We start from the raw sequence: 144,179 nt of genomic DNA on the forward strand, positions 1-144,179 counted from the left end.
AGGATGTCAACTTGAATTGGAAGGAATTTACTGGTGGTATTCCACAAGGATCATTATGTATTGATGGCCTAGATTTTCTGGTCAGTGGTGAAAGAATTTTCTCAGAAGCCAGCAAATAGTCCGTTGGAAGCTGTAAGTGCAATGAACGGTGGCAGATGAGAAAAAGCACACAACTCATCGTAGTTCATCCATCCAAAGAGATCTATATTATTTTTTCATCCAAAATGGATCACCATTAAAACCCATCTGTCAGAGTTTTGCCCACTCACTTAATCTATCAATGTCTCTTTATAATTTTATGCTCCTATTCACGCTACTTACTATGCCACCAATCTTTGTGTCATTGGCTATACAATTTACTCCATAACAATGACCGCTGATGGCCTCACCATTGTTCTTATCGCAAAATTTGGAACAACGATTAACATGAGGATCACAGGTCTAAGTTTGATGATGACATGAAGATTGGCGGCATAGTAAGTAGCGTGAATAGGAGCATAAATTTATAAAGAGACATGGATAGATTAAGTGAGTGGGCAAAACTGTGATAGATGGATTTCAATGGTGATCCATTTTGGATGAAAAAATAATATAGATCTCTTTGGGTGGATGAACTAAAATGAGTTGTTTGCTTTTTCTCATCTGCCTCATTGTTCGTTGCACTTACAGCTTCCAACAGACTATCTGCTGGCTTCTGAGAGGCAGCTTGCCAACTGAGGTCTGATCTAGCATGGCACTCTACAATCCATGGTGTCTGTGAGCAGGATAAGCAACAACTCTTCAATCAATCAGATCGAAGAATTGTCACTGAGGCATAGAGAATCTAAACCAGGAAGTATGAATTTGAATGTTTATTTCAATGAAAAATAATGTACGCACAGTGAAATAAACAAAGGGAAATAATGATGTAATTGAGAGAGATAAAAGTAAAAAAAAACTATTGAAATCTTCAACAAAAATTAAAACCTGAAGGAATGAGACTCTACATTTAGAAACTTAGATTTTAAGCACCATAGTTAACTGGCAGTTATTAAGACTTATTGCACCTTTACAAATTCACTTGCACCTGAATGCACTGGTTCTAGCTTTTTGTGCTGAGTTTAATGGGTAACTAGGTAAGTACTGCAACTTCCTGCCCTTCATATATTTTAATGCTGAATTTCTTGGCAAGATACCAGCATAATAGAGCTTGAGGGGGAGCTGGGAAAACAGGACCCTAACTTCTGGACTTCTGTGTTTAACTCCGTGAGTGCAGATGCCAAAAAGTTGCTATCCAATTTACTCCATAACAATGACCGCTGAAATTTATCAATTTAAATGAGAATATTTTATTTCATGTCAAGAATATACTCCAGTCCCTGCGGTGCCCACCGGTCTTACCGAGTGCCTCAAGCATAACAGCAGACATCGTGTGCTCACTTTCCAGGGTACAGACATAGCTGCGGAAAAAGAGGCAGGCAGCCAGAGTGAACAATCCAATAGGCCATATTTAATCCAAACCAGTGGATGATCATCCTGGCCAGGCCGAGGAACAGATACAAGAGGAGTTCCTCCGATATCCCTGCCCTCTCTGCGCTGCATTAGTTGGCCCAAGATCAGGAGGAAGTGCAGCCAGAGATTTGGGAGCTACCTCTTGAAATAATGAATTAAGAGCTGCAACTTCTCATAACCAATGTAAGCCCAGATTTTGCAATTAGTGGAGAAGAAATAGCACTAACCATTGAGCTCAAGAAAAGCAGCCAGCAAATATTTAGTGGGCTCAAGAACATGGATTTCCTTTGTTCTGATTGCATTTTAAGTTTAGCAGCATCTATTTGGGATCTGTGGTGTCTAGCAACAGGGCAGGCCTCAGGCAGACTAATCAGTTTATCAGATTGAAGGATTCTCATGGACAGCAAAGTGAGAAGTAAAAAGCAGAGAATATAATTCTCATTTTGTACATAAGGTAAATTAAAGGTTGTGACACCAATGTGGGATTAAGGGAGCAGCTCAAATATCAGAAAATACTTTTACTTTTAAAATAAATTTGCAATTTTAAAATGTTCATCTAAGGGAATTAAGCTCCACATTTGTAAAATTAGTATTTCAGAATCAGGGATACCTTTTATCAGTAATTATAACTTAATGGGATGAAATACATTCATGCAGCATCACTTCTATCTTTGCACCTAGTTACTCTTGATTGAACAATATTTAACATTTTATTGCGGATGCTGGAAATCCAAAACAAAAACAGATTCACGAAGACTCGAAACGTCAACTCTTTTCTTCTCCGCCGATGCTGCCAGACCTGCTGAGTTTTTCCAGTTAATTCTGTTTTTGTTTAACATTTTATTGTTTTTTTACAATGAGAATAGATAGTTGAAGTTCACATCAAATCGGTGATTGTGTTGAGCCCATCGTGGGAGATTGCAGCAGCGAAACCTGTACAGGAACGACTGAAAGCAACTGTGCAAGTGGTGAATGCCAGGAGTTGGTGAAAGTAATAACGATGAGCTATGACGGCCCGCTGATTTTACAACCGCAAATTCCAGACTTATACACAAGATACACTAACTTCGTCCACATCCAGCCCACAAAAATACACACAACCTTACGCATCATCATATTGCCTGTCGGGGCATCTGTGCAGAAAGAAACTGGGTTTTTACAGCACTTTCAGATCTCCAGCATCTGCAGTATTTTGCTTTTATTTACCTTACCACACTTTCCCCCACAACAAACCAACCAACCACAGTACTGCGCAGCCTCATTACCTCTCCAGTCCCACAGGCACGTTACTGCGCAGCCGTACTGACTGTTCTGTCCCACGAGCACGGTACTGCGCAGCCGCACTGATCTGTCTTGCTCTGCTCGCGCGTTCTATCTTCGTCACCAGGTCACAGCAGTTGGACGTATCTCGGAGCGCTTTTTGTATTAACCAATGAGGAAGCGGCTTGTGACGAGGTGGAGTTTGGCTGCTGCTGGGGGGGCGGGAGTGGAAGATTCGGGACTTGATCTTCACCCGGTAGCTCTGGCCTCATCTTCCCGGTTTATATGTTGGGCCACGAACCGCTACAAGCTGGAGAGCAAACACGGGCAGCTTGATGTTCAGTATAAAGCGGCGACGCCGCAGAAGAAGATGAAGAAGCGGAAGGAACTGAACGCGCTTATCGGTCTCTCCGGCGACGGCAAGAAAAAGAAGTCGAAGAAAAGCTCCGGGCACCAGCTGCTGCTGCGGACCGAGGCTACGGCCACGGCCTCCGACTCTGAATCCACCTCCGAGTTCGACGAGTTCGCGCAACCAGTCTCCAGCTCCCTGTTTGCAAAGTAAGAGAGAGAGAGAGAGAGATGAGGACCCGGGGCCTCTAAATTAAAGGTCCCGTGCCTGGGGGCGAAACCAAAACTAGTTGACAAACTTCAGTTAGTGTCGGAGGAGGAAAGAGCGCCGTGTAATTTTATAGCGAGCAGCTGAGGTGAGGCTGCGTTAGGATGTCACAGTAACCTGCCTTTGGCAAGTTTTGTTTACAAACCCTTCTGTTTGAAGACCGTACTTTACCACCGCCCGCCCCTATAATTCGGATTCCAGAACTGGACGCAATACTCTAGCTGTGGCCTAACCAGCGTTTTATACAGTTCAGCATAACCTCCCTGCTCTTATATTCTATGCCTCGGCTAATAAAGGCAAGTATCCCATATGCCTTCTTAACCACCTTATCTACCTGTCTTGCTACCTTACGGGACCGGTGGACATGCATCTGATCCTTGTTCCTTCCCAGGGTCCTACCGTTCATCGTGTATTCCCGTGCCTTGTTTGTCCTGCCCAATTGCATCACCTCACACTTATCCGGATTAAATTCCATTTGTCACTGATCAGCCCGTCTATATCCTCCTCACTATTTACCACCCCACCAGTTTTCGTGTCATCCACGAACTTACTGATCAATCCTCCTACGTTCAAGTCTAAATCGTTTATATATACCACAAACAGCAAAGGACCCAACACCGATCCCTGTGGAACCCCACTGGACACAGGTATCCGGTCACAAAAACATCCCTCGACCATCACCCTCTCCTCACTCAGCCAATTCTGGATCCAATTTGCCAAATTGCCTTGGATCCCATGGGGTCTTACCTTCATTATCACTCTCACGTGTGGGACCTCATCAAAAGCTCTGCTGAAGTCCGAGCAGACTACGTCAAATGCACTGCCCTCATCTACACACCTGGTCACCTCTTGATAATTCAGTCAAATTGGTCAGACATGACCATGCCGACTGTCCTTGAATAACCTCTGCCTCTCCAAGTGTAGATTAATTCTATCTCTCAGAATTGCTTCCAATAGTTTCCCCACCACTGAGGTTAGATTGACTGGCCTGTAGTTCCTTTGTTTTTCCCTTCCTCCCATCTTGAATAATGGTACCACATTGGCTGTCCTGTGGCCAGAGAGGTAACGAAAATTATTGCCAGCGCCCCTGCTATCTCCTCCCTTGCCTCACTCAACAGCCTGGGGTACATTTCATCCAGGCCTGGAGACTTATCGACTTTTAAGCTTGCCAGACCACTGAGAACCTCCTCCTTTTCTATGCTAATTTCTTTACTTATATCACAGTCCTTCTGCCTGATTTCCATACCCATGTGGTCCATCTCACTTGTGAACACCAACACAAAGCATTCATTTAGAACCCTACCTACGCCTTCCGGCTCCACACACAAATTACCACTATGGTCCTTAATGGGTCCTACTCTTTCCCTGGTTATCCTCTTACTCGTAATGTACTTGTAAAATAACTTTGGATTTTTCTTTATTTTACCTACCAATGTTTTTTCATGCCTCCTTTTTGCTTTCCTAATTTCCTTTTTAAGTTTCCCCCCTACGCATTCTATACTGCTCCAGGGCTTCTGCTGTTTTGAGCCCTCGGTATCTGCCATAAGCCTCCCTTTTTCTCTTTATGCAATCCTGTATATCCCTCAACATCCAGGGTTCCCTGGATTTGCTGGTCGCACCCTTTGTCTTTACTGGAATATGTTGGCTCTGTACTCTCCCCATTTCCTTCTTGAATGAGTCCCACTGCTCTGACACAGATTCAGCTAAAAGTAGCTGCCCCCAGTCCACTCTGGCCAAATCCTATCTGATCTTGTTAAAATCGGCCTTCTCCCAATTTGGAAATCTGATTTCTGGCCCATCCTTGTCCTTTTCCATAACAACCTTGAATCTAACAATGATCACTATCTGCAAAATGCTCCCCCACTGATAACCTCTACCACTTGCTCAGCTTCATTCCCTAAAATTAAGTCCAGGACCGCTGCCTCTCTTGCAGAGCCTTCTATGTACTGGCTTAAAAAGCTCTCCTGGGTGCATTTTAAGAATTCCGCTCCCTCTAAACCTATCACACTATGACTAACCCAGTTAATGTTGGGGAAGTTGAAATCCCCCACTATTACTTCCCTTTTTTTTTACACTTCTCTGCAATTTGCCTACACATCTGGTGTTCTATTTCTCTCTGACTGTTTGGGGGCCTATAGCACACTCCCAGCAATGTGATTGCTCCTTTTTCGTTTTTCAGTTCTGTCCATATGGCTTCATTTGAGGAGCCTTCTAAGATGTCTTCCCTCCTTACTGCTGTAATTGATTCCCTGATCAATATTGTGATACCCCCTCCTCTTTTACCTCCTTCCCTGTCTTGCCTGAAGACCCTATATCATGGAATATTGAGTTGCCAATCCAGCCCCCCTCTCAACCATGTCTCTGTAACAGCAATGACATCATACTTCCATGTGTTAATTTGTGCCCTCAACTCATCTGCCTTATTTGTCAGACTCCTTGCATTAAAATAAATACTATCCAACTTTGCCAAACTCCCTTGTGCCTTAACTGGCCTATAATTTCTATGCCTCCCAGACCCACTTGCTCTCTCTTCTAATTTTGGCTGTGCATCTCCCCTTGCTGAGCCTCCTCTCAGGATCCCATCCCCCTGTCAAGTTAGTTTAAACCCTCCCCAACAGCACTAGCAAACATCCCCTCAAGGATGTTGGTCCCATTCTGGTTCAGGTGCAACCCGTCTGTCTTGTACAAGTCCCACCGCCTTCAGAAACGGTCCTAATGTCCCAGGAATCTAAATTCCTCCCTCCTGCACCATCTGTCCAGCCACGCATTCATCTGGACTAACCTATTTCTTTACTCACTAGCGCATTGCATTGGAAGTAATTCAGAGATTACTACCTTTGAAGCTCTTTTTTAATCTGTTTCCTAGCTCCCTAAATTCTGCTTGTAGGACCTCATCCCTCTTTCTACCTGTGTCGTTGGTACCAATGTGTACCATGACCTCTGTTTGTTTGCACTCCCCCTTTAGAATGCCCTGCAGCCATTCAGTAACATCCTTGACGCTGGCACCAGGGAGGCAACATACCATCCTTGAGTCACATCTACAGCTGCAGAAATGCCTGTCTGTTCCCCTTACTATCGAGTCTCCTACTACTACTTCTCTTCCCCTCTTTCCCCCCCCCACCCTGTGCAGCTGAGCCACTCAGTGCCATGAGTGTGGCTGCACTCACCAGAGGAACCATCACGCTCACCATTTTCCAACAGAGAAAAACGGTTTTCGAGCGAGATGCACCGTGGGGATTTTCTGACTACCTGCCTGACACCTTTCTTCTAACTGATGGTCACCCACTCCCTCTCTGTTTGCACTTCTGTAAGCTGTGGGGTGACCACGTCTAAAAACATGCTATCCACGAAACACTCAGCCTCGCGGATGCACCTCAGTGCCTCCAGCTGCCACTCAAGCTCCGAAACTCGAGCTCAGGTAGATGCAGCTGGTGGCACTTCCCACTTCGTGCACACATGGTTGGTCAGAGCGCAAGGAGCGTCCGGGACTGCCGACATGTTGCAGGCGGTACTTAACACGGGACTGAGCTACCCTGCTATTCCTTGAGTTGAAAGAAAAACCTTACTTTAAGTTAAATACAGTTTAAAAAAAAGTTAAATTATTTAAGTACTTTAAATAAAAACTAGAACCCTTACCTTTCCTTAGCTTAATCTATTTTAAACTGGAGAGAAACACTTACCCATTACTCACCAATCAGCTCTCACCTTGGTGCTGACGTCACTTTTTGAAGCCTCCCCATGCTGGTTCTGATCTCTGCCGCTCTCTCGCACTGTCTTGTGATGTCACTCAACAAGAACTGACTGCAGGACACTCTTCCCAGACTGCTTCACTGTGATGCTGACTGCAGGACACTCTTCCCAGAGTATGGGAGCATAGTTTTTTTTATTTGTTTATGGGATGTGGTTGTCGCTGGCTAGACCAGCATTTATTGTCCATCCCTAATTGCCCTTGTTCAGAGGGCATTTAAGAGTCAACCACATTGCTGTGGGTCTGGAGTCACATGTAGGCCAGACCAGGTAAGGACGGCATATTTAGTGAACCAGATAGGTTTTTATGACAATTGGCAATGGTTTCTTGGTCATCATCAGACTTTTAATCCCAGATTTTTTTATTGAATTCAAATTCCACCATGGCAGATGGTGGGATTCGAGACCCAGAGCATTACCCTGGGTCTCTGGATTACTAGTCCAGTGACAATACCACTATGCCACCACCTCCCCTTATTATTCTACAGGGCTAGGAATCGAGAGGATTTGTCTGATGATCTGAATGATCTTCCCCAACTATATAACACTGTCAGCCATGGTTCACTTTAAAACATTTGCCTCTAAGTCGGCAGGTTGTGGGCTCAGTCACACTTCAGAACTTGAACACACAAATCTCGACTGACACCCCAGTACCTCAGTATTAAGGGAGTACTCCACTGTTAGAGAAGTTAAAGTGAGACCCCATCTACTCTCTAGCATCAATGTAAAAGATCACATGGCAGTATTTTGAAGAAGAACAGGAGAGTTATCCCTGATATTCTGGTCAATATTTATCAAAATCACAAAAACATTCCTCTTTGGAAGCCTGCAGTGTGCAGATGTGTTGGTGAGAAAACTAATTTGAGGGAAAATCTGTAGATGCATCTGTCCATGATAGTATCGGTAGGAATGGCCATTGCAGTCCTTGTGGAAACAATGTCCCCTCTTCACACTGAAGACACGCCCCCTGCATTTTGTTGTGTGGCACTATCAGTGTGCTAAGTGGGATAGATTCAGAACAGATCTACCAGCTCAAAACTGGACATCCATGAGGGCTATCAGTAGCTACAGCAGAATTGCATTACTGCATTACTGCACAATCTGTAACCATGTGGCCTGACATATTCCTCATTCTACCATTACCATCAAGCCAGGAGACCCAATCCTGATTCAATGAGAAGTGCATGCCTGGAACAGCACCAGTTATACCTAAAATGAGGTAGTAACCTGGTGAAGTTCAAAACAAGATAACATGTATGCTAAACAGTGGAAGCACCATCATCTTAGAGCTAAGTGATCCCACAACCAACAGATTAAAATTCTGCAGTCTTGCCACATCTGGTCATGAACATTAGTGGACAATTAAACAACTAACTGGAGGAGGTGGCTCCAGGAACATTTTCATCCTCAATGATGGCAGAGCCCAGCAAGTGAGTGCAAAAAAAAAAAGGCTGAAGCGTTTGCAAATGTCTTCAACCAGAAATGTGTTGTGGATGATTCACCCCCACCTCCTCCTGGGGTCCCCAACATTGTAGACGCCTGCCTTGTGCCAGTTAGGTTCAGTCCACGTGATATCAAGGAACGGCTGAACCCACTGGATGTAGCAAAGGCTTTGGGCCCTGGCAACCTCCTGGCTTTAGTTCTGAAGTGTTGTATTCCAGAACCAGCCACTCCTGTTGTTAAGCTGTTCTTGTGCAGCTACAGCACTGGCATCTATCTGATGTAGTTGAAAATTGCCCAGGTATGTCCTGTCCACATAAAGCAGGACAAATCCAAGCTGGCCAGTTACCGTCCCATCAGTCTCCTTTCGATCGTCACTGAAGTAATGGAATGTGTCATTGACAGCGATATCATGCATCACTTATACAGCAACAACCTGCTCGGTGATGCTCAGTTTGGGTTCTGCCAGCACCACGTAGCTTCAGCCTTGGTCCAAACATAGACAAGAGAACTGAATTCCAGAGGTAAGGTGTGAGTGATTGTCCTTCACATCAAGGCAGCATTTGAGTGTGACATTAAGGGCTCCTCGTAAGATTGAAATGGGGTGTGTGGGGTAGGCGTTACATCTCTCTCAAGGGAGATGTGGTGTTTGGAGGCCAATTGTCTCAACCCCAGGACCAGCTTACTAGGCCCAACCATTTTCAGCTACTTCATCAGTGACCTTCCCTTCATTATAAGGCCAGAAGTGAGGTGGTTCGCAGACGATTGTACAATGTTCATTCGCAGCTCCTTGGATAATTTAGCTAAATGCACCATCCTATACCTGAGTGGGGAGCGAAGCAGTTGCTTCATGTTTGTGAGCAATATGTGAATGGCTTCCATGGCAGTGTGCAGCAAGACCTGGGCAACATTCAGGCTTGGACTGATAAGTGACAAGTAACATTTATTTGACACAGGTGCCAGTCAATGACAATCTCCAGCAATAGGAAGTATAATGAGTTCCCCATTGGTATTACCATCACTGAATCCTTCACCAAAAATAACCTGGGAGTGGGTGTCACCATTGGCCAGAATCTTGACTGGACTGGCCACATAAACAATGTGGCTATGAGAGCGGGTCAGAGGCCGGTATCCTGGAGAGCGTAACTCACCTTCTGACTCCCCGGAGCTTGTCCGTGTTCTACAAGGCACAGGTCAGGAGTGTAATAGAATACTCTCCACTTGCCTGAATGAGTGCAGCTGCAACCTTCAAGAAGCTTGACACCATTCAGGACAAAGCAGCCAATTTGATTGGCACACCATCCACCAGTTAAACATAGCTATTTGAGAAAATGAATGTATTGATAAAGAAAATGTCATGGATGTTGTATGTATTGTTTCAAAAAGCTGTTTGAGCAGGTAGTACATAGAAAGCTTGCTGCCAGAATTGTGACTTGTAACAGTAAGGGGAGTGTAGCAGTGTGAATGGGAAGTTGGTTAAAGGACAGAACACTTGGTTTTTCAGACTGGAGGTATGCAAACAATTATAGCTTTTAACAGTCAGTGTTTGGATTGCTGCTGCAATTTTAAATTTTGGTATGAGGGTTCAAAATCAAAATTCACAGGTGACACAATGCTAATTGAACAGGAGCATGAACATTTTCAGAAGCACATAAACCACTTATTAGGTAGGGCAGATGTTCAAAATTTGCTGCTGAGAAGTGTGGGTGAACCAAAACCATTGTCTTCATCCTCAACACAATTCAGTACCCCTACCCTCTCAGTCACTCTGTCAGGTGCAATTTTCAACTTAGCCTCCTATTCAGTCTCAAGCTGAGCTTTCAGCCCCATATGTCTCTAAATGGAAGTATTTGCAAAAGATTTTGGAAATGGAGAGGAATTGGGAGTTTGGGTGGATAGCTCTTTTAGAGCAGACATGATCGACTGAAAGGCCTCCTCTGACCTGTAAGATTCTGTGGTACTATTCTGTGATTTGTGTCGTCATGCAGTATGTGTCAAGTCACAGATTCAACAGCCCTGGTTATGCAAGTTCACTTCTGTGTATGCATCGTATCAGCTTAAATGGAAGTCTTATAGCTTGGTATCTCTGAAGTAGCATTTTAAAATATTTGGTATACAGTTTTAAGGTTGTGAGTTTACTTTTTGAACCCTTGTTTTCTATGGATGATGATTGCCAGCATGCATCCTATACTTGAGTGAGCAGAGATGCAGTCTTGAGTTAGTTTTCATGATTGTGAGCAATGTGTGAAAGACTTCTACTAAACTCTGCTTTTTTTTTGCCCCCTCCCCCACCACCTAGACACAGATTTTTTTTATCAAATGCAGTTAAAGTTTTGTTAATGTATAAGTAGCTTAAGTGGTCTCTTTTAGTAATCAGCTTTTAGCAAAGTCATTTTTTGTCAAATTTTATATTTGTTTTTCCTGCTGAAACTTGGCATAATTTTGCTTCAACTTTAGATAGCACGTCTACCCATTAAATATAAATTAATTACCTCAAGTTGACTAAAAGTAAAACCTGCTTGCATTATTCTAAATGTGAAATCTGAATTAGCAAGTACGAAAAACAAACACCTGAGTATGAAACTGATAGTTTGCTTGCGATTTCATAAAATTTACCGAGTGAGCCTAAAATTTAAAGGAGCAGCAATAACATACGTGATTGATACTGAATTAACTCTATATGCTCGCACATTCTGGAATATCTTAATAAAGCCCTCCTATTGCTGCCTACAGTGTTTACTAGCTCAACTCCACAAAGATGAGTGACAGCACAGATGATTGGACAGAATATAAAGAATGGCAGAGAATGACTAAAAAGCTAATCAGGAGAAAGAAATTAGAGTATGAGAGGAAGCTAGCTAGAAATGTAAAAACGGTAGCAAGAGTTTCTACAGGTACTTAAAAAGGAAAAGAGCAAGTGAAGTGAGTTTTGGTCCTCTAGAGAGTGACAGTGGGGAGTTAATAGTAGATAAGGAAATGGTGGAAGAAATGAACAAATATTTTGCTTCTGTGTTCACTATAGAGAATACAAAAAACATTACAGTAATAGCTGCAAATCAGGAGGTGAGCGAGAGAAAGGAACTTGGTGAAATTGAAATAACTAGGGAAATGGTACTGAGCAAATTGATGGAGCTGCAGGCTGGCAAGTTTCCAGGTCCCGTTGGACTACACCCTAGGGTCTTATAAGAGGGGGCTAATGAGGTAGTTGATGCACTGGTGTTGATTTTCCAAAATTCGCTAGATTCTGAAAAGGCTCCATCAAATTGGAAAGTAGTAGAACCCCCCTATTCAAGAAGGGAAGGAGGCAGAAAACAGGAAACGAGGCCAGTTAACTTGACGTCTGTTGTAGGGAAGTTATTAGAATCGATCATTAAGCAGGTTATAGCTGGACACTTAGAAGAGTTCAAGGCAATTGGGAAGAGTTAGCATGGTTTTGTGAAAGAAAAATTATGTTTAACCAATTGGAGTTTTTTGAAGGAGCAACATGCGCAGTGGATAAAGGGGAGCCTGTAGATGTACTCTACTTGGATTTCCAGAAGGCATTTGATAAGGTGCCACATAAAAGATTATTATGCAAAATAAAAGCACATGGTGTAGGAGGTAACATATTATCATGGATAGAAGAATGGCTGGCAGAAAGTAGCGAGTATGCATACATAGGTCTTTTTCTGATTGGCAGGATGTGATGAATGGAGTCCCACAGGGGTCTGTACTGGGATCTCACCTTTTTATGATTTACATCAATGACTTAGATGAGGGAAGTGAAGACCTGATAGCTAAATTTGCAGATGACACAAAGATAGGTCGGAAAGTATGTTGTGAAGAGGACATGAAGTTGCAGCTGGATATAGATAGGTTGAGTGAGTGGGCAAAGATCTGGCAAATGGAGTTTAATGTTGGAAAATGTGAAGTTGTTCACTTTGGCAGGAAGAACAAAAAAGCAGAGTATTAAATGGAGAACGGTTGCATAATTCTGAGGTGCAGAGGGATCAAGGTGTTCTAGTACGAGTCACAAAATGTTAGTATGCAGGTACACCAAGTAATTAAGAATGCTAATGGAATGCTGTCCTTAATTATGAGAGGGATTGAACATAAAAGTAAGGATGTTATGCTTCATTTATACAGAGCATTGGTGAGACCTCACCTCGAATACTGTGTGCAGTTTTGGTCTCCTTATTTAAGGAAGGATGTAAATGCATTGGAGGCGCTTGAAAGGAGGTTTACCAGATTGATATCTGGAATGAGTGGGCTGTCTTATGAGGGAAGGTTGGACAAACTGAGCTTGTTTCCACTGGAGCTTAAAAGAGTGAGGGGTGATTTGATTGAAGTATACAAGATCCTGAACAGCCTTGACGAGGTGGATGTCAAAAGGATGTTTCCTCTTGTGAGTGAGTCCGGAACTAGGGGGCACTGTTTTAAAAGTAGGGGTCGCCCTTTTAGGAAAGAGACGAGGAGAAATTTTTTGAGGGTTGTGCGACATTGAACCCTCTGCCTCAAAAGGTGGTGGAGGCGGGTTCATTGAATATTTTTAAGGCAGAGGTAGATAGATTCTTGTTAAGCAAGGGAATCAAAGGTTATCGGGGTTAGATGGGAATATGGAAATCAACTCGAAGATCAGCTACAATCTTATTGAATGGCAGAGCAGGATCGAGGGGCCGAATGGTCTACACCTGTTCCTATTTCTTTTGTTATGTACTTATTCACAGGTTAGTATAAATGGACAGAACAAAAAAGTGTTAATCATAATTACATGCTTTTTATGCTTTGAAATGGTGTGGTGCATTTCCTCTTTTTAACTTTAGCACATTGCTCAAATTTATTAAAAGATTGTACAAGCTAATTGGGGTGAAAATGTCAGTGTTTACAGTGCTAAATGATCCATACTCATTTTCAGTTTTTTTTGTTTTTCTATTGCAGGGGAGGCTACATAAGATGCTGCAAGATTTGTTACCCACTGTGTGCATTTGTTATGCTAGCTGCTTGTGTAGTGGCTTGTGTTGGTTTGGTTTGGATGCAGGTTGCCCTCAAAGAAGATCTGGATGCACTGAAAGAAAAGTTCAGAACATGTAAGTGTGGTCTATTATAAATTATGAGGGTGAACTTGATATTCTGCACACCTTCAAAGTTTTTTGGTGGCTTTGCATTTGGTGCAAGGAGAAAACGTGATTGGACTGTGCAGAATAGGAACTTCAAGTCCTGGCCATGATAAAACTTCAAGGGAATTGGACTCCTATTGCACAAGTGAAATTTTCAAGGAAATCAAAACCTTTTAAAACATTCTGAATAAGATATCACTCAGTTATATATCCAAGTAGTATATTAATTTATAGATACATTACTATTTGTTCATGGAAAATGGATATGTCACAATGTGACTGTGTGGGAACCTTAATGGAGATTGGGGTTAAGATGAAAATTTGATGTTGAATGAAAAATACAGCACTCTCAGCACTAAGTGACTGAAAATTTATCCACCCTCTACAAATACCTAATTATTTCCTTGCTGATTGCTTGTATGCGTATATCCTAATGCGCATTAGCTCACAGCAAGTGTTGTCGAAGATGATAATGGAGTATCAGATAGAGGAACTTGCATCCCATTAGTTGTGGTTGAATCCAAGCACAAACCCTACAGTTAAGAATTTAGTGTGCAACTCACTTTGCCAGTCCATTCCAAAGTTGAAGGGACTAAGGAGTGACTTGGAGCTACCTGACTATGGAAAAAGACACTCTGTTTGGTATAACTGCATATTTGGCCATGAGCTCTTTTCAGAGTTTTGCAGCAATGGTTTAACTCCTAGAATGGCCTAAAGCCGAGGCTTACATTGAAATTAAGGCTCTGGATAGCAGATCCAAATGCTGGGTTTCTTGGAAAAAATGTTTCAATATGTTTACTTGAATGTAACTTATCAAAATATCTGTTTTTAGGTTGAACTGGATTATTGTTGGCTATAATGGTATATATGAAAATATCCATTGGTCACATCTTGCAGGTGTTAGGACCTGTAAACCTGGGGGCAAGGCTCAGATTTTGTTCCACAGGCAGGTTTAAAAATTTACCATGTGATGTTTACATTGGTGGACCCTATATTGCATATAAGCCATAAGTTTTGAATTTAATTGTATGGGGCTATTTACCTGAGAGACTGGATAGGCTAGGGCTGTTTTCTTTAGAGCAGAGAAGGCTGAGGGGGGACCTGATAGAGGTATACAAAATTGAGGGACATAGGTAGGGTAGATAGGAAGAAACTTTTCCCCTTAGCGGAGGTGTCAATAACCAGGGGGCATAGATTTAAGGTAAGGGGCAGGAGGCTTAGAGGAGATTTGAGGAAACATTTTTTCACCCAGAGGGTAGTTGGAATCTGGAACGCACTGCCTGACGGGGTGGTAGAGGCAGGAACCCTTAACAACATTTAAGAAGTATTTAGATGAGCACTTGAAATACCATAGCATACAAAGCTACGGGCCAAGTGCTGGAAAATGGGATTAGAATAGACAGGTGCTTGATGGCTGGCATGGACATGATGGACTGAAGGCCTGTTTCTGCGCTGTATGACTCTGACTATTTATATTGGATGTCTCAACTCAATACTATTAGAAATAATATTTGAGCAGTCACTTCACCTATTCATAGCAGTTACTGCTATTTAGAGTATTTTGGGATGTATGTAAACTGATGAAGCACAATAACAATGCAGGTTTTTTTTTCTATTTCTGAATCCTTTGGACCTGGGGATTGTATTATATTAAGGTCCCTTAAGTTCATGGTATAAAAGAATGTGAGAGCTCTAATTCTGCTAATTAGAGGCTTAATGCATCAGTCCTTCGGTGGGGATATTGGATAATGAGAAGATAATCACAACATTTGTCAATTCTAAAGAGAAGTTCTCGTCAGCACGGATTCACCGAATAGTTTATTTTGCAATTCATGAAGTTATGAAACATTGAAATTCTTGGAGGGGGTGGTGAAGATTATGGGGTTAGTCTGTCAAATGGTGAATTTTTCTGACACAGTTTGATAATCTGCAGTAGATTTGTCCTTTATTGGATCAAGGAAGAAGTTGTAAAGTAGGCAGTGAATTGGCTAGATAATAGAAACAGAAGGTATTGATTACAATTAGGCAGCTGGGACCTGAAAAAAGCCTGCCTCAGGTATCAGTTCGAGATCCCTTTTCTGATCATAGCACTGTTGAAGATATTGTTAGTAGATAATCATAACTTGCGATTAATGCCACATTGCATTGGAAAGTTAAATATTTTGAGAAGGGCATTGTTCAAAGGCATACATGAATGTATGATATTCACTATTGAGGAACTGAAATATTTTAATAATGAGTGCGGGAAAAGGTTTGGATATGATAGTTGGGAAGACATTTAAAGATTTCAGTAATTTGCTGAATGGTATTTTTTCCACCCCCTAATTTAGGTCACAGTGCACGGTAAAGGGCAGGCAAAAAGCTGCAAGGGCCTTTTCAAATATGCAATTTGAGCAGTACTAATTATTTTGCTCTTTTGAATTTTCTACTCCCTGTAGAAATGAACAACCTACCAAACAGTCTGGCGATGTGTTTGTGTTATTGCTTGGCTTACAGAATCATATACATCTGTGTGCTCTTTATTCAACATACCTTCATCTTCATAAGAGTTAAAACACTAGTATAGCTGCTTCATTTGATCAACCTGAAAAACTTTGCTTTTCACCTCACTGCTAAGCAACTTGCTCTACTTGAACTCAAATGTGCTCAGTGGGTAGCACGCTCCTGAGTCAGGAAGTTGTAGGTTCAAATACTGCTCCAATGATGTGAGCACAAAATCTAGGCTGACCTTCCAATGCACTACTGGGTGAGTTCTGCAACAAAAACAAAAATTGCTGGAAAAACTCAACAGGTCTAACAGCATCTGTGGAGAGAAAGACAGAGTCAATGTTTCGAGTCCATATGACTCTTCAGAACAGAAGAAGTCATATGGACTCAAAATGTTGACTCTGCCTTTCCTCTCCACAGATGCTGTCAGACCTGCTGAGTTTTTCGAGCAATTTTTGTTTTTGTTTCAGATTTCCAGCATCCGCAGTATTTTGCTTTTATCTGGGTGAGTTCTGCACTATTGGAAGTACAATCTTTCACAATAAACTTTAAACCGAGACCCCACCTGAATTCGGATAAACATTGGGCCACGTGACCTTTTATTTCAATAAAAAGCAGGGCAGTCCTGTCTGGTGCCCTGATCAATATTTATCCCTTACCCAAAACTGAAAAAGAGATTATCAGATCATTATCACATTGCTGTTTGTGAGAGCTTGCTGTGTGCAAATTGGCGACTGTTTTTCCCATATTACAACCGTATCTGCGCTTCCAAAGTATATAATTAGATATAAAGCACTTTGGGACTTTGAAGTTGTGAAAGAAATATATGCATATGAATAAAAGTCTTTTAAGTCTTGTGGCATTGTTCAGATTAAGGTGGAAGGTATATTGTTTTGTTGTGATCAGGTGCTGAAACAATAATCAAGCAGGCAGCAGGAAATAAATGCAGTGGAAATGGATTGGCAATAGATGCATACATGTGAGCAGTAATAAGTTGGAATGAATGACAATAGAAAGACAAATTTTGGGGGTTGGTGGGGAGCTTGCAGCAGTGTATTATTTCATATATGCAAAGATGAGCAATGAGTGTAGAACTGAGGTTTTTGGTTCCTGGGGGTTGCAATTCTGACTTTTGTGTGAAGGACAATGTTAGGATAATGCACATGTGCTAAACGCAGCATTTTTAAAAGTGAAGCTGAAACACCTTTTCATGTTTTGTGTTTTTTCCCATGGCCTGTTTGAAATATTCCAGCAGACTTACTTTATAAAGCATGAATGACTTATTGCTGCAGTACTTTTGATATGCTATTTATAGAAAAGAATGCATAAAGTGTAGTAGAGCACAGTACTTCACAAGCGAAGATACTGCATTATTCAGCAGCCTGCTGGTTTCCTTCACAAGTGGAGGTAAAATGTTTCACTATACTGTTTATACGAGATATATGTTCACTGACATCTTAGTCCCATTTTTGTTCTTGTAGTAGTATTAAGTATGGCAGTCATTGTGGTGGTTATAGCTTTATGTTTGCCAAAAGTACTGCTGTTCTTTGAAAATGTTTTCTAACTGTTGATGGCTTACGGGGAAACTGGTTCTGGCCAGATTGTTGAGTTCCTGGAATAAGCTTTGGCTATGGGTAAGAGGTAAACGTTATTAAGCAGCAAGCATTTTGTATAAAGTAATAGGCAGCAAAAGAAGCCAGCACTATTATTTTAATGGGTTTTTTTTAATTCCTTCATGAGATGTGGGTGGCACTGACTAGACCAGCATTTATTGCCCATCTCTAATTGCCCTTAAGAAGGTGGTAGTGAGCTGCTGCCTTGAATCGCAGCAGTCCATGTGGTGTAGGTATACCTACAATGCTGTTAGGTAGGGAATTCTAGGATTTTGACAAGGAACGGTGATATATTTCCAAGTCAGGATGGTGAGTGACATGGAGCGGAACTTCCAGGTGCTGGTGGTCATATCTGTCTGCTGTCCTTGTCCTTCTAGATGGGAGTGGTTGCAGGTTTGGTTGCTGTTTAAGGAGCCTTGGTGAGTTCCTGCAATGCATCTTGTAGGTAGTACACACTGCTGCCACTGTGTCGGTGCTGGAGGGAGTGAATGTTTGCGGATGGGGTGCCAATCAAGCGGGCTGCTTTGTCCTGGATGATGTCAAGCTTCTTGAGTGCTGTTGGAGCTGCACTCATCCGGGCAAGTGGAGAGTATTCCATCACATTCCTGATTTGTGCCTGGTAGATTATGGACAGGCTCTGGGAAGTCAGCATGTGTGTTACTCGCCACAGGATTTCTAGCCTCTGACCTGATCTTGTAGCTATAGTATTTCAGTTTCTGGTCAGTGGTACCCCCAGGATGTTGATAGTGGGGGATTCAGTCATGGTAATGCCATTGAATGGTAAGGGGCAATAGTTAGATTCTCTCTTCTTGGAGATGGTCCTTTCCTGGCACTTGTGTGGCACAAATGTCACTTGCCACTTGTCAGCCCAGGCCTGGGCATTGTCCAGGTCTTGCTAAATTTGAACATGGGCTGCTTTAGTTCTGAGGAGTCGCGAATGGTGCTGAACATTGTGCAATCATCAATGAACATCCCCTCTTGTGATGGAAGGAAGGTCATTGATGAATCAACTGAAGATGTTTGGGCCTAGGACACTATCCTGAGGAACTCCTTAAGTGATGTCCTGGAGCTGAGATGACTGACCTCCCACACCCATCTTCCTTTGTGCTAGGTATGATTAACCAGCGGAGAGTTTTCCCCCAACTCCTATTGATCCCGGTTTTGCTAGGGCTACTTGATGCTACACTCGGTCAAATGCTGCCTCGATGTCAAAGTCAGTCACTCTCACCTCACCTCGTGTCTATGTTTGAACCAAGGCTGTAACGAGGTCAGGAGCTGGGTGCTCCTGGCGAAAACCGAACTTAGCATCAGTGAGCACGTTATTGTAAGCAAGTGCCACTTGATAGCAATGTTGATGGCCCCTTTCATCACTATTCTGATCATGGAGAATAGATTGATGGGGCGGTAATTGGTTGGGTTGGATTTGTCCTGCTTTTTGTGTACAGGACATACCTGGGCAATTTTCCACATTGCCAGATAGATGCCAATGTTGAAGCTGTACTGGACCAGCTTGCCTAGGGGCACGGCAAGTTCTGGAGCACAAGTCTTCAGTACTATTGCTGGAATGTTGTCAGGGCCCATAGTATCCAGTGCCTTCAGCTGGTACCACGTGGAGTGAATTGAATTGGATGAAGACTGACTTTTGTGATGCTGGGGAACTCTGGAGGAAGCTGTGATGGATCATCCACTTGGCACTTCTGGCTGAAGATTTTTATGAATGTCTTATCTTTTGCACTGATGTGCTGGGCACCTCCATCATTGAGGTTGGGGATATTTGTGGGGCCTCCTCCCCCAGTGATTTGTTTAATTGTCCACCACCATTCATGACTGGATGTGACAGAACTGTGGAACTTAGATATGACTCGTTGGTTGTGGAATTGCTTAGCTCTGCCTGTCGCATGCTGCTTGTACTAGTTGGCACGCAAGTAGTTCTGTGTTGTAGCTTCACCAGGATGACACCTCAGTTTTATGTATGTTTAGTGCTGCTCCTGGTATGCCTTCCTACCCCCTTCGTTGAAACAGGGTCGATCCCCTGGCTTTGTGGTAACAGTAGAGTGGGGGATATGCCGGGCCATGAAGTTACAGATTGTGGTTGAGTACAGTGCTGCTGCTGATGGCCCACAACGCCTCATGGATGCCCAGCCTTGAGTTGCTGGATCTGTTCAAAATCTATCCCATTTAGCATGGTGGAGGGCATCCTCAATGTGAATGTGGGTCTTTTTTCCCACAAGGACTGTGTGGTGGTCGCTCCTGCTGATACTATAATGGACAGATGCATCTGCCGCAGGTAGCTTGGTGAGGATGAGGTCAAGTATGTTTTTCTCTCTTGGTTCCCTCACCACCTGCCACAGACCCAGTCTAGCAGCTGTGTCCTTTAGGACTCAGCTAGCTTGGTCTGTAGTGGTGCTACCAAGCCACTCTTGGTGATGCACATTGAAGCCGCCCACACAGAGTATTATCTGTGCCCTTTCCACCCTCAGTACTTCCTCCAAGTGGGGTTCAACATGGAGGAGCACTGATTCATCAACTGAGGGAGGGTGGTACATGATAATCAGCAGGTTTCCTTGCCCATGTTGACTTGATGCCATGAGACTTCATGGGGACTGGGAATCAATGTTGAGGACTCCCAGGGTAACTCCCTCCTTACTGTGCCTCCACCTTTGCTGGGTCTGTCCTGCTGGTGGGGCAGGTCATACACAGGGAAGGTGACGGTGGTGTCTGGGACTTTCCCTGTAAGGTATGTTTCCATGAGTGTGACTATGTCAGGCTGTTGCTTGACTAGTCTGTGAGACAGCTTCCCCAATTTTGGCATTAGCCCCCAGATGTTACTATGATGTTATTGAGTCACATGTAGGCCAGACTGGGTAAGGACTGCAGATTTCCTTCCCTAAAAGGCATTAGTCAACCAGATGGGTTTTTATGATAATCGATGATAGTTTCCTGGTCACCATTACTGAGACTAACTTTCAATTGCAGATAGAATTTAAATTCCACCATGTACTCTGATGGGATTTGAACCCTGGTGTTCCTCGTCCAGTGACATCACTACGCCACCGTCTTCCCCCTTAACACCTATTATATGCAAGTTGCTATAATAATAGACTGTAGTAGGTAAGCATAGTACTGATTGTCACATTGGCTGACTTTTTAAAATAAATTCATTCACGGGATGTGGGCTTCGCTGGCTAGAACAGTATTTATTGCCCACCCCTAGTTGCTCTTGAGAAGGTGGTGGTGAGCTGCCTTCTTGAACTGCTTCGAGAGCGGCAATCCTTTCCATTACTGGCACAGACGAATAGCATTGATATGAGGTCCACTATGTTTTTTCCTTCCAGTGGGCTTTCTTTTCCGCCATCTGGTTATTTCTTTTGTCCTTTGCTTTTTCCAAGCCCTTCCTAACTGCTTGTCTCCAGGCAATCCGCTCAGCAGAGAGGACTTCCCATCCATCAACTCTGATCCTAGTCAACTTGAAGTCTTGTTTGCAGACACCCTTGTATTGTCGCGTGGGTGACCCGTTGGTCTTGTACCAATAGCAAGCTTACCTTAGTGCGTGTCTCTGGGTGTGTGGCCGTCATCCATTCTGCTCGCATGATCCAACCAACGGAGTCGTCGCTGACTCAGGGCAAATGTGTTGGGGATCCTTGCATGCTGGTGTACTTGCCAGGAGATGCCTGGTATTTGTCTGAGGCAGTGGAGGTGGAAGCTGTTCAGCCGCTTTTCCTGGCATACATAAGTTCTCCATGCCTTGCTGTAAAGGAGGGTGCTGAGAACACGAGCCTGATACACAAACAGCTTTGTATTTTCGGTTAGTTTGCTGTTGGCTCTCACTCAACTTCTCAGCTTTGACATGATGGCTGTGGCCTTGGAAATCCTGGTGCTGATTTCAGCATCAAGGGACATGAAACTGTCATTGTTGATGGAAGGTAGAGTCTTTATGTCCTGGCCTATAACTTTGTTCTTCCTGACACTGATTCTCAGCCCAAACTAGACTAATTTGGGTTTAGGGTTTGAATGTTAAATTTTGAGAGGTGGTGGAAACCAGTTTGGTTAGATTATTTGGGCAGATGGATTGTCAAGGCATAACATGCAGTGTAGGCTTTTTCCTTCCTCTGCAGCTATTCTCAAGAATAAAAAAAAATTTGAATGACATTACAAATATTGCTATTCCAGCTGAAACTGCTCCATTCTCATATTCCTGGCACCTGATGTGTGACTGAAGCACATTGCCCCTCTTCATGGATCTTCTATGATCTGCATGACTAGTTAATTAAATATGAAGTGTAAGAGCCTTTGCCAACTTTCTATTATAAATTCCTATAACCACATTTAAACTGAAAACTATCATGTAAACTTGTTATGCTTTAATTACACCCTTTCAGTAACACCTCAGCTTATAATGCAGAGAATCTCTGTACCCCAGCCAGCTCCACTTCCCAAATTGCCATCAGTTTTGCTATTTATATATTATCCAAAGATTATGTAACAATAGAGCAGGAAAACCATTTGAGGGGAGAGGATGACATAATGGTATTGTCACTTGACTGGTATTCCAGAGACCCAGGGTAATGCCACGGTAGATGGTGAAATTTGAATTCAATAAAAACCTGGAATTAACAGTCATGAAACCATTGCCAATTGTCATAAAAACCTATCTGGTTCATTAATGTCCTTTAGGGAAGGAAATCTGCTGTTCTTATCTGGCCTGGCCTACATGTGACTCCAGACCCACAGCAATGCCCTCTGAACAAGGGCATTTGGGGAATAAATGCTGGCCTAGCCAGTGACACCCACATCCCATGAATGAATTTTAAAAAAATAGAGCAGGAAAATCATTGATGTACTGATTAAATAGTTTTGAGAGATACTGGCTAAATATTTGGCTGGGAACGTATTGCCTGAAAGGATGGAAGCAGATTCAATAGGAACTTTCAAAGGGCAATTGCATAAAACTTTTTTAAAAAAGGAAAAAAAATAGCAGGAGTATGAGACTAATTGGTAGTATTTCCATAGGCTCAAGCAGGGATCATGATGGACCAAATGGCCTCCTGTGCTTTATAATTCTGTGATAATGTTTGCTATAAAAGAGGACTGAATTAAATATGCACACCTTATTCTCCCACCTTCTTAATTTGGAAACTGCACATGCTGGTGACTCTGTGCAATGCCATGTACAATACCATGATAGTTGATTAGTGAAGACTGTAAAGTCCCCGTTGGAACAATGAGATATTCAGTATCTACATTTGCCTGCAATAACACAGGAAACTTGTCAGAAGCAATCCTTGTAGGAATGCCTTTGCTAAATTTTTGTTGCTATTAGTAAGTATCAATTTTGGTGTAAGGAGTTCTAATTAAAGTAGCGTTTTGTAATTGCCAAGTTGGTACATTGTGCAGTAGTTATCTATTTAAAACTACTAGGACCAGCCCTACCACGTATTTATAGACAAGTTGTAATGTTAATGTACAAAGGTGAGGACCCTTTTATTTCTGAGAACTGCATATTTTGATCAGCACTCCATCGTTCGGCATAGAAAATAGCAGTTGATGTTTCTCCTACTGTGCCTGTAAAAATTGCTCTGCTCCAAGCTCAGAAAAACATCCCCTTCTGCACCAATGATACAATTGTAACATTTTTCTATTTCTTACACAACCAGTATGTGGCTGCTGAACGAGATTGACAGTTATTGCCAAATTAGCAGTTTTATGTTGTGACGCCATGGCTTTTGGCACCTAAATTGCAACTACCCAAGCGCTTAACAAAAGAACTTGCAATTAACAGACAGAAGAAATTTTCATTCCCATTATGTTGGATGTGAATCTGTATCTCAGCATTCAGCTGACTGCATTGTCTAATTTTTCCAAAACACAAAGCTGGTATGGAGCTAAAAATTTGAGCTGATTTAATGAAGCAAATTTTAATTAGACTCTTTATGCTTTTTATATAGTTTGTATTTCTGCACGTTTTAGCCCTAAAACTGGAATCTGTTTTATCCTTTTAGTGGAATCTAGTCAAAAGACCTCGTTTAGTGACATTCCAAAGCTAAATGAAGACCTCCTTGCAGTCCAGAAGGACCTTACCAACATAGACACTGGAGACAGAGGGATTAGCAAAATATGGACCAACATCACTGAGTTGAATAAGCAAGTAAGCAAATGAGGATCTTATTATTCATCAGTGTGCAGTATTTGCACAATGGAGAACAAACAGCCTGGCAGAATTTAAATGTTGAACATTTACTATCAAATCTTTTATTATCTTTCAGGTTACAAGAATAATATTCATTTATATGAACAAGCAATGTGCTGGAAGTCTGAAATAAAAACAGAAAATGCTGGACATACTCAGGTCAGACAACATCTGTGGAGAGAGAGAGAGAGAAAAATAATTATATGTTTCAGATCGATCACCTGAACTGTTCTGATGAAAAGTCATCAAGCCGAAATATTCATACTGTTTCTCACTTCACAGATGATGCCTGGCTTGCTGAGTATTTCCAGCACTTTGCTTTATTTCAATTATATGGAGCTATATTCAATACATTCCTCACTAACCATGTGTCTAATTAGATTTAACAGGAAATCAAAACGAGTAATAGACACCATTATTGGGCATGTAATCTCATTAGTTGTTTTTGCATGCTCTATGCATATGTACTTTTTGTTGATGAAATGATAGGGTGAAAAGCAGAGAATGCAAGTGTTTTTGATTGTTGCGAGGGCTTTGTTTACTGAATGGTGACAGATAGTAAGTAAATATACATAAGTGAAGTGTATTTACCTGTATTGTGTGAGAGTATATAAGGAGTTTTCTATTAAAATTAATGCATGTGGCTAAAATAGTTTCAACATAGCAACATCTACTAAGTCAATTTCTATTGGACAACAATGATGTAGAATAATTAAAGCAAAATGTTTATATAGACGCGTTGAAAATTGTTTAACATTTCTAAATTATGTTTAAATAAATCTTTTTATATTTTAAACTTTGCTATGTCCGTTTGTATTTAGGCAGAAAAAATTTAGTTCATAACCTAGCAAAATGATCATGAGGTTTTTGATACAGAATATCTTTTTTGGTACATTTTGATTTCTGAAGATCAGGATACTGAAGAAAATCAAATATAATCTTATGGTTTATATTCCTATATCCTGACACACTTAAATAGAATGATGGTGTCACTTAACCAATTTTTGATGTACTAAACAGAATAGGACAATTAGTGCAGCTGGTGTGCTGTCTGGTTATAATAGAACATAACCTAAGAACTAGGACAAAAACAGAAACAGAAATACCTGGAAAAACTCAGCAGGTCTGGCAGCATCGGCGGAGAAGAGCACAGTTGACGTTTCGAGTCCTCATGACCCTTCAACAGAACAGGGTCGTGAGGACTAGAAAAGTCAACTGTGCTCTTCTCCGCCGATGCTGCCAGACCTGCTGAGTTTTTCCAGGTATTTCTGTTTCTGTTTTTGTTTTGGATTTCCAGCATCCACAATTTTTTGTTTTTACCTAAGAACTAAGAGCAGGAGTAGGCAATTCAGCCCTTCGAGCCTGCCCCGCCATTCAATACGATCATGGCTGGTCTCATTTTGGCCTCAACTCCAATTTCCTGCCCCCTCCCTATAATCTTTCAACCCGTTACTAATTAAAAATCCTGCCTATCTCCTCCTCAATTTTATTCAGCGGCCCGGCATCCACTGCACTCTGAGGTAGTGAATTCCACAGATTCACGACCCTTTGAGAAAAGTAATTCCTCCTCATCACTGATTTAAATCTACCACCCCTTAGCCTAAAACTATGGCCTCTTGTTCTAGAATGCCCCACAAGGGGAAACATCCGCTCCATGTCTACTTTGTCTATCCCCTTTAGCATCTTATATACCTCAATTAGATCTCCTCTCATCCTTCTAAACTCTAGCGAGTATAGGCCTAAACTGCTCAATCTCTCCTCATAAGACAAACCCTGCATCTCTGGAATCAATCTAGTGAACCGCCTCCAATGCCACTACATCCTTCCTGAAGTAAGGGGACCAAACCTGTACTCCAGGTGCGGTCTCACCAATGCCTTGTACAGTTGCAACAACACTTACCTATTTTTATACTCTATTCCTTTAGCAATAAATTCCAAAATTCCATTTGCCTTCCTTATTACCTGCTGTACTTGCATACTAGCTTTCAGCGATTCATGCACGAGGACACCCAGAACCCTCTGCACTGAAGCATTCTGAAGTTTCTCTCCATTTAAATAATAAGTCGCCTTTTTATTCTTCTGACCAAAATGGATAAGCTCACACTTATCCACGTTAAACTCCATCTGCCAAATTTTGGCGCATTTGCCTAATCTGTCCACATCCATTTGTAAATTTCTTATTTCTTCATTGCAACTTACTTTTCCACCTATTTTGGTGTCATCTGCAAATTTAGCTATGGTACCTTCTATCCCTGAATCCATTAATATAGATTTTAAATAGGTGGGGCCCAAGGACCGAACCCTGTTGCACCCCACTAGTTACAGCTTGCCATCCAGACTCTGCTTTCTGTTGGTTAGCCAATCCTCTATCCAAGCTAATATATTTCCCCCAACTCCATGTGATCTTATCTTGTGTATTAATCTTTTGTGCGGCACCTTATCAAAGGACTTCTGGAAGCCCAGATATACTACATCTACAGGATCCCCATTATCCACTTTGCTTGTCACATCTTCAAAGAACTCTAGCAAATTAGTCAAACACGGTTTACTCTTCATAAAACCATGCTGACTCTGATGGATTGCATTTTGACTTTCCAAATGCCCCATTACTACTTCCTTAATAATGGATTCCAACAATTTCCCAACAGCAGACGTTAAACTAACTGATCTATAGTTTCCTACTTTCTGCCTCCTCCCCCACCAACCTTTTTAAATAAGGGTGTTATATTAGCATTTTTCCAATCCACTGGAACCTTTCCAGGATCCATGAAATTTTGGAATATTATAGCCAATGCATCCAATATCTCCGCTGCCACTTCCTTTAAGACCCTGGGATGTAGGCCATCGGGTCCTGGGGGCTTGTCACCCTTTAATCCCAATGGTTTGCTCAGTGCTTTTTCTCTAGTGATGGTGATTGTTCTAAGTTCCTCCTCCTCTATACCCTCTGCGCTACCTGTTACTCTTGGGGTGGTATTTATGTCCTCCACCGTGAAAACTGAGGCAAAATATTGATTAAGCGTCTCTGCCATTTCTGCGTTCCCCACTATTAATCCCCAATCTCATCCTCCAAGGGAGCAACATTTATTTTAGCTACCCTCTTTCCTTTTATATACTTGTAGAAGCTTTTGATGCCAGTTTTTACATTTTGCACTAATTTTCTTTCATAATTTACCTTTGCTCTTTTTATTTTTTTTTAGTAACCCTTTGTAGATCTTTAAAAGTTTCCCAATCTTCCAGCCTGCCATTGACCTTTGCAATTTGGTATGCCTTAGTTTTTGCCTTCATGTTATCTTTAACTTCCTTGCTTAGCCATGGATGCTTTTTCCCCCTCTTGCCATCTTTCTTCCTCTTTGGAATATATTTTATTTGGGAGAAATTGAATATCTCCTGTGAAGACACCACTATCGTATTTTGGAGTACTACATTTCAGAATTAGTATTGGAATTTAATGAATTGCAATTCTCTTGAATTTTGATAGGAAATAGATGGTGAACTACTACAAAGAATTTAATGTTAAATGTGTTCGAAATATCCAACCTTTTGGAGCCTTGACAGTCTTAACGTTTGACTTTCTTCAATCAATTTTCCAGTTACAGTTTTAATGCTTATAAAACTGAAAGGGGTATAGTGCTTTTAATTCAGCACTTTCTTTTTAAAGGGAGGTACCAGAAAGCAAATTTAATTTCAATGTTTGAACTCTTTCTAGTGTTCTCTAGCATCTTAAAGGTTATATCTTTTTTTTTAAATCTAGCGCTACTCAATTCAACATTTGGAGTTTTCCAATCTCTGATCTCCTGCAGTGAATTTACCATACAGACACAATCTCCCTTTCAATGATTTTTAGGACCCGGTGGTTCAAAAATACAATAGGAAAATATATTTTTGCAAACCTTGGATCATTCAATGGATATCTGTATGCTATTAAAAATAATGTGGATTGAAGGCAGTAGGAGGTGCATGAGGTAAATACATTAGAGGCCAGAATCAGGAATGAAGAATTGGAGGGGACTTAAGGATTGCAGGAGATCACAACAATTAGCAACGCGAGGCTACGAAGAGACTTGGTGCAGAATTGGGTTCCGGCAGGGTCACTCAGCTCCTGACCTCATTACAGCCTTGGTTCAAACATGGACTCAAGCTGAACTCGAGGTTAGAGTGACTGCCCTTGACATCAAGGCAGCATTTGGCCGAGTGTGGCATCAGGCAGCTCTAGCAAAACTGGAGTCAATGGAAATCAGGCGGAAAACACTGCTGGTTGGAGTCATACCTAGCACAAAGAAAGATGGTTGTGATTGTTGGAGGTCAGTCATCTCCGTTCCAGGACATCACTTAAGGATTTGGTCAGGATAGTGTCCTAGGCCCAACCATCTTCAGCTGATTCATCAATGACCTTCCTTCCATCATAAGGTCAGAAGTGGGAATGTTTGCTGATAATTGCACAATGCTCAGCATCATTTGCGCCAACTCAGATACTGAAGCAGCCCATGTCCAAATGTAGCAAGACTTGGGCAACATCCAGGCTTGGGCTGACAAGTGGCAAGTAACATTCGTGCCACACAAGTGCCAGGCAATGACCATCTCCAACAAGAGAGAATCTAGCCATCGCCCTTTGACATTCAATGGCACAGGCATCACTGAATCCCCCACTATCAACACCCTTGGGGTTACCATTGACCAGAAACTGAACTGGACTAGCCATATAAATACTGTAGCTACAAGAGCAGGTTAGAGGCTAGAATCCTGTGACGAGTAACTCACCTCATGACTCCCCAAAGCCTGTCCGCTATCTACAAGGCACAAGTCAGGAGTGTTCTGGAATACTCTCCACTTGCTAGATGAGTGCAGCTCCAACAACGCTCAAGAAGCTTGACACCATCCAGCACAAAGCAGACCACTTGAGGGGCATCCCATCCACAAACATTCACTCTCTCTACCACCGATGCACAGTGGCAGCAGTGTGCACCATCTACGACAAGATGCACTGCAAGAACTCACCAAGGCTCCTTCGACAGCACCTTCCAAACCCACAACTAGAAACACAAGGGCAACAGACAGATGAGAACACCACAACCTGGAAGTTCCCCTCCAAGCCACCGACCATCCTGACTTGGAAATATATTGCCGTTCCTTCACTGTCATTGGGTCAAAATCCTGGGACTCCCTCCCTAACAGCACTGTGGGTGTACATACACCACAGGGACTGCAGCGGCTCTGCCATTGTGTGCATCCCCACCAAAGCCAAAGACAGCAATAGATGGTTATGGTTCACCTTTTTATCTTTCCGTTTTAGTTTCCTGTGCTGTCCTGAATGTACGTATGCTGCAGATTGTGTGGTAAAACATCTCTGGTTTCTGAAGTATGGCTTTCGTATGCAGTCAACCATGATTCTTACTGAAATGGCACTATTGCTAAAGTACAGAGAATCCTGTTCTGGTTCTCTCCTCCCCAACTCTTAACAGAAGCTGTCCTACTGAAGCTCCTGCCGACCACCTCTTTGTACCTTTTCCTCAATGCCCCTGTTTCACCTTCCTGTTCTTTGGTCATCTATCCATTTTAAGCCCCTGTCCTTGCCAGTACTTTGTTCCTGCTGCCTGGTGTCCCATTGTGCCCCATCATCTTCCAGTCTAAGTCTAACGGTAAGCTCTGTCTGCCTTATTAACTAATCAAGTCTCATCCCCTACTGAGCACTTTACTTGAAGGTGCTCAACTTGCTCTGCCCCCTCCCATTTGTTCAATCATGTCCTGTAAAGTTTGGGGCTTGGTCCATTTTTTCAGTTGCTCCCAAAGCATGTTGCCTAACTTCAGCAAAAAAAATTACTTGGCTCAGACCAGTAGGTTAAAAGGAGAAGTGACATGTTATGGACTAAGGGGAAGTTAGTGACTGTGGAGGTGATATATGTTGGGAAGCAAGGGGTAGTAGAGGAAGATACTGCAAGCCTAGCAAGGTGGGTAAAGGATTGCAAAGGCATGATAGGAGAACATATTCTGATGTTGGGTAGGTGAGGGCAGTATAAGAGAAGGTGGTGGAGGAGTGGGGATTTAGGAAGTCAAGCACTATGGAGTGAACGTGTGACGTTTTGCATAATAATCAAGAATATTACTTGGGGTGTCAAGGTGCAGTTGGTTGTGGGGGGGTGTCGGGGGAAGTGTGGGCCGTAGTTGAGTAGTAGAGCAAGGTGTTCAAGGTGATATTGGACAAACAGTTGGTGATATGTTAAGTGGTCAGTGGGCTACTTGATCATGTTCTCCATCCATAGCTATACATTAAAAATGTGGACAAGAGTAAAAAGAAATATTAGTAAGCAATTTCATGGAGGTAAAGGTGGCATTAATGGGAGTAGCGAACTAATTACCTAGCTGGCTTTCTTTTTTTGCTCAGTGACCCATTCAACAAACAAAAGAATTGCACAACTGCTCGAGCTGCTCTTCAACCCAGCTCACGGTAACAAAAAATTACAATATTGATTTTAAAAATGTTCCCACCCAGTTCCATCTTCAGCTCTCAAGTTTTTAATATTCCTGGTCCATTCCCAACATCCCCATAATTAATTTGAGTACTTTCTCCTTTTTGATTCATCAATGCATGTTATGCAACGGTATTCTATTTATTCCTTTTAAATATATTTTTAGTTTTAATGCAGTCTTCTTTAATTAAATCTCCAATTCTTTACCAAATTTTTGAGCAACAAAATTTTATTTAATTCATAAATTTATTGCAATCGTTTTCAAACAAAAAGCTGCTGCTTTTTGTTTCATTTATATCTGTGTATTACATTAAATTCCCAGCCCTAATATTAAATTACTTTATTTTAAATCAAACCAATTTAATAACTACTATATAGTAAATATTGGCAGAAATCTTCATTGCTATAAATGTACACTGTTTCTATTTTCAGAAAATTTGTCAACACAACAAGAAAACCATTAAGTAATTTATTAAAATTAATATAGTTTAATTTATAACTGTCTACAGTAAAGATATTCATGAGATTCATCTTTATTTCCATAAAGATCTTGCATTGAATGTTGTAAATTGCTGGAACCTTCCAGGCACTCTAACCCTACAGCAGCCACCTTGCCCTGTACAGATTGCCAACATAGGAAATCTCAAGATCAGGACATTTCTTCCTCAATGGAAAAGGATAGCAACGAGATAGGAAACCAAACTGAACTGAAATCATATTCTGCTGGTAGGGGTCCAGCATTAAACATCCCTAGGTGAGGAAAAAGAAAAAGGAACACTGGAGATGATACAGCCCACCCTGAAGTATTTGGCTCACTCTTCTGGCTTACTGTATCTACACTGAATCATTTTGAAAATAAGAACACCTGATGCAAGCCCCTTGTGTGACCTTAATTTACAGCTCTTACTGTACTATTTTCAAACATCAAAACTCCAGATAAGAAAGAGTATCCTCTGGCTGAACCCTTCATCTTGTAACTTTCCATATTGCCTGATTTTTATAATTACAGCTGTCCAAATCAAGTACTTAACCTGTGTTCAATCATTTTAAATTCATCTGCTTAAACTGGAAGCAAAGATAAAGGCCTGAATTTGCTGTAATAATAATGGAGAGACTATCAACATTTGCCATTTTTGTAAGGACTATGACATCAACTGTGCACATGCAGACACTAGAAACTAAATGTGGAAATCCAGAAATTACTGTCACAGTTACTCTGTTCCTCCACAGGGTGTACTGTTGCTGGTTGCCCGGCTCCATCCCTCATTATCCACTAGCTGTGTGATTATAATTTGCTGTAGAATAATTTGGACATCTGGTGTTGAACATGTTGGCCTCCTTATTGTCTTTCCATGGGAGGAAAGCTCGAGATAATCAGAGATTCCTAGGAGTGGCTGAATTTGAGGGTGTATCATTTTGATTTTTTTTTGGTTGGAAAAACGTCAATGAAAATTACTTAAACATGTATTTGGACGACATTTATTTAGTCTGCCAGCTTCTAAGATGACTTTCTGGAGCAATGATTCCACTAAATCAAATTAAAATTTACTGGTAGCTGAATAAGTTCATATGTAAATTTTAGGTGGTGGTGTGTTACAGTTCACTCAGGGTCAGAGTTACTGTGGCAACATGCACTTTTATGTGGGCTACAGGGAAAGGGCAGGAGAATGGGATTACCTAAATGGCTCTTGCAGTAGAGTTGGCATAAGCTTGATGGGCCAATTGGCTGCCTCCTGTACTGTACTGTAACCATTCTATAATTCAGAGTATGTAACTTGGGGGATTTCTTACCTAGCAAGTCTGCTTACAGTTTGAAGTGGTTATGTTACCGCAGTCAACTCTTGTGCTAGATTCCTTTTAATTTATAATATACTAACAGCACATCTAGGAATCATAAGATTAATCATTGGAATGTTGGATTTGTAGACTTATGATGTTGCCATTTTGACTATTATGATGTCAGCTATTTTGAGCTTTGAGTTTTTTTGAGTTTTTTCTCCCCTTCTCTTGACCGTGCCTTGTGCTGTAAGTTCCAGAAATCCCCACGACCTTTCTCAAATGGCCTTTTTCCATTTCTACTTCGTCAGCATTGGCAGGCTATTCAACAACAGCAGCCTAGTCCTGTCCTTACACACGTTTTCACTTTCCAATAATCAACATGGAGCACCTTAGTACCCCCACCCCCACTCCACACCCCCAACCTCTTAAAGGTACTGAGGCCATATTGTATCCTTTGGACTGGCTGCAGTCAGCTAACAAAAATCAGCACTTGAGTTTTCTGAAATGTATGCTTTAGCTCCATATAACTATTTTTATTTGATGTGAAATTAAGAATCAACTGGTATGAAACATGGCTTTCCCATAGTGAATTACAGTTTTATGGAATTATTAAGCAATTTAGTAACACTACTCATATGTTCACTCATGTTTCTTATTTTAAGTAGTAGCTCTGGCAGATTTTAAAAAAATGCTTTTCTTCCCTGATCTTACATTTACAATAAATATATGGAATAGAACAAAATTATTTATGCAGAATGCTGCTCTTTTTGTGAAAATGTGAAACTTACAATACAGTGCTGCATTAGATTCATATTCATTATCCCCTTCTACAGCAGATATTGTGTCCTCAAGTGATATAATTCTCCTGCTTTGTTCCTTCTATTGTGGAACTATTGTAGGATTAAAAAGCAAAAAAAGGCAAGGTAAAAAAAATTATGCTGGAATTATTTTTATTCATTCTTGAGATGTGGGCATCGCTGGCTAGGCCAGCATTTATTGCCCATCCCTAATTGCCCTTGTTCAGAGGGCATTTAAGAGTCAACCACATTTCTGTGGGTCTGGAGCCACATGTAGGCCAGACTAGGTAAGGACAGCAGATTTCCTTTCCTAAAGGACATTAGTGAACCAGATGGGTCTTTACAACAATCGACAACGGTTTCATGGTCATCATCATCAGACTTTTAATTCCAGATTCTAATTGAATTCAAATTGCACCATCTGCCATGGCGGGATTCAAACCTGGGTCCCCAGAGCACTACCCCATGGTCCCTGGATTATTAGTCCAGCAACAATGCCACTATGCCATCGCCTCTCCCGATTTGATTTATGTAGAGTTGAGTTAACATGTGGAGTGTGTCAGCATACCAAAATGCTACACCATGGGCATGGTGTGTGGATTCTTAGACCAAATATTGGGTGTTTGATCTTGGTTGGGTTGATATATGAAGGGCGCTTCCCTCATTGGTGAGTCATTTCAACCTCTCAGCAATTTACAGAGCCTTTAAAGTCCTGAAACCAGGATACTTGCATATGTACCTGTTGTTCATTGCGATAGCAGTGATGAGCTGTTTCTCTCAAAGCATTTTTTGGGATAATTAACTAAATCTGCGGGAAATGATTTTAAACTAGTTTGGGGGTTTGAGGCGGGGAGGTTGGAGAGGTCCACTTCATTGAGAGAGATTGAGGGAGCAGGTACCTTGGAATAAAAAGTAATTTTGATCTATAAAGTTCAGTGATGAGTGAGGCAAGGTGGACTTAAAAAAAGATCAATCTGGAAAAGGTATAAGAAACAAAATTGGTGAACTAGAGGCAATATATTAAATTAGATTAAAGTATAAAATTATGACGGTAGTGACTAACACATGGCTGTAGATGGGTTAGGATTGACAATTATTGCTGGGTATAAACATTTCAGGAGAGATAGGGAAAGAAGGGAGGAGGGATAACACTCACTGAGGGATGGCACTCATTGTACGAATTAAATAGAGAAATAAACACAATTCCTTTAGAATCTGAACCAAAGAAAACTAAACAATCAATCACATTATTGAGAAGATATTATAGACTGCTGAACAATGAAAAAGAAATTATTGATTTTTAGAAAAAGATATGTATTAACAATATGCAGTAAAACTTCTGTTATCCTGCACTCTACTAAACTGAATTATCTATGAACCAGAATTCTGGGGTTGGGTCTGCTTTTTGACTAGAGATGTCTCTCACCCCTCAAAAATCAGTGCCAACATTCATTTCCCATCAGTTCCACACTCTCACAACTTCTAATAATTGTCAAACTCGCTGGTAGTTTTCAGGGGCCTGCTCTCGCTCTGACCTCAGCCTCCCGCTGTTGTTCAGCACCATGGTCCCTTGGCGCCGCTTACTTGATTTGTGTGCTCCTGCACACCTCAAGAACATCCACATCAACACAAGATCACCCAGGAGCTTACTGATTGAATGAAAACACGGAACTCACCTTGCATCTTAATTAACAGGCACATTTGATGAACCGGCACCTCCTATTCCCGGAGCATGACGGATAACGGATTTTACTGTCGATATAATTGTAGAGGATTTTAAATAGAGAGACTCTGAATAAGCAAACATGCCTGATAATAAAAAATAAAAACCAAGACAAATACAAATATTATAAGAAAGCTACAAAGAGAGAGATTATAAAGGCTGAGGTTGAGTACAAGACCAAAATCATGGGCAATATTTCCTGTGTTTTGCTACAGGAGAACGCATATTATGTGGGTGTAAAGCAATATAAAGAAGGATGGAGAACTGCAGTGTTGAATCTTATGTCTATTTTGTATTGCACACAGATTTATAGTGGGAATCTAAAGGCTATTGTAATGAGGTGGGTTGGGGAGATTTCTACCTTAACCAATTCATTTTCATCCAACAGTCCAAAAGATGCCAATTTTTTTTGTGATTGCTAAGTAGTGGGCCTTGGACCCCAGTGAACAGGTCCTCTCCTTGGCAGAGAGGGTTTTGTACTGAATGCCTTCTGACTGGTGTTATGGACAGCAACCTGAAAGCACCAACAGCAGCAAAGTTTTTGTAGGCCTCTTGAGGTCATTGCACAAGGAGCACATTTCAGATGTGCTCTGCATACCTGGTACCCAGGAAATATACTTTGGAATTAATTAGGAAAATGTAGATATTTAATGGCATACAGATTCAGAGGGACCTTAGTTGAGAAATAGACTTTGCAAGATGGCAGTGCCAAGTAAAGAGATGCACAAACTTGTATACATCAAATCATTCAAAAGGTAATTTGGGGGAAAAGATCTTCAGTGAGCGTGGTTAGAATGATATTTTTGTCACAAATTGCTGCTGATACAGAGTCTGTAAATTTTTAAAAGGGAGTTAATTGCTTAAAAAATGATGTTAAGGTATGTGGGGAGAGTATGCGTGGGATTAGACTAGGTGGCTTGTGGGAAACAGACTAGCACATATTTAGCCATATTTGAGGTGAAACTGAGAGTTGAATTAGCCTTTAAATCTGATTGTTAATTTGGTTATGTCAAATTCTAATACAAGTTCTTGTTTTGTAACCAGATTAGCCAACTGAATTCAGCTGTTGCCCATTTAAAAGCCAATGTCAAATCAGCATCCGACTTGATCAACCTTCCAGTCACTCTGGAAGAACTCCAGAAGGTATGTTTTGTAGTTTCCTATAGTGTGATCTGGTTGACTGAAAACTCTCTAATGTACCATATTTGTTTTTTTCACAATTGATGTTGGGAGAAGTCTTTACAAGTTTTTGCTTTTGTGTATTTTTATCATAAAAAAATATCTCTGAGCTTCACAACTGGGGCTTGGACCTAAGTATGATGGAGGATTAGCCCTTTCAGAAAGCTACTTTAAAAGAAACTTTTTAAGGGGAAAATATTACTACTCTTTGGAATGGGACAATTTTAACTTTGCATACATATTGCAGGCTTATAATAGGAGAAATTCTATCAGCCATGCGTCATTTGAGTAACCTCTTACAAAGAGTACTACACGGATCAGCATTTTGATATGTCCTTGTAAATTGATTGGGAGTGATATAGCAAGGTTCAGAAAATTATTTAGGGAGAGGAATTCCAGGATATGAGTGAAATGGTTGAAGGCTCTGCTCCTAAAAGTGAAGTAAACCAGAGTTGGAAGATGGAAGAATGTTGGCAGGATGTTATTACAACAACTTGCAAAGATGGGAGGCGTGAAGCCATGGGGCAACTTGAAGAGAACAAGAATCTTGAAGTCAGTGCATTAGGATGCCATTTGAGACTACCCATATGGGGATAAGTGCACGGAATGATATTGATGTGTGGGTTTTGAATGAGTTGGACTTGTGTACACTGGGAGGTGAACCACAAGGCGGCCATTGATGAAGTCAAGTGCAGAGCCTTTACATTAAATATACACAATTTTAAGCAAGTTTAAATTGGTCAAGGTGGACCAAAGATATTTAGGCCAAATCACAGCCAACAACCAGTAACAGTAAGTAGTTAGGAAGGCAAATAGTATTGCAAGAGGGTTGCAGTACAAAAGTAAGAAAGGCTTGCTGAAATTTTATAGAGCTTTGGTGAGACCAGACCTCGAGTACCTATGTACAGTTTTGTTCATTTTGCCTTTGGAACAATTTACTTCCATACTGGATGAGGAGGCATGGGGGATATGGGAGGGGCTGTGGAGGGAGCATGGAGGATATGAAGGCACATTGATAAGACCGTATAACTATATCTATCAAAAGGTTCCCAAAACCAGACAATGGTTTGCAACTCGAGTGTCGTAAACCCCGTCTCCTCTCAAAAAGGGCCAACTCCGTGAAAATAATGGGTCAAAAATGCCCACCCCAGCGATGGAGTAGGCAAGGATGTGGTTGCTGAGTGCATGCTTTCTACCTACACGTTTATCCTGGTACCATAAAATCCCATGTAACAGGAATGAAGGCAGGAAATCTTGGGATTTGGTGCTGCCTGCCATTTTTAAATTCACCTGCCCCTGTTTCTGTTCCGACATGGATGGAGGCATGAAAATCCGGGCCATAGTCTCAGGATGAGGGGTCAGCCATTAGGACTGAGCGGAGGAGAAATTTGTTCAAACGTTTGTGAGCCTATACAATTTTGCTACTTCAGAGGGCTCTGAATATTCAGTTGAGTATGTTCAAGACTGAGATCGATAGATTTTGGTGCATGAAGGAAATGGAAGGATATTAGGATATGACAGTAAAGTGGAGTTGATGTAAAGATTCAGCCATAATCTTATTGAATGGAGGGGCAAGCTAGATAGCTTATATGGCCTATTTCTGATCCTATTCCTTCTGTTTTTACGATCTAATTCTCTACCACACAGCATTGTGGGAATACTTTCACCACATGGATTGCATTGGTTCAAGAAGAAAGATCCCCATTGTCATCTCAAGGGTGGCTAGCTATGGGCAGTAAATTCTGGGCGTGCCAGTGATGCCCATATCCAGAGAATTAATATTAAAGTAAATTGACCTGAATGTATTAATGCTCTAGTAACTTCTGGAGTCAAATGCTCTTGATTATTGTAAAATAAAACATGTGCTAATAAATTGCAGAAGAGAAATATAATTTAAATGAATTGACTACGTTGATTTTTGCAGAGTGTCGCCACAATCGGGAGCACACTTACCAGTGTTCAACATGACGTTGATACTGTACGGACTGCCTTAGAGAATCAAAAGAAAATAGTGGAGACACTTCAACAAAATAAGGTGAGGACTGTTGTAATTAAAAAGAATGAGGGTCAAAATGTATCGTACTGGGAGAATGTATTCTGCTGTGGTAATTGCTCTTCAATGTTCTAGCAAAATCCATACATACCTAAAATTGTTAGTACATGCAAAATCGCATCTAATCTGCTGATGAGATTGGGGTGTTAATGAGAGTTGGCAGAACTACTATAACACAGTTATATAATCCTGTTGGATTGAAATTTATAATTGGTATTTCTATAAATACTTGTAAGAATTTAGAAGAATAAAGTATTGCGGTTTGACAAAGTCAGTACCACAATTTTTCTCTCAGGCAATTTCCCTTGTTAATCAAACAAAATTTCTACTGATATTACACACTAGTGCAAATAGAGTAATCAACAAAACGAACCACAGAAACATTGTCTCATTTACTCCTGTGAATAACATGTTTGTTAGCCAAAGTGTCAAATTAATCTTATTTTTCTATATTACCAAACCAAAGATTCAAGTTGAGCTTTCTTAATATTGTGGTAGGTATGGACATTGCATAGTGTTAGAACATACAGGAAAGTAAAGGTTCAATTTCTGGTTTGTTGAGTTATGTTAATCTAGACCAGGGAGGAGTGTGTTACCTTGTTGGTTCTAATTGTCCCAGGTTGAAGAACAAGAAAGTGAGATATGGTTCCTAACACTTATCCAGTGACCCTCTGGAAAATTTGGTGCAGATAGGGTAGTAAGGGTGGGTGGGAATCATGCCTTATTGAAATCCCAAAATCTATTGTTATGATCTTGAGGGAGACCATTGACTTGTAAAGAGAAATTCAAATTTCCAGTCATTTACTGAAAGGGTTACACCACAATGTTTCAAGTTTTAAACAAAAAAAATTTCTGTACAGGAGTTCAACCAAGCAAGCACGACTAACTTAAGACAACATATTTTGTAAACACATATTCTTTAAGCCCAAAAATCTCTCACTACACTCCTTGTTCTACTGTTATTTCCACCTAAGAATTCCTCATACTTTGCAGGATCCTGAAGGTTCCTTTACTTCTCCTGGGACCAAACCAAGCCGTGACACATTTCTCAGGAATTCGCATTGATTCTCCTCCGTGTTCCTGCTTTTTGCCAACATATGAGATATCTTGAGGTCCTTCCACTAGCATTCAGTTAGGCAACCCTCTAACTCTCCTTAAGCACCTTATTGTGGACACCAGAGTTCAAGAATGGGCTTCTCAGTGCCACCTTGCATAGCGGCCTACTGCTCCTGGCAGCTTTTTCTCTTTGCTGTTCCAGCTCTAGACATAAAACTGCCTTTGTCTGTGGAAAATCACGCAGATGAACCCAGAACAAAAGAGTACCTCCCTTGCAACTTATCCCCAAGGCAATGTAGCCCTATGATGTCACAGATAGCGATTTCAACTAATTAACTTTGCTTTCCAAAACATGTCCTTTGATCTGACAAGTATAAGGATACTTTAAGACCTTTTTTTTTAACCATTTGTTTTCCAACCTTTCTCTGATCTGGGAAATTACATTAATAATTTAAAGAACTGATGCAGACAACTGTAGACTCTACCAAGACTCAGAAAGGGGTCCCCCATTGGTCAGCGCTTTCCTACTTCAACTCTGCCCATATTAAATAAATACAAATCACCCTTTGAACGGCAATTACTTCATATCTGTTTACTAGCTTCTCACCAGAAGTTTACATTTAACTTTGGTTTGGGAATTGAATTGTTAAAAGATATGTCCCTACAAGATATGAATCGTGAAATTAGACATTTTCACCATACTATCAATGTGTATTTTAGACTTGAAATATAGTGATCAAGAACTGTTGCCGCCTGTGGATCTGACCCCCAAATTGATTTTTCATCTTCAGGGAGGAGGGAAAAGAGTGGAAAGCAATTGGAAAAAATTTTAGGAGGAAAACAAATCACATTGAAATGCTTATGTGTTTTTATAATGAATTGCATTATTATTTCAAATGAGCAAAATTTTCCTTCAATCATATATATGACCATCTATGTATCCAGGCAGAGATTAAGGAAATTATCTCAATTTTTGAGCGCTCATTTTCCATTTGGTATATGCACTTGTATGAAAGTATCAAATTCCATTATTAACCTAAATCAAGTAGAAAAAAGCATTACAAATGCTCTTAAAACTGGACGCAGGGGGAAAAGTGATAATTATCCTAGCTAATAAAACTAAAAACTATTACAGCTACACAGCATGCCAGTTGGCACTTAGGAAAGACAGGTTAATGTTTCAAGGTTAGATGCCTATTTTGATCTGGAAAATAAGCAAGCCCTCTAATAGGACTGAACAAAATGAAAGGGGGAGTGGAGGGAAAGGAGAACAGGTGATAATCATACTGTCCTTATGCATTCTCCTATCAGTCTTTAGCCACTGTGACATCAGCTGCCTAAGGCTTTTTTCACACTCCTTACTCACTCTTGTTGATAGCATGCTTGGCTCTGAGTTAGAAAGTTGTGGCTTCAAGTCCCACTCCAGGACTGAAGCACAAAATTTAAGGCTAACAGTCCAGTTCACTGCTGATGGAGTGCTGCTTAATCATTGTCTTTCGGATGAGACATTAAACCGAGGTCCCGTCTGCCTTTTCAGATCATGTAAAAAAATTCTGTGGCATTATTTCAAAGGAGAGCAGCGGTGTTATCCCTGGTGTCCTAGCCAATATCTGCCCATTCATATCCATGACCCATCTTGCACCCATTGTCACTTTAAAAATTTCAGATTAGCTTTGCTGTTTCATCTTCATGTGTATACATTTCCTCTACACCTCAATCCAGATAGTTTCCAGTTCTTCTGCTTCCTCCAGCAATGGTCCTACCATACCCATCCATCAATTCCCTCCTTTAATTGAATGAAATTGCTCTAATTTGTTTTATATTTTGTGATGACCTTGGACCTGGAATCTGTACAGGAAGGAAAATCTGTAATTTCTGTAATTGCCTTCAAGAATGTTTGGAAAGGACTTTATCCATTCAAGGGATGTGGGCTTTGCTTGCTATGAAAGTATTTATTGCCCATCTCTAATTGCCTTTGAGAAGGTGGTGGTGAGCTGCCGCCTTGAAACGCTGCAGTCCATGTGGTGTAGGTACACCCAAAGTGCTGTTAGGGAGGGAGTTCCAGGATTTTGACCCAGCGACAGTGAAGGAATGGCGATATATTTCCAAGTCAGTAAGGTAAGTGGCTTGGAGGGGAACTTCCAGGTGGTGGTGTTCCCATGTGTCTGCTGCTCTTGTCCTTCTAGATAGTAGTGGTCGTGGGTTTGGAAGGTGCTGAGAAAGGAATCTTGGGGAATTTCTGCAGTGCATTTTGTAGATGGTACACACTGCTGCTGCTGTGTGTCGATGATGGAGGGAGTTGATGTTTGTGGATGAGGTGCCAATCAAGCGGGCTGCTTTGTCCTGGATGGTGTCAAGCTTCTTGAGTGTTGTTGGAGCTGCACTCATCCAGGCAAGTGGGAGTATTCCATCACACTGACTTGCACCTTGTAGATTGTGGACAGACTTTGGGGAGTCAGGAGGTGAGCTGCTCACTGCAGGATTCCTCGCTTCTGATCTCCTGTAGCCAGAGTATTTATATGGCTAGTCCAGTTCAGATTCTGGGCAATGGTAACACCCAGGATGTTAACATAGTGGGGAATTCAGCATGGTAACGCCAGTGAATGTCAAGGGGCGATGGTTAGATTCTCTTGTGTTGGAGATGGTCATTGCCTGCGAATATGTAGTAGTAACACGAGTGGTATTTGCCGCTAACAGGATGCTGCCATCAAGCCAAAAAGATGTTCTGCCTATCACACAGATGAGTAATGTAGTATATGAATTTCAGTTCCACTGTGATGTTAGGTATGTAGGCCATATGTCCCAAAGACTGGTGGATCGTTTTAAATCGCATGTCCCTACTGCTGTTTGCAACGGGCAAGGTGCAGACCATACCCAACCAGCCAGTGTTTGCATAAGTCAAAACACAGTATCCAACATTAGATGTGATTCCCCGATTGGACAACGTTTGCTAAATAATCCTCAGTGTGCTAAAAATTGCACTGACAGCCAATTAAAGATTGTTAATCTGGCTAGCAGTGTGGCACATTTGCGTGTACTGAAAGCCATATATGTTAAAACACAGGGCCCTGTTCTTTGCAGACTAGAAGAACATACACACATGCTGCACCTATTTCATCTGAACAAAATAAGTGATAGCCATTTGCTGGTTCATACCTCAGGGCAATGCCTTGACTAATCAGAGTCAAGCTGCCTGGTTTAACTTTCAAGCAATGCTTGGCAATTAACTGTTAGTCACCATTAACTGGTGCATTCTCCATGGCACTGCCTCCACCAATCAGAGCCCACTTGCCAACCAATCAGCACTCTTCTCATATTGTATTGATATTCTTGCAATTGTCCTGATTAGTGCAAGATGAAAAGCTTTGACAAAATGTCTTTTTTCAGCAATATTCAAAAAGGTAGTGATTGTTTAAGAAACCATATTTTTAAAAAATGCATGTAAAAGTTCATGTTAGTTGGCATTGTTTTGTAAATAGTTTTCTGTAGCAGGTGGTACTCTTATAGATTCTAGAAGCTATTCTTTCCATCTGTCTTTGCTGAGTGGTACATATTTGGCAATCTTCTCCTGTACGGAGTTCTTCTAACAGTCAACTTTTCTCAATTTTGCAAATACAATAATTTGCGTCTTGGGCTAATGATTAGGGCAAAATTGTAACCATTGAATAGACCGATGAGAAACTTGAAAAAGATAATTGACCAAATCTTGATGAAGGAGCAACTTGCAGTGTGCACTGTCAGTTTTAGCTGTGCTTTTCAACTCAAACTATTTGCTCCATGGCTTGCTGGCGTGCAGTTTGACAATGGTATGGTGAGGGTAATGGGCATCTAACATTTTACTGAATGATGGGACCAACAGAGTAACTCCATAACTGGTGAGATTTAAGGATTGAAAATGACCCAGAAATGAGAGTAGGAGGGTGAATTAGAGTAATTGGGTGCAGGAAAGAAGGAAGGAGGATTTTTGAGAAAAAAACAAAAGTAAGAAAAAATGTAAATTTGAAATGTTTAAAATCTTGACGTGCAAGAATGAGACTCAACAGTTTAAATTGTTCCCTTTGTGAACGGAGAGTTTGACATTATGTTAATGATCAGTAACCATGTCACTCGATTACTTTATTAAATGTGAACCTTTATGGAAGTTTATTAGGAAATTATTGTGCAAATCCAGCAAGTTTTTGAAAACGAGATGCTATTTTGTGTGAGGCAAATAGTGAGGGTGATGTAAATCAGCCAGCAGTTTCTGGAAATTCACAACTCGGTGTATCAGTCTAATCCTGAATTTTACATACTGGCTGATTTGCATCATTAATATTTGTGTGCGTTTTCAGGAGTTTTTTTTCTAGGAAGACATGCGCTTGTGCCTTCCAGTCAGTGTTGCAAATAGAAGTATAATACTAGATGTTACAGCATTGATTGCACTTTGTTGTATTGGAAGATTGGTAATTAAAAACCATGTGGAAATATTAATTATTTAAATCTAATCTTGGCCAATCTCTTAAGCCTTTCAAACTCCTGTTTGCCTCAAATCATAATACCCTTGTACATCAAAGAATATGCTGCATTTGTGCTAGGATAAGCTGAATTTGCTGTCTTTTAGTTGAAATTAGCTCTGCATCAGGTTCATTGTCATTTATTGACATGAAACGAATCTTGACCTGTAGTTAGCATTTCTATAATAGGAACACGAGTAGGCCATTCAGCACGTCGAGCCTGCTCTGTCATTCAATTAGATCGCGGCTGATCGTCTGCCTCAATTTACCCAATGCTACCGTACACATTGAGCTCAGGCTGAGGTTTGTTTCAGTTTTTGTGGCTTTAAAGTTCTTACATGCGGCTGTCTGTGGGGACTCCCCCAGTAGTCTGATCTCTGCGGAAGAGCCTTTGAACCTTTGACCGAGCAAATCCCTTGACCCAGAAAAGTTGAAGGGAGCGATCAGGAAAAGATGAAAGTGCAAGAAACTGGCGATCTCCATGTCCCTTGTTTAAGTTTTTTAGAAAAAGGTTAACTTTTACCATCTATTAAATGGACAATGTGGGCAAAAATTGGGCGTATTGAATGCTTCAATATCGCAAGTACATACACTGAAAGGTTTAATGTTTTGAGGAGGCCTCTCTTAACACAAGACTTGCATAGACTAGACTGCCTAATAAAATAAAGAATGGTATTTTGGAATGACTGTTTCTCATTTCCTTGCATTTCTTACAAATTATTTAGAGTGGAAAGGCAGAGGAACAGCCTGAAAAAGATGATGAACTGTTAAGTCAATCACCTGTGGCAAATAAAAGTGCACTTTCTGAAGTTCTCTCCCATTCTCTTGAAGAAAATGAGTTATCAAGGCAAATCTCGCAAAGTGATGGCTTCAAACAGGTTTTTTATTCACATGGCTGGAGAAACAGTTATAGTTAGATATTGAGATTAGCGATCCACTCAATAGCTTCAGCTGTTGTTATGCTACCAAGAATAGATCTCTCAGGGCAGAAGTTCAGTATATGAGCAATGGTCTGACTTGGATGGCCAAGGTCACAATTTGAGCTGTTACTCGTGATCCACTTGTGGAGCAAGTGGCCAGCTCTTCCCTAGCCTGTCCTCATTTCCCACGAAAGGGGGACTTTGGCCTTCACCACTCTGGGTCAGTTACCAAGTTGCTGTCGACGATGTTTGCAGTTAACCATGAGTTGCACCATCGAGTGGTGGTGCTGTTTTCAATTTGTAGCGTGTGCAGTGTGTTGTAGCAGGGACTACAGGATTTCAGGTGAGCCTGGGTTATTTTCTTTGAGGTCCTTTGTCAACGGGAGCGTTTTGTTAGCCGTCAGCCTGTGGAGTTCTTTGAGGATGTTTTTCCTGTGGACAATTGGAGGTTCAATATGTGCTAGCACAGGAAGCCACTTGAGCTGTGTTGATCTCACCATCTCAGAAATAACCCTCAGTGCTTCCCAGAGGTGGTTATCTACCACCTTTATGTGGTGGGTCCTGCACCAGGTTGAGCAGCAATAGTCTGCTGTTGAGTAGACTTGGGCAAATGAAATGGTGCATATGGTGTTGGCTCTGCTGCCCCAGGTGGTACCTACTACTTTCTGTATGACTATCTCATCTTGACCTTGGCTCCAGTGTTCTGGAGATGTTGCCAGTGGGTTAATGTACGGTCAAGACTGATGCCAAGATATTTTCCCATTGTGTCATGGGTAAGTGGTCAGCCAGAGAACTGGACATTTAGTTCTTCCCTAGCCAGGTGGAAGGTTGAAATGACAGCCGTGGCAGTGTTTGGTTGATGTCTCCATTTTCTGAAGTAGGCTTTCAGAGAGCTTAGATCTTCAGTGAGTGTTTCCGCAATGTTCTGAAGCTCTTTAGCCTGGAAAGCCAGGGGCAAGTCATCAGCATATGTGAAGAGCCATGACTTTGTGGGAGGGAGGTCACTGATATAATATATATCAATAACTGATCCATGTGGGAGCCTGTTGGTTATGCTTGGGTGGCTGATTTGATCTCCAAGGTGCGCACATAGCTGTTGGCTGCTGATCATGGAGTTGATTAGTTGTAGGGTTTTCACACAGCAGATGATTTTGGAGAGTTTCAGCAGATTTCTGTGTGTCACAAGGTGTTATAGGCACAGGGAGGGAGGGGGAGGGGGTTGGGTGGGGTGATTTGTTGGTGGCATTGCTGCTTCCAGGGTGAGACTCGGTCTGTTTAGCAAGAGCCACTCCAGGACCTTGTTATTGACAGCGATGGTGCAGTGTGGCCAAGCTACAAAATGTAGATTTTCACATAATTGAAATTGGGTTAAAGCAATAGTTTTGTTAATACACTGTTCAGTAACTCTTTTCTTTGATCACATTTCTTATTTTTCTATGTTTCAGGACATCTTGGACCTGCATGATGAAGTGGATAAGGTGAATGCCACCCAAACGTTTTATCATACACACAATGACCAAAATCTGCATCACATAGATTTAGCAGTTAGTAATCTCAGCCAGAGAGTTATTTTACTGGAGAACAATTTACTAACTGCCAGTAATGCGACTAAAATCGAGAGCGTAAATGGCACTGCGGTAAGTGTAACGGTTTGAATTTGGAATGATAAGAGCTGGTACTGCAGATCATTTGTATTGTGTCTTATTAAAACTGTATGCCTTTTGAATGTGAGACTGAATGTATTAAAAAAATGCTAATGGATAGAAATAGGGGAGAAATATTTTGAATAATGAAACTGCCTTCATCCTGGACCCACCATGTATAGTGACTGCTGGATAACTATCAGTAGATAACAAATTTGATTCAAGGGATAACAATCGTGGAGTTTGTCAGCGAACAATCCACGAGATTGAATTATTGCCCTCAGTACTGCGGCAATATATGCGTTTTCATATTTTGATCTAGTTAACTTTCAGGGAATTGGTGTTGGGAGACCTCCAGAATTGATGGAGTTGTGATGGGAACTTTTCAATAATATGTTGGAGAAGAACTCTCCAAATAATGTGGATTTGTAATTCGTTGAGCCATCACTCATGTCTTAGTTGATTTATAGAAGACATTGTGGTTTGTTTTTTTAAATGTAAACTTGCAGTAGTGCATAATCCTAATTGTTTTTCTTCAGTGTCCCATAATTCCTTCCAGATAGAAAATAGATTAGAAACAGTGCATGCAGATATGGGTGGGGGCAAGAAATAACAAGGGGGAAATGACATTGGTGAGAGTAGTCTATCTAACACTAGCTATACTATAGGACAGGGAATAAATCAGGGGATAGAGGGCACGTAAAAAAGGCAGTACATTAATCATGGGTGACTTTAATCTTCATGTAGATTGGGAAATTCAAATTGGCAGAAGTAGCCACGAGCAAGAATTCATATTGTATTAGGGACAGTTTCCTGGAACAATGGATCCAACCAGGGGTCAGGCTATTTTGGATCTGGTAATGTGTAATGAGGCAAGTTTAATAAATGATATCAGAGTAAAAGATCTCCTGGGAAACAGTGACCATAACATGGTAGAATTTAGCATTCAGTTTGAGAGTGAGAAACAACTGAGCTAAGCTTACATAAGGGTAATTACAAAGGAATGAGGGCAGAGTTGGCTGGAGTGGACTGGGAAAGGAGCTTAGCAGAAAAGACGGTTGATGAACAATGGCAGACGTTTAAGAAAATAGTTCATGACTCACAACAAAGATATATCCCAGTGAGGAAGAAGGATTCGAGGAAGGGGATAAACCAACCATGGTTAACCAAGGAAGTTAAGAATAGTATCAAATTGAAAGAAAAAAACATACAATGTGGCAAAGAATAGTAGTAAGACAGAGGATTGGGAAAGTTTTAAAAACCAACAAAAGATGACCAAAAAAAAGAGGGAGAAAATAAACTTTGAGGGTAAACTAGTGAGTAATATAAAAATGGACAGCAAGAGCTTCTTTAAATGTATAAAAAGAGAGAGGCCAAAGTGAACATAGGCCCCTTAGAGAATGAGGCTGGGAGATAATAATGTGGAACCAGGAAATGGCAGAAGAGTTGAATAAATATTTTGCATCAGTCTTACGGTAGGAGATACTAATACCATTCCAAAATACTAAATAATCAAGGAGCAAACGGGAGGGTGGGGGTGGAAACAAATACAATAACTATCACTAGACAATAAGTACTAGGGAGACTAATGGGGCTTAAGGCTGATAAGTCCCCTGGACCTAATGGGTTGCATCCTAGGATATTAAAGGAAGTAGCTACAGAGATAGTGGATGCACTGTTAGTAATCTTCCAAGAATTCTTAGATTCTGGAAAAGTCCCAGAGGATTTGAGAATGACAAATGTAACACCCTTATTCAAAAAGAGAGAAAAAAAACAGGTAACTATAGGCCAATTAACTTAACATTTGTCATTGTGAAAATGTTAGAGTCTATCATAAAGGGTGTAATAGCAGAGCATTTAGAAAAACATAATCTAATCAAGCAGAGTCAGCATGGCTTCATGAAGGGCAAATCATGCCTGACAAATTTATTAGAATTCTTTGAGGAGGTAACAAGCAGGATAGATAAAGGAGAACCAGTAGATGTAATTAATTGGATAAGGTACCGCACATAAGGCTACTTAACAAGATAAGAGCCCATGGTGTTGGGGGTAGTATATTAGCATGGATGGAGGATTGGCTAACTAATAGAAGACAGAGTTGGGGTAAGGGGGGAATTTTCAGGATGGCAACCTGTAACTAGTAGAGTGCAACAGGAATCAGTGCTGGGGCCTCAATTATTTACAATATATATTAATGACTCAGATGAGGGAAGTGAATGTCCTATTGCCAAGTTTGCGGATGACACAAAAATAGGTGGGAAGGCAAGTGATGAGGATGACACAAGAAGTCTACAGAGGGATATAGACAGGTTAAGTATGTGGGCAAAAACTTGGCAGATGGAATATAATGTGGGAAAATGAGAGGTTATGCACTTTGGCAGGAAGAATAGAGGAGCTGAATATTATTTAAATGGAGAAAGACTGCAGAAAACTGCAGCACAGAAGGATTTGGAGGTCCTTGTGCATGAATCACAAAGCTAGCATACAAGTTCAGCAGGTAATAGGGAAGGCAAATGGAATGTTGGCCTTTATTTCAAAGGGAATGGAGTATAAAAATAGGGAAGTCTTGCTAAAACTATACAAGGCACTCGTTAGACAAAACCTAGAATACCGTGAACAGTTTTGGTCCCCTTAACTAAGGAAAGATATGTATGGCATTGGAGGCAGTCCAGAGAAGGTTGAGTAGGTTGGGCCTGTATTCATTGGAGTTTAGAAGAATGAGAGGTGACCTAATTAGAATATATAATATCCTTACGGGACTTAGGTAGATGCTAAGATGTTGTTTTCCCTTGTGGGAGAGTCTAGGACCGGAGGGCATAATCTCAGAGTAAGGGGTCGCCCATTTAAGATACAGATGAGTAATTTCTTCTGAGGGTAGTAAATCTGGAATTCTTTACCTCAGAGGGCTGTAGAGGCTGGACTGTTAAGTATATTCAAGGCTGAGATAGACAGATTTTTAATCAGTAAGGAAATAAGTGTTGTGGGGCAAGGCAGGAAAGTGGAATTGAGGATTATCAGATCAGCCATGATCTCATTGGCACAGCAGACTCGATGGGCCGAATGGTCTACTTCTGATCCTACGTCTTATGATCAAATGTGAGGCAAAATAACCCACAAGTGGCTAGAGAGCTATTGGGCAATTTGACTTGAATTTCATGTCGTAGTTGCAGTTATTTTGGGCAGTCTGTGCACCTTATCTGCTATTGTGCTAGGTTTGTAAACATCAGCTATTAATTGAATACCTTCCCCTTCTGGCAATAGATGTTAACACCATATTAATTCAGATCTAGATTAGATGCAGGTTAAAAGCTTGCTACGCTCACAACAGTATGCCTTGATCAGCAACCATTTGGAAGCTTCGTGGCAGCTTGGAAATGAGTATAATTTCCTGCTTGAAGTTGTGCAGAATTTGAACTGATTTCATTGGGTATATCGAACTCTCAAAGATCTTTTGCTTGAAGAAGGATATTTGATTGGAAGCGTTATGGACTAGAAAGCCACACTCTCATTTCTTTTTGTGTATTTAGGGAGGCTGAGTGTTAGTTTAAGAGCAAGTGTACAGGACTAATGTTGGTGTCAAGATCAGAGACCACTTAACTATCTCAGGCTTGCCCAACATCTGAAACCATTGGAGTAGGTTGATACCTTTGGACAAGTGGGATTATTTTTGATCATTTCATAACTCCGATGAAAGGAACAATTATTTCTTTAATATTTTCTGATTTAATGTCTGAGAACTGACTCCTTTTAAGGTTATTTTTAGCCAATCTGTTAACAAAGTTCTAAGTTAATTAATGCTCTTAGTTGAATTCCTGTGGTGCTGTTCGTGAGTGTAAAGTAATTGAGGGCAACTGGTATTTTCTCATCATGTGGGTAATATTTTTCTTCAATCTCTATTTTTTTGAAATGTATGGAATTTTAGAATGGAATTGTCTAAATTTAACTTGTTTTCCCTTTTAAAATCCCCAACTATGGACTTTTTAGTATTAGTGATAAATGTTCAAATAAATTTAAAATGCTAATGGACAGCAACTTGCATATTCTATACATAAGCATCTTTGACATAGTCAAATATCCCAGGGTGCCTCAATGGCATAAAGGAAGCTGACCCTGAGCTGAAGGAGAGGAGGAGAATGTGTGATTAAGATCTTGGCCAAAGAGAAGAGGCTTAAAAAGGTAGAGAGGGGGTGGAAAAGGAGGAGGGATTTGGAGAGAATTTCAGAGAGTTGGGACCTAGGTGTCAGAGGGCACAACTGTCAATGCTAAGGTGATGGGCAAGAAGCTGGAGTCAGATGAACAGAAATTAGGATGTGTGGTATTGTAGGGCTGAAAGACGTCAAACCCTGCATGGATTCTTTTTCAAAAAGAATGACGGGTTGGACAGGAGCAGGAACACTTACACAATAGAATTGGAGCAGCAAGGTTTTTGATGAGCTGATGTTTACAGATAGTAGAGGATGAGTGGCTGGCTAGGAGAACATTGGAGTAACTTAGGAAATGTTGGCATGAATGAATGGCAGATGAACAGTGCACTTAAAAATAGTGAAGTGCCTGGAATTTTTTTAGATATCCAATTTTAAAAAACTCAAACTCAGTCTTCTGTTTTGCCTTGCCCAGTGTCTTTTTTTGAAAGCTGAGTTAAGAATGAAATAGCAGATTGTTAATGCACTTGAAGTGATTTGATGAGATACTGTAGCTGAAAGGCAACCTTACATACTAAATAATCTTTTGCAGGGCATTCAGATGAGTTTGTCACTGTTCATTCTTGACACCAGTAGCTCAAGCTTTAATGGGCCTATTGTGGTAAATTGCAGGTGGCTCTGGTGAATAACTCTCAGGAAATAGTCAGTTCAGATCAACCAATTGCGTTCAAAGCACAGAAATCTTCAGGACTAAATGTAAGTAAATTTCTTCTGGGTGTTTGTTTCCAACAACTTAATTTGCTCTTAGTCTTGCTATGGAATAGTAAGACTAAGGCCAAATGGTGGTCGCCTGTGCCATTATGCCTTTGAATGCAGGTTGATCTCTCAGCCTACATTCTAAGTAGTCGAGATGTTTAATGCTAATCTGATTTTTTCTTTAAGGCCACTGATTACTTAATCCCCTGTGGAAATTAAGGCCCTTGGGTTAGTTGGAAGTTGTTCTTTTGAGCAGGAAATTAATGATCACCTGGTAATCTGCAAATTTCTGTCACTAAGTGAATCTGAATATTCCCTAAGAAAAATGGAGTGTCTTTTTAATATAATGCTTTGTGATGTTTTGAATGTATTGGACTGTACTATATGCAAGTGTTATTTTTCTATACATAACTGAAAACTGAATGATACGCCACTACCTTGTAAATATAATGCATTATTCTGCTCAGACATCCTTTTAAGTCTGCAAAGTTCAATTGTCAAGTGAACTGGTTTGGTTTTATTTTGAAGTCCTTTGTAGATTGCTCATTATTTTCAAACTGTAGGTTGAGATTTTTCTCTTTAGCTACTTGGGTATAAAGCATTGCATTGGTGGAACCCACGGAGGATAATCAGTTTAGAGAAATGACATACCCAAAACACACTACCTGTCCAATTTCTCATTCTTTAATTTAGAACACATCAGGAAAAATCAGTAGTAACTGCTGTTCTAGTTTAAGAAAGTGATAGTTCAGGAAAGGATATCAAACTCAAGCTTTCAAGAGAGACTTGGGCTTCCCAATAAAAGTTGAGTGAGGATGCTCAAGACACAAAACTCTAGGTGAATAGTCATACGAAATGTGTATTTTATTTTAATAAGTTATTTTTGTCCTTTTATCGGAAGACTAAAGAGGAAGACTACTGGATGAACTTAATTTCTTTCACTTCTCTCCCCCCCGCCCCCAAAAAAAAACTTGGCGAATTGATTGGCTGTGCTTCTGTGCTCTCATTGATAGATTCAACGGCTGGCAATAGCTTGATAGTTCCTAAGTTAATCAGAAATCTAGATAATATCACCAATAAGAATTTCTATTCATGCTGACACTAAAATTATCAGCCATAAGACTAGCTTTTAAAAGTCCAGATAAACCTGAATTGCCTAAATCAAATTTATTTTGATATGCTTAGAAACGAATGATTTAGTTTGTTATACTTATGAGAAGACATGCTATTACCTCTTGTCCACCTCTTAAAATTGCCACTCTTTGATGTCGTTTTAGCTACAAAACAAACCAAATACCAATAATGCATTTTAGCAAGAGCAGGTGACTTGACATTATAAAAGCTACTTAAGGTGTCTCTTTCAGCATCAATTTATTACAAAAGTATAATGAGCCAGCAGAACAAATACACTTAATAGACTTTGGAAATGTCAAACTATGCTGCTTGTAGATATGCTAATTAGAACACTTGTACCTCATAAGGGGGAATTACTGCCAATAGTTGTTTCCACAAAGGCTTCTCAACTACACCCAGTTGATATTTATTGCTTGCCCAGCAGCAAGAGGCTCTTAGCTTTCAGATACCTGTACTGAAGGTCAAATACAAAATGAAACCAGATTTATTGCACCACCTGCTCCTCTCAAATATGTCTGAAGTTGGGAATTCAAAGACTTGGCTTAGAAAAAAAAACTGAACCTAAATGCTAACCAAAAAATTCATTGCAGCCAGTGTTTTAAAACTGCAGAGAATTTTTAATAATTAATATCAATTTTCAAAGTTATGCTAATTGGGTTCTGTTTAGTACATTGGTTTATTTCTGTGTCACAACACCAGAACTAGCTCTGTTGTTGGTCGATCAAGCAGAAGTTTGATCTGGTGCTGAGATCTTCATAAAAACTATAATGTGCATTGATGGGATCTCACTGATGCATGTGGAGAAGAGTGCTGAGTATGAATTTGGGATCAATCTTATGAATTAAAACTCTTGGTGTAGAATTTACGATGGTTGTGTTGGTTAGGAATTTGGATAAGGAAATGTGTCTCACATGTTATTCTTTAATGACCTGTAGCTGATTTCCCAAATTGCTTTGCTGCTGTGCAAATCCTACACTAATCCATAAAATCTGCACACCTTATTTGATTTGGATCTGAATGGATTTAAATTCCTTATGCAAAATAAGTGGAAGAAATGTTAATTTGTGCACATCTGTTGACACTAGAGAAGTCTTTCCTGCCAAGTGACCTATTTCTTCCTTGTGGATAGTAATGTAGCAGTTTTGCAAGAGAATTCCAGGTCTTAAAAAAAGTCTTCTGGAGAATAGTTCTGGCAGCCTACATTCTTTGTGACTGGCCAAATTAGTATCATGGAGACTCTCATTCAAAAGAGGATGAATATTTGAAAACACCACTGAGGACTGATGTGTAACATTGAAGTCTCCCTTTACTACCTGCAAAATTCACATGTAACTTAATGCAGAGATTGTAAGAAAAATGTCACCAGTTTTTCCATCCTACTAGCTTGTCTTATGACCCCTTATGTGTCTGATTCCTTAACATTTTTAAAAATTGAATCCATGCTGGCTTGATCATTCCATATAGGTCTAAATGCACACTAATTTGATCTCAAGTTATGGATGATATAGATTTTGCCCACAAATGCTTGGCTAGCTGTCTATAGTAATCTGGTTGTTTCTTCTCCTTTCTTGAATAGTGATGTAGCATTGGTTGTCGATTATTTGATATAAGTTGCACATCTAAGATGGATTGAAACATTTTGAGAGGTTTTGTTTTCTCCCCTCTGACTTCTGTCAACAAGTTAGGGTGCATACTATAAAACTATAACTTATGCTCTTTGATTTCTGCTAACCCTTTTGACCCAATTCCTTTTCTACTCTTAAAAGTTGTTTGAAATGCTCAGGTTCACCTACCTTCTCATTTCCACCCTCATTTGTAAAAACTGTTGCAAAATAGTTAATTGATATCTCATCTATCTTCCTGAACTAAATTATCCCCTCGTTTATGTATCTAATCTTTTTTAATTTATTCTTCTACTTTGTGATATGCTTATAAAAACTAAAGTCTATTTCTTTTCATATCAGTTGCCATATTTTCATGCCCTCTTTTAGTTCTTTTAATCTGCCTGTTCACATCCAAGCTATACTTTCTGCATTGATTTTCTTTATTGTTATCCCTAGTTTTGTTATACACTTCCTTTTTAAACTTTAGTTTTAATCTTAGCTAATCAATGGGACTCTCTCTAATCTACTATTTTTTTATGTTTCGTGGTGCTTTGGGGCTCTTTTCTGCTGAAGGTTAATTTCTAAAAGTAGTTATGTTTCATTTTTACCGGAATAGAGCTTCTAAACAAGAATATTGGGCATCTTTGTCCAGAGCACTACACTCGTTCTAGTCTTTGTTTTATTCCTGTAGATGGATGAGGTGCTGATTTTCCATGGTATAATATATTATAGTAAGACAATTTCAGAGATGAGAAATTTCCGCTGTTTGGTAGATTTTTGATTTTGGCACCTTTTGAAATCTGCCATTTTAAATATACATTCTGACCTTCAGGGCTAGTCTTAAGATTACCGGGGTTTAAAAAAAAGCTGCAACTTTGCTGTCAGTCATGAGAGTGGGAACTGACTGCAGAGCTATGATTGGAGGAGCAGCAAGTGTGGAAGGGATGGAATCTATGAATAACTGTTCTTCCAGTCATAGATTCTCTTGCCCTTGCTGGCTGCTCTAGTTCCTCCAATCAGAGGTTCCCTTCCTTCCCACTCTTGCTGCTTCCTCAGGGACAGAATCCATGATTGGAGGACAAGCAAGGGCGGGAACCTGTGATTGAAACAGCTGGAGCAGTGAGCATGGGAGAGACGGAATCTGAGATTGGAGGAGCAGCAAGATTGGGAGGGAGTGTGTGATTGGAACAACTGGACCAATGAGCATGGGATAGACAGTAGAATTGAAACTGAAAAAATACTTTTCCCCAAGTTGAAGGAGGGAAAGAGACAAACCGTTCTCTCAGAGCAGAACCTCAGAACTTGAGTTAATGGGCAGTTGACACTTTTTACTCCCTTTGGAATATTTATATTTTACAATCCTTTTTAGAGTTTGTTTGGTGGGGTGCAGGTCTGTTCCTGGCAGCCACTGGGGAAGGTGCACTGAAGTATCATCTTAAAATTATTTATGAATAAACTGGCCCCTCCCCACCCTCCTATTTCAATATAAAAGAAGAGAATTAGGAACTGGGCACTGCCATCAGTGGATTTGGAGGAGGGAGGAAGGCAAAGATGGCAAAGGATTCAGTGCAGGCAGAGCAGCTCTGGCTATGTCAGGGAGAGAGAGAGAGAAAGAAAGGGAATGTGAAAGGGAGACAGGGGGAGAGACACAGATGAGAAAGGAGAGGTGATGTTGGCAGGGAATAAGGAGGCCCCTTGGGGTGAGAGAGAGGGTGTGGACAGCAGGCAACATTGCTCATTTTCACACAGCTTATTTTAAGTATATGATTTCCCAACTTTTTTTTAAGAAGCATCCTTTTCTCCTTCTAAAACTCTCCTCCTGGGCCTGGCTTTCAAGTTTGTAAGCTACTGCTGAAACAACAATAATCAAACGAAGAAAGTTAAACCCTTTCCAATGGCTTTCTTCCTCTTTTGTATTTGTCCACAAGAAATTTCCCTCTTTTTCCTCTTTTTGCTGCCACCTCTTGCTCCCTTCACTCACACACTCCTCCTCCCTCTCTCGGTATCACTGATACTTCGGTAGGGTTGATATTCTGCTTTATGATGTGGTAACTGGAAAGACAGCATGCCTTCCAGATCAGGTAATTGTTAGATTTAGAGTCCAAATGTGCCTAACTGTATTCATCTCAGGGTACTTTTACAATTCCACCCATTTGAAGTAGCCTAGAAGCATTTGCATTTCATGATGGATGATAAAATGTCCTATAACTTTCCAGCCCCTCTCACTGCAGTGACCTTGCTGCTTTGTGCTATAACTTGTACGTGATTCCTTGTCATAAACAATTTTCAGACCCTTTTGTCTTTGGCCGTTCCCATCCCTGCAATATAATCTAATGGAGGATTTTTGCACTGTGGAAACATTTGTTTTCTGTGTGCCTGCTAGTTGCAGCTGATGCTCATGAAGCTGAAGGTCCTGATGCTGTTTCAGGCTGAGTTCTGATGCTTTCCTGGAGGGACACATCTGTGATCCAGATATGTGTTTGAGAGGTTTTAGCTAACATGGAATAGATTCTTAAGTTAGCAGCAAATGTTACACTGCTACATACAAGATTACTAGAAAAGACCACAAATGATGGTTCTCGAATTGATTTCCACACCCAGTTGGAGATGTTAAATACAAAAACGAGTAGTGTAACTCCAACCTGCATATGAGTCTGCAGTCATTTTTATGGTGTCTGGTTGTGTAGCATGTTTATATCCCACTCTTAAGATGTGAGACAGTTAATTATGATATTTAAATCAGGAGGTCACAATGTATTTGAGATCCTGATTTAAATAAATGCTGGCTGACGGTTAAATGGAGGCAAGAGAAGCCAAATCAAGCAGCTAAGTGCTTCTCATAACACTGCTTATGAGCCAGAAGAAGCAGGAATGCTCCCCATAGCCCTCTTGTAAACTTCTTGCCAATTGCAGCCTGTCCCTGCTGCTAGCTGGTTAGTCTGGCTGGCTATCTGGTGGGAAATGAAATAAAAATAATGATGAAGGTCTTGCAGTTAAATTTGTCAGGACCCAGGATTTTCAGGTTTTCCCCCCCATAACCATTCTCCCTGTGCTCCCTCGCCAAACTGCTGATAAATTCTGGGCTTAGTTTCAGTTATCTAATTTTGATGAGTTTGATAATGGGAGAAGTTTTGGCTGGATACTTCAATACTGCGTTTTTTTTGTGTGCGTTTTAATACTAGTACGTCTTAAGGCTTATTTAACACGAAAATTGTGCTAAATGTTGATTTGACACTGATATGAACTACAAACAGGAGTAGACCATTCGGCCCCTCAAGCCTGCTCTACCATTCAATAAGATCATGGCTGATCTGATTGTGGCCTCCACTCCACTTTCCTTCACATACCCTATACCCTTTGGCTCCCTTGTCAACCAAGAATCTATCTAACTCAGCCTTAAAGAAAATATTCAATGACTCTGCCACCGCTGCTTTCTGGGGAAGAGATTTCCAGACTCAGGACCCCAGAGAAAACATTTCTCCTTATCTGTCTTAAATGGGAGACCCCTTATTTTTAAACTGTGCCCCCTATTTCTAGTCTCTCCTACAATGGGAAACATGCTTTCAGCTTCCACTCTGTCAAATCCCCTAAAGATCTCTTGTTTCAACAAGATCGCCTCTCATTCTCCTAAACTCCAGTGGATACAGGCCCAACCTGTCCAACCTTTCCTCATAAGATAACCCCTTCATCCCAGGAATCAGTCAAGTGAACCTTCTCTGAATTGCTTCAAATTTATTAAATAAAGAGATCAAAATTACAGAGTACACAGTACTCTAGATGTGGTCTCACCAATACCCTATACAACTTATATGTTCCATTCCACTTGCAATAAACGACAACATTCTATTTGCCTTCCTAATCATTTGCTTTATCTGCATACTAACTTTTTGTGATACATGTACCAGGACATCCAGATCCCACTGTACCTCAGAGTTCGGAAATCACTCCCCATTTAAATAATAGGCTGCTTTTTTTCTTCTTCCTGCCAAAGTGGACATGTTCACATTTTCCTATATTATACTCCATCTGCCAAATCTTTGCCCACTCACTTAGCCTATCTATATCCCTTTGCAGACTCCTTATGTCCTCTTTACAACTTACTTTCCTATCTATCTACATTCAGTCCCTTCATTCAAATCATTGATATAAATTGTAAATAGTTGATGCCCCAGCATTGAACCCTGTGGCACTCCACTCGTTATATCTTGCCAACAGGAAAATGACCCATTTATCCCTCCTCTCTGCCTCCTGTTAGCTATCCAATCCTCTGTCCATGCTAATATGTTACCCCCTACACCATGAGCTCTATTTTGTGTAGTAACTCTTAATGTGGCACCTTGTCAAATGTCTTCCAGAAATCAAAGTGTAGCACATCCATAGGTTCTCCTTTATTCACGTTGTTGCTTCCTGAAAGAACGCTAATAAATTCGTCAAACATCATTTCCCTTTCATAAAACTTGATTGCATTGAAATTTTAGGTGCCCCACTGCAACCTCCTTAATAATAGAATCCAGAGTTTTCCCTGTGACAGTTGTTAGGCTAACTGGCCTGTAGTTTCCTGCTTTCTGTCTCCCATCTATCTTGAATAGAGGAGCTACATTCGATATTTTCTAATCTGATGTGACTTTTCCAGAACCTAGGGAATTTTGGAGATTTCAAACCAATGCATCTACTATCTCAGTAGCTACCTATTTTAAGACCCTAGAATGAAGTCCATCAGGACCTGGGGACTTGTCATCTTTTAATTCTAATAATTTGCTCAACAATCCCTGATGATTGTAATTGTTTTAAGTTCCTCCCTCCCTTTACACCTCTTAATGCATACTTATTTCTGACAGTGAAGACAGTTGTAAAATATCTGTTAAATCATCTGCCATTTTCCATTATTAATTCCCCAGACTGTCACTGTGGAGGACCTTCATTCACTTAATCTTTACCTTCTTAAGTACCTGTAGAAACTTTTACTATCTGTTTTCAAATTTTTAGCTAGCTCTCTCTTGTACTCTAATTTCTCCCCCTTTTTTAGCCATTTTTTGCTGTTTTCATATTCTGTTCAGTCTACTAACCTCCCACTAATCTTCACAGAATTGTAAGCTTCCTCTTTCAATTTGATACTATCTTTAACTTCCTTAGTTAGCCACAGGTGGGATGTCTTTCCTTTGGAGTCTTTCTTTCTCACTGGAATACATGTTTGCTGCGTGTTACGAAATATCTCCTTAAATGTCCACCACTGCATCTCTACCAACTTAGCCCTTAACTTAATTTCCCACTTCACTTTAGCCAGCCCTGTCTTCATGTCCTCACAATTGCCCTTATTTAAGTTCAAAACACTAGTCTTGGGTCCACTCTTCTTTCCCTGAATACGAAATTCGATCATGTTATGATCACTGCTACCTAGGGGCACCTTTGTTATGAGGTCATTAATTAATCTTGTCTCTTTGCACACTATCAGATCTGCAAAATCCTGCTCTCTGGTCAAGAAAGCACAGCTCTAAGAAATTAAAATGATCAAAAACACTCTGGCAAAGGTTTCCTCACAAGCCCCATTATTTCTTTTTTGGGGGGATGTGGGTGTCACTGGCTAGGCCAGCATTTATTGCCCATCCCTAATTGCCCTTGTTCAGAGGGCATTTAAGAGTCAACCACATTGCTGTGGGTCTGGGGTCACTTGTAGATCAAGTAAGGACAACATATTTCCTTCCCTAAAGGACATTAGTGAACCAGAAGGGTTTTGACAACAATCAGCAATGGTTTCATGGCCATCATCAGACTTTTAATTCCTGATTTTTATTGAATGCAAATTTCATCTGCCATGGTGGGATTCGAGCCCGGGTCTCCAGAGCATTACCCAGGGTCTCTGGAATACTAGTCAGTGGCAATACCATTATGCCACCAACTCCCTGTAAACTCTGTCCTACAGTGTGGTTACTGTTAGGGGGCCTATAAACTACTCCTACAAGTGACCTTCTAACTTTAGTTCTAATGTAGAATCAGTAAGACCATGTGTCTCTATTGTACCAATGCCATCCTTAATTTACAGAGCTACCCTTCCACCTTTTCCTACTTTCCTGTCCTTTCAAAATGTTATGTATCCTTGAATATTCAGGTTCCAGCATTTGTCATCTTGTAGCCATGTCTTTGTAATGGTTGTCAGATCATACATATTTATTTCTATTTGAGCAGCTGATTCATTTGTTTTGTTACGAATGCTACGTTATTCAGATACAGAGCCAGAGCTTTTAAATATGTCTTTTTACTATTTTTGCAATCTCTGGCCTTATCTGCTGGTGCACTCTGTCCCTTCCTGCCATGCTCTTGATTATCACTTCTCTTATTGCTACCTGCTCTCTTGCCTTGTCTTCTCTCTTCAATTGATCACATCTTCCTATACTTGACTCCTTGCCCTCACTATTCAGTTTAAAATCCATCTCTACTGCCCTAGTTATACGACTTCCCTGAACATTGGTCCCAAAGTGGTTCAGGTGAAGACTGTCTCAATGGTTCAGCTCCCACTTTCCCCAGTCCTGGTACCGGTGCTCCATGAAACTTATTTATCCCACACCAATCTTTCAGCCACACATTCAACTCCTTAATCTTATTTACTCAACGCCAATTTGCACATGGCTTGGGTAATAATCCAGAGATGATTACCTTTTGAGGTTTTGTTTTTTTACTTCCTAAGAAAAGCCTCTTCCCTACTCCTACCTTTGTCGTTGGGACCTATGGGAACCATGACCATTGGATCCTCCCCTTCCTACTGCAAGTTTCTGTCCAACCCAGAGCAGATGTCCTGAACCCTGGAACTGGGCAGGCAACAAAGCCTCCTGGACTCTTACTCTCAGCTGCAGAGAACTGTGCCTGTCCCCCTGACTGTATTGTCCCCTACAACCACTATGTTCCTGTTTACTCCACTGCTTAAATGGCCTCCTGTCTGTGTGCCATGATCAGTTTGCTCATCCATCCTTCAGCCCCCACTTACATCCATACAGGTTGCAAGCACCTTGACCCTGTTGGACAATTGCAAACACTGAGACTCCTCCACTTCTACCTTCTGGTTCACCATACCTGCCTCGCTCACTGTCGCACCCTCCTGTCCCTGACCACTGACCCCAAATCAGAAGACCTTATCCTAAGGAATGTGACTGCCTCTGGGTGCAAAGTGTCCAGGTACCTTTTCCCCCTCCCTGATGTGTCACAGTGTCTGTAGCTCGGTCTCCAGCTTGATGACTCTGAGCTGAAACTCATCAAGCCGCAGGCACTTGCTCCAGACATGTTTTTCCTGGATCACACTGGCATTCAGGAGCTCCAGCATTCTGCAGTCGCACATCACCTGCCATGCCATCTTTATTATGTGTAAATTTATTTTTCTTAATTTATAATTAATAAATACTGCTACTCCCAGTAACCTTTACTACTGTTAGTAAACCTGTCTACAACTATTAAACCTTACAATTACTAATAAATTACCTGAGTTTTGAAGATAAACGAGCAAAATATTCATCAGCCAATCACTTATCTGTTTTCCTGTGATGTCACACTTCGATTTCTCTCAGAATACAGCCGCTGCGCTCTGGATCCAGACTGGATAGCTCTCCTAGCTGACTGCCTCTGGGTCCTCTTTTCACTCGCCCTTCCAGGTGCTGCTGATTGCCTCCAGATCCTGTCTTTGCTCACTCATCTAGGTATGCTGATTGTCTCCAGGTCCCCCTTTCACCTGCTCATTTCCCCAGAGATTAGATGTCCTAATATGGTCCAGGTGAAAATTGATGCAATCTGTTCTCTGATGTGCAGCATTTTTCTTATGTAGCCAAGATTCCAAACTATTTTGTTCTGCATTGAAGTGAACACTACACTTCATGAATCCCTGATATAGCTTCCAAGAATAATGATGCTTCATGTCAGTTAATTGCTGACCATATTCAACAATTATTGCTAATATTGTACTTGTTTCTTTCTCAGCAGAATGACAGCAGTCAAATGTCAAACCTTAGGGAGAGGTTGAAGGTTATGGTGAATGCCCTGACTAGCAAGCCAGATAATTTAGGCAATGCAAATGCAATCATCAATCAAGGTAAGGAAGTAATTTGAAGATGAAAAAATAAAAAGGGAATATATATTTTCTTAAACGTTCTCCTTGCTTTGTTTACAAGACAATAGCCCTAATAAAATATTTCAATATTTTTCCGAAAAGGCAATTTTAGCATTGACCCTATTTCTGTATCAGGGAAGGTCTCCTTCTCTGATGCACCATTCTAGTGGTCTAATATGAGGAGTGTCATGGAGCCGCTCCATTACAAGCAACAGGAAGTACGATTTCATACAGGTCTGAGGGCTAGCCTGGAGTTGCTTGACGCTGGGAAACCATATTATAGGTGCGAATGTAAGCACTCTGCAGTGCTTGGATAATGACTAAAGTCAACCTTGTTGACGCAAATTCATTCCTAATATTTAAAAAAAATCAAGATTTACACGCCTTTAAAGAGATGTAATTAGTGATAAGAGTAATGGATTTCAATTTTTTTTATCAGATGCCATAAACTGAAGCATAACCCCCATTTAAATAACCTAGAAAAATATCTGGATGGGGTGTAAGGAAAGAAAATTGATCCTTAACCAAAGAGAGGGGTGGGTTTTAAGAAGGATGGAACTAGGGTATATGGACATAGGAGATTAGAGAAGAAATACCAATAGACTGGAGTGGTTGAAGGAATGTGTTTCAGAGGTAGGGTGAGGTGGGGGAAAAAAGGACAAGAGTGGGGAGAGGAGAAGGAAGGGGTAGGAGGAAAGGGAGAGGAGGAGGGGGGCGGGGAGCTGTATCTGGACTGGCTAGTTTAAATTTCACTTTCCCTGATCTTAGGGAGATAAGTGGCATCTGAGTGACATGCTTTTACAGCCATAAAATGTTAACCTCTGGAACACCTCTGTCCTGACACAGGATGAGGACTGATTTTCCTGGACACACATTTTCTTCTTTCTGCAGAGGCAATCATCTGCATACAGCAGACAAAGATCTCCTATACACAACTAATTAAACATCTACCACTGCTACTTAAAGATTAGATAGAACAGTGGACTTTTGCCTGCCCATCATTGTTCAAATGCTCATACTTTTTTATTGCTTAAAAGGCTATTGTGTATCCTTGATTGTCAAGGAAATCCCCTCAATTTATCCCTGATTAATTGTATTGGAAGAATTCGTGCATTAGGTGCCAACCATCTGAGCCATGTTAGCACCCCTGATGGCTTTAAATTAGCGAATTGAGAATCAAGACATGAAGTAATACTTTCACTTCACAATTTCTGTTTCTTTTTAACTGAACGCCTTATACACATTCAGATAAAGAATAGTCTATTTATGTCTCCTAACAATGCCTTTCTGAGCCAGTAGCCTTGATGACTTGTATCTCCTTAGTTCACTTAAAAAATACTTTATGTACATAAGGCTTCATTGGTTTTTTTGGCAATTAGCCCTTTCAGTTATCCAGATTTCCTTTGATGGCCGGCAGAGGGGGGCGGAGGCTGACAGAGGGGAGTGGGGGTGGCGGCTGGCAGAGGAGAGCGGGGGCAGTGGCCCGAAAAGAAGGATATGAGAGAGAAAAAACCGAATGAAGTGGGTAATGCTGGAATGAGCGTGAAGTGGAGTGGTGTTGTGGAAGGGAAGAAATTTGAACTTGTTTTCACATATACTTTAGGAACCATTTTAAATTATTCTCAAATGTGTTTCAAAGCAAAAATAGAACACGTTGGTTGCTTCAAATGTAAAAAATACCAGCAGGTGTCAGTGGTGGTGTACTTGTAAAAATCAATTGCAATCTCATTCTTTTTAACATCTACACATGCACCTCTTCTAATGTATTGTGTAATAAAGGGAATAGATATTCTATATTGTTTTAGGTGCGTAGGAATGAAATGAAGTACAAAATAGAAGTGATCATTACAGAAATTGAACTACTTTTATAATTTTCAACGATTTATATTAACTTTGTCGGAGCTCTGTCTCAAACCATTTCTTAAAAACAGCCTGACAGATTTGTGAAGTCTACTTCTGTTCCATCAAATTAAGTTTCTTTCTGCAATTTAACTTCAAGGTACCATCATCTTGGCATTAAAAAATAATTTTGCAAATTGTATATTTTACTTTGCTCTATTGATGTATGTTATAGGGTTGATGTATGTTACAGGCTATCTGATAGTAATATCATTGCCTCCATTACTGTTTTGACTGAAATAGTATGGGAATTCATACAGGCTTTGGGGCAGGAGGTGGAGATGTTTATAAGGACTGTTTGTAGAGGGAGTTGTACTTTGTAACTCTTTTTAACGAAAGTTAGTTTCAATTTCTGCACAAATGTGTAGGAGTTTTTTTAAAAACAATTTTCTGTGAATATACCTATGAGCCTAAATTTCCTGGAAACTTTCAGCATAACAGGAGTCGTTCTGTTTCTTTCCCTGAGGAGCTCTGGACTTCCCATTTTTAGGCTAAAATATCTACAAATTTGTTCTTTCATTTGCACCAGTGAAATGCAACTTTACTTATTGCCGCAGCCTCGCTTCGCTTCTTCCTTGTGCAAAAGATCAGGGAATGCGAATTTCCCGAATGGGTGTGAATTTATGAACAAAAAGTTTTAGATGCACCAGTACCTAAAGTTATTTTCTGGTATTTATGCTGCGTTTAAAGAAAATACCTTCTTTTGTGTTTAAAAAAATATTTTTCCTTGCTGAGTGAGACCTGCACTTTTTGTATTTTTTTTCTCTGACGTTGGAATCTGTTACATTAAAAAGATAAAAGTTTCAACAGTTTTATTTTTGTGATTATGATGTGATTAAAGTGCATAAATGATAATTTGATGATTTTGATGCTATGAAAAGTTAAGTTTCAATCGGATATTTTCCACATTTTCTGGGTGGGTGGGACACCCAATTATTTATGCTGATTTCCATTGGTTTAACACTTTTAAAAAATGTTAGCATGTATGTTAATATTCTCTAGCAACTTAGACTGCATTTTCTTTTGGTGTAGAAACCGGTGGCAATTTCTGCATGATTTAAATTGAGGGAATTCCAACCTACCGTGTTGGTAGATAAATGTGCATTGATTTGGATTTTTTTTTTTGCAAGGTTGTTTATGTCAACTTTTAAGATACTGAACTCTGAAATGCCTTCGTGTGGTGTTTACCAAAATTAATAGCTACTAGACCATAGCTTTATGACCAATTTAGTTGCATATTTATGACCTGTAAGAAAGAAAATCATAACTTCCGGGCTGCTGTAACTTGGGGGGTACCCCAAAGATGTGCTGTAGACACCCCACCACCCCGCCTTGCCGGAAGTCCCCAGGTAAGGCTGAGAAGTTCAGACTTCCATTGGGCAATTGCCCTGCGATTGGAACCATCCAAAAGTGTGATTTAAATTGCAAATTGGATGGTTCTGGTGTTAATAGTTACCCAGGAACAGTTAGAATTAAAACCACTTCTAACTCTTGGGTAACTGTAGTATTGACCCTCTGACTGACCACCCGACTGTCTACTTGACCACTACCTGACATCACCCCCACCCGGCCGACCCATACTCCCGACCTTCCGAGCCGCCTCCATTGACCACCTGACCCCCATCCCATTGATCGACCGACCCTCGCCATCACCACCAATCCTACCCACTTACCTTACAAACCTACCACCTTCTTGGCTTCTGAAAGTGACTGGACCTTTAAACTTACTTGATTTACCACAGCTAGTGTTTTTTTTAAAAAAAGAGGGTGTGGATTCCTTACCACCAACTCTGCAGCACTCAACTAAAATCCTCAGGAAAGCACTGTCCTGCACAGTTCTCGCCCGGCCTGAGTCAGAAGGTCGGGTGAGAAAGCATTGGCTGGATTTCGATGTAGGAAACTAGGAGCCGAGTGGCAATCCAACTCTGCCACTCTGCGGCAAACTCTATTCATCACAGTCTTCGTTTTGTCAAAGCATCTGTTGTATGCAATGAGATTATGCTCTAACTACAATACATAATGCATACGTGCACAGTATACATGTGTATCCAGCAACAGTTCTAATATTGGTGAGGAGAAAGGTTATTTTCTTCCCCTATTGTAGCTGTGTGCTCATGTCTTTTTGAAATGATGGTTGATTTGCTGCTTCTGGAGCATCTGTAGCTCCCTGCATATACTGATTTGCATTATATTTTCGTTAATGGCAGCCATTTAGTTTAAGCTGCAGTGCTGCATTATGTACCGGAATTGCACTAAATATTAGGTTATATCAAATATTTCTGAAAGCATGCAATAGTTTTGAATTGAAATGGTTTAAAACTTGTCATTTGATATCTATATGACAGGAAATTAAGTTGATTAGATTATAGTTATTAAATGCTTTCACTTTAGGTATAAAATTTTCTTGATTTGGAGGAATTATGAACAAGGCTGGAATCTTGAATTTGTTAAATTGTTACTTATGTATTACTCCTGATGCCATGTGCTGGTGAATTTAGAAATAGGAGGACCAAGCAGATGAATGCATGGTTGGGGAGATGGTGTACAAGGAAGGGCTTTAGATCCTGGGATATTGGGACTGGTTCTGGGGGAGGTGGGACCCGTACAGGCTGGGTGGGTTGCACCTCAAAAGAGTCAGAACTAATGTCCTTGCTGAGTGGCTTGTTAGTGCTGTCGGAGAGGGTTTAAACTAATTTGGCAGGGGGAATGTAGCAGTAGAAAAGAGAAACAAGGCACACAAAGGATCTGGTGCAAGAAATAGAGAGTCATTTTGTGGGGTCAGATTAAGAGAATACAATAAGATCCAATTAACGTTTACAGCACATAGGTGTAAACACACGAAGCATGGTGAATAAGGTTGGTGAGCTGCAGACACTGCTAGCCACGTGGGAAAGTGCTGTAGTGGCCCACAAAAAGGTCAGAACTGGCTACTGGAAATTCCTGAATACAAGGTGTTGAGGGAAGGCAAGAAAGGAGGAGTGGCAATGTTCATGCAGCAGAATATTATATTTGGAGAGGAAGTGTGTCGAGGCAGGGCCAAGGATAGAATCTATTTGTTTAGAGTTAGACAAAGAAAGTGCCATTACACTGCTAGGTGTACTCTATAGGCCACAATTAACGGAAAAGGTATGGAGGAACAAATTTGTAAGGAAACTAAAAATGGAAGAACTAATAGAGTTGTGATAATGGTGGACTTCAATTATCTTAGTATAGACAGGGATAGTAATAGTGTAAAGGGTAGAGAGGGGGAAGAGTTTTTCAAGTCTGTTCAGGAGAGTTTTCTTAAGCCTTACATTTCTGGCCCAGTGAGGGAGGGAACAGCGTTAAATTTGATTCTGGGGAATGAGGTAGGTCAAGTGGATAAAATCATTAATAGGTGAATATTTAAGTGATCATTGTGCCATAAGGTTTAGATTAGCAATGGAAAAGGACAAGGAACAACCTAGAGTATACTTAAATGACTAGCACTAATTTCAGTGGGTTGAACCACATATGTCCTGGAAAAGTGGAATCAAAGATTGACAGGCATAACTATAATCAAACAATGGGCTATCTTTAAAGAGAAGGTGATTGGTGTACAATCAAGGTACATCCCCATGTGGGGGAAGGTAGGGCAACCAAAACCAGAGTTCCCTGGATAATGAAAGAGATACTGAGTAAGATGAAGCAAAAACGGGGGCATGTGACAGATACCAGGTTGTTAAAACAAGTGGGAACCAGGCTGAATTTAGGAAGTTCAGAGTGAAGTATGAAGAGACTGGCAGCTAACTCAAAGAATCCAATCTTCCTGCAGAAGCATATAAATAGTAAAAGCATTAGGAAGAGGAGGGGTGGACCGATTCACAACCAAAAACGGGATTGATGCATGGAGGCAAAGAACATGGCTGAGATGCTAAATAAGCATTTTGCATCGGTCTTTACCAAGGAAGAGGATGCTATGAATACCATAATAAAAGAGATAGTTGAAATATTAGATGGGCTAAAAATTGATAAAGTGGAGACACTTGAAAGGCTGGCTGTACTTCAAGTTGATAAGTCACAAGGGCTAGATGGTATGCACCTGAGGGTGCTGAGGAAGTAAAAGTGGGAATTGAAGAGATTCTGCCAAAAGTCTTCCAATCCTCTTTAGATGCAGGGAGGGTTCCAGAGGACAGAAGAATTACAAATGTTTTCACCCTTGTTCAAAAAAAAGGCTGCAAGGAGAAATCTAACAAATACAATCCAGTCAGTTTAACCTCGTTGGTGGGAGAGCTTTTAGAAATAATCTGGGGCAAAACTAGCAGTCACTTGGACAAGTGTGGATGAATTAAAGAAAACCAGTGCTGATTTGTTAAAGGCAAATCATGTTTAACTAACTTGATTAAGTTTTTGATGTGATAACAGAAGGTTGATGAGGGTGATGTGGCTGGTACACATATGGACTTCCAAAAGACTTTAGATAAAATGCCACATAATAGACTTGTCAGTAAAGTTGAAGCCCATGGAATAAAAGAGACAGCGGCAGCATGGATACGAAGTTGGCTGAGTGACAAGGAATTGAGTAGTTGTATTTGGACTGGAGGAATATATACAGTGGTGTTCCCCAGGGGTCAGGACTGGGACCACTGCTTTTCTTGATTTACAATAATGACTTAGACTTGGGAACAGGGCATAAGTTCAAATGAGACAATGCACAGAAATATTGTCACAATATTGTGAGGAGGATATTGATGGAATTCAAAAGGACATGGGCTGATGCAATGGGTGGACAGGTGGCATATGCAATTTAACGTAATAACATGATACATTTTGGTAGGGAGGAGGAGAAGCAATGTAAACTAAAGGATACAATTGTAAAGTGCATGCAGGAACAGAGACGTTGGGTTATATGTGCTCAAATTGTTGAAGGTGGTAGGACAGGTTGAGAAAGTTTCTACACCACTTTACAATTGTATCCTTTAGTTTATATTGCTTTTCCTAGTTCTTCCTACCAAATGTATCACTTTGCATTAAGAAGGCTATGCGATCCTGATCTTGATAAATTGAAGCAAAGAGTACAAGAGTAAGAAAGATAACGATGAACCTTTATAAAACATTGGTTTGGCCTCAACTGGAGTACTGTGTCCAATTTTTGGTGCCACATTTTAGAAAGGATGTGAAGACCTTGGAGACTGTGCAGAAAAGATTTACAAGAATGGTTCTGGGGATAAGGGACTTTTGTGGCTAGATGGAGAAGCTGGAAGAAGTTGAGAGCAGAATTGATAGGTGTTCAAAATCAGAGGGATCTAAACAGAGTAGGTGGAGGCAAACTGTTCCCATTGGCAAAAGGGTCAAGAACCAGAGGAGACAGGTTTAAAGTGATTGGCAAAAGAACTAAAGGTGGCATGAAGAAAAACACTTTTTAATGTAGTGAGTGATTTAAGATTTGAAATGCACTGCACGGGTAGACAGAGATTCAAGCAAAATACTGCGGATGCTGGAAATCTGAAATAAAAGCAGAAAATGCTGGAAAAACTCAGCAGGCCTGACAGCTTCTGAGGAGAGAGAAAAAGTTAACGTTTTGAGTCCATGTGATTCGCCTTCAGAGCTAAAGAAGAGTCATACGGACTCGAAACGTTAACTTTGTTTCTCTCTCCACAGATGCTGTCAGACCTGCTGAGTTTTTCCAGCATTTTCTGTTTTTAGACAGAGATTCAGTTGTGGCTTTGAAAAGGGAACTAAATAAAAACCTGAAGGAAAAATACTGCAAGGCTCCAGGAAAAGAGCCAAGGAGTTGGTCTAACTAAATTACTCTTGCAGAGAATTGGCACAGATGGGATGGCCTGGATAGCCTCCTTCTATGCTGTAATCATTTTATGATTCTATGATCATTGTATATAGTAGTCTTCAATGTCGCTGAACTGCTGTAAAACATAGTTTCCTTATTGTTCATTCTGTGAGCTTGCCTACTCTTTGAATGCCTTTTCGTTGAACAGAGTAGATATTTGCATTACCAAAGCATTATAATTCCCATCGCATTTTTATCCTCAAAGTTTTGTTCTTTGAATGTAAGTGTATAGTATATTAAACATTTAAGAAGATCCACAAGACTCTTGAGTCTAATTGTATTTAGTCTTGGGTCTTGTGAAAGCTTTTCTAGGGAAGGTAGTAAATGCATAAGCAGACAAATTCTGCAAAAATACTGTCAAGCGAACTGAAAATTGAATGTGATTTAATAAATTTATTGTATTGGAATTGTTAAATGAAACCAATATCAAGAAAAAGGTGGAATGTTAATGTAGGCGAGAACTTAACAAGAACATGCATAATTTCTCTAAGTAAATGCAGTGTATTTTCAAATGGTGTTGCCTTTTGTAAAAGCTTATTATATTGGTTGAAAATCTAAACTAATTTTAAACAATTTTGAGCCATAGACGCTTCAGGCAAATAATTTTTTGTGCTTATTTCATAAAGGGTTGACTAAATTTTCCCTTAAATTGATTGTAAGTGAGATTTTCTGAAATTCTGCTTTATAATAGAATTATAATCACATTCTCATGAGGCTCTCCTCCAATGCCAGCACGCCTACCTCACTTCATGAATGAAGAATTTCTCTTCCAATATCTCTCTTTTTGAAGATGAGGTGAATTTCTAGTAGAATGCCCATGGTATGCTCATTAGTTTTGTCACAGCCTCTTGAGTGGTAGAGGTATGGAAATTAATTTCTTTCCCTTTCTCTGCTTTGAAGCTTAAGCTCCATATCAGCGAATGAAACAACAGTGAAATACAAAGAAACCAAAAATGGCTGAATGATGAGAACTCCTAAATACCACTAAAGCCTGGACAGCTTTAATACCTGTACACCTGCAGGACTAAGCTGTGCTCCATGTTTAACTGCACAGTAATAAATGATTCAACATATCAGAATTTATGGGGCCAGAAAAACATGTCACCAAGTACAGAATGCCCTTAATTCAAAAGTTACTTCATTCAAATTCTGTTGAATCAATTCTGAAGCATTAAATTCCCACTTTTGTGTTAAATGGTGGCCAATTTTAGCACTAGCCAACTTCAGATTTTTAGGAGTAGGTGATCCAAATCAAGATTGATCTATGGAACACAATGGATCTTAACATTGCATTTCACTACTCATTGAGAACATTACATGAAAATTTAAGAGTAGATAGAAATTTGGTGTAGTGAAAAAAAAAATGGTGATTTGGGTTTAAATACACTGTAATTTTAAATTTTGATGATAGGTCAATGCATCTTTAATCATACTCAGTTTTCTTTGAAAATTATTGCAGAATATGCAAATTTCAAGTGTTCATCAAAAGTGGTATTCACATTTTACTACTAGAAATTAAGTTGGTGTACGAACAGTACAATAAATTAGTACTGAAAGGCATTGCAGATTTCATTGAAAAGAAAAGCGATAAAATTCAAGTTACTCAGTTCTTGGCTGGTGAACTTTTGGTATATCTAGATTTTGCACTAGACTAAGAATTGCCAATTGTTGTCGTCATTATTAGGAGATTTCTTATCCACTTCAATGGCAACTGCCTAAAGACGCTGCCCAAGTTGGTGGTAGAGGCAGAAACTCTAAACTCTTTTAAAAAGTACCTGGTTCTGCACCTTAAGTGCTGTAAGCTGCAGGGCTATGGGCCGGGTGCAGGAAGGTGGGATTAGAAAGGGCACCTGGGTGTCCTCGGGCTGGCATGGACAAGATGGGCCGAATGGCCTCCTTCTGTGCTGTAACTTTTCTATGGTTCTATGGCTTCATTAAATGTCTTTCAGTTAGGCTTTTCTTGGGTGGACAGTCCAACAAGTGCCTGCAAATGCACTTCAGAAAATCATACCTCCACTTCTGGTTGATCTAAATTGAATTACTGTTCTGGTGGTTATGGGAAGGGGTGTTTGAGATGGGCATTTTTCCTTCCAAATCCCCAACAAAATAACATTTCTTTTCAATACCTGAACAGGAAAATCAAAAGCTAAATCTGTTTTAGTTTCCCCAACAGCTTGCCCTTAAAATAATTATACTCATGTGTACTTTTAATTAGAGCCACTGGTCCTCTTTCCCCTAGCTCACTGCTTTGTATCATAGTTTAGATGCTGCTGAGAAGGTAATTGGGTATCCATGCAAAACCCAAAATGGACCAGGGATCAGACCCGGAATCTTCATGGGTGATATGCTTCCGTACCACGCGGCTTTGTGCATTTATCCACTGAGCTATCGCAGAGAACTCTAATGTTCTGGGATATGAGTGTGCTGTATATTTGTCAAATTTAATTCCGTAACTAACTTAGTTGGGGTTTCCTCTCAGGGGTCGAGGATGACTTGCTTCCACTCTGGTTTGATGGGTTCTGAGATGGCTGATAAGTCCAATATGCAATCTGCAGACCCTGGCACATGTGGGACAGGTTTGGCTTGAAGGGTCAGGTAGATGAGGTTCTTGGAGTTTGTGCACTCTGAATCTTCCTGACAAAGTCTTTTGATGTGTTTGGTGCCTTCCTGAATGAACCTTCCCAATTTTGATTGGTCCCAAACCAGATACTCCCAAGTGTCACCAGGGATGTTTGATCTTTTCAGAGTTGCTTTGAGGATATCTGTAAAGCATTTTTGCTGCTCTCCTTGGGAGTCTGCAGCTGAACCTGAGTGCAGAGTAGAATAGTTGCTTCAGGGGTCTGGTATCAGGCAGACGAACGACATGTCCTGCCCAGTGAAGCTGGTTTTGAGTAATTAGCACCTCAATGCTGGCATATTGGCTTGAAGAGGATTATGCTGTTATACCCCATTTCTTGCCACCAGATTTGGAGGCAAACAAGTGCAGCTTTGGAGCCAGTGTTTCAGTGAGCTGCAAGACTAGGGAAGTAAGAAGGGTTTTAAACTGAATAGGGGGACGAGAGAACAAATTTGGGAAGATGTGGTAAATCAAAGAGTAGAGAAAAGATGAGAGATAGGTATTAATGTGGAAAACAATAAACAGGCTGTGACAGGAAGGGACAGAGTACAGGAAGTACAAATCTAAGAGTAAATCATCAGATAAGGCTAGAGTTACAAAAATAATAAAAGCATAATACTAAAGGCTCTGTATCTAAATGCATGTAGCATTTGAAACAAAGCAGATGAACTCAGTGCAAATAGAAATAAATAAGTATGATTTGATAGCCATTATAGGAAAAGTTGGAGGGGGGTAGCTCTGTTAATTGAAGATGGTATTAGCACATTAGAGAGGGATGACCTAAGTTCAGGAAATCAGGAGGTAGAAATGGTTTGGGTAGCGATGAGAAATGAAGAAGGTAAGAAGTCACTTGTGGGAGTGGTGTACAGGCCCCCTAACAGTAACCATAGGGATGGGGTATAAAGGAAGAAATAATGGAAGGAAGAAATAATGGGAGCTTGTCAAAAAGATACGGCGATAATCATGGAGAATTTTAATCTGCATATAGATTAGGAAAATCAGGTGGACTGAGGGAGCCAAGATGAGGAATTCATAGAATGTTTTTGAGATAGTTTCTTAGAACAGCATATTCTGGCACCAACCAGAGAGCAGGCTATACTAGACCTGGTATTGTACAATGAGATAGGATTAATTAATGACCGCATAGTGGAGGCGCCCCTAGATAGTAGCAATCATAATATAATTGAATTTTACATTCGGCTTGAGGGAGAGAAAAGTGGGTCCAAGACTAGTATTTTAATCTTAAATAAGGGCATTTATGAAAGCACAGCTGGCTAAAGTGAACTAGCAAATTAGATGAAGTGATAGGTCAATAGAGTGGCAAACATATAAGGGAATATTTCAAAATACACAATAGATACATCCCAATGAGAGAAAAAATTCCAAGGGGAGGATCCACCATCTGTGGTTAACTAAAAAAAAAATATAGTAGCAAACTTAAAAAACATATAAGATGGATGGATTGTGGGTCAGAAAATTAGACAGAATATAAAAAAGCAGCAAAGAATGACCAAAAGATTGATAAGGAAAATTAGAAAGCTAGCTAGAAATATAAAGATGGATGGATAGTAAGGTTTTCTGTAGAATTTTTTTTTAAATTTAAAAATGTTTTAAATTTAAAAGTGAGCATTAGTCCTATAGAGTGAGAGACTGGGGAATTAATAATGGAAAATAAGGAGATGGTAGATGAATTGAACTGGTATCTTGCATCGGTCTTCACTATAGAGGATACAAGTAATGTCCCAGAAATATCTAAATCAGGAAATAGAAGCGAGGGAGGAACTAGGGAAATTACAACCGCTAGAAAAGTGGTACTGAGAAAACTGTTGGAGCTGCGGGCTGACAAGTCCCCAGGTCCTGATGGACTTCATTCTAGGGTCTTAAAAGAAGTGGCTAGTGAGGTAGTTGATGTGGAGAGAAAAACAGAGTTAACATTTCGAGAGAAAAAATAATCCAATTAAATATTTCTGGGAAAATGCCGGAAATTCCTCAAGACTCCAAGTCATAATTGCTCATTGCACATACACACCTAATTAAACTAATTTCCTCTCTGAATAGCCTTAAAGAACTATTTCTTTCATCAGGATGCATGCAAAGTCACGGCTTTTTCTATTGCATTCTCGTAAGCGCCTTGTCTGCCAATAAGTTTACTGATCACTCTCTTGAAAGCTATAACCCTCCACTTCTACTGACTAATGTTCTTGAAACGTTAACTGTTTTTCTCTCCACAGATGCTGTTAGACCTGCTGAGTTTTTCCAACATTTTCTGTTATTGGTTCAGATTTCCATCATCCACAGTATTTTGATTTTATCTTGAGATAGTTGATGCATTGGTTTTAATTTTCCAATATTCCTTATATTCGGGGAAGGTTCCATTAGATTGCAAAACAGTGAATGTAACTCCTTTATTCAAAAAGGGAGGAAAACAGCAGGAAATTACAGGCCAGTTGGCTTAACATCTGTCACAGGGAAAATGCTAGAAGCTATTTTTAAAGATGTTATAGCAGGGCACTTGGAAAAATTCAGGGTAATCAGGCAGAGTAAACATGGTTTTGTGAAAGGGAAATCATGCTTAACCAATTTATTGGAGTTCTTTGAAGAAGTAAATATATGCTGTGGATAAAGGGGATAGAAGGTGCCACATCAAAGGTTATTACAAAAAAATAAAAGCTCATGGTTTAGGAGATAACGTATTGGCATGGATAGAAGATTGTTTAGCTAACAGGAAACAGTAGACTTAAAGGAGTCACTTTCTGGTTGGCAAGATGTAACGAGTGGTGTGCCACAGGGATCAGTGCTGGGGCCTCAACTTTGTACAATTTGTATAAATGACTTGGATGAAGGAACAAAAGGTATGGTCGCTAAATTTGCTGATGACAAAGATAGGTAGGGTAATAAGATGTGAAAAGGACCCAAGGAGGCTACAAAGGGATATAGATAGGTTAATGAGTTGACAAAGACCTGGTCAATGGAGTATATGTGGACAAGTGTGAAATTGTCCATTTTGGCAGGAAAAATAAAGTATATTATCTAAATGGTGAGAGATTGTAGAGCTCTGAGGTGCAGAGGGATCTGGGGATCTTAGTGCATTTTTTAATTCATTCACGGGATGTGGCTGTCGCTGAATAAGCCAGCATTTATTGCCCGTCTTTAATTGCTCTTGCACTAATTTGTTCAGAGGGCATTTAAGAGTCAACCACATTGCTGTGGCTCTGGAGTCATATGTAGGCCAGACCAGATAAGGGTGGCAGATTTCCTTCCCTAAAGGATATTAGTGAACCATGAATTATAAAAGGCTAGTATGCTAGTATTTAAGGAAGGATATAAATGCATTGGAAGCAGTTCAGAGAAGGTTTACTAAACTAATACCTGGATTGTGCGGATTGCCTTATGAGGAAAGGTTGGACAGGCTAGGCTTGTATCTGCTGGAGTTTAGAAGAGGCAACTTGATTGAAACATATAAGTTCTTGAGTCCTGACAGGGTCGATATGGAGAGGATGTATCCTCTTGTGGGTACTAGGAGCCATTGTTTAAAAGTAAGAGGTCACCCATTTAGGACAGAGCGAAGAAATTTTTTCTCTCAGAAGGTTGAGTGTCTTTGCAACACCTCTTCCACTTTCTAGGAAGAGAGTCTTTGAATGTTTTTAAGGCGGAGGTAGATTCTTGATAAACATGGGGATGAAAGGTTATTGGGTAGATGGGAATGTGGAGTTGAGGTTACAATCAGATCAGCCATGATCTCATTGAATGGCAGAGCAGGCTTGAATGGCCAAGTGGCCTACTCCTGCTCCTAATTTGCATGTTCATATGTTCATGTGTAGGATCTTGCAAAGGCACTGCTGGTGGTACTTCTCCAGTGCTTTGAGGTGCCTGCTGTAGGTTGTCCAAATTGCTGAAGCATATAGGAGCCCAGGGATCACTGCTGAAAAAAAAAACCCGTGAACCATGTGGAAAGTGTATGTACGTTAACAGCAAATGAGCATGGGATCGGGTCTTACCTTGATGACCTGTAAAATTAGTTAGTATGCTGATGCCACCTGGGCTTACACAAGACAAATAGAAACTTGGCACTGGAGGGCTGCTGATGCCTGTGGAACTGCTTCCAAGCATGAATCTTGGGGAACAAAAGGAGTTCTTTCTGAGACATATACAATTATGAATGGAATGTACAGACTGATTCCAAAAAAATGGTCAGCAGTAATATAAGCTTTAGGACATGTGAACATTGGTTTAAAATAGGATAGGAAAAGTGAATACATTTGGGATATAACGTCATAAGAATGTGTGGGTTAGGCAGTAGAAGTGGAGGGTTATAGCTTTCAAGAGAGTGATCAGTAAATTTATTAGCAGACAAGGTGCTTACGAGAATGCAATAGGAAGTAGAATGCAATGTGAAGACTTTGCATGTATCCTCATAAAATAAATAGTTCTTAATGGCTATTCAAAGAGAAACTTAGTTTAGTTAAGTGTGTATGTGCAATGGGCAATTATGACTTGGAGTCTTGAGGAATTTCCGGCGTTTTTCCTGAAATATTTAATTGGATTATTTTTTCTAAGTGAATTAGAATTAGGATGGGCCGTCTATAGATTGTACTGCTTAACATAAGGATGTGCCAAATCCCACTATCATACTGTTTATTCATTTGGATGTAGGGGAAATAAAAGCCCTATTTACAATAGAAGAGAATACAATATCTGTTCCAGTAGTGAGAAAATTAAACACTAATTCCTCCTCATTATTGGCAATAGTTTAAACTGTTGAGGAAAAAACATATAATTGAACTTCAGAAGAAAGGCTTGCTTTTAAAAAAGAACAGCTGGGTTAATGAGCAGCCCTGCTACATCCTTTGTAAAGTGGTGTGTTAAGCATGAAAGCATGATGAGATCAGAGGTGACCATACAGCAGGAGTCAGACGACATAACCTAAGAATATATAATTGATCTTCCAGCTAATTAAGTTGAGAGCTGATGATGCTTGAAAATAAAGGGTGGGAATTTCACTTTGCTTTCTCAGACACTAAGTACCTGCAGGTTTGATCTGGAGTAAGCAGGCATCAGTGGAATGCAGTGCATGTTCACAGCTTTCTGCTATCACCTTTTTTAAAAAATAAACATTTGATCTTGCGTTCTGAGATATTTGGTGTTCAAAGGCCAAGACCTTACAACTAATTAAAGCATTTTTATTTTTTTCTTATTGGAAGCTAGTGTAGATTTTGATCAAAGGCTGTCAGTTGTGTTGAAAGAAGCAACAGAACTGTGTGATAATGAGCCTTTCATGTGCTAACTGTGATAGCATTGATAGCTGCTGGGTTTCAAAAGCATGGAGTGTCAATTAGGCTATTTATGTTGCCAGTGCAAACTGGTTCATCATTAGGCAGGCAGTCATATCAGCTGTATATAAAAGCAAACAGACTGAAACGAGCAAAATAGTGAAGACGCTAACAAAATGATCGAATTCTCGGGTGGGGCTTATTCTCAAATGATGCTGTGACACATTTTGTTGTTTGGGGAGAGGGTGGCTAGACTACAGGATTTTTTCCATAATTCCCACATTGAGTTCCTGAATTTAGCCAGGTCCTCAGTGGAAGTAAGATCACAAAGTAAATACAAGTAAGGGGGGGATCCATTCAGCTTACCTTGGCTCATCCATTCAGAATAAAAAGAAAATTGGATATGGTCATCTAACTGTAGCCTGAAGAAATGGTCTGCCACTTATGGTAATAGAGATTCAAAGTGTTGATAACACTGCATGAAAAATTTCTTCCACCACTGTTAGCCTATGCCTCCTTGCTCTGGTGCGTTGACTTATACTTCCACAGTCTGAGGAATGGAAAATTTGAGGAGTAGAATGGAGAACAAGGTAGGGTTAAAAGATTTTATCAACTATTGCTATTCTTTTCAATCTCCTACTGACTAATTTAACAGCAGAAATAGCAAAAACCGGAGAGAAAATAAATTGCCTGCCTGAAAATCTCAATTTAACCAAAATCTCTTATGCAGTTCTGGAAAATTGAACTTAGGTGGATAAGAGGAAAAAGCAAAAGACACCAGTTTAAAACTGGATCAAACTGAAAAAATAAATTCAAGGTTAAAGGGGAGAGTTACACAGAACTAAATAAAACTAGGCAAGAAAAACAGCAACAGTGCAATTAAGATTATAATTATGGTCAAAAACTATAGAATAAATTCAGTAATCCTTTACAACAATGACTTATTTATATAATGACTTCAAGGTAAAACATCTCCATGCGCCTCATGGTAACACCAAACAAAATTTGACAAGCTTCATAAGATACTGAGGCATATAACTGGAGACCTAGTCAAAGAGGTAGATTTTAAGGATAGTCTTAAAGGAGAAGAGAGAGGTGGAGAGGTTTAGGGAGGGAGTTCAAGAGCTTGAGGTCCAAGCAGTTGCTGAAGATACAGCTGCCAATGGTGGAGCAATTAAAATTGGCGATGCTCAAGGCCAGAATTTGAGGGTTAGGGACTAGAACGTTTTATTTGAAAGAACATAGCCAAAGATGGGCTTCACAATACGCGTGCCGATTTTGCATTTCAAGCAGTGTGTGGTTTAGCTGAATTTGCACCTCTCTAACTTTTATGACAAAAATTTCTCTAGGGATTAATGAACATACGAACAAGGAGCAGGAGTAGGCCATTCAGCCCTTCGAGCCAGCTCCGCCATTTAATAAGATCATGGTTGATCTGATCGTAACCTGAAATCTGCATCCCACCTACCACTGATAACTTGTTACCCACTTGCTTACCTAGAATCTATCCACCTCTGCCTTGAAAATATTCAAAGACTGCTTCCACCACCGTTTGAGGAAGGGAGCTCCAAAGACTGAATTTTTCCCTCTGAGTGAAAAATCTTTGCCTCATCTCTGTTTTAAATGGGTGACCCCTTGTTTTTAAACACTGACCCCTAGTTCTAGCTTCTCCCTCAAGGAAACATCCTCTCCACATCCACCCTGTCCCAAGACCCCTCAGAATATTGCAAGTCGCCCCTTACTCTGCTAAGCTCCAGTGGATATAAGCCTAGTCTGTCCAACCTTTCCTCATAAGACAACCCACCCATTCCAGGTATTCGTCTGATAAACCTCCTCTGAATTGCTTCCAATGCATTTACATCCTTCCTTAATAAGGTGACCAATATTGTGCACAGTACTCCAAATGTAGTCTCGCCAATGCCCTGTACAACTGAAGCATAACTTCCCTACCTTTGTTTTCAATTTCCCTCGCAATAAACGATAACATTCGATTAGCTTTCCTAATTACTTGTTGTACTTGCATACTAGCATTTTGCGATTCATGCACTAGATTTCTCTGCAGCTCAGGGCTCTGCAATCTCTCAACATTTAGATAATATGTTTCTCTTTAATTCTTCCTGCCATAAGGACAATTCCACATTTTCCCCACATTAAACTCCACCAGCCAGATCTTTGCTAACTCATTTTACCTATCTATATCTGTTTGTAGCCTCCTTATGTCCTCTTTACAACTTACTTTCCTACCTATCTTTGTGTCATCAGCTAATTTGGCAACCATCCCTTTAATCCCTTCATCCAAGTCATTTATATAAATTTTAACAGTTGAGGTCCCCGCACTGAGCTCTGTGGCACGCCACTCATTGCATCTTGCCAACCTGAAAAAGACCCTTTATGCCAACTCTCTGCTTCCTGTTAGCCAGTCAATCTTCTGTCCATGCCAACATGGTACCCCTAGACCATGAGCTTTTATTTTCCGCAAGAACCTCTGATGTGGCACTTTATCAAATGCCTTCTGGAACTCTACAGTACATCCACCAGTTGCCCTTTATGCACAGCACAAGTTACTTCCTGAAAGAACTCCAATAAACATGATAAACATGATTCCCTTTCACAAAACCATGTTGACTCTGCTTGATGACCTTGAGCCCTTGAGCTCCAAGTGCCCTGCTGTAACTTATTTAATAGTTTACTATTACTCTGATCTTATTGCGCAATACCAGGTCTAGTATAGCCTGCTCTCTGGCTCCAGAACATGCTGTTCCAAGAAACTATCCCGAATATGCACCTCATCTAGACTATCTTTGAAGCCAGGGAAATTTGATTTTGAAATTAAAAGCAGAAAATGCTGGCAACACTCAGCAGGTCAGGCAGCATCTGTGGTGAGAGACATAATTAATGCTTCAGATCAATAGCCTTTCAATCAGATTTGATTTTAATTTGAAAGATAAATGGAAAAAATGTTCTTTTATCTCTAAGCGCATTACTGTAAGCACAGTATATACTGAAGCAATCTGTGCCAATATGCAGCAAGACCAGGGCAACATTCAGGCTTGGGATGATAAGTGACAGGTAATATTTGCGCCACACAAATGCTAGGCATTGACCATCTCCAACAAGAGAGAACCCAACCATCGTCCCTTGACATTCAATGGCAATACCATTGCAGAATCCCCCACTACCAACATTAGCATTGAGCAGAAACTGGACTGGACTAGCATATAAATATTGTGGCTACAAGAGCAGGTCAGAGGCCAGGAATTCTGCAGCAAGTAACTCACCACCTACCCCCCCCCCCCCACCCGCACCACAAGGCGCAAGTCAAGAGTATGATGGAATACTCTCCACTCACCTGGATGAATGCAGCTCTATCAACCCTCGAAACTCGACACAATCCAAGACAAAGCAGCCCACTCGATTGGCACCCTATCCACCACCTCCAACATCCACTCCCTCTAGCACCAATGTACAGTGGCAGCAGTGTGTGCCATCTACAAGATGCACTGCAGAAACTCACCAAGGCTTCTTTGACAGCAACTTCCAAACTTGTGACCTATACCACCTAGAAGGACAAGATACATGGGAACACCACCACCTGCAAGATCCCCACCAAGCCACACACCATCCTGACCTGAAAATATATTACCATTCCTTCACTGTTGCTGGGTCAAAACCCTGGAACTCCCTCCCAAGTTTCACTGTGGGCATACCTACACCACATGGACTTCAGCAATACAAGAAGACAGCTCCACCGCTGCCTTCTCAAGGGCAATTAGTAATGGGCAATAAATGCTGGCCTAGCCAGTGAAGCCCACATCCCATGAAAGATTAACAAATAATTGGTACATAAGTTATGTGCAATTTGGAATGTTTTATTTTTTTCTTGGTGGGGTTAAATTAACAGTGTACTAGACTTTTGAAGATTTTGTTCTGTTGTAGCAGGAGGGCAATGATTGTGGATTTTCTTCAATTCTAATTTTCCTTGGGCCCTCGTTTTTTTTATTTGAGTCTTGGTTCTTTTTACAGATGTAGTAGTGAAGTAAAACCTGCCTTTTAGAACACTTGGACGACTTTAGCTGTAAAAGCAGAAATATTTCCTTGCAAAATAGATTTAATTATACCACTAAGTTGTCTTTTTCTGAGTGAGTATATCCAGCAGCAATTTTCCTGCTAGTTCATCAGAATAACAAGGAAATTAGACAACATTCATACACACAACTGTGTGGTTATGACTGAAAAATCTAAAGAGGAACCCCACAAATACCTAGAGATGCAAACCTAAACATTTACTCTGAAGTCTACTGAATAAATTATACTGCTGAGACCATTCCATTTGTATTTTTAGAGTGGACAAGAACAATGCAAGGGATGTCTTAAATATCGACTTTTAGAAGGTCTTCAATAAGATGTCACGTAAGGGATTCATGACAAAGTTGGAGACAGGGGCTTGGTAACAAAATAGATTGTAAGGACTACTAAACAGAGGATAGGAGAAAGGAATGTTTCTTAGACTGGCAAAGTGGGAAATGTCACAAAGATTCATATTTGGATCATCATTGCTTACCACATACATAAATGGGTTGAAGAATTGGAGGTATGTTGTCAAATTTGGTACATGATACTAAATTGACAGTGGCAGATTGTTAATGTGGCTGACTGAACCAAAGTACAGGAAGGCATAGACACGAAGAGTGGGTAGATAAATGGCAACTAAAGTTCAAGTATGAGGAGGTTAATTTTGGTAGGAGAAATGAGGAGACCACTTATTCCTTGGAAGGTAAGCAAATAAACTGGATAGAAGAGCAATGAGTTCTGGCAGTTGTTACAATCCCCGTATAGACCGATAACTAAGTAACCTATGCAAAGGAATCGCCCAGTGTTTCAGATTTTAAGACTCTTACTGTAACAAACAAACTAAAATCAACATTGACTTAGCAATACTTTGTAGGCACCTAATACACTTCACTACAGAAAAACTGCTCCCCAGCAACTGAACATAACCCTAAAATCCCACACCACATTTATTCATTACACCGCACTCTTGCCAGAAATTAAGTCTTGTTTAAAGTGTCAAGCTTTTCTTGGCTTTAACAGGATCGCTTCTCCCTGCCCCACTAGGGCAAACCTTCAGTGTCCTTTTAAACAAAGTCCCCTTCACTCAATCTTCAGAGCTTACGGAAATGGACTTCCAGTAGCAAGGCACCCTCTGGTGACCCCTTGGTCTTTAACTGTTTTTTTGAACAGGGATTCCATCCTCACCAGCACTCTGCTTGGAGATTAACTCAAATGGTCCTTTTCCTTCTGTCTAGCATAGCAACACCTGTTGTGGGTCAACTTCCCCAAATCTCTCTGTCTGACTGACTCTGAGAGTCTGAGTCTGCAGACAGCAAAGCCAGCTGCCTCCTTATTTGTGTTCAGGTGTTAAAACTTGCACCCTATTTTCATTAAGTTTTGACCTGGGCCCCTGTCCCCATGGCAATCAATCGTGTGGGCTTGTCTCTAGACAGATTTAGTATGAAGTCAGATGGGCCTGTCTTCGAGCAGATTCGGTATGAGATCACATGGGCTTTCTCTGAGCAGATTCTATAGGAGGTCACATTCTCCCCCGCCCCCAGCTCCAAACAACTCCATTTTACCTTGAATTAAATGAGACAGTTTAAAACATAACCAGCGTTTGTAACATAATGCAGATCTAAAGACCGTAGAGTGCAAATTACTGGAGTTCATTCTAGACAAACAAAACACAAAAGCAGAGAGGTAATGTTAAATTTATATAGAGCGTTAAATTTATATAGAACCTTGGTGAAATCGCACTGAGAACATCCTGCAGTTCTGGTTGTCTTATTACAAAAAAGTTTCTGAAGTATTGGAGAAAGCACCTTAAGGATTTTAGAATTGAGAATGCGCATCTACCCAGAAGGATTGAGCAGACTTGGGACTCTTTTCTCTGGAGAAGAAAACACTAAGAGTTGTACTCAGCCAGGATAAGGTATGTGTGGGAAAATTGCTTCCACTTGTGGGTGAGCCCAGAGCAAGGGGCTATAAGTACATGACAGCGACTGACATCAAATGAAAACATTAGGAGGAATTTCTTTGCACAGAGCAGTAACATCTGGAGCGGTGGAAGCAGATAGCACTTAAGAGGAAGGCATGATGCATATATGAGGAAAGAAAGTTTGTAGAGGGATATGAGGGCATGAATGGAAGAGGAAATCAGATTGTGGAGTATAAACATTGGCATAGCTCAGGTGGGCAGAAACCTTTCCCTACACGTCTACAGACATGAATTATTAACAAGAGAACTATTTTTAATAATAATACTGCTTTTGTTCTGCAGGTAATACAAGTTCAACTTCTACAGTGAAACCCTCAGTATCTTCGACACTTCCAGTAAAAGCAGTAGCTAAAAAAAACAATAAAAGGAATGTCAAGTTAAAACACCTTTCATTTCCTGGGATTACCAATTTAAAAGGTGAGTTTTAAAATGAAGACTGCATCAAACATTCAGCTTATATCAAACTGCTTCATTGAAGTACGTTATTTATAATCTTAACTGCCCTTTTTTATTCATTCATGGGATGTGCCGTCACTGGCTAGGCCAGCATTTACTGCTCATCCATAATTGCCCTTGAGAAGGTGCTGGTGAGCTGCCGCCTTGAACCGCTGTAATCCATGCGGAGTAGGTACATCCAAAGTGCTATTGGGGAGGGAGTTCTAGGATTTTGACCCAGCAACAGTGAAAGAGCGGCAATATATTTCCAAGTCAGGATGGTGACTGGCTTGGAGGGGAACATGCAGGTAGTGGTGTTTGCCCATGCACCTGCTGTCTTTGTCCTTCTAGGTGGTAGAGAACATAGGTTTGGGGGGGGTACTGTCAAAAAGACAGCATGTTGCCTGCGTAGCAATTCGATTCGTCTAGATACATTTAAAGCTTCTTGGAGTACATTTAAATGAGTAAATTTAACCTGACAATTTGTTAACACTCATAAAATTTGGTCCTCTTTTGCTGGGAATATTGGTTTGATGGGCATGTAAAAATAAATCATGTTGTGGAGAAGCTTATATACACTACCAACTTATAAAACTACATTTTACTTTGAATAGTTAAGCCCCCACAAAATCTAGCTTCAAAGTTAGAGGACTGTATGCATTGTTAACATTTTTAGGAACATTAATAGGTTGTACACGACCAACTTATAAAACTACATTTTACTTTGAATAGTTAAGCCCCCACAAAATCTAGCTTCAAAGTTAGAGGACTGTATGCATTGTTAACATTTTTAGGAACATTAATAGGTTGTTGTGCCCAACAAGCTTGCAAATTTTTGAGATAAAATCAACATCTAACTGCTGCCTTATGCCAATCATTTCTCTCCCAAGATAGAAATATGACAGAATCCATGGCCTGAATTTTTCAGGCGTTGGGCGGGCTCGGCGGGAGCGGTCGTAGAGCCAATTGCCGCCCGCGATCTGCTCCATGTCGCCATTTTACATGGGCGGGCCAATTACCTGTGTAGGCGGGGGGAGGAGGGAGAGTTGGGGCCAGCACACTTTCATACGTGTACGCGGGAGAGCACTTCAATGTCCCTGAGGCACGGAGCTGCCTCGGGATTGAATCCATATTGAAATAATTAAATAAATGGTGTGAAAAATTATTTAAGCATGTCCCCTCGTGTGACTGTCACATGAGATGGGACACGTTTTTGTATTTAGGAAATTTATTTATTTAATAAAAGCTTTAGGGACAAGGTTTCCTAAAAATGCGAAGGCTGCTTGGCCTTTTCGCCTGCCTGCCAACCTTAAGGTTGGACGGGCAGCGTTAACAATTACATCAATTGCTTACTTAATGGCCTTAATAGGCCGTTTACATATTGGCGGGCACGCAGCCTACTCCGCGCACCCGCCGAACGAAATATCGCAGGACTGCACAATGACGTCGGGACGCACGCCCGACGTCATCATGTGTCAGTTTACATGTCAACGTGTCGGACCCGCCCCCGCACGCCGACTAAAAGACCCTGCCCCATGAATTGAACAAGAGTTGTATTACTCTAGTGGACTCATGGGGAAAACAGATGAGGCCATTGGCCATCCTATGATTCTGAGAGATCAGAAAATAAATACTATATATTTCCATTTCTGTTTTGTTGTCCCAGCCTCCAGCCTTTTGTTTGTTCCTCCTTTTTCTCACCCTATAATATTCATTTGATGTCCAGCTATTGTTCCCTCCTTTCCACTTGAATGGCAGCTCAGCATTCCTGGTTACAGGGCTTTCAACAGGATAGAGAGGGTGATTTTTAAAAAAAAAGTTGGGTAGCTGTGTGGGTTTGTAATTTGTTTAAATAAACAATCACAGCTCTGAGGAGGGATGATATGTTAAAAGATGGATCATCAAACGAGGTAATCTGGGTTGAAATGAGGAACAAAAATTTGGGCAGTACATTAGACCCCCATACTGTCAGTGAGATAGAAGAACAAATATGCAAATGGCTGAAAAGTGCAGAAACAATGGGGCAGTAATAAGTAGAGGATTTCAACTACCCGAATATTAACTGGGATAAAAATCAGTCTAAAAGTATGGAGAGAACACAATTCTTAAAATGCTTTCAGGAGAACCTTTCTAGTTGATATGTAGTAAGCGCAATAAGAAAAGGGGCAGCTGTGAATTTCATTTTTAAGAAATGAAGCCGGGCAGGTGGATGAGTCTATCGTGGGATAGCATTTTGGTGGTCATGGTCATAATTCAGTTTGAAAAAGGACAAAGATAGACCAAGAGCAAAAATGTTTAATTTGGGGAATAGCTGTTGTTACTAAGCTGAGGTGTGGCTTTTTTTGACACAATTGGACTGGAAACTGCCACTTTCTGATGCGCCAGTGTCAGAAGAGTAGAAGGTATTCAAGGAAGAGATGGATTGAGGGTTCAGACTAAATAATTTTACAAAGAAAAAGGAAGAGATTTCCAAATTCCCCATGCCTCACATGAATGTCAAAGAGTACACAGAGTAGGAGAAGGCAAAAAAAGAAATTTATGCCAGCTATTGAGAGATCAGTTATGCAGAAAACATGAGGGAGTATAGAAAATGCAAGGGTGAAATTAAAAAGGAAATTAGGAAAGCAAAGGAAGGTAATGAAAAAGATATTGATGAGTAAAATCAAGAAAATCCCTAGAAGTGCTTTATAAATATATATCCAAGAGGATAACTTAGGAAAGAGTAGGACTAATTAGAGACCAAAAAGGTAACCTGTGTGTGGAGGTGGAAGACTTGGTGATGGTTCTCAATGAATATTTTAGGCCTTTATTTGCAAAAGAGAGGGATGATGCAAAAATTCTAGTTGAGAAGGAGTGTGAAATATTGGATGGTATAAACTCCTTAAAGGAGAGGAAATATTGAAGGGTTTAACATCTTTGAAAGTGGGTAAATTGCTAAGCCCAGATAAAATGTGTCCTAAGCTGCTAAGAGAAGCAAGGGAGGAAATAATGGAGCTGTCACTATCATTTTCCATACCTCTTTGGCTACAGGTTTGATGCCGGAGGACTAGTAACATTGTTCTGTTAAAAGGGAAGAAGGGATGGCCTGGGTAAGTACAGGCCAGTCAGCCTAATGTTAAGCAAAGTTTTGGAAAAAGTTGAGGTATAGTTTGAATCTTCATTTAGAAAGTCATGGATTAATCTAGGGCAGTCAACGTGAATTTAAGGGAAGATTCTGTGACTGACTTGATTGAATTTTTTGAGGGGGTAACAAGGAGAGTTGATGAAGATAGCATACTTGTAGCCTATGGCGATTTTAGAAAGGTTTGTGACCAGATCATGTTGCAAACTGGTTAGGAAAATTAAGCAGATGGGAGTCTACGGCATTCCAAGTTGGATTCAAAATTAATTCAATGGCAAAGGATAGTAGCTGAGTGTTTTTGTGACAGCAAGGATGTTACATAGAAACCTAGAAAATAGGAGCAGGAGTAGGTCATTTGATCCTTCGAGCCTGCTCCGCCATTCATTATGATCATGGAAGACCCTCTATCTCAACGCCATACTCCCACTCTCTCCCCACCCCTTGATGCCTTTAGAGTCCAGAAATCTATCCATTTCCTTTGTAAATATATTTAGTGACTTGACCTCCACAGCCTTCTGTGTTTCCAGGGCTTCCGCAGGGCTCAGTACTAGGTCCCTTGCTTTTCATGGCCTCTACAATGATTTAGAATTAGCTATAGCAGGATACAATTATGAACAAATTTATTGTGCCTTTAACATAATCAAATGTCCCAAGGTGCTTTATAGGAGTGCTACATTGCAAATTAGACAGCTAGCCACAAAAGGTGATATTAGGATAGATGACCTGGTCATAGAGGTAGGTTTTAAGAAATGTCTTAAAGGAGGGAAGAGAGTTGGAGAGGTGTAGGGAGGATGTAGGAATTCCCTTTTTTAATGCTGCCTAGGCGCTAAATGGAGTGCAGATATCTCAGGAGGGCTCTGTGCTGGACGAGAATACAGAGATAGGAGGAGCGAGGCAATGGAGGGATTTGAAATCAAGGATGAGAATTTTAAAAATCAAGTCATTGCTTGACCAGGAACAAATGTAGGTCAAGTACAGAAGTTTGCAGATGATAAGCTTGCAGGCCTACCAGGTTAGAGCAGGGAAATAGGATTGCCTGGATTGTTCTGCAAAGCTGGCATGGACTTGATGGGTCAAATGGCTTCCTTCGTGCCCTTAATTACTGTGAAATAAAACTGGTGTGTGGTTGATGGTAAGGAAGAAGATTGTAGGTTGCTGGAAGATATCAGGTGAACAGAAATGGTGGCAACTGGATTTTAATCCAGAGAAGTGTATTAATGCTTTTGGGGAGAGCAGACAAGGCAAGAGAATACATAATTAATGGTGCGATACTGAGAAGTGTAAAGGGACAAAGGGGCCTTGTTATGTCTTTCCACATACCCCTGAAGGTGGGAGAACAGGTAAATAACAGATGGGGTGTTATGATCTCAGACTAGACCCCCAAATTTGTTACGATTCAGCTGGGGACCAGTAACTCTTTGTTTAAAGTAGACAAAGCTTGAGATCCAAGGTACTTACTAAGAGAACAAAGCCACAAGATTCCATGGTTTTAAACCAACCAAAATAAAATTTACCATATGAAGGCAAACAATATCTATCTTATACTCTAACATTCAGGATTAACATGAGGTACGTATGAATCAGGAAACATTAACAGGAAAACTGTAGTCGACCGCACTGCACAGTAAATGACAGATATGACCAAGACAGATCTCACTGATTTCTTAGCAACCCACCAAGATGTCAGTGTCTGCTATGAATTACACAATCTCATTAAAACTCACGAGAATTTTTAAAAATTCATTCACGGGATGTGGGCTTTGCTGGCTAGGCCAGCATTTATTGCCCATCCCTAGTTGCCCTTGAGAAGGTGGTGGTGAGCTGCTGCCTTGAGCCATTGCAGTCCCTGTGATGTAGGTACACCCAAAGTGCTGTTAGGAAGGGAGTTCCAGGATTTTGACCTAGTGACAGTGAAGGAAAGGCAATATATTTCCAAGTCAGGGTGGTGTGTGACTTGGAAGGGAACTTCCAGGTGGTGGTGTTCACATGTGTCTGCTGCCCTCATCTTTCTATGTGGTAGTGGTTGTGGTTTTGGAAGGTGATGTCTAAGGAGCCTTGGTGAACTCCTGCAGTGCATCCTGTAGATGGTGTACACTGCTGCTACTGTGCGTCAGTGGTGGAGGGAGAGAGTATTTGTGTATGAGGTGCCAATCAAGTGGGCTGCTTTGTCCTGGATGGTGTCAAGCTTCTTGAGTGTTATGGGATCTGCACTCATCTAGGCAAGTGGAGAATATTCCATCACACTCCTGACTTGTGCCATTTCAAGACTCCACCCCTGCCTCAGTGCTTCTGCTGAAACCCTCACCCATGCCCTTTTTTCCTAATTAACTAATCCAGTGCATTCCTGGCCAGCTTTCAACATTTCACCCTTCATAAGCTCGAGGTCATCCAAAACTTTGCTGCCCACGGTCTAACTTGCATCAAGTTCAGTTCACCTATCACCCTTGAGCTCACTGACCTTTTTGGCTCCAGGTTAAGCAACACTTTGATTTTTAAATTCTCGCCCTTGTTTTCAAATCCTCCATGGCCTCTCCCCCCCAACCAAAAAAACCAAATCTCAAATATCCTTCAGCCCCAAACTCAGTTTCTTGTGCCCTTCCAATCGTGACCTCTTAAGCTTCCCCAATTTTAATTGCTCCACCGTTGGTTACCCTGCCATGATTTACTGAGGTCCTAAACTCTGGAATTCTCTCCTTAAGCTTTTTCCCTTTTGACTGTCTTTCTGTCTGTCTTCCTTGAAGACACTACTGAAAACCTACCTCTTTGACCATCTGCCCATATATATCTTTGGAGCTTGATGTCAGATTTTGCTTTATGACGCTCCTATGAAGGGTTTTCAACCTTTTCAATGTGTTAAAAACCCTGACCTTTCTGTCGTTTGCCATTTCAACACACCATCCTGCTCTCCTGCCCATACGTCCATTCTTGGCCTGTTGCAATGTTCCAGTGAAGCCAGCCGCAAACTGGAGGAATAGCACCTCACCTTCTGATTAGGCACTTTACAGCTTTCTGGACAACAACTTCAAACTATTAAAACTTCCCTCTTGTGACCATGACATCTTTGTCAATCTCTCCTGAGCACCTACCTATCCCTGACCACCTATTCTGCTTCACCCCCTCTTAAATAGTATAAAATCCCATCACATTTCTACTTCTCTAGCTCTGAAGAAGAGTCATACAGACTCAATGTTAATTGTTTCTTTCTCCAGAGATGCTGCCAGACCTGCTGAGCTTTTCCAACATTTTCTGTTTTTATTTCAGATTTCCAGCATCCGCAGTATTTTGCTTTTATCCACATGGGTCCTGTTCAGCTGGAATGCACACTCCTTTCCTGCAAAGACATTCCACTTATCTAGATCCAGTGAATTTAGGTGCAGGTTAGCAATAACAAAGGCATAGGGCCCCTGTGTTTACACAACGGATTTGCTGAAACTATGCAGCTTAGCAGCAGATGGCCCTGCTTTTACAGTGGCCTTGTGTCCATGCAAAACTGAATTGGGACAATTCAAACTAAAAGTTTACTCTTGGCCAGTTGCATAAGGGATAACAGTCATCCAAGCGTGTTGGTTCTTGTGGTGAAAGACTTTTTTTTAAGTGCCTTAATATTGCCTTTCTGAAGCTTAGTATGTCATTGTCTAATATTTTTTGTTTTTATTATTGCAGGTCTACAAGATCTGTTCCTTAAATCTAATGATGGCCAACTCTCTTATCAAGATCTTTACAATTTATTTGGGATCCAAACCCCTAAGCCTGAAGAACTTCAGCAATTTGATTTGAATGAAGATGGAAGATTCTCTCAAACAGAACTCATTAATGCATTTGGTCCATAAGGTTGGGATGGGGGTTACACAATATAGTATCTATTTGGACTGAGTTTTTTTAAACTGAAGTACTGACTTATAATTGCTACAATTGCACCTTTTAAACAGTATTTCACAATTGTGCAAAATTTGATTATATCCTTATAGAATAGATATTCTAACGTGTTAGCTTTGGGTTTTCCTCAAAACATTTTTTTATGAATCAGTCTGTAATATCTTACCTGAGTAAGGAATGAATCATTCAGGATTTTGTTTTTACATTAAATTTCACACTCAAAGTGAACTGGCTTGTTAAACTTTATTAATAATCAAACTTGTTGCAGGTTCATAAACTTAACTTGTAACAGGTTTCCATTCATTTTGGTGGAGACAAAAGTGAATTATTTTTTGTGCTTTGAGCCTTCCATTGGTGCTGAAGGGAGGGTGAAAAACATTGCCTTTTTGAACTCAAAAGTTCTACTCATAACTATGAGGTGGTTATGTTTAATGCCACCCCTTCACCCCCAACACATCCATCTGGAGGTTTCAGAAATTTCCATTATTTTCAATGGAGAATTCATAACCATTTTAGTCACCCTTGACAGAATTTTAATATGCATATCCCACTGATTTGAGGCAAATTACTAGAGAGATTTGTGACTACTCTTAAGTTTTATCTTGGGATTGACCTTTGCTAAACTGTTGCAGGACATTACCGGCTCTGAAGATTTGCAAAGTTCAACAATTTGTGTACTGTATGTAAAATGCAGTAACTACAACCACTTTTGTGCAGGTAAATAAGACAGATTTCATATTGCTTCTGTGCTATGTTTATGCTTGTGTCTCCCAATGTATAGATTACAGGCAGCTGGCAGCAACCTCAAAGGAAACTTGGATTTACTAATACTGGCTACTAGGAAGACCCCTTTTTAAAAAAAATTGCATTTTTACTTTGAGGTTTCTGCCATCAGTTTGAGAGTCGTGCACTGGCATGGCTCACAACCAGTATAATTGCATCTTAAAAATAACTTTGTTCCTTTTTTTTCGAACAAGCGGTTCATGTTCTTTAGATTTTTTTAATGGTTTTGTGTAAACCATTCCTTCATTTATTTAAGAACTGGGCTATCTTTCAGACCTGTCACTCAGTCACTTTAGTTCAGTCAGAAAAGGGGTTTGTTTTGCAGATTGACCATGTGAACAGCTGCAGCAGACAATGTCATAGGCTATTGAGTGAAAAACTAACCTGTAGGTTTAGTTGTTTACAGCACTGGAGTTTCATTATTAAGATCAGTACTTAAACATGCAACCGTATAACATTGAAGTTTTCTTTGACTTCAATCATTCAACATGTTATTTTCTGATAGTGGCATAAAATAATAATATAAATATAAAACCAGATTAGCAAGGTATAAATGTGTAAAGCTTAATAAATGAGCATTAAAATCAGCATCCATGTCTCTAGCACGTGCTTGGCAATAATAAAAAAAATATTGGGCTTGGAATAAGTCTATCTGGTATTGTCTTTAGATACCATTAACTGTGTAACATTCTGAATGATATGCTCAAATTCAGTGCATTCCACGAGTGCAAAATTTTATTAGGTGAGGAAGAAAGTTTAACAGTCAATACAAAATGTTGGATTTTATGATCATATTCTTATATTGGTTCTTTGCTGACACTAGCTCTGCATTGAATCATAGTATTTTGTGAATAAATATTTTTGTTCTGCATAATTAAAAAAAATTTACTTCAACTCCATAGATCTGTTCCAATAATAGCGCCTCTAATTATACTAGCAATAAGAGATCGGCCTTTCTGGTATTTTTGTATTTCATTGTGATAAGTTTCATTCAGTTTTGCAGAGATATTTGCAGGAAGGTTGATCTAATTTTGTGATGCAGGTGTGGGAGGAAAAATAATTCAGGTTGTTTGCACTGTTGGTTGTTGGATTTTTAAAAATATATATATATAATGCAATGCTGATGATGATACCTAAAGATGAACACTGGGCAAGTGTCCTAAAATAAAGGAACTGCTTTGCTGCAGGGACATTTTGGTACTGTCATATAAATGGTAGATCATAAATGTAATTCTTATAAATAAAGTCATTTTAAATTTCACTCTGTGTTGTATACAATGCACTAAAATGTATTTTGAGAAGTTATTCCTGTAATAAAATGGTTAGTTACATTGTATTAAAGTAACAACCATTGTTTTGATGACTTGTGTTTTGCATGTTTCATATCATGTAATGATCAAAATATTTATTTATCAAATAATAAAAAGATCATATTCCAACTTTGGTTTAACTTTTCTGTATGAAGTAAATTCCACATAGGCATTGATATAGTGTTAATAGAAAAAAATGTAAGATTGGGATATTTAAGTGATCAGTGATAATAGCTTCTGGAAGTACATAAGAACTAATGTCTTTACAGTATCTCATTTCTAATAGCAAAGTAATGACATTGTCCCATTGAGCTCTACCGGACCAAATAATTTGCAAGTCAACAGAAGATTATGTAAACTCAATCATACTGCATTACCTATTCATGCTGCATTATCTGTTTGTGAAAACACAATATTCACTTAAAACAAAGTGTGGTTGGTTAAAGATTAGTTAACTGGCTCGACTATTGTTTTAAAGTAATTGAAATTGTTCATTTAGCAATAAATAAATTACAAATCAGAATAAGGTGAATGCCTATGAAGCTACAACTCCAATTTAAATTAATCCATGTAGTAGGAGTTATTCCCATTATATAGAAATTATCTATTAACAAGCAAATGCTCCCTAAAACCAATCTTACTTGAGGATCTCCCATGGCATTATTGACAGTAACTTGAATAACGTGCAGTTTTATATATAAAGTTTTATCAATGTTCCTATCAATTTGTAAATATCTTGAGCCGCCCTAGGTATTAACCAACTTTAGTGTTTTACTCTAGACAATCCACCAAAGAGGCAATAATGCTAATGATAGCCCTTTCCATGAAACTCAAGCAGGGCAACAAGCAAGCAAGTGATATGAGCCTAGGTTTTTGGGTGCATTTGCCAACGTTCACTGATCTACATTTGTCCCATGAGCTGAAATTTGGACATTATTTATACTATGAATCTTTCAATAATGACTATGAAATATGTAAAGTTTCTGAACATATTAAGTTAATTTGCATGTTTTCTGTTACGAAATATATCCAGCAGTACTTTGTGTTGTCAACAGGTTCTAATTAAATAAACTAACTTAAAGTTTAGGATTTTTACTCAGAACCTGCCTCAACTTGAGTAATGGTTTTGTGCTCAAATGAATAATTCCGTTTTGCTCATTGAGAGTTCTGAGATAAACATTAATGAAATATAACTGAATGTAATCATTTAAAACCAAGCTGGTTGCAGCACAGATGTATTTTGACTGTTCATGTCTGTTGGCTCTTTACTAAAGCAGTCAAAAAATAATCCCAGCGTGCTGCTCTCCTTTGCATTATATCTTACTCTTGTTAAAATACCCAATGCTTCTTTAAATAATGCCATATTCTGTGTCTAAATCTCTCCCTGTGAGAAAATATTCCTGCTTCAACAGCTCTAAAGAAATTTCTAACTTTTGTTTGATAATTTTAAATTGGTTATTACTTACCTCAGGCTGCCGATTCAGTGACAAGTCTTACCCTGTTCATTTCACCTTAACTCTTAATTTTCAAAATTCCATTAAATCTTGTAGCATTTTCTGTTCCACTAAAAATAGTTATATCTCTAATAGATTTGGCTTCCTACCCTTTATCACCCTGTTGAATTTACATTTTGTGCTGTCTCTGGCTTTAATTTTCAATCTATAATGAGTGCCTAAAGTTGCACACAGTACTTTGGTTGACCTAATATTTTGTATTAATTATGACTTTATGTTTCTAGTCCATGGACTTATGTATAAACCCCAAAATGTCATTACTCCCTGCACCACGTGATATCCGTTTGTTCTCCTCAACTTCTCTGAAACTTTTGGCATGGTCAAATACAGCATCTCCCAACTCCTGACCTGTATGTCCAGCTCAGTGGGATTGACCTGACTTGGTTCCTCTCTCACCTATCTGATCGTTCCCAGGGCATCCCCAGCACCTTTTCTATTATCTCTAAAGGTATTATCAAGTTTTGGATTTAAAAACAAAAATTAAAATTTTAAACTTGAGCCTTTTGGACAAAGGAACCAATGTAATTAGGGCCAGGGCAGTGGGTGAGTAGAATGTGGCAGAGGATAAGATAGGGGCAGCAGAGTTTTGGACGAGTGATTTTGTTGGGTGGGGGCAGATTGTGAGGTAGCCAGGAGGGTGAGCAGATATTAAAGCAGTCCATGCCCATATGCAACAAGACCTGGACAACATTCAGACTTGGGCTGAAAAGTTACATTGATGCCCTGAAATGCCAGGCAATGGCCATCTCCAAAAAGAGAGAAGCTAACCAGCAACCCCCTTTACATTCAATGGCATTGCTATCACTAAATCCCCCACTAGCAAGATCCTTGATGGTTACCATTGACAAGAAACTGAACTGGACCAGCCACATAAATATTGTGGCTAAAAGAACAGGGGGCGGCAGTGTGGTATTATCACTGGTAATCCCAGGACGATTCTCTGGGGCACGGATTCGAATCCCATCATGGCTGACGGTGGAATTTGAATTCAATAAAAATCTGGAACTAAATGATTAATGATGCCTGTGAAACCATTGTCGATTGTCGTAAAAACCCAACTCGTTCGCTAATGTCCTTTAGGAAAGGAAATCTGCAGTCCTCACCTGGTGTGGCCTACATGTGACTCCAGATCCCGATCTTGGTCTCAGTTGTATCAAACTGCTACAAAGTCAGTAAAAAGGAACGAAAGCAATGACGGCAAACCCAGCCCTGTTGACCCTGCAAAGTCCTCCTTACTAACATCTTCGGGCTTGTACAAAATTGGGAGAGCTGTCCCACAGACTAGTCAAGCAACAGCCTGACATAGTCATACTCAAATTCATACCAGACACCACCATCACCATCCTGTCCTGTCCCACCAGCACAGTGGTATACAGTTAGGAGGGCATTGCCCCAGGAGTCCTCAACGTCGACCCTGGCCCCCATGAAGCCTCATGCCATCAGGCCAAACATGGCCAAGGAAACCTGATTACCAGCATCATAGATGCCAGAGTTCAGCCAATTTGATTCTCTCTATGTGATATCAAGAAACGGCCGAAGTGGATACTGCAAAGACAATGGACCCCGGCAATATTCTGGCCATAAAACTGAAGGCTTGTGCTCCAGAACTTGCCGCGCCCCTAGCCAAGCTGTTCCAGTACAGCTACAAAACTGGCATCTACCCGGCAATGTGGAAAATTGCCCAGGTATGTCCTGTACACAAAAAGCAGGACAAATTCAACCCGGCCAATTACCTCCCCATCAGTCTACTCTCTATCATCAGAAAAGGAAGGAGTCATAAACAGTGTTATCAAGCCGCACTTGCTTAGCAATAATCTGCTCACTGACACTTAGTTTGGGTTCCGCCAGGGCCACTCAGCTTCTGACCTCATTACAGCCTTGTTTCAAACATAGACAAAAGAGCTGAACTCCAGAGGTGAGGGGAGAGTGACTGCCCTTGACATCAAGGCCACATTTGACAGAGTGTGGCATCAAGGAGCCCTAGCAAAACTGGAGTCAATGGGAATCAGGGGAAATCTCTCCGCTGGTTGGAATCAAACCTAGCACAAGGAAGAGGGTTGTGGTTGTTGGTCAATCATCTCAATTCCAGGACATCACAGCTAGAGTTCCTCAGGATAGTGTCCTAGCCCAACCATCTTCAGCTGCTTCATCAATGACTTTCCTTCATCATAAGGTCAGAAGTGGAGATGTTCGCTGATGATTGCACAATGTTCAGCGCCATTCACGACTCCTCAGATACTGAAGCAGTCCATATCCAAATGCAGCAAGACCTGGACAATGTCCAGGCTTGGGCTGACAGGTGGCAAGTAACATTTGTGCTACATAATTGGCAGGCAATGACCATCACACCTTGACATTCAATGGCATTACCTTCGCTGAATTCCCCCACTATCAACATCCTGGGGGTTACAATTGACCAGAAACTGAACTGGACTAGCCATATAAATACTGTGGCTACAAGAGCAGGTCAGAGTCTAGGAATCCTGCAGAGTAACTCACCTCCCGACTCCCCAAAGTCTCTCCACACTCTACAAGGCACAAGTCAGGAGTGTGATGGAATACTCTCCACTTGCCTAGATGAGTGCAGCTCCAACAACACTGGAAGCTCAACCACCATTCAGGACAAAGTAGTCCACTGTAAGAATTTTGTACACTCCAAAGAGACCACCTCATCCCTCTAAACTATAGAGAATACAGGCCCAGTCTCCTCAATATTTCCTCATAGGACAACGCTGCTGCCATGCCAGGGATTAGTCTGGTGAACCTTTGTTTCACTCCCTATACAAGATGCCTGCAGTAACTCAGCAATGCTCCTCAACAGCGCCTTCCAGCCGCTGACCTCTACCAACTAGAAGACAAGAGCAGCAGATACATGGGAACACCACCAGCTGCAAGTTCCCCTTTCAGCCACTCACCGTCCTGACTTGGAAATATATCGCTGTTTCTTCACGGTCGCTGGGTCAAAATCCTAGAACTACCTTCCTAACAGCACTATGGGTATACCTAGACCACATGGACTGCAGCGGTACAAGAAGGCAGCTCACCACCACCACCTCAAGGGCAATTAAGGGTTGGCCTTTGTACAGGAGAGGGAAGCATTGACAATATTAGCCAGCATGGGGCCAGTAAGGGCAGTTGGGTGGTCAGCTGCTCAATGGACGGTTATGGACAAGGTCAGCTTAGAGCGGAGGCAGGTTAGAGAATGATGAGTTCAAGTCTAGAATAGATTGAGGGGAGCCTTATGGGAAGTTTGCTTTGATAAGAACTGTTGAAGGTGAGGGTGGAGTTGGCATTAAAGTAGGGTCCAAGGAGATTGTTGGAAGTGAAGAAAAGAAACAGATGGTTAACTATGCTTTCCTGGAGTAAGTAGTTTGGCAGAGGATAGTAATGCCCAATGTTGCTTGATGATGGATGGCTAGTTGTGCAAGAATATGTTCATGGTGGCACTCCTTTGGACTTGAGGGAACGGAGATGGTACCTATACCAGGGTGGGACAGAGCAATAATTTTACAGGAGACAAGGACCTCAAGGTGGATTTGAGTAGGTAAAAAGCTGCAGAAATATTCAGAAATGGAGGACCAAGGGCTAGACAGTTTGAAAGTTTTAAATGACCTGCTGAAGAATTGGTTCCAAGGTAAATGTTGTGGAGCTGGTATGTCTAGCATTGTATGATTAAGAATGCACTGCACTGCAGTAACAAAAGAATTTTACATTGCTCATCGTTTCAGTTTATTGTCTTCAAGGTTTTCTTCAGTTTCTGGGCTTTTCATCTATGAGATAGTGATATCGGCACATTTGTGAATATGATTGTGAAACTTGTCGCTTTTGGTTTGTCTGGTGATGAAGTCGTTTTTCTTTCTCATTATGTGTGATTTTTAGTGAATGAGCCATGTGTCTATAATTAATTTCTGAATGGACAGTAAAATTTGAATTGAATTGAGTAGTGATGTAAATGTTGAGGAATATAAGGAAGTGGCTCAAGATGTTGAAATTAGAGCTGTAACGGTTTAGAGGGTGACTTTGAATTCTCCTTCCCTAGCCTAGTACACTTTATCAACTGAAGAAACTGAACATTTATGGTTGATAGAAATTAATTTTAAAAAACAGTGCAGGTTGACTGAGTACCACTGTTTCATGGAGACCTATCATTTTGAAATATTTAATTCATTAGTCGCAAAATGTGATGTACCCCTTTTTTCAGCTCCATTGGCCACCTAGTCTCATGTATTTCCCGTTCTCTTTGCCCCACCTGTATAGGTACTAATCTGTGGAATTTTCTTCCTTAACCTCTCTGCCTATGTTCCTCTGTTTAAACGGATGCCAGGATTTCATAGAAACATCAAAAATAGGAGGAGTAAATCATTTGGCCCTTCGAGCCTGCTCCGCCATTGAATATGATCATGGCCAATCCTCTATCTCAATGCCATACTCCTGTGCTCTCCCCATACCCCTTGACACCTTTAGAGTCCAGAAATGTATCTATTTCCTTCTTAATTATATTCAGTGGCTTGGCCTCCACAGCCTTCTGTGGTAGAGAATTCCATAGGTTCACCACCTTCTGAGTGAAGAAGTTTCTCCACATCTCAGTCCCAAATGATCTACCCTGTATCTTGAGACTGTGACCCCTTGTTCTAGAACCCGAGCTGAGGAAATATCATCCATGCCAGTCTATCCATCCCTGTCAGAATTTTATATGTTTCAGTGAGATCTCCTCTCATTCTTCTAAACTCCAGTGAATACAGGCGTAGTCAACCCAATCTTTCCTCATACGACAATCCTGCCATCTCAGGAATCATAAGACCATAAGACGTAGGAGCAGAAGTATGCCATTTGGCCCATCGAGTCTGCTCCACCATTCAATGAGATCATGGCTGACCTGATAATCCTCAACTCCTCTTTCCTGCCTTTTCCCCATTACTCTTGATTCCCTTACTGATTAAAAATCTGTCTATCTCCACCTTGAATATACTTAACGACCCAGCCTCTAAAGCCCTCTGTGGAAAAGAATTCCACAGATTGACTACCCACTGAGAGAAGAAATTCCTCCTCTTCTCTGTTTTAAATGGGCAACCCCTTACTCTGAGATTATGCCCTCTGGTCCTAGACTCTCCCACAAGGGGAAACAACCACTTAGCATCTATCCTGTCAATCCCCCTAATAATGTTATTAGTTTCAATAAGGTCGCCTCATTCTTCTAAACTCCAACGAGTACAGGCCTAACCTACTCAACTTCTCATAAGAAAATCCCTCCATTCCTGTGTTGTGAAGTATTTCAACGCAGATCTTTCGTTCAAACGTCAAACAGCCTTTATTTTTTACACTGGTGGGCAGACAATCTCTACTGGTAAACCAGAAGACTTCCCCAACAATACAGAATTTCAAGCAATTTATATACTATTTTAATTGCATTATAATCACAGTGCCACCTACAACAGAACAGATACCATTAAGAAGGACTGGAATTTAGGATATCAACAATGACACAGGATAACCACCATCATGTAATCTAATTAAGAAATGGAGGAGGCCATTGTCACAACCAAATGGCCATCCAGACAACATCCATTCACCCCTGTCACGGGAGGAGAGAAATCTTTTACATAAAGATCAACTTTGGAGCCAGGGACAGCTCATCTTGGTGGGTTCCATTGTTTTCAGTTGCGGAAATAACGACAGCACTGAGCAGATCTGTCCAGAACAGACTTGCTGGATCAAAGTGGGTGCTATCCACCAATCATCCAGCAGGATGTGTTTGTGATATTGTTTACTGAAACAAACCATGCAACTCACATGTCTGTAATAAAGTTGCTTTGTTGCTTTTGCACCTAATAAGCTTAGCATTCGAGAATCATTTTAACCCCATAATTGCTGTATGGCTCAAAAGCCCCACTTCACCCGGAATCAACCTAGTGAACCCTCTCTGGACTCCCTCCGATATCAGTATATCTTTCCTTAGGTAAGGGGACCAAAACTGTTCACTGTATTCTAGGTGTGGTTTAACTAGTGCCTTGTATAGCTTTAGCAAGACTTCCCTATTTTTATATAGGGAAATATAAATATAAATCAATTTAATCAGGTGCCTAGAAGAACTCTTACACTGAAGGAGTGGCATGGATGGCAGATGCACAGTTTTCCTGCCATTGATGTCCACTTAAACATAAAAAGACTGACTTCTGGAAACCAAACAGCACTGGAGACCTAGATGTTCATGGACCCCAGGTGCTGTTGAGTCTACACTAAGGCATTGAACTGGATTCCCTCATTTTTTGAAACTCCTAACAGCTCTCGATAAAGCAATAGAGACTGGTTCGGAACAGTTGACTGGTCTGTCATGGTGATACGCTAAAATCTATTGTGAAAACCATCCTCTTAAACGTGTCAATGCAACTCGCTGATCTCACTGTCAATAAAGGAAACAAAACACCTCGTACCTCATAGTGCAGCTTTAAATCAGCAATATATATTTACTTTTAGGAAGGTGGGGATAGAAAAACACAAAGAAGTCTATGACATTAGTGATAGGGATGGGAACTAATTTGTTCCAATTTCAAATTCAGACTAGATTAGAGAATTATAGGTTGGGATCTTTGTGAGTGAGCAACAAAATGTATTACATACTAATGTACAATATATATCTGCTAAGTATCTTTTCTTGATACCTATATCAACCTTCATTACCTTGATATATCATTCTCAAAAGACAATAAAAGCTAGCCAAGAATAAAAGTTCTAGATAGCTACATCAATCCTTTCTTCTGAACTGTAATACTTAATTTGCCTTGCAACAGCCATACTTTTTCCTTCTCCCTCATTACTCAAACATATTTTATATATTATTTGAGTGAAAAAAATGATTAGTTCTGAAGCTTTACTTAAGCAATGTTGTTTCTGCACAAATGCTCCATTAGCCCTGCATATGTACTGTATAGATCAAATAAGGCCAATACTGTAAATACCCCTCAAATTAGTTGAACTTCAAAGCAGAACATTGTTATTTTGCATATTTCTAAACCACTAATAATCAAAATTTAATCAGTATGAATTGCTCTAGTGATTGTTAAAATTGAGAAGTATATATAGTATTAAGATCGCTGCTAATGGCAACTAACTTGACGCGTGCTTAATCATATCTTCACTAAACTGGGGTCCCCAAAACTCCTATCAACAATAAAACTTTGACTTTCAATAATCTTAATTAAAATTCAGCAGTGAACAAAGCAACCTTGCGCAATGATGATCTGAAGCCAGTGCCTTTTGAATGCATAATATGAAGGACAGCTACTAAAACTAAACTTGTTACCATAATGCAGTCTGGGCACACAATGTGTGACAGAAATTAAAACAAAATCAAAAACAGAGACAATGGGTGGTCTGATAAAATTGGAAAATGAAAAACACATAGAAGTTGTATCGTCACATAGTACCTAAACAAGGCGCAATTGAAGCAGGACAGAGTCTGGTAAACTTTCGCTGCACCTCCTTTAGTACCCTGGGATGTAGATTATCGGACACTGGGGATTTATCGGCTTTCAGTTCCATTAATTTCTCCAGCACTATTGTTTTAGTAATACTAATTTCCTTCAATTCCTCCTTCTCACTAGACCCTTGGTTCCCTAGAATTTCTGGGAAGTTATTTGTGTCATCCTCTGTGAAGACAGAAATAAAGTATTTGTTTAATTGCTGTGCCATTTCCTTGTTTTCTATCATAGATTCTCCCATTTCAGACTGCAAGGGACCTACATTTGTGTTCACTTATCTTTTTCTTTTTATATACTCGTAGAAACTCTTACAGTCAGCTTTTATGTTTCCTTGCAAGTTTACCCTCATACTCTATTTTTCCCCTCTCAATCAATCTCTTGATCCTTCTTTACTGAATTCTAAGCTGCTCCCAATCCTCAGGCTTGCTACTTTTTCTAACAATTTTATATGACTCCTCTTTGGGTCTAATACTATCTTTAATTTATTTTGTTAGCCATGGTTGAGCCGCTTTTCCTATTGTGTTTTTGTGCCAGTCATGAACATATAACTTGCAATGCATACATACATTTGTTCCTTAAATATTAGCCATTGTCCATCCACCTTTTAATGAAGTTCCCCAATCTATCCTAGCCAACTCACATCTCATACCTTTGTAGTTTCCTTTGTTTAGATCTAGGACCCTAGTTTCAGTTCGGACTACTTCACTTTCCATCCTAATTCCATCATGTTATGGCCACTGTTCCCTAAAGGACCCCACACAACAAGATCAGTAATTAAACCCTTCTCATTGCACAATACCAAATCTAGGATAGCCTGTTCCCTAGTCAGTCCCTCAGCATACTGGTCTAAAATACCATCTCGTACACACTCCAGGAATTCATTCACCACAGTGTTATTGTTAATTTTGTTTGCCCAGTCTATATGTAGATTAAAGCCACCCATGATTACTGTTGCACCTCTAATTTCCTGTTTAATGGAATCCCCTAGCTCATCACAACTCCAACTAATGTTTTCTACCTTTTGTTGCTTCTTAGCTCCACCCAGACTGATTCTACATCTAGATTTTCTGAACCAATAACCCCTCTCTCTATCGCACTGATTTAATCCTTAACTAACAACGTCGCACCACCTCCTCTTCCTTTTTTGCCTATCCTTCCTAAATATCGTGTACCTTTGGACATCAAAACAAGGTGGAGACAGCATGAACTAGACAAGTGTTGGTAACTGGACACTGGTTAGTGGATGCTCTAAACTGTCTTCATTCTGTGGTGGAATGAAGATAGCTGGAACATCTGTGAACCATTGTACAGGCTTTGAAGGCCATTATGCAGAGTGAGTGAACCCAGGACCCTGTTGAGGGAAAGAGGTGATGTGGAGGTTAAATTAAAATTAAAGGTTTGAATTCCATTCAGCTACCAACAGGAATACAGTACATTATTGTTTGAAATAGCATTACTACATGCCTACCTCCAAACTCTCAAAAACTACACAGGCCCAATGATGTATTAAAAGCAATATTGCTTTATTTAACTCTATAAGTAAATAACAGCAGTAGTGCAATCATATAATACCCATTTCATTCAAGATTACCATATGGAAGGGACACTTTTTTATATTACTGTTGGACTGTTGTAAAGGACATATCTTTTTATTTTCTGTTGGGCTATGGATTAGAATTACAATGGCTGCAGTTTGAAGACATGTCCACTGGAACAAGATGAGAGATATATCCAATGTTGCAGTCCTGGAACAGAGTGTGCCATGAAAGACAGGATGGTGCCAGAAAGGAGTCCTAGACAAAGGGAGCTGCCTGATAACAGCATTTTAATTGGCTCCTGACCAGGTGGCCAGGTTTTGTGTGAAAGCAGTGCAGAAGAATAGCTCCTAGCCTGAAAGGAACAAGACCTAAAACCTGTTGCCCCTGTGTATGGAAGATTCCAGTAATTCCACAATAATATCTATCTCACTTTTACTCCTCATATCATTATAACCTGCTCTCTCTGAAAACCCCTGTCAAGAGGCAAAGGGGAAAATCACTGTTAGAGACATTGAAAGGCAAGTGCTCAACCAGGGAACTAAATCCTGTAAGTGCGGGAAGGCCACCTCGTATCATCAACAAGAACTGAAAGGAATTTGGAAGACATCAATTAAAATCAACCCCTCGAATCCTGTACTCAAAATTGGTGCTATTGAACTGTTTTATCCCACCCTTAAAATCTATGTTTTTCGTGTGTCTTATGTGTCTTGTATGTGTGTGTATAGGGATTTAAGAAGGGGTAGAGTTTAGGTTGTAGAGTTGGAAATTAGCAGTTCATATTTCTCTCTTTTGCCACTGGTTAATGATAGTTTGTTCAATAAACTGTTAGTTATTTATTAAGTTTACAAACCTAGTGCTCGTATTCTGTTAACCTAAATTGAACAGTTAGGTAGAATTGGGGAAACTGGTGGTTTGGTCAAATTTTTCACATTTGTTGTGGTTCGGGGAACAGTGGGGCTTGAAATTGTCACAGCTCAGGGTAACAGTGGGGCTTGATATTACAGCACAATATCCCCAGTGAGTCGTGACACATAGCATAGCATTAGTTGAATTTAGATCAGCATCACACAGGATTAGATTCATGGTTCTGTGGTAATTTTGTTTTGAAGTACTCAGTTATCTGCTACTCTTCTGGATCTTTGCCTATTTAGATCCTCATTGATTGATCTTCAGTCCTCTTTTAGCACAATTTGTCAATAGATTACTTTTTCTGTATTTTTAATATTTGAGATGCAAACTTTTCTGTATTTTTAATTCTCTAGTATTCTGTGCACTGCTAATCATTTCCTGAACTGTTGATTCCTTTAAAATTACCCATTTCCACTGTTGAATTCAGGCTTCAACACCATCTTCCGTTGCACTGACAAAGATTAACAAGCCAGTAACAAGAACACAAGCTAAAGTAAAATCTTCACTATCACAAGATCAGCCACTCTTCTTTCAAGAGACCTTTTGGTCTTTTATGAATTGAGGAATGCTGCTTTTAGCTCATTTGAGACACCATTTTAAACATTTCTTTTGTTATAGAACAGTAGATAAGTGTTGAGTTTACAAAAACAAAAATAGCTGGAAAAACTCAGCAGATCTGACAGCATCTGCGGAGAGGAATACAGTTAACGTTTCGAGTCCGTATGACTCTTCATCAGAACTAAGGAAATATAGAACTAAGGTGAAATATAAGCTGGTTGAGGGGGGTGGGACAGATAGAGCTGGATAGAGTGCCAGTGATAGGTGGAGGCAAAGAAGAGATTGCCAAAGATGTCACAGACAAAAGGACAAAGGGGTGTTGACGGTGGTGATATTAGCTAAGGGATGTGCTAATGGTGACATTAAGGGTAGAAAGCAGGACAAGCAAGTGATAGATGGCCTTAGTGGGGGTGGAGTGTGGGGAAGGGATCAAAATGGGCTAAAAGATGGAGATAAAACGATAGATCGAAATAAATTTAAAAATAGGTGTTGAGTTTACGTTTGATTTCAATTTATCTTAAGATGGGTAGCAGAGGGACAAAAGTAGGAAGAGAAGTAAAAATTATACTGGGAATAAAAGCATCACAAAGCCAATTAATCTAGGTGTGAACTAATCCTTGCCTTGATTTTAAAGAAGCAGTTTACAAAGACATCACCGTAAATAAAGATGAGAAGCATCTTGATCAACAAACTAGTTTCAACCTGAGGAGTCCAGACCTGCTGAGTTTTTCCAGGTAATTCTGTTTTTGTTCAAGAAACTGGATTTGACTTATGCTATTCTGAAGCACAGTATTGTTTCCTTGTGTGGCTTAGCTCCTTTTAAACAAGATTAGCAGATGCTCATTTGGATGAAGTTATGTACACATTAATAGGTACATTCAGATCAATCTGGCCTGGCTGCCAGTCCTGTCCAATATCATCCTCTCTGACACCAGGCAGCAAGTCTTCTTGGTGAATCTGTTTCTTAAAGTGCAAGACAAATTTGAAAGTCCACATATTTTCAAGTTGCACCCATTGACATGTACTGTCTGGTTCTCTAATGGACTTGCACAATGTATTTTATGTAGTTATTGAATGGACAGGAGACTCAGATTGTCAAGTCAATCATGTTTGTCTGTGTAAGTGAAATTAAATAAAATGGTGGAGTATAGATACGATTTTTTCTTATTCTTTTACGGATGTAAGTGTTGTTGGAATGGTCAGTGTTTGTTGTCCATTCCTAACTGATCTCAAGAAGTTGGTGGTGAGCTTCCTTCTTGAATGCTACAGTCCATCAGGTGTAGGTGCACCCATGGTGCTGTCAGGAGGGGAGTTCTGGGATTTTGATCCAGCAACAGTAAAGGAATGGCAATATAGATCCATGTCAGGATGGGGTGTGGCTTGGAGCAGAACTTGCAGGTGGCGTTCCCATGCGTCTGCTGCCCTTGTCTTTCTACCTGATGAGGTCATGGGTTTGGAAGGTGCTGCAGTGCATCTTGTAGATGGTGTACACTGCTGCTACTGCCTGTGGTGAAGGCAGTGAATATTTAATGATGGTACTTGATCTGATAAATGACTGAAATAAAAAGTGTTCCATTCTCTGATATTAACATTGCATCCTAACCCTGGTGCACGCCAAGGAGTGATCTGTATGACAGTCAGCACTGTGATATTTGCTGTTCAGAAAGTCATGACTGGTGATGATCAGATCCAGCTGGTGCCAATGCCAACCTTGGATGTCTCCAGGACACCTTGTGACATGATTTGTTCTGGTGTTAGTTACACAAAGCTCTTAGCAGCAGCAAAGCTCAAGTAATCTCTGTCTGTTTTCAATTATCTTTCCTAAGCCATGATATCCAAGACAGAAGGGCCATACCTCATGGTCCGCACCCACTCATGTTGAATCTCACAGTAGGTAAAGATGTTTTGGCATAGGGATTCTGCTAATAGCAGTGTCAAGCTCCTCATCGAACTGTTTTCTCACCTCTGTAGTGGAGCACAGCGTTGGAGCATTAATACTCATGAGGTTAACTGGTCCTGTTTGAGTTGAGAGGTGGATGGAGAGGACACATTCTGAACCATTTGTGGAAGGAGTTATATCATTGAGAGTAGCGAGTTCCTTACAACAAAACCTACACCTTGCTCACGTGGTTCCTCTGAACTCTTGCCCTACCAGATAAACATGCAATGTTTTACTTTCAGTGATCCACTCCCAGCTTCCCAATGTTCAGCCTAGCAAGTTCCATGTCAATCATGGCTACCTTGTGTGCAGTACCAACCAGCTGCAAGTCGTCTGTCACATGTCCTGATGTTCCAGCTTGCCAATTGAAGGGTTGCATCTTTCTTTCTGATTGTTTACCTGGTGCGATGGAACTGTTCTCTTGTTCAGCAGAGATTCTAAGCTCCAAACAGCAGATGGACTGTGGTGGGTCAGCACCTTACTAGACAGGGGCTGACTGACTTGAGGTGGGCAGTGACTGACCAGTGGGACCTGATAGACCCGCCCACCATTGGAGACAGCACTTAGCGCCCATTCTCTACACCAAGCGGGTTGGGCTTAAAACTGTTGTCTCCCATGTTGTATTAATGCTCTGCAGCAAAACTGGGGTGTCCTCTCCAGAACACAAGCCTGGGTAAAATTTATGGAGACTCTGGGTTGCCCAAATGTTAGGGTTCCCCTTTCACCCTCTCCTGTTGAGTCCAAAGGAATGCAAAATGCTACATTTGGCACCAGCTTGGTTGCAGGAGTTGCCGGAAAGATGACATATTTAGATATCAGTCCACCTTTGTGCTCCACTCCTGATTTGTCAGAATTTACTCCCTTAACTTTCAACTCTCCTGAGGTATAAACGAGGCTATTTGGCCATAGCTGGGAGTTTGGTTCATGAATTCCAGGGCATGTCTACATGCCAGTGGACCTGCAAGCTCCATTCCTGGGTGTCAAACCTCCTCTGAGTTCCGAGTTCCTCGGAAGCTTTAGTCTGGGGCTGCAAAGAAACCAGTTTCCATGTGTTGCCAGGAGTAGGCACAGGTAAGGACTTGCCGATGAAGAGGCCGTGTACTGATGGGAAGAGACTTAAACATTTGTCTCTCTTTTGGGTATTGCTGCTAACCAGCAGTGCAGGCTAAAAATGCGAAGCAAACTAGCACACAAAAGCTGAAAGCATGCTAACTCTCTCCACCCACATACTAGATACCCTAAGATGTTTTACATTTAAAGCAGAAATGTCATCTTAGTATCAACAACAGCCATACTGCTGACCTAGGTAAAAAGCAACAGTTCCTTAACTCAATTGAACAGATGCTTTCCGGCATTCCCACACAGAGTACAGAGTGAAATGGAACATACTTTGAGACACTATCTGCAAACCGCACCCTCAACTTATGAGATCAAGACCAGAAAAATGCTGACTGGTTTGAGGCTAACCTCACTGTGATGGGATCTATCATTGAAGCCATGGGTTCGCTCCCATTAATTACAAGACATATCCGAGCAAGAAGACTCTGAATGCACTAAGAACTGCTCAAATTACAATTCAACAGATTTCTGTCAAGCTCCTCATCAAACTACTTTCTCACCTTTGTAGTGGAGCACAGGGTTGGAGCATTGATACTCATGAGGTTAACTGGTCCTGTTTAAGTTGAGAGGTGGATGGGGGGAACACATTCTGAAACATTTGTGGAAGGGGTTCCATCATTGAGAGTAGCGAGTTCCTACAAAACCTACACCTTGCTCACGCGGTTCCTCCGAACTCTTGCCCTACCAGATAAACATGCAATGTTTTACTTCCTGCACCATTCAATACAATCATGGCTGATCTTGGGTTTCAACTCCATTTTCCCACCTGCTCCCCATATTCCTTAATTCCCTGAGACACCAAAAATCTGTCTATCTCAGCCTTAAATATAGTCAATGATGGAGCATCCACAATCCCTGAGGCGCAGAATTCCAAAGATTCACAGGCCTTTGAGTGAAGTAATTTCTCCTCATCAGTCCTAAATGATCTGTGTCTCATCCTGAGACTGTGCCCCCCGTGTTTTAGACTCCCTGACCAATAGAAAGAATCCCACAGTGTCTACCTTATCAAGCCCCTTCAGAATTTTCTAGGTTTCAATGAGATCGCCTCTCATTCTTCTAAATTCCAGAGAATATAAGTCCAATTTACTTAGCATTTCATCATAGGAGAACCCCTTCATTCCAGGGACCAATTTAGTGAACATTCACTGTACTGCCTCTAATGCGAGTGTATCTTTCCTTAAATGTGGAGACCAAAACTACACACAATATTCCAGATGTGGTCTCACCAAAACCCTGTACAATTGTAGCAAGATTTCTTTATTCTTGTATTCCAATTCCCTTGCAATAAAGGCCAACATGCCATTTGTCTTCCTAATTACTTGCTGCACCTACATGCTGACTTTCTGTGTTCCTTGTGTGAACACACGTGGACTGCAGCAGTTCAAGAAGGCAGTCCACCAGCACCTTCTCAAGGGTAATTAGAGATGGGCAATAAATGCTGGTCTAGCTAGTGATGCCCACATCCCATGAATGAAATAAAAATAAACATCCAAATCTCTTTGAAAAGCAACAGTTTCACATCTTTTAAAAAATATTTTGCTTTTCTATTCTTATGACCAAAGCAAATAACTTTGCACTCGCCCACATTATACTCCATCTGCCATCTTGTTCTCACTCGCTTAACCTGTCTATATCTCTTTGCAGCCTCTCAGTGTCCTCCACACAGCTTACCTTGCCACGTAGCTTGATATCATCAGAAAACTTTGATACATTACTCTCTGTCTCTTCATCTAAGTCATTAATATAGATTGTTTGTGAATAGCTGAGGCCCCAGCAGTAATCCTTGCGGCAGTCCACTATTCACTGTTTGCCAACTTGATAAGGCCCTATTTATGCCCACTCTCTGCTTTTTATCCATTAACACCAATCCTTTTGTACTAAAATATTACTCCCAACTCCATCAGCCCTTATGTTGTCCATTAACCTTTCATGTGGCACCTTATTGAATGCCTTTTGGAAACTCAGGTATTGTACGTCTACTGGTTCCCCTTTACTTACCCTACTATTTACATCCTCAAAAATACTCTCATAGGTTTGCCAATTTATTAGTTTTCCCTTTAGTAAATCCATGTTGACTTGTTCTAATCATGCTATGCTTTTCTAAGTGCATTAAGGCTTCCTTAATAATAGATTCCAGCATTTTCCCAATAACTGATGTCAGGCTAACTGGCCTGTATTTCATGTTTTCTCACTCCCCCTTTTCTTTAAAAACAGCGTAACATTTGCAAACTTCCAATCTAATGGGACCATTCCTGAATCTAAGGAATTTTGGAAAATCATAACTAGCCCATCCACTATCTTTGCAGCTATCTCTTTTAGAACCCTAGGGTGTAGGCTATCAGGTCCCGGGGATTTGTTGGGTTTTAGTCACTTAAGTTTCTCCAATAATTTTTCTCTCCTGATATTAATTTCCTTAATTTCCTCACTTTTTAGCCCCTAGGTTACCGTCTATTTCTGGTATGAAACTTGTGTCTTCTACTGTGAAGGCAGACTCAAAATATTTGTTCAATGCCTCTGCCATTTCCTCATTCCCCATAATAATTTCTCCTGTCTCTGCTTCTGAGCAATTTTAGCTACCCTTTCCCTTACAAAAAAAAAAGCTGTTCCAATCTGTTTTTATATTCCTGGCTAGTTTAGTTTAAATCTATTTTTTCCCTTTTTAATCAACTTTTTGGTGGCCCTCTGTTGATTTCTAATACATTCCCAACCTTCAGACTTGCTGCTCTTTTTTGCAACATTATAAGCCTCATCTTTTAATCTAATAGTATCCTTAACTCCCTGAGTGAGTCACAGATGGCCTTTCTTGCTGAGTTTTTGTTTCTCAATGGAATGTATTTTTGTCAAACATTTTGAATTGTTTCTTTAAAAGTTTCCCACTCTTCTTTTACCTCCATATCTTTTAGTCTATTTACCCAACTAACCCTAGCCAGTTCACCCATCATACCTATGTAATTGGCTTTGTTTAAGTTTAAGATTCTTGTTTGCGATTGGAGTGTCACTTTCGAACTTAGCATGCTATTCAATGGTATTATGATCACTATTTCCCAGTCGATCTTTTACTACGATATTACTAATTAACTCTGCTTCATTACACAATACTAGACCTAAGATAGATTTATCCCTAGTCAGTTCCATAACATATTGCTCCAAGAAACTATCACAAAAACATTCTACAGATTCATCTTCTAGACCACTCTTGCCGATTTGATTGTCCCAGTCTATATGAAGATTAAAGTCCCCCATAATTATTACATTTCCTTTGCTACAAGCTCCAATAATTTATTGTTCAATGCTCTGCCCAACAGTGTAACTACTCCTATGGAGTACGCCTATAAACTGCTCCCACCAGTGTTTTCTGATTCTTACTATTCCTAATTTCTACCCATAATGATTCTAATTCATGATCTTCTGAGGCCAGATCCTTTCTCACTAATGGCCTTATGCATCCTTTACTGTCAGGGCTACCCCTCCACCTTTGCCATTCTACATTTCCAAAATACTGTGTACCTTGGAATATTTATTTCCCAACCTCGATCACCTTGTAACCATATCTCTGTAATGGTGATTAGATTTAAATCATTTACCTCTATTTGTGCCACTAATTCATCCAACTTATTGCAGATACTTTGTGTATTCAAATAAAGAACCTTTAATTTCATTAATTTAATTTGATTTTTACTTCTATTCTCTGCAATGACCTTATTCGCTGCTGTACAATTTTTGTTAAACTCTCTGTCCCTTCCTGTCCCACTCTTCTTGTCTTTACCCCCATTACTCTACTGTTCTGATGCCTCAAACTTTTTCTTTGGATTTCTGCATCTCCTGTCACCTGAACCCTCCCCACCCCCTCTGTTAGTTTAAAGCCCTGTCCACAGCCCTAGTTATACAATTGGCTAGGATACTGATCCCAGCCAGGTTCAAGTGGAGCCCATTCCAATGGAATAGCTCACTTTTCTTTGAGTACTGATGCCAGTGCCCCAAGAATCAAATCCCCTTCTTCTGCACTATTCTTTGAGCCACGCATTTGATTCTCTAATCAGCTTGACCCTATGCATTTGGCAAGTAGCTCAGGTAACTATCCAGAGATGATTACCTTTGATGTTCTGCTTTTTAATTTGGACCCTAACTCCTCAAATTCTCTTAACAGAATATAATTCCTGGTTCTACCTATGTTGTTGGTTCCCACATGGACCACAACTGGATTCTTCCCTTCTTACTTCAAGTTCCTCTCCAGTTGCAAGGGAATGCCCTTAACTCTGGCACCGGGTAGGGAACACCACCTTTGGAGCTCCTGGCTGCAGCGGAAAGTATTTATCCCCCTGACTGTACTGTCTCCTATCACTTTCCTCCACTTTCCTCTTTGCTCTCCTATTGAAATGGCATCCTTCATATGGTGCCATTGGCAGTCCGCTCATCCACATTTTTCTTATTCATTCATGGGATGTGGGCATTGCTGGCTAGGCCAACATTAATTCATTGATCATCCCTAATTGACCTTGAGAGGATGGTGGTGAGCTGCCCTTGTGAACCACTGCAGTCCCTGTGGTGTAGGTACACTCACAGTGCTGTTAGAGAGGCAGTTCCAGGATTTGTCCCAAAGACGGTAAAGGAACGATGATATATTTCCAGGTCAGGATGATGTGTGGTTGGAGGGGAACACACAGGTGGTGGCGTTCCTTATGTCTGCTGCCCTTGTCTTTCTAGATCAGGGGTGGGGAACCTATGGCTCGTGGACTGGATCAGCCCTGTTGCTCAATTTCATCCGGCCCGCAGCAAGATTTATAAAAATATAGACCTATTACAGCGCCTTCAAAATAGCATTTATCATCATCGTTATGAGTTTGATTTGGATGAAAGCATCAGCTACATTATTATAATAATATTTAAGAATATAATATTCAAATTGAGCTGTCTCATCAAAGTGGTGTGTGAGTTGAACGTTTCTTTATCCTCTTTAAAGAAACTAAATTAAGTTGATTTTTATTTGCCCGCAACTGATTTTGTCTATGTGTGAGTGGCCCTTAATAAGGAAAAGGCTCCTCACCCCTATTCCAAATGAAAGCAGTTGTGGGTTTGGAAGGTGCTCACTAAGGAGCCTTGGTGAGTTCCTGTAGTGCATCTTGTAGATGGTACACACTGATGCTACTGCGAATCGGAGGTGGAATGTTGTGAATGGAGTGCCAATCAAGTGGGCTGCTTTGGCCTGGATAGTGTTGAGCTTCTTGAGTGCTTTTGGAGCTGCACTCATCCATGCAAGTGAAGAATATTCCATCACAATCCTGACCTGTGCCTTGTAGATGGTGGATAGGCTTTGGGGAGTCAGGACGTGAATTACTCGTCACAGGATTCCTAGCCTCTGACCTGCTCTTGTAGTCACAGTATTTATATGGCTAGTGTAATTCAGTTTCTGGTCAATGGTAACCTCCAAGATGTTGATAGTGGGGAATTCAGTGATAGTTGAATGTCAAGAGGCAATGGTTAGATTCTCTCTCTTGTTGGAGATGTTCATTGCTGGCACTTGTGTGGCATGAATGTTACTCGCCACTTGTTAGCCACTTGTTACATGGTCCAAGTCATGCTGGATTTGAACGTGGACTGCTTCAATATCTGAGGAGTCATGAATGGTGCTGAACATTGTGCAATCATCAGTGAACATCACTACTTCTGACCTTATGATGGAAGGATGGTCATTGATGAAGCAGCTGAAGATGGTTGGGCCTAGGACACTACCCTCAGGAACTCCTGCAGTGATGTCCTGGAACTGAGATGATTGACCTCCAACAACCACCTTCCTTTGTTCTAGGTATGACCCCAACCAGTGGAGAGATTTCCCCCTGATTCCCATTGACTCCACTTTTGCTAGGTCTCCTTGATGCCACACTTGGTCAAATGTTGTCTTGATGTCATGGGCAGTCACTCGCACCTCGCCTCTGCAGTTCAGCTCCTTTGTCCATGTTTCAGTCAAGGCTGTACTGAGGTCAGGAGCTGAGTGTCCCTGGCGGAACCCAAACTGAGCATCACTGAGCAGGTTATTGCTAAGCAAGTGCCACTTGAGAGCACAGTTGGTGACCCCTTCCATCACTTTACTGATGATGGAGAGTAGACTGATGGGGCGGTAATTGGCCGGGTTGCATTTGTCCTGCTTTTTGTGTGTAGAACATACCTGGGCAATTTTCCACACTGCCAGGTAGATGTCAATGTTGTGGCTGTACTGGAACAGCTTGATTAGGGGTGTGGTAAGTTGTGGAGCACAAGTCTTCAGTACTATTGCCAGAATATTGAAAGGACCCATAGACTTTGCAGCACTCAACACCTTCAGCCGTTTCCTGATATCATGTGGGTTGAATCAAATTAGCTGAAGACTGGCATCAGTGATGCTGGGGATCTCCAGATGAGGCCGAGATGGATCAACTACTTGGCACTTCTGGCTGAAGATTGTTGCAAATGCTACAGTCTTATCTTTTACACTGACATGCTGGGTTCTCCCATCATTGAGGATGGGGCTATTTATGGAGCCTCCTCCAGTGAGTTGTTTAATTGTCCACCACCATTCACGACTGGATGTGGTATTACTGCAGAGCTTAGATTTGATCCGTTGGTTCTGGAATTGCTTAGCCCTGTCTATCGCTTGCTGCTTATGCTGCTTGGCACACAAATAGTCCGGTGTTGTAACTTCACCAGGTTGTCACCTCATTTTTATGTATGTCTGGTGCTGCTCCTGGCATGCCCTCCTGCACTATTCATTGAACCAGGGTTGATGGGAATGGTAAAGCATGGGATATGCTGGGCCATGAGGTACAAACTGTGGTTGAGTACAATTCTGTTGCTGCTGATGGCCCACAGCACCTCATGGATGTCTAGTCTTGAGTTGCTAGATCTGTTCAAAATCTAGAATCTGTGAAGAGTGTCCTGCAGTCAGCATCGCGGTGAAGCAGTCTGGGAAGAGTGTCCTACAATCAGCATCATGGTGAAGCAGTCTGGGAAGAGTGTCCTGCAGTCAGCATCGCGGTGAAGCAGTCACTTCAAAAAGTAACATCAGCACAAAGGTGAGAGCTGATTGGTGAGTAGTGGGTAAGTGTTTTTCTCAAGTTTTTTTCTCCAGTTTTTCTCCAGTTTAAAATAGATTAAGCTAAGGAAAGGTAAGGGTTCTAGTTTTTATTTAAAGTACATAAATAATTTAACTTTTTTTACTGAATTTAACTTAAAGTAAGAGTTTTTTTTTCAACTAGAGGTATGGCAGGGCAGCACAGTCCCGTGTTAGGTACCGCCTGCAACATGTGGGAAGTCCTAGACTTCCTTGCGCTCTGACCGACCACGTGTGCAGTAAGTGCCACCAGCTGCAGCTACTTAAGCTCCGAGTTTTCAGAGTTTGAGTGGCAGCTGGAGGCACTGAGGTGCATCCGCGAGGCTGAGAGTTTCGTGAATAGCATGTTTTTAGATGTGGTCACCCCATGGCTTACAGAAGTGCAGACAGAGAGGGAATGGGTGGCCATCAGTTAGAAGAAAGGTGTCAGGTGGGTAGTCAGGAAATCCCCAGGATGCATCTCGCTTGAAAACCGTTTTTCTGTGTTGGAAAACGGTGAGAGTGATGGTTCCTCTGGGGAGCGCAGCCACGCTCATGGCATTGTGAATGGCTCAGCTGCACAGTGGAGGAGTTGGGTGGGGGGGGAAGAGAAATAGTGGTAGGAGTCTTGATAGTAAGGGGAGCAGACAGGTGTCTCTGCAGCCGTAGATGTGACTCAAGGATGGTATGTTGCCTCCCTGGTGCCAGAGTCAAAGATGTCACTGAACGGCTGCAGGGCACTCTAAAGTGGGAGGGCAAACAGACAGAGATCGTGGTACATATTGGTACCAACAACATAGGTAGAAAGAGGGATGAGGTCCTGCAAGCAGAATTTAGGGAGCTAGGAAGCAGATTAAAAAACAGGATCTCAAAGGTAGTAATATCTGGATTACTTCCGGTGCCACATGCTAGTGAGTATAGAAATAGAAGGTTAGTCCAGATGAATGCGTGGCTGGAGAGATGGTGCAGGAGGGAGGGCTTTAGATTTCTGGGACATTGGGATCGTTTCTGGGGGCAATGGGACCTGTACAAGGCAGATGGGTTGCACCTGAACCAGAATGTGACCAACATCCTTGAGGGGAGGTTTGCTAGTGCTGTTGGGGAGGGTTTAAACTAACTTGGCAGGGAGATGGGGTGCTGAGAGGAGGTTCAGCAGGGGGAGGTGCACAGCCAAAATTAGAAGAGAGAGCAAGTGAGTCTGGAAGGCATAGAAATTATAGGCCAGTTAAGGCACAAGGAGGTTTGGCAAGGTTGGATGGTATTTATTTTAATGCAAGGAGTCTGACGAATAAGGCAGATGAGTTGAGGGCACAAATTAACACGTGATGTCATTGCTGTCACAGAGACATGGCTGAGAGAGGGGCAGGATTGGCAAGTCAATATTCCAGGATATAGGGTCTTCAGGCGAGACAGGGAAGGAGGTAAAAGAGGGGGTATCGCAATATTGATCAAGGAATCAATTACAGCAGTAAGGAGGGAAGACATCTTAGAAGGCTCCTCAAATGAAGCCATATGGATAGAACTGAAAAACAAAAAAGGAGCAATCACATTGCTGGGAGTGTACTATAGGCCCCCAAACAGAGGAATAGAAGAGCAGATATGTAGGCAAATTTCAGAGAAGCGTAAAAATAATAGGGAAGTAATAGTGGAGAATTTCAACTTCCCCAACATTAACTGGGTTAGTCATAGTGTGATAGGTTTAGAGGGAGCGAAATTCTTAAAATGCATCCAGGAGAGCTTTTTAAGCCAGTACGTAGAAGGTCCTACAAGAGAGGGGGCGGTCCTGGACTTAATTTTAGGGAATGAAGCCAGGCAAGTGGTAGAGGTATCAGTGGGGGAACATTTTGCAGATAGTGATCATAACTCTGTTAGATTCAAGGTTGTTATGGAAAAGGACAAGGATGGGCCAGAAATCAGATTTCCAAATTGGGAGAAGGCTGATATTAATAAAATCAGATATGATTTGGCCAGAGTGGACTGGGAGCAGCTACTTTTAGGTAAATCTGCTTCAGAACAATGGGACTCATTCAAGAAGGAAATAGGGAGAGTACAGGGCCAACATATTCCAGTAAAGACAAAGGATGGGACCAACAAATCCCAGGGAACCCTGGATGTCGAGGGATATACAGGATTGGATAAAGAGAAAAAGGGAGACTAATGTCAGACACTGAGGGCTCAAAACAGCGGAAGCCCTGGCAGAGTATAGAATGTGTAGGGGGGAACTTAAAAAGGAAATTAAGGGAACAAAAAGGAGGCATGAAAAAACATTGGCAGGTAAAATAAAGGAAAATCCAAAGTTATTTTACAAGTACATTAAGAGTAAGAGAATAACCAGGGAAAGTGTAGGACCCATTAAGGACCATAGTGGAGCTGAAAGACAGATAGAGTTCTAAATGAATACTTTGTGTTGGTGTTCACAAGTGAGAGGGACAATGTGGGTATGGAAATCAGGCAGAAGGACTGTGATATAATTAAAGAAATTAGCATAGAAAGGGAGGAGGTTCTAAGTGGTCTGACAGGCTTAAAAGTCAATGAATCTCCAGGCCCGGATGCAATGTATCCCAGGCTGTTGAGTGAGGCAAGGGAGGAGATAGCATGGGTGCTGGCAGTAATTTTCAATACCCCTCTGGCCACAGGAGAGGTGCCAGAGGACTGGAGGACAGCCAATGAGGTACTGTTATTCAAGAAGGGAGGAAGGGATAAACAAGGGAACTACAGGCCAATCAGTCTAACCTCAGTGGTGGGGAAACTATTGGAAGAAATCCTGAGGGACAGAATTACTTGGAGAGGCAGGAATTAATCAAGGACAGTCAGCATGGTTTTGTTAAGGGGAGGTCATGTCTGACCAATTTGATTGAATTTTTCGAGATGTGACCAGGCATGTAGATGAGGGCAATGATTTGATGTAGTCTACTTGGACTTCAGCAAGGCTTTTCATAAGGTCCTGCATGGGAGACTGATAATTAAGGTAAGAGCCCATGGGATCCAAGGTAATTTGTCAAATTGGATCCAGAATTGGCTGAGTGGCAGGAAGCAGAGGGTGGTGGTCGATGGGTGTTTTTGTGACAGGATGCCTGTGTCCAGTGGGGTTCCACAGGGATCGGTGTTGGGTCTCTTGCTGTTTGTGGTATATATAAACAATTTAGACTTGAAAGTAGGAGGGTTGATCAGTAAGTTCACGGATGACATGAAAATTGGTGGGGTGGTAAATAGTGAGGAGGATAGCCTTAGATTACAGGAGGATATAGACGGGCTGGTCAGATGGGCTGATCAGTGGCAAATGGAATTCAATCCGGATAAGTGTGAGGTGATGCACTTGGGCAGGACAAACAAGGCAAGGGAATACACGATGAATCATAGGACCCTGGGAAGTACCGAGGATCAGGAGGACCTTGGTGTGCATGTCCACTGGTCCCTTAAGGTAGCGGGACAGGTAGATAAGGTGGTTAAGAAGGCATATGGGATACTTGCCTTTATTAGCCGAGGCATAGAATATAAGAGCAGGGAGGTTATGCTGGAACTGTATAAAATGCTGGTTAGGCCATAGCTAGAGTATTGTGTGCAGTTCTGGAATTCGCATTATAGGAAGGATGTGATTGCACTAGAGAGAGTGCAGAGGAGATTTACCAGGATGTTGCCTGGATGGAAAGTTTTAGTTGAGGAGAGATTGGATAGACTGGGGTTATTTTCCCTGGAGCAGAGGAGATTGAGGGGGACATGATTGAGGTGTACAAAATTATGAGGGGCATAGATAGGGTAGATAGGGAGGAACTTTTCCCCTTGGTGGAGGGATCAATAACCAGGGGGCATAGATTTAAGGTAAGGGGCAGGAGGTTTAAAGGGGATGTGAGGAAAAGTTTTTTCACCCAGAGGGTGGTGGGAATCTGGAACTCACTGTCTGAAAAGGGTGGTAGAGGCAGAAACCCTCATAACATTTAAGAAGTATTTGGATGTGCAATTGCATTGCCATGGCAAAGAAGGCTATGGGCCTAATGCTGGAAAATGGGATTAGAATAGTTAGGTACTTGTTTGACCGGTGCAGACTCGATGGGTCGAAGTGCTTTTTTCTGTGCTGTAGACCTCTATGACTCTATCCCATTTAGCATGGTTGCGCCACACAGTATGATAGAGGGTATCCTCAATGTGAAGGCGGGACAGCATCTCCACAGGGATTGTGCAGTGGTCACTCCCACCGATCCTGTCATGGATTAATGCCTCTGCGGCAGGCTGGTCGGTGAGGCTGCGATCAAGAATGTTTTTCCCACTTTTTGGTTTCCTCATCAGCTGCCGCAGTCCCAGCTATATCCTTTAGGACTTGGCCAGCTCTGTCTGTACTGGTGCTACTGAGCCACACCTGGTGATGGATATTGAAGTCCCCCGCTCAGGACATTCTGCATCGTTGCCAGCCTCAGTGCTTCCTTCAAGTGGTGTTCAACATGGAGGAGCACTGGTTCATCAGCTGGGGTGGTGGGGGGGTGGTGCAGGTGCAGCATGCAGTAATCATCAGGATGTTTCCTGGCCAATGTTTGACCTGATGCCATGAGACTTCTTGGAGTCCAGAGTTGATGTTGAGGACTCCAAGAGCAACTCTCTCCCAACTGTCTACCACTGTGTCTGCCACCTCTGCTGGCTCTGCATTGCCAGTGGGACAGGACATACCCAGGACTGGTGATGGTGGTGTCTGGCACATTATCTGTAAGGTATGATTCCATGACTATGTCAGGCTGTTGCTTGACTAGTCTATGAGACAGCTCTCCAATTTTGGCACAAGCTCCCCAGCTCAAAGAGGACTTTGCAGGTTGCACAGGCTGATTTTGCCGTTGTCGTTTCTGGTGCCCTGGTCAATGCCAGGTGGTCCATCCACTTCTATTCCTTTTGAACTTTTTAGCGGTTTGTTACAACCGAGTGGCTTGCTAAGCCATTTCAATGGGCATTTTAAGGGTCACATATTACTGTGGACCTGGAGTTACATGCCTTCCCCTGTGTAGTCCTTCTCCTCATTCACATAGGTAGCAAGTATCTTGTATCAGTTAGACAATGTCAGGGCCTGAGGCCCCTCTATCACTACATGCTGATTCCCTATACTAGCAGTTACACCCTCCTGTCCCTGACCATTGACCATCTCCAAGGTTCGTCCTAACCCAAGGGCTATGACTGCTTCCTGAAGCAAAGTGTTCTGGTAACTCTTCACTCCCTGCAGCCCCACAACGTCTGTCACTCAGACTCCAGCTCAGCAAATCTGAGCCAAAGTTACCTTAGCTGCAGACACTTGCTGCAGATGTGGTTGACCGGGATTATGGTGCATTCCACAGATTCCCACATGCTTCAGTCATGACATAACTTCAGCCCTGCCATTTGGGTCCAACCTTACTTAGTTAATTTGTCAATTAGTTAGTAATTTACACAGCTAAAGTAATAGAAAGTTGCACTCTTCTAGCTTGGAGACAAAGGAAGAAAACTCAACTACTTGAGGCTGAAAAAAAAGTTGAAAAAGGAGCATCTCTTTGTCCCTCTGCACTGAATTCCCACCTGAACCAAATTTCCAACTACACACTCTGTTTAATGTCTCACTCCAGCATAGTCTCCTCTCTGTGCATCCCTTACTCTATGCAGTTTGAAAAATCTATCTACTTATATAGAGCCTTTGATGAGTCACTAGCTAGTTTAGCTTTCTGCTGCAGTAATTAACACCTATTGAACCAACAAATGTCAACGAATTGACAGATAAACATAAAGCTGCATAGCAGTGGCAGTTAACAAGACCAATTAACTTGGTTGAAAATTTTAAGTCCCCTTTCCGTGTGTCCCTTTACTCCTTGATTGTCACCTCACCCACAACTTTAAACATTCACTTCCTTTATGACTGGTGAACCACCACTGCAGTCTACAGCCTCTACAAAATACGATGCAGTAACTAACTAAAGCTCGTTCAACAGTATTTCCCAAACCCTCAATCTTTCCCACCTAGAAGGACAAAGGTAGAAGAAGTCTAGTAACACCCACACCTGTGAGGTGCAAGTTCCTTTAATTCACTTACCATCTTGACTTGGAACTATATTGCTGTTTCTTCACTGTTACTGGGTCAAAATCCTGGAAGTCCCTCCCTAACAGTTCTGTGGGAGTACCTTCACCATATGGGCTGCAATGGTTCAAGAAGGAGGCTCACCACCACCTCGTCAAGGAAATTAGAGATGGACGGTAAGTGCTGGCCTTGTCACTGACATCCACAACTCATGAAATAGTGAAAAAAGGGGCAACATGGTTAAAGAATTAGTAGCAATTGAATTCCAAGTAAAAGAGGCGGAGGAGAGGAAATCCATTTAGATAAAGCCTAGAGAAAGATGGGCAGGATTTGTGGTGGGGTGGCAGCCAGGGGTCTAGTTTTTGTCATTGTAACCAGGTTTGTATCGGAAGCCAGAGGTCTGTAATATTGCCTAGAGGTGGAAGACTAGGAGCCAACTGCCAATATGGAAGTCTGGAGTTAGCCTGAAAGATTAGTAATTAACAAAGGTAGTAGAGAAGGAGGCAGAGGAAGTCAAGAAAGTCTACTCAACTCCTATACAAAAGCAAAACACTATGGATACTGGAAATCTGAAATAAAAACACAAAGGCTGGAAATACTCAGCAGGGCAGGCAGCACCTGTGGAGAGTGAGATTTAACATTTCAGGTGGATGACCTTTTATCAGAAAAGGAGGAGATTAGAAACGTCAAAATTTTAAAGCCATTAGAAGGGGGAGGGGGTAGGAAGAACAAAAGTGTGTGATAGGATGGAGAGCAGGAGAGATTAATTATCAAAATATTTCATGATGCAAAAGCCAAAGAGAGTGATAATGGGAATAGTAAAGAAACAAAGGTTGTGTCCAGGTGAGGCATGATTGGCTATTGAATGAATACAGCCATCTGAATGTGACATGAAGGAATAAAGAAACAAGCCAGTGAACAAAGAACAACAAAATAAAACAAGTTGGGAGCAGGTTTTATGTTCTAAAGTGGTTGAACTCAATATTGAGTCCAGAAATACTTTTCTGATGCCCTATGGCACTTCAACGTTTTCAGTTTCCTGGCCCTAACAATTTCCTCTTCACTATGGATGTCCAATCCCTCTACGCCACTATCCCCTACCAGGACAGCCTCAGAGCTCTCTGCTTCTTCCTCGAACAGAGGCCCAACCAGTCCCCACCCGCTACTACCTCTCTTCTGGCTGAGCTTGTTCTCACACTGAACAACTACTCCTTCAATTCCATTCACTTCCTCCAAACAAAAGGTGTTGCGCTGGGTAGCCATATGGATCCTAGCTATGCCTGCCTTTTTGTGGGATGTATGGCCTGGAATTTTACGGCCCGTCGTGATTGGGACTGTCCCGTAAAATGTGACCAGCCATTCTAAACTCCATTGACTTCGGCGGGACCATAACATCCCGCTATCGTAAAATTCCACCCGTGGAATATTTATTATTCTGGTCCTACTCATGCCCCCTCCCTCATCTCTTTTTCCTGTACATTGATTGTATTGGTGCCAGCTCTTGGTCTCACCATGAACTGGAAAATGTCATTGATTTTGTTTCCAATTTCCATCCTTCCCTCACCTTCACTTGATTCACCTCTAACACTTCCCTTCACTTCCTCAACTTCTCTGTCTCAGTTTCAGAGATAGACTGTTAACTAATATTGAAACCCACAGACTCCACAGTTACCTCACCTACACTTCCTGTAAGGACTCTATTGCACATTCCCAGCTTGCCGGTCTCCATCACATCTGTTCTCTTGATGCAACTTCTTGCAACATCACTTCTGACATCTTTCTTTTTTCTCAACCGAGGGTTCCCTCCCAGCGTGGTTGACAGTGCCCTCCACGGTACCCCATCCATTTCTTGTACTCCTGTTCTCACTCCTTCCGTTCCCTCCCAGAATCATGATTGGGTTCCCCTTATCCTCTCCTTCCACCCCTTCAACCTCTGTATTCAACTGATCAACCTCTGCCATTTTCGCCAACTCCAGTGTGATGCCACCAACAAACACATCTTCCCCTTCCTTTTCAGCATTCTGAAGAGACCATTCCCTCTTTTCCCCTTATGGCACCTTTTCATGCAAGTTCAGGAGGGACATCACCTGTCCTTTCACCTCTAACCTTCTCACCATTCCCTCCTACCATGCCCAACCCCAGTTTGCTCCCCGGGAGGCAGTCATTGACACCACAGATCGCTCCCTTGCACGTTCACCTGGACATCTCACCACCACCCCCCCCCAGCCTTATTCCCTCCTTTACCCATACTCCCTCCTCCCATCTGGACGCGTTCCCCTCTCTGAACTCCCTCCTCCCCCCGGACACCTTCCTGCCTCCAAACTCCCTCCACATCCCAGACACATTACCCCCCTCCGAACTCCATCCTTCCCCCCCAGACACCTTCACCCCACTTAACTCTGTACCTTACAACTTCCTCCCCATTTAAACCTACCACCCCACTTTTTTTTAATTCATTCACGGGATGTGGGCTTCGCTGGCTAGACCAGCATTTATTGTCCATCCTTAGTTGCCCTTGAGAAGGTGGTGGTGAGCTGCCTTCTTGAACCACTGCAGTCCATGTGGTGTAGATACACCCATAGTGCTGTTAGGAAGGGAGTTCCAGGATTTTAACCCAGCGACATTGAAGGAATGGCTATATATTTCCAAGTCAAGATGATAAGTGACTTGGAGGGGAACTTCCAGGTGGTGGTGGTCCCATCTATCTGCTGCCCTTGTCCTTCTAGACAATAGTGGTGGTGGGTTTGGAAGGTGCTGCCGAAGGAGCCTTGGTGAATTATTCCAGTGCATCTTGTAGATTGTACACACTGCTGCTATTGTGCATCGGTAGTGGAGGGAATGAATGTTTGTGGATGAAGTGCCAATTAAAAGGGGCTGCTTTGTCCTGGACTGTGTCAAGCATCTTGAGTGTTGTGGGAGTTGCACTCACCTAGGCAAGTGGAGAGTATTCCATCACACTCCTGACTTGTGCCTTGTAGATTGTGGACAGACTTTAGGGAGTCAGGAGGTGAGTTACTCATCGCAGGATTCCTAGCCTTGTCATACTCTTGTAGCCACAGTATTTATATGGCTAGTCCAGTTCAGTTTCTGGTCAATGGTAACCCCCAGGAAGTTGATAGTGGGGGATTCAGTGATGGTAATGCCATTGAACATCAAGGGGCGATGGTTGGATTGTTTCTTGTTGGAGTTGGTCATTGCCTGACACTTGTGTAGTGTGACTGTTACTTGCCACTTTTCAGCCCAAGCCTGGATATTGTCCAAGTCTTGCTGCATTTGGACATGGACTGTTTCAGTATCTGAGGAGTTGCAAATGGTGCTGAACATTGTGCAATCATCAACAAACATCCCCACTTCTGACCTTATGATGGAAGGAAGGTCATTGATGAAGCAGCTGAAGATGGTTGAGCCTCGGACACTTCCCTGAGGAACTCCTGCAGTGATGTCCTGGAGCTCAGGTGATTGACCTCCAATAACCACAACCATCTTCCTTTGTGCTAGGTATGACTCCATCTAGCGGAGAGTTTTCCCCCTGATTCCCATTGACTCCAGTTTTACTAGAGCTCCTTGATGCCACACTCGGTGAAATGCTGCCTTGATGTCAAAGGCAGTCACTCTCACCTCACCTTCGGAGGTCAGCTATTTTGTCCATATTTGAACCAAGACTGTAATGAGGTCAGGAGCTGAGCGGCCCTGGCATAACCCAAACTAAGCGTCAGTGAGCAGGTTATTGCTAAGCAAGTGCTGCTTGATAGCACTGTTGATGACCCCTTCCATCACTTTACTGATGCTCAAGAGTAGACCGATGGGGCGGTAATTGACTATGTTGGATTTGTCCTGCTTTTTGTGTACAGGACATACATGGGCAATTTTGCACATAGCTGGGTAGATGCCAGTGTTGTAGCTGTACTGGAACAATTTGGCTAGAGGTGTGGCAAGTTCTGGAGCACAAGTCTTCAGTACTATTCCTGGAATTGCTGAATTCTCCCCCATGCCCCCTTCTCCACCCTCCTAACCTCACCTCCCCAACACCTTCGTTTCCCCCCCACCACCCCACCCCCTGCAGTACACGTTCCGTCTCCACTCACAGCTGGACCTTCCTCTCCAACCCCCTCATTGATCATCCATAGCAGTCCATGGCCAAGACTGTGATGTTCCAAAGCAGGCCCGAGACATCAATGCAGATCTCCCACTTTCCAAAAGCTGCTTCGCAGTGGAGCCATGTCCATGAGAATCCATCTAGCATGTGATGCACATGTTCCTCCAGGGCCCTGTAGCTGTGGGACACCAGCATCTTCTTCTCCTCGGATGTCGGCGATCTGAGCTAAGCCCTAAAGGTGAGTTTTGCATTTCACACTTGGCTAGATGTGTTCTGGGCTGGTGTGCTTTCCCGGCGTAATGATAAATCGGACATGGGGGACAATTCCGGCCAGGCCTTACTTTGCATCCCATTACTGGGATGCAAATCGGGTTCATGCCAGCCTCCAGTGGGATTGGCATTCCATCCTGGTGGACACCATCGGATAATCTGCTCTGATTTCACGCTGGCGTGGATCTGATTTTTGCCCCTCACGCCGAATTGTTCCCTCCCGCCCACAATGACTCTTGTCACCAATGGGACCAGACAATTCTGCCCTCAGACTTGGAAATTGCTTTTTGTCAAATTATTAAAAACCTCGCAATTACAGTTTCTGTTCAGTCTGTTGGTTGAAAGATGATTTTAAAATTGATCCACGTGGCTAAATTGGTGACCTTGATTGGTCAGTTCACTCGAAGCAGGATTTCCTTTGGGATGCTTTAAGGCAGTTACGGTCAAAAATTATTCCAGACATTATTGAACATTATGTACATCATATGCCCCTAATTTTAAGTATGGGCTTTGCTGGGTGAGGTTAAACACTGAAATGCAAAGTCAGAATATCACCCCTTACATGCATTATAATAGTTGATTTAATAGCCTGCCTAAGTTCTAAACTTTGAGAGAAAGTAAAGTGGTTTGAATTTTGTGGTCAGTGATGAATGAACAATGCTAACAGTTCATTACACTCACACTTGCCCATAGACTATCTATGGACTTTTGCACTGGAACTTGCAGTGACTAGAAATTCCGAACAGTGCAGAGCCCTCTACCGGGGATCTGAGACTCATGACCAGGACACACAATTGTGTATCTCCTTCATCAATCAGATTGAAGCATCCTGACTGAGCCAGACAGAGTCTGAACCAAGAATTATAAGTTACAATGGTTAATTATATGTCAAATCATGCACAGAAAGTGAAATAATGAGAGGGAAAGAAAGAGATAGAGATTAAGAGAGAGATAAAGTAAAAACAAGTGTCTTTTTATATTTTTAAAAATCTCTAACAATAATTACATTTCGAAGGAAAAAACCTCCACATTTTAATTAGTGCCAAGAGGTTGGCAGCAATTAAGATTTAACATGCTGTTAAATATTAATTTGCAGTTGAATGGACAAGTCCTAACTTTTTCTGGCATGTTTGCTGGGTATCCATCACACACCTTTCTGCCTGTTTGCATGTCAAGTTCCTTGGTGAGATACCAGGGAAGCAAAACTTGTGGAGTGGCAGGGCAACTTGAATGGTAACTTCCTGATTTCTGTGTTTAACTGTACATGCGTGGTCACTGGAAGTTGCTGTCTAATTTAATAATGGTTTGAGCGCTGATAGCCTATTAATTGTACTACAAAACCCAGGCCTATATAATAGCAAAAGAGAAATGTTGTCAGTCCAAAGTTAACTATTACTAAGACCAAAGCAAAGATGTTAACAATGGTTGATAACTCACCACAGGCATCTCAGAGATGAAGCCAGGGCATCCCAGGGGAAAGCTAATCTAGCCAACAACAGCCTTTTAACATAAGGCCCTTTTCAATTGAGCAGAGAAGCCTAATAGAAATTTGGGTTTTTAAATTTATGAAGGGTTTTGATAGAGCCCCACAAAAATACAATTTCCTCTGGTTGGAGAGTCAGTGATAAGAGGTCATCAATTTAAAATTATTACTGACACTCAGGAGAAAAGTTGGGGAAATTCCTCATGCTGAGAGTTGTCAAAGTATGAAATGTTTTACCACAGGGTGAAGTTAAAGATACAGGGGTTTGTGGAGAGAGAAGGACAATGGGGTTAGATCTGGATTGCTTGAGCAAAGAGCTGGCATAGATATGATGAGTCAAATAGTCTCCTTTGTGCTGTAAATGTCTGATTGTATGATTTCATGTTCACATCACAAAGCTTTATACCAGTGAAACATTAAATGCAGGTTGAAAACTTAACCTTGTCAAGTACATATTCTAATTTTGGTCATCAAAATTATTATTATGCTATCACTAAGCAGCGGCGTAGGCAGGATTATATTTTTGGGTGATACTTGGATGTGAGCTTGGCAGAACAAACAAAGCTCCTTCAAAAGGCCATTTTCTTAAAATAGGAATGTCATCATAATGTTCAAACTGAAACATTATTACTTTCATTAGACTACACTTGAATAAAACAAATGAAAAGAAAAAAAAGTCCTATAAGGCACCAAGTCCACGTGCCGATTGAGTATTGTTTGTCTGTCACTAACTTAATTACTATTCACCACAATATGCAGTGAACAAGCACAACTAGTCAGTTTTCATGGGTCAAATTGTGGAACTTATCTCTTCTCAGGAAGAGATACATTGTTTCTGGGATCTAGCAAGTGGTCCAAAGTGCATTCTTTCCTGAAAAGGAAAAGTGCATATTGTTTTTAAAATCATAGCAGTTTTTGGGAGAGTTTGACTATCCTGAGCACCTGAACCACCTCCCTTCCAGCCGAATCTACATCCCGTGGTACAAAGCGAAGCCCAGCTATGACCGTGATATTGTGATACACTTAAATTATTATGTTCATGAATTAAGAGATTTAGATTCTGTTTTACACTATCTTATCTCCGGAAAATGAGAATTATGTTACACTTTACTCAACATTGCCTTGTATTCCTATAGCCTTTTCTCATTCCTACATTCTAAGTTTTTAATACTCCATGCCCATATCCCTGAATATGTAATTCAAATTTTCTAATAAAATGAATTCAGTTGTCTGCGTCTTTACAGTACTGGCACAGAAGGAAAAATGCAGCAGGTTTTATCTTTGAATAAGGGCACAAAAATAATTATAACTGAAAATAAAAATATGCTGATGTCTGCTAGTCCAGCATAGAACCTGTTGCATTATTCACACTGGTCATAGCATCTATTTCAGGATAATATATATTTCTTTACATATTACATTTTATTGCAGTCAGCGATAAAACATGCTTGATTAATATTATAATTTTGCTACTTATTGATAGCTCACAGGTACAAATATCTTTAAGTCATAAATCTGTGGATGGATAAAATCAATCTGGTACAACATAAAGATGTCATGTGCCACACAAAATAACAATTGAGGAAAGGGTTTATTGATTCAAGCTTTCTGACTTATACCTATGATTAATATTGGGTACAGTAAATTCTGTCAGGGTTAACAAATTATCCATATCGATTTCAAAGCCAGCTTATGATAGAAGAGTGTTGTTTGAGCAGTTGTACCTTTCTTTCCATCTTCATTAATTCCAAGCTTGGAGGTTCGAAGGAACAAAATTAGACATGTTGTTGACATAACAAGAATGGCAGTTTTTTTTCCCCAGGGGTTTGATAATAATAAGATCTTCAACATAAAATAGGATTAGTTAATTGTTTTGGGCGATACCTTTCAAAACATCCAAGAGACATGGCTCTGAATTTTCCATAATTGGGACTTTGACAATGGTAAATACTAAATGCATAGTTTGATTCAAATGTGATATCACTTTTGGGCATGTCAAATACATCATATAAATAATTCCAATTTCATCTTCTTGAATGTGCACACCACCTCATTTACTTAACATGGCTAACTTGTGAGATTTATCATGAAATCAATAGCTAATTTAAAATTGCATCTCTTTAACCTGATTGAGTCTTTGCCTAATGGATGGCCCAGGTCACAGTGCCAGATAGTTTTAAAAGATTCATCAATCTCAGACAACTGAACCCCCAAAAAAATCAGATAGAAAATTAATTTTCTTACATTTCAATTCCTTATAAACATGAGAACTGACTTATGTAGTCAACTCTATTTTTGGAATGTTCTTTATGCACAATCTGAAGATATGCACAAAAGTCAGAGGTCTCTGGAATCAGGTGATACACATGTGAGATAAATGTTTGAGCTGTGAGTCTTCGGAATGCTGCCCCTATTGTTTTGCATCCCACCCTTGGTTAATTAGCAACTCCAAACTTTGCTGTATCGCTATCTATCTAGATTGATTCCATTGCTTCTCTCAGCCTGTAAGATCGCTACTGATGTTCTCCCTACTTTTGATGTAACGGATACCTGTTTTGACAACATCAGATCCTAATATACAGCCTCTCCCCCCAGGCACTATTGTCCCTGTAGACAGTCTCTGACCAGGGTTATCTCTCTGGCTATAGTACCTGTAACCCACCTTTATAGGTGTATGTATTTTTATAGTTTCATTGTTGGAACCTTTGATAATGGGTAGGGCAAATAACAAAGTGACTAATGTGTGCAACTGAACAAAAATAAGAACAATAGGCAGAAAATGATTGAGAAATAGTTAGAATAACTGTGAAGAAATAAGTAGAGTCCACAGAAATTGACAGCAGAAGGAAAGAAAAGGAGCTGAAGATGAGAGACTGAGTATATGAAAAGAGGAAGGCAGGTGACTCAGTCATGTTTGCTAAAGTCAATAAGTTTATCATGTTCTCCATGAACAGCTGGAAACAGCAGGATCAAGCTCTGGAATTCACAAATATAACTGCATTTCCTCAAGTTCACAGTATCATTGACCATACACATTTCCATGAGATTCTTCTGCCAATAAGCCAGCTGCATCCCTGAATAGCCAGGGCTTTCGTCCCCTGCAAATGGGGTATGATCACCAGCAGCACATCATGCAGGTATTTACCTGATTGCTTTCATGATGCTTTCATATTGCACCAATCATCTATACTCTTACTCTTTGCTCCTGAACATCAAGTAAAAGTCTGGCTGCTTGAGACCAAGGCTATCATGGACACATAAACACAATAAATGCTAGAAATGTTCAACAGGTCTGGGAGTATCTGTAGAGAGAGAGAAAAAGAGAGTTAGCATTTCAGGGCAATGATCCTCCATCAGAACTGTTATCACACATACACTTGGCTCATGCCTTCTCTGAGGGGCCTATACTTACTAGCCAAACTGCTTTAACCAAATGCCCAGAGCCCTTCTCAAGCAAGCCATTGAATTTCTGAAGCAACAATAGGTTCTCAAACTTCCTTCAGTACAGCCCAACAAGAGTGTCCCACATGAAAGTGAATTGCTGTATGCTGCATAACTTTGCCCAGCAATGGTGGCAACATATGGAGCCACCATTGTTGAGAACTATCAAATGATGAGGGAGATAACATTGATAACAAGGGACATGAAGAAATGGGAGAATTCCAAATCCTGACTCCAGCTACAACTCTTTGTCAGTGGCCCATTAAAAAGTACTTCAGTACTATTCTAGTACACTCAATGCTCCCCTGCATTAACAACATTTCTTTCAATCCTTCCAACCCTCAACAGTAAGATTCAAGTCACCTAACATCGTATGATCACCAGATTTTATTCTGGGGAGGGCAAAGCCTCGGATGGGAAACCTGCCCTTGCCCCAATTGAGGCCCTTAAGTGGCCAATTAATGGCTCCTTAAGGGCTGTTTCCCGCCCAACCTCAACTTTAAGGCTGAACAGTGGATTGGATCTCTATTGGGGAAACCCAAAAATGTATATAAATGACTTGGGTGAAGGAACCAAAGGTATGGTCGCTAAATTTGCTGATGAAAAAGATAGGTAGGATAATAAGATGTGAAAAGGACACAAGGAGGCTACAAAGGGATATAGATAGGTTACGTGAGTTGGCAAAGACCTGGCAAATGGAGCATAATGTGGGGGAAAGTGTGAAATTTTCCATTTTGGCAGGAAAAATAAAAAAGTATATTATATAAATGGTGAGAGATTGTAGAGGTCTGAGATGCAGAGGGATCTGTGTGTTCAAGTACATGAATTGCAAAGGCTAGTAAGCAGGTATGGCAAGGAATTAGGAAAGCTAATAGAATGTTGTCATTTATTGCGAGGGCAATTGAATACAAAATAGGGGGGGTTATGCTTCAGTTATACAGGTCACTGATGAGACCACATCTGGAGTACTGTGTACAGTATTGGTCTCCTTATTTAAGGAAGGATGTAAATGCTTTGGAAGCAGTTCAGAGAAGGTTTATTAAACTAATACCTGGATTGGGCGGGTTGCCTTGTGAGGAAAGTTTGGACAGGCTAGGTTTGTATCTGCTGGAGTTTAGAAGAGTAAAAGGCAACTTGATTGAAACATATAAGATGTTGAGGCATCTTGGCAGGGTTGATGTGGAGAGGATGTTTCCTCTTGTGGGTACTAGGGGCCACTGTTTAAAAATAAAGGGTTGCCAATTTAGGACAGAGGGGAGAAATTTTTTCTCTCAGAAAGTTGAGAGTCTTTGGAGCACTCTTCTTAGAAATGCGGTGGAAGCAGAGTCTTTGAATATTTTTAAGGCTGAGGTAGATTCTCGATAAATAAGGGGATAAAAGGTTATTGGGGATAGGCAGGAATGTGGAGATGAGGTTACAATCAAATCAGCCATGATCTCAGTGCAGGCTCGAATGGCCGAGTGGCCTACTCCTAGGGCTGAATTTTGCTGTCAGCAAGCAGGGGGCGGGGCCTGCTCGCCGATGCGCAAAATGATGCGGGATGATGTCGGGGGGAACTCCCGACGTCATCCCACCCCACTTAAATCTTCAGGAAGGCGGGGGCACAGCAAAATCAGCTGCAGGCCTGCCAACCTGTCAATGGCCAATTGAGGCCATTAACAGGATCATTAAAACAATTAAAGGGCCTGCCCGTCCAACCTTAAGGTTGGCGGGCAGGCCAGGAGCCCCGACGGGGAATAGAAAAAGCATGAAACCTCATCCACTGGCGGGATGAGGTTTCATGTAGGGATTTAAAAAGTTGAATAAAGTTTTAGTGAAATTTATTAACATGTCCCATCTTGTGTGACATTGTCACATGAGGGGGACATGTTAAGGATTTTTTTTTCCCTATTTTTAATGTTTATACAACTGTCAGCGATCTCCCTGAGACATCACTTAGCCTCAGGGAGATGTGCACTCTTTCATGCGCATGCGTGAAAGAGCGCACTCTCGCATTTGGGGAATCGCCCCCAGCCCGCACAGGAAGCGCATAGCGCTTCCCGCCGGGTGTCACACTGGGCGGGCCTTAATTGGCCCGCCCACTCAAAATGGTGGCGGGGCCCGCTTCTTCGGTGGGGATTGGCTCCCCACCCGCCGGAGATTGGGTCAGGCCCACCCGCCCGGTAGGCAGAAAATTCTGCCCCTAATTTGTATGTTTGTAAAGACAGTTAGATCTCAGGCAGGGTGGAGGGGGGGTGCCTCCATCAGAAACCCCCTTCTGACTGGGGATGTCTTCCCCTTCCCCTTAAAATCCGGTGACCTCCAGACCTCCTTCCCGCCTAAGCCTATCCCCCCCCAGGACTCTGCCCCACCTCGTGATCCCCCAGGCCTTCCCTACCCTCCCTGCCCTGGGATCCCTGACACTTACCTGGGTCTCCAGTTCCTGGGACTTAGTCTCTGGCAGCTCTGTGCAGTTCCTCTTCCGGTCACTGCAGTGCTGTTGCTGCAGGGACTGGAGAGCTGCTGGTCAATCTGCTTGGCCAGCAGCTCTCCAAGGTGGAACTTCCTCCCAAGTCCCTACTGCCAATCAATGCTCACTTGAGCATAAAATGGCTGCGGGGCAGCCGGAGTCCACGGGGATGTGTTCCCCTCTGACTCTTCGGATGGCAGGAGCTCGGCCCCTGCCATCCTAAAAATACAGGCCGGGGTGTGATTGGAATGACCATGGAATTTGATACTGTGGCCTTTTTGTGACTAGAGAAGATGCATGTGGAGTGGGAGGATATTGCTCAGAGTGCTGACGGCGGGATCGGGAATGTTGTGGCCAGGTGAAATGCAGATATATAGAGACATCATTCCCACCCTTGCTATCCATCTCAGGTTGTTGAAGCACTTGTGTCATTTATCACATTCTGGGGTTGATGGTTGATGCATTCACATCGTCAGCCAGCTCCTGGCAGAGCTGCTGCAAAGTGTGCCTGCCATCCAAAGGGAAGAGGGGTCAGCCTGAACTCACTTACCTGTTCCACAAGAGCTTCCACCACTGTGTTGCTGAAGCTAGGAGTTTGTGACTGTGACACATTACAAGTTTCAACAATGCCAGGAAAATAAAAGGATAGCTCGCTTGAAGCAGCAGAAATCCTGCAAATACAATGCTTCAAGCAGTAAAAAGGTTTAGAAACTGGGTAGATCACCCTATATTAGTTCACAAGGGAAAAACAGAAAATGCTGTCCGTCTGAAATAAAAATAGAAAATACTGAAGAAACACAGCAGCTCACCTCCACCTTCTCAAGGGCAACTAGGGATGGGCAATAAACACTGGCCCAGCCAGTGAAGCCCACATCCCGTGAATGAATAAAAAAGTAGTGAAAGTTCTAAAGAGAAAAGGCATATTATAATATTTTTGGTGTACCCTTCATCATATTAGTTGTTTATGGGTGTTTTTCATAGGACACTAAAGTTGAACTAACATAAAACATATAACAAGTATTCCAAGAAAAGAACCTCTGAGCTACAGTAGAAACTCAATTATCCACCGTTATGGTCAATAATCAAAATTCCACATCACAAGGAGACAATGCAATACAGCTCCATGCAAAGGCTGCTGATATTAAGCCATAGTATTAATAATCCAGGATTGTAAAACGATTATCCGAGTGTGATCATCATTACAGGTGTAGATTTTTCACAACATGGATTTATTTCTAAATATCAAACAAGAATTACTTCAATTTGATACAGTTGCTTTTCCAGTGATGTACTGACCTGGCTTTTGCAGTTCATTTAAACCACTTGACTAGCATATAAATGGTCACTGCATATGAATTGCATGCTAATTTGACGTTTTTTTCTCATATAAACATCCAGAATATGTATCTAATTTGCATTCAAATAGACTTGAATGTCATTAAATGAATGGAGACAGGGGAATTGGGAATTTTAAAAAAGTATATATGAATATATTTTGCATTTTAATTTGCATTTGAGTGAATTTGATTATAATATAATTTGAGCAATCATTAAAAAGAAATGTTTCAGGAGGAAAAAAATCCTAATAAGTAATAATTAACCAGAAGCTATGTGAAAAAATGCGCTTTTCCAGTTCATAACAAAGACCTGTAATGTGCCCTGTGAGAGAGTACTGGGAAAAACATTATTATCGCCTTTGTCTGTACTTGTACAATGTTAATAGTGTATGGACTAGAATTTCATTAAGTACATTTACATCACTATTGCCCCTAGAGCCATTGCAGTTGGCAGGAGAGAAAGTTACATTCAAGTTTCCAGATCCATTGGTGCATAAATTGGTGTAAAATGTGTGTAAGCAGTTGAACCACCTGGAAATTTCTATGTAGCCTTTTAAAAGTACTGTTCAGCTTACAGTCTTCAGCAGCACTCCTGAGGACAAGCAGGTAAGGGTCAATATTTCACTTTCATTTCTCTCTCAAATTACATCACTGCGCGCCTTACCATATTTTGATTATATTTGAATAGGGTTATAAGAATTCAAATGCCATCTCTACTCAGATGGTAGCAGAACAGGAGAAGGACTCAGAGCTTCAGTGATGAAGGATCCCAAGCCTACTCGATGAGATTGAAGACATTAGGCACAGATTTTGGGGTGTGCATGCTGCCTGAAGGGAGGTGGCACTGGCACTGAGTGCTGAAACTCTCACCCCCCGGACTGCAGAGCAGTGCCGTAGGAAGCTTAATCGTTACACCAGGGCTGGCAAGTTGCATGTCGACCGCAAACTTCCGTGCTCACGCTGAGCACCAGCACCTGTTTGCAGAAGAAATTGGCACAAAATGTCCACAAAAAGCAAAGCACAGGAAGGGGTAACCCATCTTTAAACTACTCATTCTCTTCGATGACAAGGCCATATAGCTTGTGGTTACTCAGTCAACCAAGGTAAGTGACATCTTTCCAGTATCAGGGTAGGAACTAACTGATACTATTACACAATGCATATTCAATTTTCTGCCACCTTTCTCTGTCTAGAAGGTAATTCTCGCCTATTCTTATCTTCTCTTTCCTACAGCAACGAGGAGGACAACTGGAGAAAGGTAGCAATTAGGAGGACGTCCTGGACAGTTTCTTCTCCCTGGTTCCTTATGACGATAAAGATGAAGAGAAAAGTGAGGGCCAATCCACTCATTGTTTCCAGCTATTGCATGCCTGTCCACGTTCCTCCGCCCAAATTCATTCTAACTTACCACTGCGGCTCTTACTTCCTCTCTCCCAGGCCCTAGCTCAGAAACCTTAACCTGGGGGAATTAGTTAGTAGTGGACATCAAGCACAGGCGGCCAAGAGGAATGAGTAGTGGTCAAGGATGTGCCTTCTTCCCAGTGGAGGCTGAGGAGATGTCTACTCACACTTCAGAGTGGTGGGGCCCAGAACTCATGGTGACATCAAAAACAACAAACAAATTGCCTCCTTATCTTTATACAGCAAATGAAAAGATCTCAAATTGGTGAAGCAATAACAAATATATTGCAACATTTTATTTTTTGATGTACCATAATGTGTTCTACTATTTTACTATGTAAATGTCAATAGCTAAGGCTGTCACATATATAACCTGATTCCACTCACTATCTCTTCATTAGTACAGTACTTACAAAGTTCAGGATTCTAAAGTGGTTCATGAAGACTGGATTACTGAGGAATGACAGGTGCAATGATGCTTATGGTTATAATCCTGCCAAGTGGCTCAATTATATTTAATTATATGTACTGTTTAATGAATATTTTTGTTAAGTGCAATGATTTTAGATAATCGCCTTAGTTGCAGTTCTCTCATGCCTTTCGGGTAAATATAGGCCCAAAAAGACACCTACATTGCTTACATAAATGCAGGGCGGGATTCACTGACTGAATATTTTCAAGCATTGGAATAGTTTTTAACACATATTTAATTAAACTTAGATCTTTGTGATCAGGTAATTTTCTTTCTTTTATTATTATTATTTATTTATATATGTTTTCAACGAACGATGTACCCAAAACAACTTTCCATTTGGATAATAATGAAGTGAATTGAATTGAAAATGAACTGAAATTAATATTGTCCTAGGTTGCTCTAATATTTACTACATAAGAACATATGAATTAGGAGCAATAGTAGGCTATTTGGCCCCTTGAGACATTTAGATCATGGCTGATCTGATTGTAGTCTCTACTTTCCTGTCTACCCCCTAGCTCTTGTGACCCCTTTATCAGTCAAGAATCTATCTAACTCAGCTTTAAAAATATTCAATGACCCTCATTCCACTGCTCTCTGGGGAAGAGAATTCCATAGCCTAACAACCCTCTGAGAGAAAAAAATTCTCCTCATCTCTGTCTTAAATGGGAGACCCTTATTTTTAAACTGTGTCCCCTAGTTCTAGTCTCACAAGGGGAAACATCCTTTCAGCATCCAGCCTGTCAAGACCCTTCAGGATCTTATATGTTTCAATTACCTCTCATTCTTCTAAACTCCAGTGGATACAGGCCTAGTTATCAGTCAAGTAAGACTTCTCTAAACTGCTTCTAACACATTTATATCCTTTCTTAAATAAGGAGACCATAATTTTAAACATTACTCCAGAGGTGGTCTCACCAAGCAACGAAACAAAACATCCCTACTTATACATTCCATTCCCCTTGCAATAAAAGGCAATATCCATTTGCCTTTAATCACTCGCTGTACCTGCATATTAACTTTTTGTGATTCAGCTGATCTCTCTGTACCTCAGAGTTCTGCAATCTCTCTCCATTTAAATAATATGCTGCTTTTCTATTCTGCCTGCCAAAGTGGACAAGTTCACATTTTCCCAAGTATACTCCACCTGCCAAAATTCACTTATCCCATGGCACTTAACCTATCTATATCCCTTTACAAACTCCTTATGTCCTCTTCACAACTTACTCTTTTACCTATCTTTGTGTCATCAGCAAATATAGCAACCATACATTCAATTCCTTAAGCCATTAATATAGATTATAAATAGTTGAGCTGTGGCACTCCACTTGTTACATCTTGCAAACCCGAAAATGACCCATTTATCTATACTCTCTGCCCCCTGTTAGCTAATCAGTCCTCTATCCATGCTAATATGTTACACAATACAACATGAGCTCTTATTTTGTGTAGCAACCTTTGATGTGGCACCTTGTCAAATGCCTTCCGGAAATCCAAGTACACCGCATCTACAGGTTCCCCTTTATCCACATAGCTTGTTATTTCCGCAAAGAACTCTAATAAATTAGTTAAACACAATTTCCTTTGAGGAACATAGGAGCTTAGGAACAGGAGTAGGCCATTCAGCCTGTCTAGCTTCTCTGCCATTCATATGACCATGGCTGATCATCCACTTCAATGCCTTTTTCCACACTATCCCCATATTCCTTTAAGTCATTGGTATTTAGAAATCTGTCAATTTCTACTTTAAACATACTCGATGACTAAGCTTCTACAGACATCTGGGGTAGAGAATTCCAAACATTCACAACACTCTGAATAAAACACTTCCCATCTCGTTCCTAAGTTGCTTCCCCCTTATTTTGAAATTGGGTCCTCTGGTTTTAGACTCCTCAACCACGGGAAACATCTTAACTGCTTGTATCCTGTCTATCCCTTTAAGTATTTTGTAGGTTTCAACGAAATCACCTCTCATTCTTCTAGAGAATACAGGCCCAGTTCCCCCAAACTCCCTTCATAGGACAGTCCCACCATCCTGGAAATAAGTCTAGTGAACCTTAATTCCACTCCCTCCATATCCCTCCTAAGGTAAGGGGACCAAAACTGAACTCAGTACTCCAGGTGTGGTCTAACCAAGGTTCTATAGAATTGGAGCAAGACTTCACTACTTCTGTACTCAAATTCTCTTGCAATAAAAGCTAATAAAGCTTCCTAATTGCTTGTTGCACCTGCACATAATCTTTCAGTGACATATTGACGGGGACACCCTGGTCCCTTTGTACATCTACACTTTTCAATCTTGCACCATTTAAGAAATATTCTGCACATCTGTTCCTCCTACCAAAGTGGATAACCTCACATATTTCCATATTATATCACATCTGCCATGTCTGTGCCCACTCACTGGCCAGAATTTTCCAGCCCCCTTGTGGCAGGTTCCCCTTCAGTGGGGCCGGCCAGCCATTGAAATCTCCATTCACATTGGCGGGACCAGGAGATCCCGTCGGCACCGATTGACTCCTCTTTATCAATTCCATTGGTAACATCCTCAAAAAACCCCAACAGGTTCGTCAAACATCATTTCGCATTCATAAATCCATGTTGACTATGCCAATCAGATCACTATTACCCAAGTGTCCATTTGTCACATTCTTTGTAATAGATTCTAGCCTTTCCCCTATTACTGATGTCAGGGTAACAGGTCCCTGTTTTCTCTCTCCCTCCCTCCTTAAATAGCGGGGTGACATTTGCTACCTTCCAATCTGCAGGAACCTTTACAGAATCCATAGAATTTTGGAAGGTGATCCCAATGCATCCATTATCTCCATAGCAACCTCTCTCAACAGCCTGGGATGTAGAATAACAGGTCCCGGGGATTTATCAACCTTCAGTCCCATTAATTTCTCCAAAGCAGCCTTCTACTAATCCCAATTTCCTTTCTCATTCTCCGCAGTCCCTTGAATCTCTAATTCTGGGAGAATTCTTGTATCTTCTTGGTGAAGACAGACACAAAGTAATGATTTAGCTTTTCTGCCATTACTCTATTCCCCATTATAAATTTTCCTGACTCTGCTTGTAATGAGCCCATATTTGTCTTAGCTAAACATTTCTTTTTACATACCTATAGAAGCTTTTACAATCCATTTTTATGTTTTTTGCTACTTTACATTCATATTCTATTCTCCCTTTCTTTATCAATTTCTTGGTCCTCCTTTGCTGCACCACTGTGCCATGGTCAAATTGCTCATCCACCCTGCAGCCCCCACTTTCATCTATACAAACTGCAAGAACTTCAAACCTGTTGGACAATTACAAGGGCTGAGGCTCCTCCACTTCCACCTTCTGGGTCCCCATTACTGCCTCACATGTAGTCACACCCTCCCGTCCTTGACCACTGACCAAATTGGATACCCATAGCTTAAGGGATGCGACTGCCTTCTGGAACAAAGTTTCCAGGTAACCTTCCCCCTTCCTGATGCATCGTAATGTCTGCAGCTCAGCTTCCAGTTCATTGACTCTGAGCCAAAGCTCCTCAAACAGCAGACACTTACTGCAGATGCATTTGCCTTGAATCACATGATTTCTACGAGTTCCCACATACTGCAGCTGCAATACATCACCTGCCCTTCCATCTTCATAGTATTTTAATTAACTAATTACTTATCTTATTAAATTTTAGTTAATGCCTGCCCTTATATTCTTATTATTTAAATTATCATTCTACATTCCCCAATTGAAATTTCCTAATTTTGATAAGATACATAGGAACCAGCCAATCATCTTCCTGCTTCCCCATGATATCACATCTTGACTTTTCTTTTCAAATGTGGCTCTGACTGGCTCCTGGTGGTGGCAGCAGAGGCTGCTTTATGTCCCACTCTCCAGGGTCAAAGCTTTGCACTCTCCCTTGCTGGTTTATGTTCCGTTCTCTCTCCCACTGAAGTCTTACGCTCTCCCTAAATCTGCAATATGCTTTTTCTGATGACGTATTTCTCAATTTTGGTTCATTTTATTCATTTACAGGTAACTGAATGAAGAAGTACATGTCAATGAGTAAGATTAAAACTAACTGAAAAGGACGAATCCAAAATAATCAAACAGGCCTTTTATTTCCTACGATGCGGCATATTTTAAAATTACATGAGTGAAGAAGGTTTTGAAAATATAGATGAATTCACATAAATGTAATCTTATTGCATGCCATTTCAGCTCATGATCTGCTCATGTAAATTGTTACCATTTTGTCCCAATTTACTCCTTTATAAAATCAGGAATAGTACAAGCAAACTAATTTGCATGTATGCACTTGTTTCATATATGTGCACCTATTGCTTAAAATACAGCTCAATTTTTGAAATTAACTTCCCTTCCAAATATGCCATAAACCTAGTTGTAATCTCATAAAGCATATAATGTCAAATGCAACACTCAGAACTAATAGTCTCATAATACAGATAGTCTTACAGGTTCCTTTGCTTGTCAATGTCAGTCATGGCTCAGTTGGTAGAATGCTCACCTCTGAGTCAGAAGGTTATAGGGTCATGCCTACTCTGGGAGGATGTTTCCAGTTGTGGGGGAGACTAGAACTAGGGGACAGAGTTTCACAGTTTAAGAATAAGAGGTTTCCCTTTTAAGACTGCGATGAGGAGAATTTTTTTCTCTCAGAGGGTCAGCAGTCTGTGGAATTCTCTTCCCCAGGGGGCAGTGGAAGCTGGGTCATTGAATATATTCAAGGCAGAGTTAGGCAGATTTTTGATAGACAAAGGAGTCACTGATTATGGGAGCAAATAGGAAAGTGGAGTTGATACCACAACCAGATCAGCTATGATCTTATTGAATGGCAGAGCATGGTCAAAGGGCCAAAAGGCCTATTCTTGCTCCTATGTTCCTTCCTGTGTTCCAGGGCTTGAGCATAAAATCAAGGCTGACATTCAAGTCTTACACTGTTGGAACAACACCAAGAATTTTCATTGCATTCATCAACCTGCCAAAAGCATCTGACTCAGTAAATCATGAGGTTCTGTGGATGGTGCTCCAAAGATTTGGATGTCGAAGAAATTTCATCACAATCCTGCAATTGCTTCCTGGTGATATGACTGCAACTGTTTGAGTGGAAAATCTGAAACAAATGTCTTCAAAATCTGAACTAGGGTCAAGCCCTCATACTATTTACAATCTAGTGGTTATTCACCTCATCAAATATCAACTGCCCTCTGGTGTGAGTATTACATATCGTCTGGATGGGAAACTCTTTAACCTCAGTCAGTCCATGCCAAAATTAAACTCATAAAGCATATCATGTCAAAGGCAACACTCAGAACTAATAGTCTCATTATACAGATAGTCTTACAGGTTCCTTTGCTTGTCAGTGTCAGTAATGGCTCAGTTGGTAGAATGCTCACCTCTGAGTCAGAAGGTAATAGGGTCATGTCTACTCTGGGAGGATGTTTCCAGTTGTGGGGAAGACTAGAACTAGGGGACACCATAGATATACAGTTTGTGGATGACTGCAGTGTTGTCGCCCACTCTGCACTAGATTTGCAGGTGACTCTCGATCTCTTCAATTCTGCATACAAGAAACTTGGCCTGACCTTGAATGTTGTCAAAATAAAACCCACACCAGGTTAGCCAAATATTTGACCTCTCAGAAATATTGAAGGAGAGAGACTCTGAAATATGTTAAACACTTCCCATATCTCGGTAGCAATCTCTTCCTAAAGGCCACCATTGGTGAGGAGATCCAACAATTGGATCAACTGTGCCTGCTTAGCCTTCTACAAACAACAGCAGCGAGTATTTCACGACAAAGACCTCCGCAAGTCAACAAAAGTCAATAAACAGCAATTTTCATCACCACTCTCGTGTACTGTAGTGAGACCTGGACTGTGTATCATAACAGCACAACAGAAATTCCTGCAGATTCAATGGGAGGACAATCCAACAGGCGCTTGTGTCCTTCTTGAAGCCAACTCCACAAGCACTCAGGCAAAACTGCTGCAAAATCAACTGCAATGAACTAGACATTGTGGCCAGGTGGCTGAACAGGTCTCCCTTGCCAGCCCTGTATTCTCAACCCTCAAAATGGCCACCATTACAGGGGAGGACAAAAACACTCTAGGGGCAGAATGGTCCCAGATTTGCACTGAGTGTGGGAAAAACGACGTTTTACCCGCCAGTTGCAATGGCATCTCCTCACGTCGTATTGTCCCAAACCCGCCGCATTAACTATGCATTCCCGGGAAACAGGCTGTTTCAATGGCAGGTGGGCTCTCATTTGCCCACCATGCCATCACCTCACCGCTTCGTCACCCTGGGCACCACATTTAAGAGCAGACGCATATATGCCTCTCAGTGCTTCCAGCCCAGGACTGCTGCAGAGAAGACAGGATGCCCCAAAAGGCAAAAGACTGCAGCCCCCAGGTTTAGTGATGTGTCCCTCAAGTACCTTTTGGATGTCGTGGAGGCTCGCCGTGATGTCCTCTACCCCCACTCTGGCTGCAGGATGGGCAGCAACATCATCAATCCAGCATTGGAGGTGGTGGCAGCGGTGGTCAGCACCAATGCCCTGCAAAAGAGAACAGTCACCCAATGCCGCTACAGGATGAATGGTCTCATCTGTTCCGCCAGGGTAAGTCACTCTTCTCATTACTCTCAACTCACACACTCACAAACCCATCAGACATCGACAGGGATCTCACACCTCAAGGAACAACCCTGCTAACTCTCACACACGCTCTCACATCACCATCAGGCTCGTATCCTCTCGAACTCCCGTCCACACTCCGTCCATGACTCCACTCATCACGAAAACATTCCATGCAGTGCCAAGTGTCCTGTTCACATTCTCTCTATCAGTTTTCATGCAGGAGAAGCCTGCTCACAGCAGCAGGGAGAGGTCCCAGACTGGGAATGGAGTAACCCGCATTAGGCCCCTCACTCACTTTGAGAAGTGTGCCATCGCACTGACTGGTGAGGACATGGACCATGCCTGCAGTGACGGTGAAGTTAGCGGCGAACATCCTCATGAGGATCCTACACCACATCATCCCTCTCTCAATGTAACTATGAGTGCTCTCTCTCCTACTTTTGACTCTGCTGCCATGAACTACTTGTATTTACTTTGGTTCACAGGGAGCTCTGTCAAGTGACCAACACCCTCAGCCAGCCAGTCCCTCAACTCCATCCAGGTCTTCACCTCCAGCCAAGAGGACACTTCCTCCATTGAAGAGGTGGACATAAGCAGCCTGGAAGACCCGTCACAGCACTTACTCACGCCCTCCACCAGCGCAGAGACACACACCTCGGTGGGACCTGGATCTAGAGCAGGCTCACGTCCACAATCTGTTGGCTATTGCATGAACGCTTGTCCGCAGCAGGAGGGGTCAGGTGTGGCGAGCCTCCCTGGCACTTGGAGGACTGCTGGAGAAGAGGCACCTCTGAGGTCCAAGTCAGATGATGAGCCTCTAGAGTTGGACTTCTAACTCATCCTGGAGAGTCAGCAGAAGGCGGGGGAACATCACATAGAGCTGTTGGAAATACCTCAGCAGGTTGGCATGCGAGTCGGAGGAGTGTGTAAGCCTGCTCTCTGATGAAGTGATGCCCATGTGTGTGTATGAAAGTCTCCATGGGAAGGATGGCGGACGCCATGTAAATCCTCGTCCAGCAGGACGTGGAGATGTGCGCAGGCCTGCACTCCATCGCGGGAACCATGGGGGAGTTCCTGCAGTGGCAACGCAAGGGGAAAATGGGGCACCTCTACATACCTCCAGGTGCTCCTTCCCCTCAAGGATTCAGGCTGGGGCCCTCGGGCACCGAAAGGGAGGAGGAGCGGCAGCTGGACACCGTTGGGTCATCCTCTCAGGAATCTCAGGGGCTGTCCTCTCACTCCGAGTCCCCTTTGCATATGACCCCCGTCAATCTTGTCCTCTGTCATCGCAGGGGGAGCAGCGGGCCAATGAGTGATTCTGGAGGGAGAAGTGTGTGTGTGGCTGGGCCTTTCGGAGCCCTGTGCAAGCACTCTTCTATGCACACGGATCCTTCATCCATCACACTCATCTTACTGACCTCAGCATCTTCAATGCTGCCTGCTAGGGTTCTCTTTCAGTTGATCACCTGAGCTGACCTGCACCTCCGCCCACCCACTGATCAC

The 144,179-nt window shown here is 41.2% G+C and overlaps 1 protein-coding gene and 1 long non-coding RNA gene across 7 annotated transcripts; one reads left to right on the forward strand and one right to left on the reverse strand.

The window, feature by feature from the left end:
- Nucleotides 1–1,304: 1,304 nt before the first annotated feature.
- On the reverse strand, nucleotides 1,305–2,899 carry LOC144692411 (uncharacterized). The gene is made up of 2 exons (XR_013579317.1): nucleotides 2,698–2,899; nucleotides 1,305–1,630 (listed from the first exon to the last, which is right to left on the reverse strand). It is a non-coding gene; the product is annotated as an uncharacterized LOC144692411 (long non-coding RNA).
- A 44-nt stretch (nucleotides 2,900–2,943) lies between these two features.
- Nucleotides 2,944–93,072, forward strand: efcab14 (EF-hand calcium binding domain 14). 6 transcript variants are annotated; one of them, XM_078561230.1, is made up of 10 exons: nucleotides 2,944–3,309; nucleotides 13,472–13,620; nucleotides 23,750–23,895; nucleotides 35,745–35,843; nucleotides 37,804–37,914; nucleotides 45,847–46,038; nucleotides 50,859–50,942; nucleotides 61,640–61,751; nucleotides 83,696–83,830; nucleotides 90,633–93,072. In XM_078561230.1, the coding sequence occupies exons 1-10, from the start codon at nucleotides 3,122–3,124 to the stop codon at nucleotides 90,797–90,799; spliced, it is 1,383 nt and encodes a 460-aa protein (XP_078417356.1). In that variant the 5' UTR covers nucleotides 2,944–3,121; the 3' UTR covers nucleotides 90,800–93,072. The 6 variants fall into 6 exon arrangements, with proteins under 6 accessions (XP_078417356.1, XP_078417357.1, XP_078417360.1 ...); XM_078561231.1 differs by having other exon boundaries at nucleotides 61,643–61,751; XM_078561234.1 differs by lacking the exon at nucleotides 83,696–83,830.
- The last annotated feature ends 51,107 nt before the right edge of the window (nucleotides 93,073–144,179 follow it).

Source organism: Cetorhinus maximus, chromosome 17 (assembly GCF_964194155.1).
Source record: "Cetorhinus maximus chromosome 17, sCetMax3.hap1.1, whole genome shotgun sequence".
NCBI lineage: Eukaryota > Metazoa > Chordata > Chondrichthyes > Lamniformes > Cetorhinidae > Cetorhinus > Cetorhinus maximus.

Excerpts from the sequence above, each read along its gene's own strand:
- efcab14 (XM_078561230.1), top strand. The coding sequence starts at position 3,122 with ATGAAGAAGCGGAAGGAACTGAACGCGCTTATCGGTCTCTCCGGCGAC. Across the intron at positions 46,039-50,858 it reads AGAGCGTAAATGGCACTGCG|GTGGCTCTGGTGAATAACTC; the intron begins GTAAGTGTAACG and ends GGTAAATTGCAG. Across the intron at positions 83,831-90,632 it reads TGGGATTACCAATTTAAAAG|GTCTACAAGATCTGTTCCTT; the intron begins GTGAGTTTTAAA and ends TTATTATTGCAG.